Genomic DNA, 106,470 nt, shown 5'->3' on the forward strand with positions numbered 1-106,470 from the left:
TTCCGTTTAGTATGGGGCATTATTTTTAAGTAATAGATATTATAAGAATAAGACGACGAGAGCCTCTTTCCTCCGCGTCCTACCAGGCGGCCATCTTGCCCCCGGTGTACCATTTTTAACCAGGCAATCTAGCAGTGTAACTATTTAGTTACCTGGCTAAATCCCTTTGGAAACTGTCTTGCAAATGGGGTGTCAGGATGAGATGGAACTTGGCTGAACTGATCACAAAGCCGATTAGGATGATAGAGGTCTGTAAAAAGGCTTCTTATTCACTGTTAGTGTGCAGGATGGAAGGAGAAGACAGAAGTGAGAAATGACAAAATAGATGGAAGTCTCTTTTATGTTTCCACCTATTGCTGAACTGTGATTTTACTATAGTTTGTACCCAATCCTTATTACAAAGTGATAAAGGTTTATCATTTGCTGCTGCTTTCTATGATATAAAAATTCTAATTATGACAACATGTGAATGCACCTCAGAACTCACCATCCTAAGATTGCTGCTGTCTCCTCCGTACCGTATCGACATCCCAGGTGACTTCTGAACGTCTGCTTGTTCTCCCTGTCTCTCTTAGCACTGACTCAGTCTCGTGATGGATGATCTGATGAGCTGCATAAATGTGCTTCTTTTGGGACTGTCTTACTGTTAAGAGTGAAAAAACAACATCAGTTTTAATACTAATTTTGCTTTCCTTTAAACAGTATGCACCATTTACTCCTGCAACCCAATGTGTTTAAGAATGCTGATGTCTATCATTGTAAAGCATCTATAAATAGTACATTTTCTGTTATACGCTTTTTGTTTTTATGATTATGTACATTTTATTGTGCCCCAGACAGAATTTTCAGGATGGGCGGGTAATAAATAATTTTAAATAAAATAAACAATTTTTAGAAGCTTGGTCAAGGCAGAATGATGAGTACATATGTTTTTTTAATTTTTTTGCTCTGCCTGGGATAGCCTGTTTACTATCCATTGTAATGTCTGGCCAGCTGTGGAGGGTCCCGTGACTGGCCACACTCACCTCAAGAGCAGCTGACCTGCATGACGCTGAGATGTCCTCCTTCATGACGGAGTCGCTGCCATCCTGTATCCCCATTGGGCCTTTAGGTCGTGCGCACGGTGCGCACTGGAAGATAAAGGTTCCACGGTGGGAAAGCAACTGCAGCACTGGGAGATGATGTCAGCGTCAGCTGGGGTTTTAAACCCCAGCCATGTTTCCAGTCAGTGCCTCGGCAACAGGTCCCCTGCGTAGCCTGCAGTGCGCGTTGCTCTCCATATCTCCTGATTACCTTGCTTTCTGTCTTGCCCTGCCTGTCTCTCTGCCTTTGCCTTGCCCTAGCCTTGCCTTAGCCTAGTTGTGTTCTGCCTTGCCTTATCAGTGTCCTGGTCCTCATCATGTCAGTACTCTTGACTTGTTCATGCTCTCCTGATCTCCCCTGTCTGGTCTGATCCACCCTGCTTTGCCCAGTCCCTGGTGTCATATTCATCTTGGCCTGATATTCTGATATTGACTTCTGGACCACTCTCTTGCCTGCCACATGATACTGACCTCTGCTATAGACATCAACTACTCCTTGCTTGTTGCCTGCCCTGATCCTTGGCCCCTCAGGAACACTCGCCTAAGTCCTTCCAGCCCCTTGAACCCAAAGGCTCAACCTGCAAGGAATGGGGCTGGGTATAGGTGAAGATCTAGCTCAGTCTCAAGAAAGAGCGTATCCGCCAGCTGTCAGCGTAGGCCTAATAGATCTGCCTACTGTTACGATTGCTGGCTCATGGGAAGACCCCGAGAGCTGGCGCACTTATCCCCGACACCCACAACAATGGTCCACGAGTGGGTGATCGCACACAGCTAGGCCTCTCCTGCACAGCACGGATGCCGCCATTCTGGCCCCTCCCTCTGACTCCTTAGGCACGCGCCTGTGCCAAGTCCTCAGCTTACAAGGGCCCACAGCAAGAAAAGGACTGCAGCACCCACTGATGACATCGGTGTCTCAGCCCTATAAAAGAGTCCCTCTGACTCTCCCACCTCAGCAACAGAGCTCCTACATCCCAGAATGTAGTGTGTGTTGCTGCTTTCTGTTTCCTGTGTTCCTGGTTCTGCTTCTTGACTTTTCTCTTCAGCCCCGCCTGCCTTGTCTCTCCAGCCGTCTCATCTTGTCTCTTCATCTCAGTCTCGCCTTGACTCTCAGTTTGTCCAGCCTTGTCTTATCCAACCCTTTCCCTCCTGCCTGCTCTGATGTGTCAGTCTTTCTCCTCATCTCCATAGCCTGTCCTCGGACTGACTTCTGGATCTAACCCTCGCCTGGACATTGATCATTCTTGCTTGCCGCCTGCCACTGACCCTTGCCTGAACTTCACCATTCTTGTTTGCTGCCTGCCTCCGAGCTTGGTAGGGGCCTCAGAATCTATGCATTTACTACTTCCATAGAGACTCTTGTCTAAGACCTGCCAGCCCCTGAAACCTGAGGGCTGAACCCAAGGGGAAAGGCGTTGGTATAGTGAAGCTCCTGTCCAGTCTCTTCCTTGCATAGTTCTGCCAGCTGTCAGTGAGAACCTACGGAGCCTACTCCAAAGGCTGTGTCAACCATGCCACAACCTAAGGGCTCACATCGGTGACATCCATGATGGAGATGCATTTAATTTTTAAGTAATTGCTTGGGCCAAGATTCATTTGGAGTTTTCTGTTCCCTGAGATGGTTTAACCTATCAAGGTTTGTATTTATTGTACAAATGACTTTGTTCTTTCTGTATTTATTTTTTTGTTTTTAACAATTATTGTTTAATTGTTTTGTCTTGTTTTGTTCTGCATGTTTTTTTGTAGTGTTACTTTTTAATGATTGCATAATGCCTAGTGCTGCTGGATAGGCATTTCACAACCTGAAATAAATAATATTTTAGCAGTAACTTTACACAGTTGGTTTCATGGTTTTTATGTTACCAAAATCCATCAACATCCTTATAGCCTTAGCATACACAGTTGGGAATAGTATGAGAACAACATTAAAATTTTACCAGAAAAATAGACTGAATGCAAAAAATGCATATGAAGGTTTGATTTTTTACATTCTTTGACCCAGTGGTTTTCTTCTGCACCTTTGGACTTCCAGCTTAATTAGAACTAGGGCTCTAGAATCTGGCACCATGAGCTTTCATTTGTAATTACCTGGTGTAGTTTCCCTATTTTATATCCCCCTCCCACTCAGTCCAGTCAGCACAGTGATGGTCTTCAGCCAAGAACCACAAATGTAGCTCCCTCTGGAATCTGGCTAACATGGACCCCAAGTCTAGCCACTGTTGAGCAATGGCTGAGACTCCCTCACAGTTCCATGAGGCATTCTAATCCCATGTGTACAAAATTAAGTTCCTGTGATGGTATCTCTGGAAAAACCATTTACCAGAGAGAAGTTGCAGAATTTTAGCTTCTGGGTAGATGGGCTGGAATCATATTAAACCCTGACAGCGTCTTCCTTAAAAGACAGTCATGTTCTTACTTTTCAGATCATCACAATGCAGTTACCCACAAGTGCAAGTGGACGTACATCGATCTTCTCCTTAGCAGCATTGTTCTACAGCAGATGATCCAAGAGGGAAAGAGCTGAAGGTTTTAATCCCAAAGGAGGATGCTATTTTTCCACAAGGAGGAAGATCAGCAAGGGATTGTAAATATATAAGTGGAAGAGTAGCCCAATGGTTAGAACAATGGGCTGGGAACCAGGGAAGCCAGGGTTTAAATCCCACTGCCACTCCTTGTGACTCTGAGTAAGTCACCTCACCTTCCAAACTCAGGTACAAACCGGTGGTCATTTATTAAGCATTTTTCCCATATACATACAATTAAGAGAAAGCAAATGTTGCTTACCTGTAACAGGTGTTCTCACAGGACAACAGGATGTTAGTCCTCACATATGAGTGACATCACAGGATGGAGCCCAATCACGGAAAACTTCTGTCAAAGTTTCCAGAACTTTGACTGTCCCCTACTGGGCATGCCCAGCATGGCACCAACCCTGCAGCCAGCAGGGGTCCCCCTTCAGTCTTATTTAAAAACTACAAACAGTGCCGAAAAATAAAAATAAAACGTTATGAACCCTACACTGCGGGGCGGCGGGCGGGTTTCGTGAGGACTAACATCCTGCTGCCCTGTGAGAACACCTGTTACAGGTAAGCAACATTTGCTTTCTCACAGGACAAGCAGGATGGTAGTCCTCACATATGGGTGAATACCGAGCTGAGGATGTCCGAACATGCACCAAATGTACCCAAAGGCATGCAACAGGCACAACAACTAGGGTGGAATTTGGTAGAGGGCATCCTGAACCCCAGTGGGCAGGTGGAAGGGTGTTGGTACGTCATGTTGTAAATAGGTTACGAAGGACAGACTGGCCAAAGATGGAATCTTGTCTTCCGGCTTTGTCCAAGCAATAGTGGGCTGCAAAGGTGTGGAGAGAACTCCAGGTGGCAGCCCTGCAAATATCAGCAAGCGGCACCGATCGTAGGTGTGCTACTGAAGTCACCATGGCCCTCACAGAGTGCGCTTTAACACGGTCTTGAAATGGAATGCCTGCTTGCTGATAGCAAAAGGATATGCAGTCCGCCAACCAGGAGGAGAGAGTCTGCTTACCCACAGGCTTCCCTAACTTGTTAGGGTGGAAAGAGACAAACAATTGAGTGCTTTCCCTGTGGGCAGCTGTACGGTCTAGGTAGAATGCTAGAGCCCGTTTACAGTCAAGGGTATGCAGAGCCTGTTCTCCTGGACTGGCATGGGGCCTGGGAAAAAAGGTAGGTAGTATGATGGATTGACTGAAATGAAAATCCGAAACTACCTTAGGTAAGAATTTAGGGTGAGTGCGGAGTACCGCCCGGTCCTGCAGAAGTTTAGTGTAAGGCGGATAGGTAACTAGAGCCTGTAATTCACTAACTCTGCAAGCTGAAGTGATAGTCAAAAGAAAAATCACTTTCCATGTGAGATATCGAAGTTCACAAGAGTGAAGAGGCTTGAAAGGAGGTTTCATGAGCCGACCCAAAACCAGATTAAGGTCCCAAGAGGGGGCCGGAGGACGTAGTGGAGGCTTGATGTGGAGCAAGCCCTTCAAAAAACGTGTTACAAGGGGTTGTACTGATATAGGGACATCCCCGACACCTTTATGGAAGGCGGCTACCGCACTGACATGCATTCTGATGGAAGAAGTCTTAAGACCTGACTCTGATAAATGCCAGAGATAGTCCAGAAACTTTGGGATTGGCCAGGAAAAGAGGTCAAGGGACTGAGAAGAGCACCATGACGTGAGCCTTTTCCATTTGTAAGAGTAAGATTTTCTCGTGGAAGGCTTCCGTGAAGCAATCAAGACACGGGAAACTGGTTCAGAAAGGTTAAGTGGCTGAAGGATTAACCTTTCAACATCCATGCTGTCAGGGACAAGGCGTGAAGATTGAGATGGCGGAGGCACCCATTGTTTTGAGTGATCAGAAGCGGGTCCGTCCCTAAGGGAATGCGCCTGCGAATGGAGAGATCCTGAAGTATTGGAAACCACACTTGGCGTGGCCAGTGAGGTGCTATCAGGATCATGGTTCCCTTGTCCTGACGTAACTTCACGAGAGTCTTCGAGAGAAGAGGAAGTGGAGGGAATGCATAGAGCAGACCGGTTGCCCATGAGAGGGAGAATTAGTCTCTGGGCTCAGAGTGATTGCTGCGAATGAGAGAGCAGTAGTTCTTTACTTTGCGGTTTTGAGGAGACGCAAAGAGGTCTATCCGAGGAGATCCCCATTGTTGAAAGATGGAGTTCGCTACAGAGGGGTTGAGAGACCACTCGTGCGGTTGAAAGATGCGACTCAGCTTGTCTGCTAACACATTGTCTACTCCTGGCAAGTAGGTGACACTGAGGTACATTGAATGGGAGAGAGCTTCCGCCCAAATCTGTGCAGTTTCCTGACACAGAAGGAAGGAGCCTGTGCCTCCCTGTTTGTTGATGTACTACATGGCCACCTGGCTGTCCGTTTGAATCAGGATGACTTGATTTGAGAGGCGATCCTGAAAAGCCCTGAGAGCATATCTGATTGCTCGAAGCTCCAGGAAATTTATTTGGTGTTTGGCTTCTTCTGGAGACCAAGAGCCTTGTGCTTGCAGATTGGCAACATGGGCTCCCCAGCCGAGGTTGGAAGCGTCGGTGGTGAGCGTGACTCGAGGGGCTGGAGCCTGGAAGGGCAAACCCTGGAGGAGATTGATCTGATTTTTCCACCAGGCGAGAGACAGATGGAGTGAGTCGATGATATGGACAACGGTCGACAGGAACTGAATGGATTGAGTCCATTGTGACCTTAGAGTCCAGTGCATGAGTCTCATGTCCAAGCGGGCCATTTGTGTGACGTGGACTGAGGACGCCATGTGTCCCAGAAGGATGAAAAATTGGCATGCAATCACAGAGTGCTGAGACTGCAGCTGGTGAGCAAGAGACACGAGAGTTAGTGCTCGTTGTCGAGGCAGGAAAGTCTTTGCCTGCAAGGTGTCCAAGTCTGCCCCAATGAACGACAAGGTTTGAGATTGGACTAAATAGGATTTGTTGAAGTTGACGAGAAAGCCTAATGAAATTAAGGTGTGTAAGGTTAGATTGAGGGACGACAGAGCAGCTTGCTGAGTGGGAGCCCTGACTAACCAGTCGTCCAGATAGGGGTAGACATGAATACCTTGAGTCCTGAGGAAGGCTGCAAAGACTACGAGGCATTTTGTGAAGACTCGTGGCGCAGATGCTAGGCTGAATGGAAGCACTCGGTATTGATAGTGCTTGGGGCCTACTAGAAACCTCAGGTATTTGCAATGAGATGGAGTTATCGCAATATGAGTGAATGCGTCCTGGAGGTCCAGAGAGCAGAGCCAGTCTCCTCTTTGTAGAAGAGGAAGAAGCGAGCCCAAGGTGACCATCTTGAACTTTTCTCGCTGGAGGTACTCGTTGAGGGCCCGTAGGTCCAGAATAGGACGAATGCCTCCCGATTTTTTGGGGATTAGAAAGTACCGGGAATAGAACCCTAGGCCGTGCTGAGAGTATGGTACAGGTTCTATTGCGTTGGATTGAAGAAGGAGGGAGACCTCTTGATCCAGAAGAATGGAGTGATCGGATGTTCTCCACATCAGCAGAGGTGGGGAGTCCGGAGGAACGGAGAGAAAGTTAAGATGGTAACCCTGAGCAATTATTGCCAATACCCATTGCTCTGAGGTGATTGAGTGCCATATGTTGTGGAAGTGGCACAATCGACCTCCCACGGGTATGTGAGGCAGTGGAATCTGGCTGCTGCTCTCTAGGTGGAAGTAAAAAACCTGAAGCAGGCCCTGGTTGAGCAGCTGCTTGTGGCTTTTGTTTACGTGTTTGACAAGACTGTGCTTTTTGAAAAGGTCTCGTGGTATGGGATCTAGTTGGTGGCGGGTAGGACTTCTTCGGGTGGAAGAAGGACTTTTTAAGAGTCCTTCCTGAAGGGCTGTTTAGAAGAATAGTCGTAAGGCATCAGAGAGAGCTGTCTTAGGGTCTCATGATGGTCCTTTAGTTCCGCCACCGTCCGTTGAATCTGTTTACCAAACAGATGATCTCCGACACAAGGCAGGTCGGATAACCTGTTTTGTACTTCAGGGCGAAGGTCAGAAGACTTGAGCCAGGCCCACCTTCTCGCCGAAATAGCAGCTGCAGATACTCTAGTAGAAGTATCAAAGATGTCATAAGATGTTGTGATCTCATGCTTGCCTACCTCAAAACCCTTGTTTACTAGGGTTTGGAGCTGTTCTTGAAATTGCTGAGGCAGGGAGTCCGACAAGTCTTGTATCTGCTTGAAAATGACCCTGTTATATTGGGTCATATAGAGCTGATAGGCAGCAATCTGGGAGATGAGCATTGACCCTTGGAAGACTCGGCGACCAATGGCATCTAGGAACTTCTGTTCCTTGCCAAGGGGAACTGAAGAGTGAGGCTTTGACCTCTTTGCTCTCTTCTGTGCAGACTCCACCACGACAGAGTGGTGATCCAATTGTGATTTCTGAAAACCTGGAACTGACTGCACCAAATAGGTAGTGTCAGATTTCCTTTGGACTGGAGGAATGGAGCCAGGATGTTCCCAGTTCTTCTTCAGGAGATCCAGAAGAACCTGGTGGATAGGAATAGAGGTTATTACCTTGGGAGCATCCAGGAATTGGAGCAACTCCATCATCTGGTGCCTATCATCCTGTTCAGTCTGCAATTGGAAGGGAACCAATTCAGACATTTCCTTCACAAAGTTTATAAAGGAGAGTTCCTCTGGAGGAGAATGCTTCCTACTTTCAGTGGGTGAAGGTGGTGAAGGTAAATCATCGGTGTCTGGCGAGGAATCATCAGTCCAGGTATCATAAGAATCAGCAGCTGTCCTTCTAGGAACTAGAGAGGGACAGGGTGGTGGGATACCTGAAGGTCCCGGTCTAGGCTCCGAAGGAATCAGAGGAATTATCGGAGGCACCGATGAAGGCATCGAAGGCACCGGCGCAGGCATTGAGGGCATCGATGGATGACTCGGTGGCGCTGGACGTATTGGCACCAATGGTTGGATCGGTGTTGAGGGACGTATCGGCATCGATGGCTGAGGCAGAACTCCCGATGGAAGGATGTGGAACGGTGTTTCTCCTCCCGATGACAATGTAAGTGGGGAGGGCACCGGAGCCATCGGAGACCCGGGATCCATCGGTGGAAAAGCGGCCATGAGTGCTTCCATCCTGGAGAGCAGCGGTGCCAACGCTGCCGGAATCGGGTCAGTGGTCGGTTCCGCAATCAGTACCGGTGTCGGTGCCGGAGGAACCTGGAGTTGTTGCATCGCCTTGTCGATGGCCTCCTGGACCATCCGGTCTAGTTCTTCTCGGAGACCTGGAGCAAGCAGCCCCGGCTCTGGAACAGAAGAAGGAGGCAGAGGCATAGCCGGAGGGACCACCATTAAAGGCGGAGTTGCGGCTCCCGAGCCCCTGTCGGGTGAGGGTTGCCTCGGTGACCTGGTCGCAGAAACGGTCAGTGCCTTTTCTGGATGGGGTTTCTTCGACAGTGGCTCGGACGATGGCGAGGTCGATGATTTCGCTCCTTTGATGGTCCGAGACTTACGGTGCCGATGGCGATGTTTGTCTCTACGATCCCCTCGGTCCTGAGGGGGAGTAGAGGGTGTCGAAGGCCGAGAAGTCATCGATGCTGGGCGGTTGCCGCCCAGTGGTCGATGCTGGCGCGAAGTTGACGGTGCCGGCTCTGACAACGTCAATGCAATGGACGGAGTCGGGGTTTGAGCATGGAAGAGAAGCTCCATCGCCTCCATTCTGGCCTTGTGACCTTTTGGTGTCATTAGGGCACACTTGGTGCAGGTCAAGACATCGTGCTCACATCCTAGACACATTACACAGACTTTATGAGGGTCTGTGATAGACATGGTGCGAGTGCAGTCTGGGCACCGACGGAATCCTGATGCCATGGCCATAGAAAAAATCGAGCCGCGGTACGGTCGACGGCCAGTAGGCCGCAAGGGCCAAACTCGACGGTAATCGACGAAAAACGGGTAAAAACTTACCGGAGTACTGAGGTCTGAAAAAAGTTAAAGGAGGGACCCCTGTGGGACAAATTCACTTTTAGTAATTCCGTGAGGAAAATTCCTGTCAGGAATCTATGCAGAGCTCCTTTACCATGAGGCTACTGCTGCACGGAAAAAAGAAGACTGAAGGGGGAGCCTGCTGGCTGCAGGGTTGGTGCCATGCTGGGCATGCCCAGTAGGGGACAAAGTTCTGGAAACTTTGACAGAAGTGTTCCCTGATTGGGCTCCATCCTGTGATGTCACCCATATGTGAGGACTACCATCCTGCTTGTCCTGTGAGAAAAGCCTTAATAAATCAGACCCTTGGATTGTTAAACCCTCTGGGGATAGGGAAATACCTGTAATCTGCTTTGAAGAGTCTGAAAGGATGAATATAAATAAAATGTAAAAAAATAAACAAACAAAAAATAAGTGCCAATAAATTATTACCATTAAGACATTTCAATACATGACATTTTATGCAGACTGTAATGATTTGGTATGACTCAGCTAGAGCTGTTTGTTACATGAGAGATTTGGCAATAGGAATCTAGTAACACATTCCCTCTCTGATTCTGCAGAGACTTGTCCCTTCCCAGGGAAAGAGGATAATGTAATTTTATCTATCTCCCAGAAAATCATATCTGCCATTTTGATTCAATTGAGAAAGTACAAAATTGAGATAATTTTCAAAAGGTTACAGCACATAAAATGTGATGTTATATGTGTAAACTGCATGTACGCACACAAGTACTATTTCATAAAACTCTGAAGTATACACATACCAGCAGTGTCGCACATAAATGTCAAAAAGAAAAAAAATGGGTGTTTTAGGGGTCGTGGTTCAGAAGTTAGCATTTTGTAAGTGGTATATGCGCATATATTGCTGAACTTGAACATATGCTTTTACACCTGCAAACTGGGTCATGGAAATGACACTGCACTTGTCTTTCATTTGCAGTTTTTGGTTGGGAGGTCTGGATTAATTGGTGGGGGGTCAGGATGCCGGCGATCTGGTGATTACACATATGAGCCCAAGTATTTTCATAAGCGGAACGGGAAAATGTAATCTTACTTGATAATTTCCTTTCCTTTAATCCAGTCAGACCAATCCAGATGAATGAGTTATGTCCACTGATCAGCGCATGGAGACAGATTAAAGATTCACTAACATCACCCCTGATAAGCATGCGTATTAACATTAGGCTGCCAGTATTACCTATGACAAGCCAGCCATGGAAAAACACTAATATCCTCTGTTCTTTTTATTTTTAAAATCAGAGGGCTGTCAAGACTAAAAACAATAAACAGAAATAGCATGTACTGTACAGCTCTGAAAAATTAATATACCTGCTTTATTCTACCAATCACCTGTGCAGACACAAACTAAAGTTTTGCCCAGTAGAATGTAGCCAGATTTGCTTGGACAAAAGCTTGCCTTTATCAATGTAAACTTTTGCAATGATAACCTTAATCCAAACATATTTTCAATTAATGGATACTTTATTGCCTCTGTTTTTCTTTTCCTACAGAAAAACAGATTATCTACAAATACTGGTAACCATTGGGAGAAATGAGGGTACCAGATGAATTTACCCAAATGATTCATAAAAATATAAAAGGCCTCTCATCAAGAAAATGCCTAGAATTCCAAATTCCTCCTGCCCGAACAACTGCTACCAGAATTGCTACCTTCAAGATAAGTTTTAGCAAAATCATCCCAATAGCCTCAAACTGAGAATCTGCTAAAAGGTGTAACACCAAGCTCAGGACCCCCTCATTAGGGGAGCCAATATGTAGGACTCCAATCATGAAACAAGGAACATCTGGATAATAGACAAGGCCCCCTTAACTAAAAGAGAGGGAGGCCCTTGTTCCTTACCTCTCTCCTGCTCTCCTAACATGGCCACCTTTCCCACCCCTACATGCAACTCCCAGTGGGAACTGAAATCTTGGCTGGCCCTGACGATGCGGCTCTCCCCAAAGCAGCAAGAATTTGATTTGATGCAAGCCTGGCTCCAGCAGTAATGACTGCATGAGGAGTAGCAGTGGTGCTTGGCTGAGCTCTGGATCGGTCCCCACTTCTCCGTCATTTCTGGTTGCGGCAGTAAGTTTTTCTTTACTTAACGCTGATGTCTAAGATCAGGGTCACGTCAGAGGAGTGCAGGGAAAAAAAAACTGTGAATTGCTGCTAATGTGGGGCGGGCCAGCTGCAGGTGAACAAATATATTTTGCCATACTAGCTGAGGTGAGGGAGGGACTGCTAAAAGCACCTTTTTTTGTTTAGCTTTATAATGAATTCGATAATCAGGAGAGAAGGCAAAGCAAACAACCAAAGGAATTTATGTTGCTCCCAAATATATATATATTTTAATGCAGCATGAAATGAGGTTTCCTATAAGAAACCTGAGGGGGGGGGGGGGGGGGGGGGAGGAAAAGGAAGAAAGGTTAAGCACTAACCTATTCCGCAACCCATTCCAGAAGAAACTGAAGCCCCCTCTAACCTAGGGACGGAGGACTAGCCTTTCACCACAGGAGCTGCCCCTTCCATTGGATTCTTATTTATCCAGCCTAACTAGGCCTCAAATCCCAGCATGGGATGCTCACCTACTGTCAGATGGAGACAGAGAATACTGGCAGGCTGAAGTCAACATGAATGCACATAAAGGGTGATGCCAGCGAACCCGCTAATCTCTAGCTCCATCGGTTGGTGGACATAACCCATTCGTCTGGACTGCTCTGACTGGATGACTAGGAAACATGCATACTTTTTAAAATATTTGCCTCTGCGCATAAACTGCGGTAATTAGGCACACATTACAATTATTTTGTGCTTAAAATATATGCTTGTATATCTCCAACCAGCAAATTTGAGGGAAATTCCATTAAAGATTCTTCACAGAATTTATTTCTCTCAAACTTTGTGGGTAAAAATGAATTTATGGGAGTCTGAGCTTCGTCTGAAATGCCATAGCTCTAGAGGAGATTTCTGCATTTCTGACTTTCAAATGGTAAAGTGCAGTATATCCTCATTATGCCCATAAGACAAGATTTTTGCAATGGTCAGTGCTATGCTGATCACTCTAATACCGCCTGCTGGCAAATTGTGAGAATCTTCAAACAAATAGAAGTATGACATTTTACCAGTCCAGTTTAAAGAAGAGCCAAACAGTGTATGAAGTGTAACATGAATCTGAATCCAAAATGTATGTAGTTTATGGCATTCTGTAAACATATGACATAGACATGCCAGTATGGAAAAATTGCGACAAGAGTTTTCAGGGTGGGGCAGTTCTGAATTTGCAAGATGTGGGGATCCACAGGATCTGAAGGGCGTGATTTAAATGACTGCTAGACAGGGGCCACAGGAGAAGAGGCACTGAAAAACATGGTGTACCCTGTCACTTATTTATAGATAATAACACTATTGTTTCTTAAGCTTAAACATGTTAGCACACTTTTTTTCAGTACTCACTTTTTTCTTTGACAGACGTTTTGTATACTTCTGGGATCAAGAAACTATATACCAGCTCCGCTACAATCTCTTCAGACTGAAGATGAGTGCGGCTAAAGATGAAAGAAGGATTAGAAAGTTAATATTGTTGGTGCATTTTATTTCTTCCTTACGTAACTCCTAATTGCATACCTACTTCATTGACTGCCACTGGATTCAGAGGCTGTACAGAATTTTTTTGTGGAGCCATAGCCTTGAGGCTAAGGTCTATGTGGCAATTCAAGGGCTGATATAGATAAGGGGGCAAAAGGAAGGCTCTCTTTTGCTTGTCAAAGTGGAAAGGATAAAGCCTATGACTATAGTAGGAACTGGAAGTCAGAACTCCATGTATGCTAATATTGTTATCTGAGGTATCTTGAGTACATAATTATCTGTCTCCATTTATCCAATATATTTACAAATTACAATAAAATGGTCAATAGCCGTCATGTGGCATGCAAGCAAAACTCAGTTGCTGTCCATCGTCATGGATATAGTTTTTATTGCTCTATGTTTCTAAGTATTTGGTTTGCTATATATAAGTAAGTTATTATTGCCATTATTGCTAAAGAATAGGGCAGAAAAGAATCTTTACAAATACTGATAGAGAGATAAAGAACCTATAATACTGACTGATTGTACTAATCAGTTTTAATAATTTGGGGTCAATTTACAAATAGCTGCTAAGTGGCTAAGACAACTAGTTAACTTTAAGTGGTTATCATTATGCAAATTTTCAGCTAAATCTAGGTAGGGACTGGCTAGATTTACAAGCTTAGCAAGTTACCTCTGAAAATCAGCACTAACCTGTTATGGAAAAAAAAAATAAATCCTGCCCAGGACCGGACCGAGCCAGGTGGGTGTATCGGGCATGCCAGAGCAGCACCCTGAGAGGGGAATGCCCCACACCCCTCTACCTCAGAGACAGCTGCTGCTCGGTCCACCTGCTCCTGGACCAGCAGGTGGTAGCTGCTGATGCTGAGGGGTAGCGTCTGCCACCTTAGCTCTGCCCCCTCTGTCTTGACTCGCCTGAGCCACAGCCTCCATCAGGCAGACAGACCTGGAGTTCTGCCAGGTCTACAGCTGCGGCAGCTGAAAGCAGGGAGCATGCAGGTGAGTGCACAGAGCCTAGGCAGCAACAGCCGCTCCTGCAGCCCCAGCGCCCCCAACAGGCAGGAGTCCCAGGCAGCAACCCAGTTGGCCCACCCCTTAATCCAGCCCTGATCCTGCCTTCCTCCCTTCCACATGATATAAAGAAAAAAATAAGACCATCCAGCAGCTGATCCCCTTTCCTTCTTGCATCCCACATACTGGATATTAAAAAAAAAAAAAAAAAAAATTGTCCAGTGACCAAGCCACTCTCCCAATGCCCTCTTTCCACTAAAAAGACCCCAAGTGACTCCCACCGCCAATTTTCACCCACTCAACCTACATCCCCACTCCAAACCTATCAAAAGATCCTCTGAGCCAAGCCAATTTGATCCCCTTGAAAACTGATCCATTAGAGGGTAACTTTGAAAGCGACTTCTGCAAATGAAGTAGTGCTTTACTCGCTTTTGAAAACCGACTGAAATGCATCCATATTTACACACGTGTGCCAGGAGGTGGAGTCTGGGCAGGATTGGGACTTTTGCACATACTTTTTTATTTTCAAACGGCCATGCCTAAATTCTCTTGGCAAACCTACATGAACTAAATAGCAGGGGGTAACTGTGTGCGTGTCGTTTTGCTGGGATAATTTTCAAAGCTTATGTGCACAGGTCTGCATTGAAAATTGGTGTAACTCATGCACATAGTTGCTAGCTAACTTATGCACAATGCTACAAAATTACCCCCTTCAGGTTGAATTTTAAAAGCTAGACGTGCACCAAAAATCGAGAGATGGCTGCGCATCTAGCACATGCGCGTGTCCACCTGATTTTATAAGTTACCTACATACACGTACAAGTACCAATCTGCGACAATATCTTGCATAGGGGAAAAAAAGAGGCAGATATGGGCGGGACATGGGCGTTCTAGGACGGGGCCTTCAGTTATGCATGCATGTTCCTATGCACCAAGGTGCTTGCCCAGCACAAAGTTTCTTCTGCTATGGAGGAGGTGTAAGTCTGAATAAAACTATTTCCGGTCAGTTATTAAGTGTTTGAGGGGGTCTGGGTTAACTGAGAGGAGGACAAGCTAAAGAACCAGGGTGGTCTGGGGGACCTAGCTGTAGACTGGGCAAACTGGTGGATGAACTAGTGAAACTGGACGCACGCCTGTTATAAAATGTCCTCACTTGCGCAGCTCAAAGCCAGCATTATGCTGCTGTGTGAGTGCAGACATGCACCCGCCGGGGCTATTTTATAACGTGTGCACACATGTGAGCACATGATATAAAATTGCAGCGCATCTCTGCGTGTCCATACTCACTGGCAACATTTTGCGTGTCCATACTCACTGGCAACATTTTGCGCCATCTGCTGGTAGAGCTGCAAAATCCACTGGTTGTGGATTAACCTGTCGTTTGGTAAGAAATGAGGCAAAACTGTATGCAAATTTGGGCACATGATAAAGAGCACTGAATGTACTTCTTCACTCCACTATTTACTGTGGGTCTGCTGAAGCTTAAAACATAACACCTGTCTTGCACCAGACGTTAGCTTTTTCAATCATGCTGCCTCTCAAAATACCCATGCCAAAGTGAAAGGACATTTCATTTCCCCGAACTCCACACCTCCATTAAGACTGTACTGACTCTCCTCCTATCCCTTTCCCTGATGCAGACCCCAACCCCTAATCCCACTCACCCAAAGCAGGCTGCAAAGACCCTAACTAATGCCAGCCGCAACCACCCCAGATTCAGATGCCTGGGGTTAGGGTGGGGAGGAGACAGGATGAACTTGATGAGGGGATGAGGGAATGACAGCCCTTCTGCTAACTGACCGTTTTCACTTCATGATCCAGTGTGTAAACGCTAAACCTTTTGAGTTATGGTGCAAGCTAATAGCGTTGTGTGCTATGGGTACAATTCAGTGCACTGCTGATAAATGACATTTTACCATGAAAGGTTAATTTTTTTTTTATGTACCTACACAAATGCATTTTTTGAAAATTGGAGGCATAGGCCCCCAAACTATCGTATTTCTTTATGAGTATAAATGTTTGTACTTTACGGAGTCTACCAATAAAAAGTTCTGTGCGTAAATATACATAACATACGATTATACCTGCTCCTGAGCAGGTATAATTTTGCCAGCACTACTTCCGCACAGCTGCAAATTTTCAAAGGATTTATGTGCATAGATTCAGCTTAAAGCCTGCAGGTATAAAAGTACCCAATGACCTTAACCTAAGCGGGCTGTGTGCAAATTACTCTCAATACCATATCCATTAATCTCAGAGGAAATCGGGGCAGTGTGCAAGGTTGACACCTTTCAGAATCATCTCCAGTCCTTTGAACAACGGATTAAATCATGCTAATTGCCACTGAAAACAATGAAACTAGTCATAAAAAGCTGCAGCAATACAAATTCCATAACTAAGGTATGTAAATTGTATAGCAAATGGAACCAGGTCCCCACCCCAGGGGCAGTACATTGGGCTGCCTACTGATTATTTACCGGGTTTCCAGCTCATATGCAATGTCATTGATCTGTACAGCCTTCTTCTGGATTTCTTCTCTGGCCTGTTCTTCTGCTGTGCTCTCTGTAGCATTCAAGATGACATCCTCCAGGTAAGTATCTACTGTACTCTGGTGCACTTTAATGACCTATGACAACCATTGCATACATAAAGTTTTACTAAAAGAAAATAAAAAGTATGGCGTTTTAATTCAAACACATTTTCTTCACAATGAAACTCTGGTGTCCAATTCATAAGCAATGTTTTGAAACTCAAAAAGATGTTCCTAAAGCAAACAACTTATCCTAGTTGGCAATGGATTTCTGGCTGGGGAATTTAAAACTTTAAATATATTTAAAAAGGAAAACAAAAACAGTGAAGAAAAAGACAACTTTAAAGGGATATGATTATTAACTAAAAAGAGGCATGAAAAGACTTCTCCCAGAAATTGCTCCTGGGAGATTCAGTAGCCTGGCCTACAGTACAATTTAAACTCAATTCCAATCCTAAATCATAGAAATAATTTGCCATAGGTGATTTCTGCCATTCCAGTAGATTTAAGCGTCCTGTTAAGGTGGCAATGTTGAAACTGTCCATTTAGGGAGGAAGTCTACAGGCAATTTTTACTCACAGACTTTGCATCGCTTTGAGCCTTGCTTTGGATACAGAGTCCCCACACAAACTGCATGGGCAGAATTTTGCTGAGAAAATATGAATGTAAGGTACCTGCATACATTTCTTCCCCCAACTGTGCCTCCTCTAAATGTGAGCCTCATTTTATGCAGGACAATCGCTTTGGCTATAAAGAGTTTTATTCTGACTTAGCCCTGATAATAGCAGAGGTAAATATGCGCAGGCGACAGTCATACGTGTACTGCGTTCGCAGGTTATAAAATGGCCTCTCTGAAAGATCTGCAAGGATCTGTGATTGGAGCCCTAATGAGCAGCGAGCCTCCCGACCCTGGAGGCTTGCATCTGTAGTACCAGCCAGTCTGGAGTTTGTAAGGAAGTTTCCTTCCTTAAATGATCCACTTTCAGCCAGTACTGCGTTTGGATGCTAGTCTTCACCGATAACTGAAGCTGTATTGAAAAGTCCTGACTGCTGTCCATCATGCCAGCAGTGTGCGCTGAAGAGGATGCATAAGCGCCCTTGCCCCCAAAATCATTTCTATGATGGCTGTCATCAACTGAACAACTGCAGGTAAGACCATACCGCCGGGCGAATTGCTTGTCAATAGCCACACCTCTGCTATTCATTTCTGAATGCGGGCCTCCGGCAGATACACCCTGCCTAGCTTCGTGTTGAAATGGACACCAAGACACTCTAGCATCTGAGACACCTGTAACTTGCTCTTGGTCAAGTTCACCACCCTACCTAAAACTTGCAGCTAGGAAACCATCTTGTGTGAGGCCTGAATACTCTCTCCATAACCTTGGCCAAAATTATCCAAATGTCTAGGGTATGGGTGGACCAGAAAACCATCTTGCCCCGACACTATTGCTACCACCACCAGGACCTTGGAGAAGGTCCTGGGCACAGTGGCCAAACGGAAAGGTGGCACTTGAAAATTGGTAATGTCGCCCCACAACATCAAACCACCAAAGCAACGATGCTGCAGCTGAATGGAAATATGTAAATACACCTCTGAAATCCAGAGATGTAAGAAACTCCCACGATTGTACTGCTATTATCACTGAGCGGAAGGTTTCCTTCCATGCGTAAACGAATCACTTGAAATAACTATTGACTTCCTTTAGGACCAGGATGGGCAAAAGGAAACCTCCTTTTTAGGTACAATGAAATAAATGGAATAATGGCCCGTACTTTCTTGTGACTTAAGCACTAGAACCATGGCCCCCCTGTTCAGGGGTCTCAACAATGTAACCTCCACTGCCAGCCTCATTTCTGGAGAGTCACAGGAAGACGCCAAGAAATCATCTAGAGGAACGCAGAACTCCAAAGCAGGGCTGTTCCTTATCACCTCCAGAACCCACTGGTCTGACACGATCTTGACCCACCCCCGATAAGAGGAGACTGGTGAACCCCTATCTTCAGTTCTAGGAGGTGGGTTGGCACACCTTCATTGAGGGTGTTGGGAAGCCTATGCCCCGTCTGGGCTACCTGGGCCGAAAGGACTGAGACCTACTCAGAGATCGAGCCCTTTGAGAAGGCACTTCTCTGTGGGGTTGAGAATGTAAGAAACCCCTAGCACAGCCCCTTGCATTGAAAGAACGTGGCACCTGCTTTTAATCCTCTGGTAACCGAGGAGCTTGGGACTCACCCTGCCTATTGGCCTTTACTCTAAATTACTTCCAGAATCAAGAGTGATCCTTTAAGGACAATTTCATAAGATTATACTTTGAAATTGTAGCAGCCGACCAATCTCAGCCACAGCTGAAGCATAGACACTAACACCGAAGCCACTCCTTTGGCAGAGAGACGGACCAAGGCACAGCCCACATCCACCAAAAAGGCGGCAGCTGGTTCCATCACTGCTCTGGAATTCCAAACAATCTCGTAGACTTCCTGAAATATAAGCAAATAAGCACGAGCCACCAGGAAGCAGCAAGAGGCTAACTGCAATTCATTGCCACCGCCTCAAGGCCTGCGTAAGGATAGTCTCAATTCTCCTATCCTGCGCACTCTCCGATGCTGCCCCCCCTTTTGCAAGAAGGTCATCTGCTTGAAGACTGCACTCACAGTCACTAGTGCATCCACTTTTGGAAAACGCAACTGCTCTCTTGCTTTCGGATTCAGGGGATACAGCCCTACCAAGGCTTGACCCCCTTTAACATTAATTTCTGGAGCGCCCCATTCAAGGCCAAACAAGGCACTAAAACAGGATTCTTCTTTGGCTCAGACATGAAGGAGAGGGAGAAGTCCATTAACTACTATTAATCAAGTTTACTTAGGGAATGGTCACTGCTATTAATTGCATCAGTAGCATGGGACCTTCTTAGTGTTTGGGTAATTGCCAGGTTCTTGTGGCCTGGTTTGGCCTCTATTGGAAACAGGATGCTGGGCTTGATGGACCCTTGGTCTGACCCAACATGGCAATTTCTTATGTTCTTATGAAACCGATACCTGGCACTCCCAGCATCATCAGTGGCAGGAGATCAGAGCCGGCAACCCATCCATATGATTCCAAACCCAGAGGAATTTCTCTACCCTCCAGGGAGCAAGGATTGCCTTGGCATCAGAGTGAGCGAGGTCCCAATCAGCAGAACCTGCAGCAGGCCAAGGCATACTCAGATGCTTATCTGCGGCACCAAACTTGCAGGGATTTTGCAGCCTGCACTCCTGAATTTCCAGGTTTAGCCAATTCTACCAAACATTAGAAGGGACTGCAGCCCTTGAAAAAATTCCAAAACCAGAGGGCGTCGAAAAGTTGTCCACTGAGAAGTCTTCCCCTGCTGAAATTCCAGATGGGGAGCCTGAAAACCAGGTAAAACTTCTGACAGATCCCCCTCCGGTCCCAATCCTGCTGGGAATTTTACATTTTAATGTAAGAATGTCGGTATATAAAAATTATAAATAAATAAATAAATAAATAAATAAATAAATAAATAAATAAGGGCCAGGTTCAGCCAAATCTGCGGGAAACAACTCTCCCTGAGCCTCTAGGCAGTGCTTGCCATATTCTGTGAAGCCCAAATATGGCAAGCAGTGCAAATCGCAAGACGCTTAGGATTCTTGCTACCGGCGCCATGGGTAAGATGTCCACTAGCAGCACGCTTACAAACAAGCTTCTGATAATTATGCATCCAACTGTGCATCATGTACAAGGCAAGCCCAGACAGGATGTCCAAAATAAGGACGCCCAAACATGGGACACCTATATTTAAGATAGGACGTCCCATAAGCACATACTTCTCTTATGATGAAGAGCTTAAACGCTAGGATTTGAGGAAGGCATGAACTACGGATGCCCAAAATTTGGATGCCCAATCCGCATGGTCTAGACGGATACCCAACCTGGACGCACAGGTGCGAATCAACTTTAGTCACTGTTTCGTGGAAGATTTGCGCAGAAGGAGGCACGCGAATGTCTCAGAAAAGTCTGCGAGCATGTGTGTCAGGTTTGTCAGCTATCCAAGGCAGGTGAGTAGAGAGGTCTGTCCATTATTTTTATTTTTCTCTCTCATATCAATGCATTTTGTCCCACATGTAGCAGAATAACAATAGGAAGGGAATTCAAAAGTAACAACCACCCCGACTAGTGAAAACTATACAGGTGTACAGGGAGCACAGGCAGTACCAAAAACACAACTTGCTGAATAAAGGAATATGTAAGACAGATAGCAGACAGCTTTTCTTCACCCATGCAAACTATTTCTTAATTATTAGCACGCGATCATAGTTGAGGAAACTGGGTACAGAAGAAATCAGATGACCAGAGCTACAGCTACACAAAGAGTTAATAACAGGGCTGAGATAAAGGAAAATTCGTTCTTACCTATTAATTTTCGTTCCTATAGTACCACGGATCAGTCTAGACTGCTGGGTTTTGCCTCCCTTCCAGCAAATGGAGACAGAGAAAAACTTGAAGAGCACCCCCTCTTAGAGTGGTGTTGTACCTGCGACCCTTCAGTATTAATCTTACCAAAGCAGAATAACCAATATAAAACCAAAAGTTAGATCAAGCAAGAATCAGAATAATGAACAATAGTAAACCATTTAAAGGCAAGGAGCAATATTGGAGCAATCCATTTTCTTCCGACATGTCCTTAAGTTTAACCTAGACAGAAATTGCTGTGAATAGAAAAAATTCAAGCAGACTCTCAATCATGAAACCCACCCACCCCCCCCCCCCCCCACACACACACAATGGGCAGGCTTCTGGACTGATCCGTGGTACTACAGGAACGAAAATTAGCAGGTAAAAACCAAATTTTCCTTTCCCTGTACATACCCGGATCAGTCCAGACTGCTGGGATGCACCTATAAGCTTCCCTAAATGGGGTGGGACCTGGAGAGTCCCGCTCGAATGACACTGCTCCCAAAACCTTCAACATCCGGTGCCTGGACATCCAAATGATAATGACTGGCAAAAGTATGCAGAGACTTCCAAGTCGCCACGCTGCAGATTTCTTGCGGCGAAACTAACTGACTCTCTGCCCAGGAAGCAGCTTGTGACTGGAGCGAATGAGCTTTCAGACCATCCGGAACCAGTCGTCCACGGTAAATGTACATGGAAACGATAGCTTCTTTCAACCAATGGGCAATGGTAGCTTTAGACGCCTTGAGTCCTTTCTTAGGACCACTCCAGAGAACAAAAAGATGATCCGAAACCCGGAAAGCATTAGTGACCTTAAGGTAATACATGAGAATCCGCTTGACATCCAGGCGCCACAACTCTCTAGCATGAGGGGAATCTCTACTCTAGATTCTGAAAAGCCGGAAGTGCCACTGACTGATTCATGTGAAAAGCGGATACCATCTTCGGTAGAAAGGATGGAACCGTTCTTAGCGATACCCCAGAATCCAACCCAACAAGACTGAGCTATTAATCCAACCCAATTGACTGAGCTATTAATCCAACCAATCCAACCCAACAAGACTGAGCTATTAATCATATCTAATAGTCATAATCATATCATAGTCATATCTATGACTATGACATATCTATGACATATCTATGACATAGTCATAATCATATCTAATAGTCATAATCATATCATATCTAATATCCAATCCAACCAATCCAGCTATTAATCCAACCAATCCAACCCAACAAGACTGAGCTATTAATCATATCTAATAAGCAACCGCTCCCAGACATCCCACTTGCTTACTCGTCTACCAACTTCCCATCACACACTCGTAATTTAGGAGTCATTATTGATAATCACCTTTCTTTTAAACCATTCATTAAATCCATCATAAAGGATTGCTATTTTAAGCTACAAACGATAAAGAAACTCAGACCCCTACTACACTTCACTGATTTCCGCACAGTACTCCAGTCTATTATTTTATCGAAAATTGACTATTGCAATGCACTCTTCCTTGGCATTCCCGCAACACACACTAAGCCATTACAACTCCTACAAAATGCCGCCGCTCGGATACTGTCAAACACAAAGAAAAGAGATCACATCACTCCCACACTTATCGAACTACACTGGCTCCCTATACAGTCACGAATTCTATATAAAACTCTATCTATCATACACAAGAGTCTATTAAATTCCAACCTCAACTGGCTTAATCCCCCCCTCCTACCTCGCACCTCCAAGAGACCTACCCGCCCAGCCCTCCAAGGAACACTTTGTGCCCAATCTATCAAATCTTTTAAACTCTCCTCTACTATAAACAGAGCCTTTTCTCTTGCCGGCCCCACCATATGGAACTCCCTGCCCCATGATATTTGCATGGAGACATATACCCCCACTTTCAAAAAGAAACTTAAAACCTGGCTCTTTCAACAAGCCTACCACATGTCACCCCCTATTACATAAAACCCCCCTGTGAATTTTACAATGTCATTTTGTTATGAACGCCTTATGTCCGCTGATTTTGTACTGTGCACTCTCATGTATATAGTTATAGTTACAGTTCTATTGCTTTGCATCTACCCATTGATGTTTGTTATATGTAAGGGCTCCTCCCAAAAGTTAATTGTATTTTTCCTAGTTCACTAAATTATCTGTTACATGTAAGGGCACCGCCCAAAGGTTTTTGTTTATTGTGAACCGATGCGATGTGCGAACGGATATCGGTATAAAAGAGATGTTAAATAAATAAATAAATAAATAAATAAATCTGAAATTCGTAGAAAAGGTTCCCAACAGGAGAGAGCTTGAAGCTCAGAGACTCTCCTAGCTGAACATATAGCCACCAAAAACACCATCTTGAGGGTTAAATCCTTCTTGAGAGGCTCAAAAGGAGGTTCCCACAACACCCTGAGCACCAAGTTTAGACTCCAAGAAGGACAAATAGAATGTACGAACGGGTTCAAATGCTTTGCTCCTCTCAGGAAACGGACCACATCAAGGTGTGCTGCCAGAGATGCCCCCTCGACCTTGCCTCGGAGACACCCCAAAGCTGCAACCTGCACCCGGAGAGAACTAAAGGATAACCCCCTTACTGAGGCTCCTCTGTAAAAAGGTAAGGATCTGAGGAACAGACATGGGAGTACCCCCTGTTCGCTACACCAAGAACCAAAAACCTTCCATACCCTGACGTAACTAAGAGACGTAGAGCTCTTCCGCACCCGCAACAAAGTGGATATAACATTCTCATGGTACCTCATCTTTCTCAATTGCCTCCTCTCACAAGTCAGGCCGCTAGACAAAAGCGATCCGCCTGATCGAAAAATACCGGACCCTGATTCAGCAGGTGTGGAAGATGACTTAGGCGCAGAGGACCGTCCACCGCCAGGTTGAATAGGTCCGAAACCACGGTCTCCGGGGCCACTCCAGAGCTACGAGGATAACCATCTCTAAATGAGCCTCTATTCTTCTCAGAATCTTGCCCACGAGGGGCCACGGAGGAAACACGTAGAGCAGTACATCGCGAGGCCAAGGAAGCACCAGGGCATCTACTCTTTCTGCTCTGTGCTCCCTTCTTTGACTGTAGAAGCATGGCGCCTTTGCATTCCTCTGAGTTGCCATCAAGTCCACGTGAGGAGTGCCCCACTGACGAGAGATGAGCATCATTGCTTCCAAGGACAACTCTCACTCTCCGGGGTCTAGACACTGACAACTTAGTTCGCTTGTATGTTGCCGACCTCGGCTATGTGTGAGGCCGCCAGCTGGGCTAGCTGTCGTTCCGCCCAGGCCATCAGCTTTTCCACTTCCAAGGCTACTGGACAACTCTTCGTGCCTTCTTGATGGTTGATATAGGCCACCATCGTCGCATTGTCTGACAAGATTCATACCGCCCGATGATGGATGAGAGGAAGAAATCTCTGCAACGCCAAGCGCATCGCCCTTGTTTCCAGGCGATTGATGGACTATTGCGCCTCCCTCTGTGACCACTGGCCCTGGGCTGACTGAGATTGGCAAACAGACCCCAAACAGAGAGGCTAGTGTCTATAGTCACAATTACCCACGGAGGTGCTTCCATGTCCATACCCTTCTTCAAGTGGTCGAGGACCAGCCACCATGCAAGACTGGATCTGGCGGACTCCGTGAGTGGCAAAGTCATCTGGAAGTCTTCCGACATCGGATCCCAGCGGGAAAGCAAAGCTCTCTGTAAAGGCCTCTCATGAGCGAAAGCCCAGGGGACCAGTTTGAGAGTGGATGCCATAGAGCCAAGAACCTGCAAGTAATCCCAGGTCCTGGGTACTGGCAGTGACAAGAGAAGCTGTACCTGAGCCATCAGCTTGACAATCCATTCCTGCATGAGGAAAACCTTGCCGACCCGAGTATCGAATCTTGCCCCCAAGAAGTCCCACGAAGACCTACCTACCCCTTGGGGAGGCACCTCAGTCCAAGACTCCTGCCTTCTTTTTACTTTTTTGGAAAACTTGCTTGATCAAATCTGAGGTAGAGAAACAAAAAAGTCCCTCACTGAAAGACTTCCCTTTTTCTTTTTTTTTTTTTTAGATCAGGACCACAGGTTGTTTAGATCAGAACCACAGGTTCTAAAAGGGGGTGCTCTTCCAGTTTTTCTCTGTCTTCATCTGCTGGAAGAGAGGCAAAACCCAGCAGTCTGGACTGATCCGGGTATGTACAGGGAAGCAGATTTTGCCAGACATAAAGGCAACCTGAGTGGCTATGGTTGGGGAGTGGGGAACTGTTCCCATCCAATGATGCCTTTGCCCTTAGGGGCTTTCTCCATTCTCAATTCTGGAGATCTGCGGGAGGCTCTGGTGACCTTCTCAAGATGGCAGCTTGTACCCACCATGGAAAAACAATAGCGGGCAGGACAGTGTGAGCAGCCAATGAAAGCAGAGGTCTGCGTCAGCAGTCTGTGACAGGTGGGCAGGGAAGTCACTTTCTGCTGCTGGTAGCAGCAGTAGCATGGCAACCTTCTCTCCACTCCTGGCCAGATGCCAGGGCAGACACTCATTTTGTCAGTCCCTTACAGTGGCCCTTTTAGATAAGAACTCCAGTTTTTGACTTGAAATACTATATCCCTCCTTATGACTTCAGTCAATCATGCTGTCCTTGGATGGATTCCAGCTCTTGCTTCACTTGCCTGTCTGAAGATCTCATCCTCTTCTCGGCGCCGTCTTTCTTCTACCTGGCGGCGCCCACTCTCCTCTGCTTCTCGGATGCGCCGATGCCGCTCTGCAAGCATGACAAAGGCATGAATTTTCCTCTCCTCCTGTAGTCGCACCAGCTCTTTGGAAAGGAAATCAAACATGTCCGATAAGACTCCACCTTCCAGCTCAGATAAGTGATCATCCACCATTGATATCTTGATTAAAAACAGAATAAAAGTTTTAGTAAATATGCATAGATGGAAAAGCTATACTGCTTAATAACTTGTTTATATTTTCTGTGGCAAAAATGTGCCCTTTAATACAAACCAAAAATCTAGAATTAAGCAGTTTTATTGGTTTCCACTTCAAATTATGCTGGTATTTATGGGAGGGACATGAGCAATCAGTACACGGTGATCTTCTATTAGTTATGAGAAAGAAATGGGGCAGTGAGAAGGGCAACAGTCCAGGGCGCAAAGCCCTTTGGGGCAGAAAAATAAATGAAACTCAAATGCTACTCTTCTTTTTCAATTCAGGCTGGGAGTTGGGGAGAAGGGAAGACAAGAGAGGGAGGGAAAAAGGATTGGGGATCAGAGTGGAAGGAGATAGGAGGGAGGATCAGGGTGGGGTTGGAGGGTGCAGATATGCTTACCCGCCCCAGGTACTAAAATGCTCAGTTATGGCTCTGGGAGTTGCTCATTTAGGTCATTGATAATCTGTAATTTGGAAATGGGAGTGCTGCTACACAAGAATAGAACTCACAGCTTGCCTTGAATTTATCAAAAACCCTGAGGCTTTGGCTCGATTTACAGTTTAGTCCTGCATGCTGACCTGTGTGCTCTCCAGAACAGCAGAACATACCATAGATATCCCATTCTCTACAGTTTATTACCAGTTAAGACAACTAGGCACAAAAATGCCTTTTTTTAGGTTGATCTAATTAAAATCTCATTTCTTTGAGTTTTTCTAATTCCTAAAATTGAAGCTATAGAGAGGCATTAATGTGAGATGTTAGCAGCAATCACATTGTTGGTACTGGCCCTGAGCCAGAACTGATTATTTTACTAGGCAGTGGCTCTCAAACTTTCAAAAAAGAAAAAAACCTGGGTATTTAAAGAGCAACCATTGCCTTAGGGAAAGTCTGAACAGCAATATGTTCAGACAATTCCACACTACAGGATTTATTTTATGTATTTCTTATTCCCTCATTAGTTATCACATCAAAACTCACTGGCATTTATATAATGCTTCCTCAATCACAAAGATTGCCCAAACAGCAGCAATTAAAATAGCAACCAAACAACAAATGTCACTTGCAGCTGCAGATTAAATTGCCAGGCAGGGGCCTACAGATATCCTCCACCCACATCAATTTTTGCATTAGGTCATGTTAAATCCATGTTAATGTGGCCTGATTCACTATTCTGCATTAACTAATGCAAGTGTTTAGCATTTGACAGTTGCCTGTTTTGGCTCCATAACTATATTTTAAGATTTCTCTTGCCACAGTAGATTATCAATGGCTAGAAAAACGGACTAAAATTACTTCAGGAGGCTTCTACCTTGTGCTCACGTAAATCCCGCTGGCGCTGTAAGGCCAGGGTCGCTTGTTTCTCTGCTTTCTTCAAGAGCTGTCCTTCCTCTTGAAGAGCGTGTGTGGTTCGCAATTCTTGAATAAGTTCCAGTCGTTTCTCTTTTCCTTCAAACATCTTACAGTACAAATATATATATACAAATATATACATTTACACAAGGTAACATGAAATATTGCAACAGTCCGACTAGAGAGAAAATAAGGTCTGCTCTATAGGTAGAAAGAATGATTTATTGCTGCAAAGGACTGAAGCTTAGTAGAAAGCATATAGGAAAAGCATGAGCAAAGAGTGACTGGGGCCAGAAAAACAAAAGGAGGGCCACTTTCAAAAGCCATTTACCTGTGTAAATGGTTATTTGCCCAGGTAAAAGGGCATTTGAATAATTGCTCTCTCTGTATGCAGGTAAAAGTACATGTGCTCCACCACATATCTGTACTTTTACCTGCATTTTCATGGAAGTGTTCCTGAGGCGGAGTCAGGCTGGGAGACGCAACAATGTGCATAGATTTGCATTTTCAAACCTATACGTGCTTTTCAGGGAAAAAAATATCTGCCGAAAAAGCTGATGCAGATCTCTGTAAGTACTTTTTCCCTAGGCGATTTTCCAAGGAAAGTACCTGCAGACTTCCCTTTTGAGAACTGATGAAAAGTTTTGAAATTGCTCCATAATGGTTAGAAGAAAGATGTTGTAGGAGAAAACAAAGAAATAAAATAGGAAGAAAGGAGGAAGAATGTCAGGAAGAAAGAAACAGGAGGGGCGTGTAAGAAGGCAAAATGGGAGGAGGAAGAATGCAGAAGAGAAGATGAGAGAAAAAGAGATGAAGAGAAATGGGGAAGAAAGTGATGAAGTGAGGCAGACGGAGAGAGACTGCAGGACGGATGAAGATATAGAGAGGAAAAAGGGGAGGAAGGAAGTAAGAGAGGGGAAGAAATAGATAAAGGAGAAGGGAGGAACCAAATGACAGCCAAAAGTCAGGATGCACAACAGGGTCATTGAGTAACTCTCCAAATATCTGTTTGCCCTTAAGCATATATAGAGATCTGGTAAAATGTGTGGCTCCCTGTGTTGGGTTGTCTTGGCATGGATCACATGAGAACTATCTATGTCAGTTTTTGCAGTAAATGGATTTTGCAAATATTATTAAGGTTCAATGAACTGATGGACCTACCATATTCTGAATAGCTCTGCCTCGGATTAATTTCTGCAAACAAATGATTGCCAATTCTCTCTTTTCTTCCTTCTGCCAAGACAAAGCAATTTAAAAGTATTTATAGGGAAAAGAAGACTGAATCCCAATACTCAGCAGGCTTATATTTTATTCTGACTGATAATCACGGACAGTATTTTTGTTTTTTAAATTTAATATTAACCAGTTTGCTGAAGGTATATATATTTGGAAGGTACCATGTAAATACAAAAGATGCATTCCAAATTATTCTGGCTGCCTGCAAAATTGTTCTTATGCATTTGACATTCTCTTCCTGTTGCCATAGCATACTTGATCTTTAAAAGCATTTTGTCATGGACACAGAACAAAATTCTAGGAGGTCCATATTCAAAAGACATTTAAATGGATAACATAATAGTTATCCGTCTAAATGGCTTACCCGGCTATATTCAGCTTTTATCCAGCTAAATTATAGCCGGTTAATAAGTTAGAAGGCTAGAATTTAATTGGATAAGTTAGGGATGGTCCAGGGATGTAACTGGGAGGAGTTGAGTTAGCCGGCTAACTAATTAACCCCATCATTCAACAAAATGCATTATGGTGTTAACGCACACGATAACACGTGCAAAAAGTATGGTAATGCATAGCACGAATACAAATTTTTGAGGCGGGGTGGAGTGGAGGGGAGAGAGAGAGAGAGAGAGAGCATGCCTCTGGGGAGGGCCTCACTGTGTGCACCTATGTATATCTCTATAGGAGGGCCACCTAATAGGTCGACGTGAGGTGTTGGTGGTAGTTTAGGGTTTAGGGGCCAGTTTTGCATGTAGAGTGAGACGTACAAACAGCACAGTACACCTTGGTGAAGATTTGACATTATTTGGAGTGAAGAAAGTCTATCTCACCCTACTTGATGGTACCCTGTTATAGAGTCCAGTGGTAGAGAAACCGGTCAGACCAATAGCGATGGAAAGAGCCACTGGCAGGGAGGCCAGGTTCTGCTAGCAGTAGATCAAGACACAATAAGGTGGGGGATGAGTGAAGTGGAGGGAGAACACAGATGAATGGGAGGGGAGGGGATCTGAGTGAGGGAGAGAGAGGTGAGAGTGAAGGAAAGGGAGGAAGTGAATGAGAATGGGAGAGTGAGAGTAAGGAGAGATGGATAGGATAGTGTTGAATGAAAAGAGGCAATGAGGGGAGAGGTGAAACATATACAAATACCTACCACAAAGAGCTGGGTTCCCAGGCATGTAGCATGGTTGCCAACTTCCAAAAAATCTAGAAATATTTTTACTGAAACTTGGGAACTTTGCCCCTTTTTTCAGCATTTATAAACAACAAAAGAGCCAAACACGTTGCTACTCCCACATCCCCGCTCAACAATGTCCGGCTCTTCCCTTGAAAAGTCTGGGGGCTCCTGCTTTAGTACATCAATTCATTAATATGATCATTGTAGGTCACAAACTAAGTTAACACATCTTTGGGAGGTGAAAACAGCATCAACCTGTTTATTCACATTACATTTCTTTACCAAATCAACCACACCTGGAATGACTAGAAGACATTGCAGTAGCTTTACCAATAGCCAAGTTTGTTTCTGACAACACCATCTTTATCTCTTATACATGAGATTTATAATTTTATATTGAATACTATTTTACTATTGTTTTATCTATTTATTATCATCTTAGATGGTTGATTATTCGATTGTTGCAGTTCACTATGAGCACCATGTTTGATAAGGCAAGAAACAAATATGCTGAAATAATCAACATGGTTATGGATCTGCTCTCTCCTAAGATATATGTTTGCCTGAGATACTGAAACCAGTGGACAAGACTCAGTAATGGAAATCTATGTGCACTTGCATAGAAGTACATCACTACTGCAGCGTTCACAGCACTAATGAATGGGGACATCCGTCTCACCTCTGATGGTTTCTCTATGGTAGGAGTTGGAGGTCGAATAACAGGTTTTTCAATCTTCTGAAGGAAACGAAGGGGTTTCTTTGATGGCTGAATTTTTGTCCTTTGGTCCAGCAGGGCCTGAAATGCAATTGAGAATGTTGTGCTTTTTTCATCCTTGTCACTGCATTTTCATTGGTTTGCAGATTTGTCATGAGCTGTTTTTTAAGCTGATTAGACAGGAAATTGGTTATAAAACTGGTGATATGGAGGGCAATAATGAAAGCCATTTCTGTAGGTAAAGGAAAATTGGTTCTTACCTACTAATTTTCGTTCCTGAAGTACCACAGATCAGTCCAGACAAGTGACTTTTCCATCCCTACCAGCAGATGGAGGCAGAGAAGAAAAGATTTGAGGCACTGCTAAATAACCAAGAATGCCACCTGCAGTTCCTCAGTATTGACCTGTACCCAAGCCAAACCAGAGTGAAAACATCAACTACCCCTGTCTTCCCAGAGCGAAAGTTAACAAAGGATTGGAGCCACCTTGAACTGGAGTCCCACATCAACCCAAAGGAACCAATCAACACTGGCCTCCTATAGGCTCTTCAAGTATATTCACTGAAAACCTTATCAGGTCTAATTAGCTGCAATCCACATGGTCTTTCGCCAAGGTGTACTGTGCTGTTTGTATGTCTCACTCTACATGCGAAACTGGCCCCTAAACCACCACCACACGTCGACCTATTAGGTGGCCCTCCTATAGAGATATAAATAGGTGCATACAGTGAGGCCCTCCCCAGAGGCTTGCTTTCTCTCTCTCTCTCTCTCCTCTGGGTGGGTCTCTGGACTGATCTGTGGCACTTCAGGCATGAAAATTAGCAGATAAGAACTAATTTTCCTTTCCTATTCCAGATCAGTCCAGACAAATGGGATGTACCAAAGCACCCCTACACTGGGCAGAAACCTGAAAGATTTGCTCTCAGCACACTATCTCCAAAACTTGGTTCTCGCAGCACGCAAACATCCAAACGATAATGCCAGGAAAAAATGTGCTGCGAAGACCATGTTGCCGCCCTACAGACGTCCTGAAGCAATAAGAGTTGACACTCAGCCCAAGAGGCTGCCTGCACCTTCATAGAATGCACCTGCAAGCCCTCTGGAATCTTCCGGCCCTTACAAACATAAGCCAAAATAATCACCTCCTTTATCCACTGCGCAATAATGCCTTTGGAAGCTCTACTTCCCTTCTTTGTACCTCCAAACAGCATAAATAGATAATCAGACTGCCAAAAACTGTTGGTGACTTTCAAGTATCGCAACAGCACTCTCCGAATATCTAACAAGTACAAATCTCTCTCCTTTGGAGATGCCCTCAACCCACATGGAAAGGCAGGAAGCTCCATCATCCGATTAAGGTGAAATGAAGACACTACCTTGGGCAAAAACGAGGGTACCGTACGCAATGAAACCCCATCATCTGATTGTGTAAAAAAGCTTCCCTACAGGACAAGGCCTGTAGTTCCAAAATCCATCTAGCCGAACAAATGGCCACCAGGAAAACCACTTTCAAGGAGATGTCCTTCAGCAAAGCCTGTCGCAAAAGTTCAAATGGAGGTCCACAAAGCACTCGCAGTACCAAATTCAAACTCCACACCGGATACAACTGGCAGTCACAAGTGCTTGACCCCCTTCAGAAACCAAATCACATTGTTAATTCTAAACAAACCACTGAAGCAATATGTAATATGAAATTTTAATTAGAGAAAGACAGAGACAAAGGGGATAGAGACAGAGTACAGAGACAAAGGGACCGGAACAAAGTACGAGGAAAATAGTTTGTTTCAGGGAGCAACAGGTCTATACAATTGTATAATCACCCAGTCACCCAATGTTCCAGTAATATGCATAACCTTATATACCCTTCATACTGACCAATCAGAGCATATCCAGAGTGTTGTTTCTAGATAAGTGCAGGGCATCTGATTTGGGAATGTATTAGACCAATCAGCTAATGGGTCTGGGGTGTTGGCTGGCTGCATTCCAGCATGTAGTCAAAGTCCTCTGCATTCTTTGTATAACACAGGAATACAGCACAAAGGGGTGTCAGAAAGACAGTGCTTACCTACAACATCCAGATGCAATGCCAACGACCTTCCTCGCCACTTCCTTGTCAGACATCCCAAAGCCGCCACTTGCATGTGAAGGGAATTATACACCAGACCGATAGACAAGCCTCGCTGTAAAAAGGCCAATACTTTAGGAATATCCATGGTCAGTGGGTCTAAGCCCTCTTCCCTATACCAAGCCTCAAACATTCCCCACACTCCTACAGATGCCATAGATGGGGGAAGGCTTCCTGGCCTGAAGCAAAGTAGCAATTACCGGCTCCAAGTATCCTTTCCATCTCAAACGTCACCCTTCAAAAGCCAAGTCACAAGACAAAATTGATCCACCCAATCCAAGAAAATGGGTCCTTGCCTGAGTAATCCATGCAGATGACCCAATCTGATGGGCTTGTCCATGGCGAGATGAACCAGATCCGCAAACCATGAGTGCCATGGCTACTCTGGTGCCACCAATATCACCCTGCCGGGATGTCACTCTATGCACCATAACACCCGGCCTACAAGAGGCCAGGGTAGAAAGACATACAACAGAATCTTTGCAGACCAAGAAAGAACCAGAGCATCTATTCTTTCGGCCCCCTACCTCTCATCTGCACTTCCCAGTTCTCTGTTAACCTGTTTTTTTGTAACTGCTCTCTTCCTGCTTTGTTTTTTTTTACCACTGTTACATGTAAACCGGCATGATATCTCTGATGATGGTCGGTCAAGAAAAACCACAAATAAATAAATAAATAAATAAATCTGCGACTAAAGAATCGCAACACCATCAGATCCAGCTGGAGATTGCCCCACCTGGCCCTAACGAGGTCCCAGGCCTCCTCTGACAACACCCATTCTCTTGGGTCCAATTGTTGCCTGCTGAGGTAATCCGACTGTCCTCTCCTGCCAAATGGGAGGCCACCAGCTCCTCCAGATATTGCTCTGCCCAAACAAAAAGATCCTAAGTCTCGAGAGCCACACCCTGACTCTTCGTTCCACCTTGTTGATTAATATATGCCACAGTTGTCTCATTGCCCGAGAAAACTCTCACCATTCTCCCCTCCACCAAAGGAAACTCACTAATGCTCGACAAACTGCCCTCATTCCTAAACAACTGATAGACCAGGACGCTTCTGCTGATGACCATAGTCCTTGGGCAGTCTGCCCCTGGCAGACCATCCCCCAACCCTTGAGGCTGGCATCCATGCTCACCACAACCCAGTTCGGCACCTCCAGAGTCAGCCCCTTCTCCAAACTGGGACGAGACAGCCACCAAATGAGACTGGACTTGGAGGGCTCCTGAAACGGCAAAGGTCAATGAAATTCCTCTGACAACAGACTCCACTGGGACAAGAGTACCCTCTGGAGAGGACGCATGTGAGCAATGCCCATGGGTCAAGTCCAGCATAGACACCATAGACCCCAGCACCTGTAGATAATCCCAAGCCCTGGGTATCTGCATTTCCACAAATCGAACTACCTGCGACTGCAATCTCAAGATTCTCTCTGTGGTCAGAAATACCTTGCCCAGCCTGGTGTTGAATCTCACTCCTAAGTATTCTAAGGTCTGGGTTGAGACCAAGTGACTTTTTGCTAGGTTCACTACCCAGCCTAGGGACCACAATATCTCCATCACCCTCTGAACCAATAGATGACATTCTCCCTCCAACTTTGTTTGAATCAATCAGTCGTCCAGATAAGGATGAACCTTCCCTTTGAAGGAACACCGCCACGATGACCATCAACTTGGTGAAGGTTCGCGGCACTGTTGCTAACCTGAAAGGAAGGTCCCGAAACTGGAAATGCTGTCCCAGCACCATGAACTGCAGAAATCTTTGATGATCTGCACATATAGGGATGAGTAGGTAAGCCTCCATCAGGTCCAATGAGGCTAGAAACTCTCCTTGATGGACCGGTGCTATCATCATTTGCAAAGTCTCCATGTGGAGCCATGGTACCTGCAATGCTGCATTGATTTTCTGTAACTTGAGGCTAGGACAAAACGGCCTTTCCTTTTTGGGAACCACAAAGTAAATTGAGTACTGCACTCGACCCTGCTCCCCTGACGGCACCGGAATGATCGCACCCAATGTTTGCAGATGAAACAATGTATCCAGAACCACCTCTCACTTACCATGTGACACGCAATGGCACACCACGAAAGCTTCCCTGATGGGATGAGAAAATTCAAAGACATAGACATCTTTTATCACCTCTAATACCTATCGATCTGAGGTGATTCTGGTTCACTCCTCGTAAAATCACGTGAGCCGTCCCTCGGCCTCTTCCTCTAGAGAGTGGACCAACCTGGCTTCATTGTGTGGACTTACTGCTTCTGGCACTCTGGTTGGAACTATCTCTAGATGGCCTGCGGGAATCCCGAAAGGACTGCTGTTGCCTAGATTCTGGCTTTTGCAAAGTCATCGAGGAAACCTTATTGGGATGAAAACGTCTCATATCCCGGAAACGAGAGCGGACTGCAAAAGTCCTTTTACCGCTCTTATCTTCTGGCAACTTGTTTCCCTTCGACTCCCCCAAAAGCTTCAGCAGCTGCTCTAAATCCTCCCCAAAAAGATGTTTCTCCCCTTAAAGAGAAGATTACAGAGCAGTGACTTGGACCAAATACCTGCCGACCAATTCTGCAACCAAAGAAGCCGTCGTGTGGACACTGCTGAGACCTTAGTCCTGAGAAGTCTGGATCAAATCATACAAAGTGTCCACCACATATGTGACTCCAGCCTCCAACTGGGCCGCCTGCTGCGCATCGACGGACAAGTCTGAATTCTTCACCTGAGTATTCTGAAACCAGCGTAAACATGCTCTCTTCATCAGACTACTACAGATTGCCACTTGGAGACTTAAGGCTGAATACTCAAACATCCTCTTGAAGTGAATTTCTAACTTATGGTCTTGAGCATGCTTCAGCGCTGCCGACCCCAATACAGGGATGGTCATCTTCCTGATGACCGCTGAAACTGCCACATCCCTTTAGGCAAAACCAAAAGCTCTAAAGTGTTCTCCGTTAAAAGATATAACTTCACCATAGCCCTGGCAACTTTAACTCCAGCTTTCGGAGCATGCCACTCCCAGCTCACCAATTTCTTGATCTTGTTGGACAATGGAAAAGCCTTCAGCAGATCTCTTTCACCATTCAGCATTGGATGCACCCCTTCATTATCTGAACCCTCCTGAATCATCTTAATACCCAGCTCCTTCAGGACAAGGGGAATAAGAGGTCTCAACTCTTCTTTGCGAAAAAGGTGGACTACCCTTGGGTCATCCCCTTCTGCAATCGGGACCTCCTCTGGAACCAAAATATCCTTGGAACCATCCAGGTCCCCCTACATCATGCCGTCCATTGGAAGATCCCCAAGGTCATTCGCAGGATCCCTTTCTATGGGATCATTCCCTAGATCATCCAGCTCCTCCTCGGACTCCTATCCTTCCTCAAAGAACTGGTTAAGCCCTAGACGACAGATTCGATCCCCCAACCCTCTTGCCAGGGACCCTTTCACTCTTTTAGACCCCCACTGTGCTCCAAGACTTCGGGTTTGCTTGCCATTTGGCACCTTTCCTGTCCAAAAAAACCTATGCATTAGCAAAACAAATTCTGTGGAAAATTCTTCCATCTCACTGACCCTGTCATCTGGAACATCCTCATCTGGCAGCAAGTCATCCCTTTGCCCGTTCACCCTCGTTACCACCACCAGAGACAGCGGGGGAGGGGACTCTCTGGGTTTCTGCGCTGTTGCGGGCTCTTTGCCACATGCAGCCTATCTAATAGAATTGGCAAAATCCACCCCCCCCGGAGAATCCCTGACAGATTCCCTGTGAGCAGGGATCGCTCCCCTCCTACGGCGCACCAACTGCAAAACACGGCTGAGTTAAGTTGCACACAGTCCAAGCCGCAGGCCCTGCACAATTTCCCAAGCCCTGAAGCAGGCACATACTCAGCACCTGGTGCCATTAACGCCAACCACGTGGTGAGTAGAAAAAAATCGTCGCATGTCAACAGACAGCTGACCATGCGAGTGAACCTCCTTGTCTGCTCCCCGGGCAGATTAACACTCGCAGCTTCTCTCTCCCAGTGCCCTGCAAGCAGCGACTGACAATGCTGAAAACATTGCCTTTGTAATATACAAATATATATATATATATATATATATATAGTTCTTTATTTTATTTTTTTAAAGGCACAGTCACACCAGCACAAGCTCCAAAGAGAAGAAATCTGTCCTTCCATGTTGCAGGCTGCTGTTGGTTGTCTGCTGACCAAAGACCTGGAGAAGAAAACCTCAGGAGGCCAGAGGGATCCAGGACCCCTGGTTATCAGGTCCCTGGATAATGCAGACTAAAGCAGCATAGGGATCTCCAACCCCCCGCTCGCCTGACTCGACTTGAGGGATGGCTCACAAAGCTGCCTAACACCTCAGGGAGCATCTCCTCTGATCTTCTTCTGAATCTGTCTAAACTTTTTTTTTCCCTCCCTAGACTGCAGGTATGCACCTCTACCACCCTGCTGGAGACAGAGAAATACTAAGGGACTGCAAGTGGCACTCTCGGTTATGTAGCAGTGCCTGAAAGTTTTTGTTCTCTACCTCCATCTGCTGGTAGGGATGCAAAACCCACTTGTCTGGACTGATCTGGAGTACAAATAAGAAATTGCATTTTAACCATGGAAATCAGGGCTATGATTATTTGCCCAGTGTTAATGTAGGGAAAATTACCCATGGTGTTTTCAATGTTGATAATTTTGCCTGTTTTGTAAAGAGGCATGCAGGTTTGTATGGCTTTAAACATATATTACATATACAATTAAATTCTGGTATCAGATTTAAATATTTATCTCAGGCCAAAAAATATCATAGATTTATAGATCCATTTGTCACTTTTTTTTTTTACTGTTTTAATCTCTCATAAATGCATATTGGACTCAGCTCAAGGGGCTTTTAAATGGTGACAAAGCATCCAAGCAAGTAAAAGCACCTGCCTGACTAGATGCTGCTTTAACACACTGATCTGTTGAAAAAGACAAATCTGTAACTGTTGGGAGTAAGGACATTAGTTCCTCCCCAGCATCAATTCTACATTGTACTTTGATGTCAATTCTGGAATTTTTTAAAGCTTTAATGTAAATCTGTACCACCTTTCCATGGCACTCTAGGCATAAATGCAATAACAGAAAATAATCATTATTAGAAATAAAAACAACTCTAAAAAGTTACCAATATCAGCATAACATTGAAATAACCAATATTTATTTATTTAAAAGTTCTTATATTCCGGTTATATTGAACAACCCATGCTAAATGGAGTACATCATTTATATAAATAATATTTAAAACAATAAAAAGATTAAAATATAAATAAATACAGATTATCAGAGGATCAAAAAAGCCCAGGCAAAATTATGAGAATGTGAGTTGGAGCAAGTGAACTTTTAGTTTTTATTTTGCAAAAACATTTATCATCTATAATTGGAGGAAGCTCCTAGGGAAGGTCATTCCATAACATCGGACCTCATTATTGAAAAAGGCTCCATTCCTACTTGTCTGCAAGTGGCAGTCCCTAAGGCTGGAATGCATAACGATTCCTGAACAGTAATTTTCAGTGGCTTGCACAGGGCTGAAGTTTGCATCTATAAAGCGCAAACAGACTTTAACCCACATTTTCAAAGCAGGTTTATGTGCACAAGTCCACTTTGAAAACTAGCGGATATACAACTTCAAACTCAATAACATAAAAAGCCTCAAAAATGGAGACATCTTTATCCATTGAAAAATTACAAAACCAAAGAAACTGCAGATACCTAATGAAAAAAAACATCAGAAGAAATCATTGTAATCTAATTTATCCAAAGTGTAAAAACAATCTAACTGAAAACCTCCCATTCCTTATACTAACATTTCTACTAATAAATGTACAATCCCTAGCAAAAAACAATTCCACTTATAAACGACATAATAGAAGATCTAAACCCCTCCATATTCTGCATAACTGAAGCATGGCTAAAAGACTCTGACAATGTTCTTCTAAACCAAATTGAATGCCCGAACCATGAAATGTTCCATTTTCCCAGACCTAAAAGAAAAGGAGGAGGCCTCCTAATAATTTGCAAAAAAAGAACTTAAACAATACAAAATTGAGATAAAGCCGCCACATGAAGTGGCAATACTTAATCACAAAAAATAAATATTGGTCTAATATACAGCCCACCAGGAACATTTCTAAAAGATTGTTCACCTTTAATTGAAATCTTCACAAAATCATTCCCAAACCCAGAAACAACCATAATTGCAGGAGACTTCAACCTACGTATAGATAACACCTAAATCCAACTCATGTAAAATATTCCTAGACACAATGAAAGCCATGGGATGGAACCAATTTGTAACTAAACCAACACGCAAAGCAGGCCATATTCTTGACCTTATTTTTGCTAACCAAAATAACAGCCAAATCAATCTATCCCAAAAAATTGCACTATGGTCAGAGCATCAACTAATCAAAGCGAATATTACAATCCAAACCTCACAAAAAATAAAAACTAAATATAATCAAACTATCAAATACAGAAAAAAAGTAGAACCTGAAATTCTAGAAGAATATCTCAAACATACATTTTTTGATTCAGATATAAACATTATTTCATCACCTTTTGATCTCTGGTAAAAAAAACCATCAACGAAATAGCAGATAATCTATGTCCTGAACAAAAAAAAAAAACGTCCACAGAAAAGAAAATTATTCAAAACAAAAGAAACAATGGTATAACGAAGACTTACGACGCACCAATCAAACCCTAAGAAAATATGAGAAGCAATGGAGAAAAAAAATGATCAACAGAAAACCTTGCAAAATACAAATTACAGCTATCTAAATACCAAGAACTAATAAATTAAACAAAAAAACAATACTATGCTAATCAAATTCATGGCCTAATCTACAACTCTAAACTTCTCTATGAAACAGTAAGAAACCTTATCAAAGATCCAACATCCTCCACTTCAAACAACTATGACTTCACAAAAATCTCATGCAATGATTATGTAAACTATCTTCTGCATAAAATAAATACTCTCAAGTCACAATTCTCCAATGACCATCAAGTAGATAACTCAGAAACATCCTACCAAACCAAAATGGACCTCTTTCAACACAGAATCAAAATTAGAAGTGAATCAGATAATCAATAAAATGAAACCTGCGTCCCACCCACCAGATCCTATCCCAGCTAATACCCTTAAAAAACGTAACACCGTAATCACACCAATAATCACAGCAATAATAAACCACTCTCTATCACAAGGAACAGTCCTCAAGATGACAAAACAAGTTATTGTGAAACCAATTTTGAAAAATAAAACTGTAAAATTAGATGATATTTAATTTTACATTCCATTCGATAAAACCTTTGAAAGAACTACAGCAACCTTAACAACATACATGATATCAATCCAAAAGAACTTTCTCTTCTAAAACTTACACTTAACACCAATAAAACTGAAATAATATGGCTAAGAAGTGACAACAAAAATCTCAAACAACCCACTCTCAACCTTGGAATAGCCAACATTATACCCTCAGATGAAGTCCGTGACCTTGGAATACAGATAGATGAAAACATCAACATGCTCCCTTTATGCAAAATTCTGTCAGGCCTCAGTCTAACACATTTTATCTATGCCGATGATGTTCAAATTTTAATACCGATCCAAAAGTCCATTGACCAAACTCTAAAGCTCTGGGACATATACCAATCCACCATTGAAAAGGTATTAACCCAAATGAATCTTTCCCTAAATACTAAAAAAAACTGAAATCCTATACATCTCCCCTAAATTAAGCAAGACAAAAGAGCTTGAAATTCAAGAAGCGGCCAAAAACTACCCCATCTCCCTAGAAGTACGAGATCTAGGAATTCTTATAGATTGCAAATTCTCCATGAAATCCTGCGTTAAAAAAAATCATAAGCGATGGTCACTTCAAATTAAACATACTCAAAAGATTAAAACCCCTCCTATTCCCTAAAAACTTTAGAACTGTCTTACAGGCACTTGTCTTATCAAGATTAGACTACTGTAACTCACTATTCTTAGGCCTTCCCGCAAATATAACAAGACCATTGCAATTTCTGCAGAACTCTGCAGCTAGACTCTTGACAGGTACTAGAAGATCTGAACATATCACTCCAATATTAAAATAACTTCATTGGCTGCTGGTCAAATACAGGGCCCAGCATAAAATCTTATCACTAATACACAAAACCCTCTACAATGAAAAAATTAAATGGCTAACCTCTTCACTTCACTTCCACACCCCCTCAAGAACCACCAGATCAACCGGAACAGGGATGCTACCAATTCCTTCCTCCAAAATTGCCCACCTAAATAATGTAAGAGAAAGATCTATCTCTATTGCTGAACCCCTTCTATGGAACTCCATCCCGCAGGAATTACGACTAGAAGCTGACATCAAATTATGTAAAAAGGGGATTAAAACTTGGCTTTTTAAACAAGCCTACCAAGAGCTGTTAACTAATTATCTTACACTTCTGATTTAATACCAAGGTAATGTATATTTTTATTTTTATTATACTATTTCTACCCTAACTATACTACCTCTCTAACGGGCCGAAACAGTAAAAACGAGGCCCAGCGGCAAAAAGAGGCGCTAGGGACACTTGCGCGTCCCTAGCACCTCTTTTTTGATGGAAGCGACGGCTGTCAGCGGGTTTGACAGCCGACACTCAATTTTGCCGGCATCGGTTTTCGAGCCAGCTGACAGCCACGGGCTCGGAAACCGGACGCCGGCAAAATTGAGCGTCCGGTTTTCGACCCGACAGCCGCGGGCCCATTTTAAATTTTTTATTTTTTTTATTTTTTACTTTTTTAAACTTTCGGGATCTCTGACTTAATATCGCCATGATATTAAGTCAGAGGGTGCACAGAAAAGCAGTTTTTACTGCTTTTCAGTGCACTTTCCCGGTGCCCGGAGAAATTAGCGCCTACCTTTGGGCAGGCGCTAATTTCTGAAAGCAAAATGTGCGGCTTGGCTGCACATTTTGCTTTCTGAATCGCGTAGGAATACCGAATAGGGCCATCAACATGCATCTGCATGTTGCAGGCACTATTAGGTTTGGGGGGGGGGGGGGAGGGGTTGGACGCGCGTTTTGGATGCGCTATTACCCCTTACTGAATAAGGGGTAAAGCTAGCGCGCCCAAAATGCACATCCAAATGCCGGAGCGCACTGTACTGTATCGGCCCGTAAGTGTTTAAATTTTGATTATTTAACATACTATTTAGTTTGCTATGTTAATTATATTATGAAATAATATATTTACTTCTTTCTTCTCTGGAAATGCAAATAATTTTAAATGATTAATTGCCAACTACTGTAAACCGATTTGATATGCTTGCATGAAAAGTTGGTATATAAAAATTATTAAATAAATAAAAAAACATAAGTAAAATAATGAAATCTGGGTATTCCAAACTCAGAATCTTACACCGTCTAAAACCGTTACCTTCCAAGACTTCTGCACAATCCTACAAACTTTAATATTTTCGAACCTGGACTATTGCAGCACACTTCTGTTGGGCCTTCCCACAAGCACAATAAAACCACTACAACTTCTCCAAAATGCTTCAGCAAGACTCATTATAGGAACTAGAAAATGTGATCATATTATCTCTTCTCTAATCAACTTTCACTGGCTTCCAATAAAGTTCAGAATCCATTACAAAGTATTATCCCTCATCTTTAATATTATAAACAACTATGATCCACCTCCTCCAGGAATAACAATAAAAAGAGACAACCTGCAAAGAGATCTCAGATCTCAAAACAAAAATCTTATAGTTCCTTCAAATCTGAACACTCATCTAACCCAAATAAGAGAACGAATGTTCACAATAGCAGGCCCCAAACTATGGAATGAACTATCTGAATCAATAAGACTGTTAACGGAAAAAAAGAAATTCAAACGAGAACTTAAAACCTGGCTCTTCAGGAAAGCCTATGAACTTAAGTAAAGAAACATCAAATAAACCACTTAATGAACATTATTATTCCAGAAATATTACTTCTTCTCAGCACAGCAAATAATAATTGACTTCAATAGTATTAAAATATATCAATTACTTTAAATAAGAACCTGTTAATACAATATTATACAATGTAATCAAATGCAATTTATGTGAACCATTGTGATCTTCTGTTGGAACGATGGAATATAAAAAGTATAACTAAATAAATATACGCAGAACCCAGTGCGACACCTATTCATTAGCAACTTTTAGATTCCTAATCATGTACATACAACTGTGCCTTATACACATAAATCCTTCTGAAAACTGGACTAAAGAAGGCAATTTTCAAATGCCATTTACCCAGGAAAAACAGGCTGTCAAACTGCTTATCCTGTACATGCTGACCTCCACCATGGGTTAGGTCAAGAGTGCCAACAACATGTGTAGTTTTGCTTTTTCAAAACTACTCATGTTGTTCTGCAAGGAAAAATCCACAGAAAAAGCAGGTGCAAATCTCCACAGGTACCTTTCCATTATGCAATTTTCAAAGGGAAATTGTGCACGTGTTTGCCCTTTCAGAACTGGTACAAAGTCTGCGGGTAAAAGGACCCACGTAGTTTTGAAATTGCTCCCAAAATCTGTCAATCTCCCAGGCAAGGGGGATCAGCCACATTTCTGAAGAGTTGAAAGTACTCACACTCTTGGTAGTGCACGTGACATGGCCACTGCCAAGAGTGCAGGGAGGAACGTAATCATTTTACACACGTATTACTGCTGGGCTTCTATAGATCTGAGCTTTTCACCAGGTACTTAGCAAAATCCCTTACCGGATTAAAACTTTAATTTAAAGCAAGCACATTCCATATTGCTGATGGATTGATTAAGGGCCCTTTCTGCAGCTCAAAACTTCTTTGCTCTGATAAAAAACTCCTTGGCCTTTATTTTTATGAACAGGAATTATCCGCCTGTGCTTGGCTATCACTCCTTACCTGGTGAACATGTTCCAGTTCGATTTCTAGCCTGGCTGCTCTCTTAACATACCCATCTTTAGTTTTGATTTTGTATTTTGGAGTTCTGATCCGGGGATGGGTAACAAAGTCTGGAAGACAAGATTCCAATTCCGATATTCCTGAGGAAGACAGAGTTATGTTGAACATTTGATTTCTTAAATTTATCTCTGTGATGAATTTCTTAGGTTCTTGCCTTACCCTGAAAAGTGTCCAGGAAGGGACTCCTCACCACATACTGCTCAGAATTCCAGTCTGGAAAGCGACCTAGCCGAGTCAGAGGTGCGAAAGGCTGGGACCCATAGTTGCTATAATCGCTAACGATGTTTCGTCTCTCAAATTTGCCTTCCACATTCCTCATGCTCTTGGTCAGCTTTCTGAGGCCTAGAAAGAAAATGCAACTTTCTACATTGCAGTAATTCAATGGAACTATCACATTTACAGTTTCTGCTGCTAACATAGCAGTGCTATTTGAAGACCCCTCTGTGGTGACTTGATTCAGATGGACTGAATCAAATCACGGTGAACCTAGAAGATGTGGTAGACTTGATTGACAAACTGAAGAGTAGTAAATCACCTGGACTGGATGGTATACACCCCAGAGTTCTGAAGGAATTAAAAAATGAAATTTCAGACCTATTAGTAAAAATTTGTAACCTATCATTAAAATCATCCATTGTCGGAGTCACGTGATGCTGTGCAAGGGAGTGGATGTAGTCTGCCCTTGCTGGCGCCCCACTTAACCATCCAACCCCATCTGTGACTTTTAAAATACTTTTTTTGGGCGATATATGTGACAGAAAGCTGCGGTATTGGTCAGGGAGTAATTGCAAGCGGCGATGTCAACCAGAACATCCAGAAAGGAAAAGGAGAGAGACAAAGAGAGAACGAGGCCTACAGACCCGCTGTCCGAGGATGAAGGCGGGATAGCGGATTTGTCGGTGCCCGTGAACTGGGCAGATCTGCGAACTGCGGTCGTGGAGGCTTTGGAGCCGGAATTTAAAAAGCTTTCGCACCAAATCGCCGATTTAACATCCTCCATTGCCGGCTATGAGGCCCGTTTCACTGAAATGCAGCAGCGAGTATCTGGGGTCGAAGATGGCCTCCAGACCACGAGGGCCGAGTTGGTTAAATTACAGAAGGCAGTAGAGCAGCATACTGATTGATTGGAGGACTTGGAGAATCGATCTCGCCGGTCGAATCTCCGTTTTATAGGGCTGCCGGAATCCCTAGAAGAGCGGGAGCTGCCGAAACTCCTGGAGGCCTGGCTGACGCAAGAACTTGGCCTGACAGGGGCGCGAGGTCCCCTGCGAATTGAACGTGCACACCGGCTGGGACAACGTAGAGCGCAGCAAGATCGTCCACGAGTCATCATAGCGAAAATACTCAATTTTGCCCACAAGGAAGCGATTCTGCAGGCGGTACGGGGCGGAAAATCTCTCGCCTTTGAGGGTAAGAAGATCCTCGTATTTCAGGATTTCTCGGCGGCCCTATCTGCTCAGCGGCGCACACTCTCCCCACTCTGTGCTCAGCTACACAACCTGGGACAGCACGCGGTTCTCGTCTACCCAGCCAAGGTACGGGTTTCGTCTCCGAATGGTCCCCGTTGGTTCTCGGAGGTAAGAGAGCTCCATGAATATATTGCGACGCTGGGCAAGCCTGCAAATGGTAGCTGAGAGACTTCCTGCCTCATGACTGCCGGCGTCGAGATACTAGCTTCTTTGGGTTTTTTTCACTGGATTTTCTAAGAACGCCGCGACCTGGCGACTTTGCCTGTTTTTGCCTTGTGCAGGGCAGTGTCTTTTTTAGCGAGCCGCTGTGCCCTGGGCAGCATTGCAGAAACGGTAGACAGCTTGCGTTTCTATGGTTTAGATTCAAGATGTTTGTAACCCTACCCCTATAGGCCATGTGGCCTCCCGGGTTGAATGTTGTACACTGTTAACGTTGTTGGGAATAACATTTACAGTTTCTGTTCCTCAGGGTATGTGTTTTGTGAATCAAGTAGGCTAACAACACTCAGTGATGTCAAACAGCATGGTTGGGACAAGATGGTTGATCTCCTGCTCCACTCCTATCAGGGAGTGACTAGGGTTAGTAAGCGTGAGCATAATGTCGTCAGCAAAGAGTGACAACTTAAAGTGGCGATCCCCCAGAGGAACCCCTTGTATGGAGTGTGACATCCGTATTCTAGCTGTAAATGGTTCTAAAAAGAGGGCAAATAAAAGGGGTGAAAGGGGGCACCCCTGCCGCGTTCCCCTCCCTATCCCAAAGCTCTCCCCATATCCCCCATTGACCTTAACCATGGCTCGAGGCGAGTTGTACAACTGAGAAAGCCATTGCAAAAAGTACGGACCAAAGTTCATTTTGGACAATGTAGAAAACAAAAAGGGCCAGTGGACCATGTCGAATGCTTTTTCAGCATCGATGGATAGAAGCACGGTCGGAACACCTTCCTTTTTCACCCACCATATCAAATCGAGAATTTTCCGAACATTGTCGGCAGCCATTCTCTGTGGCACAAACCCCACCTGATCTGAGTGCACCAGACCAGGCAGGACCTTGTTGAGTCTCAAAGCCAGTATGCGGGCTAAAAGCTTTAGGTCCTGATTAATAAGTGAAATCGGCCGGTAGGAACTACACAAAGACGGGTCCCTCCCCGGTTTGGGCAGAACAGTTATTCCGGCCGTGTTAGCTTGAGCTAATAAGCATTCCCCCGCCCTAAGAGCATTGAAAAACTCTGTTAGAAGAGGTGTCAAGCATTCCGACATCGTTTTGTAATATTCACCTGACAGCCCATCAAGGCCTGGTGATTTGTTGTTTTTTAGAGCCTGAATGGCTTTGAGTACTTCATCTTCAGTAATTGGATCGTCCAGCATTTCTTGCTGTTCAGTGTTGAGTGTGGGAATGTTCATAGTTTTCAGATATTCTAGGATGTCCTGGTTTTCAATTCGATTATTCGAACTGTAAAGCGAGGAATAAAAGTCAGTGAAGCAGCTCCTGATTTCTATTGGGTCAAGAGTTAGTTGACCAGTAGAATTTTTAATTTTGGGTATTACACTCTGAGCAGCCTGTTTCCTAAGCTGCCTGGCTAGAAATTTACCCGCTTTATCAGTACCTTCATAAAATTGTTGCTTAGTTCTTTCCATAATATGAGCAATTTGAGCGTCATCCAGAACTTGGATCGAGCTTCTGAAAGCTGACGGTATACCTTACGAGATTGGGTCTGATAATGGGTGCTGGCTAGTTGGTGAATAGTGGAAAGTAGTAGAAGCCTTTCCCTTTCCCTCTCCTTTTTGACTGCAGTGGCTCTCGCTATACAGTGTCCACGGATGACAGCTTTAGAACAGTCCCACAGACAACAGAAGTGAACGGCTGACGATTTAATTGATAGTACTCCGACAAGGAATGCTTGAGACTTTGCACAAAGGTAGAATTCCGCAGTAGAGAGACATTGAGTCTCCAAAATGTTTGTCCTCCCTGTCCGGCTCTGAGCGTAATCTCCATCCAAACCAAGCCATGATCTGACCATGTGCTGGGTTCAATCTCACTCTTAATGGTTCGCAGCAGTAAGCATGAATCAACTAAAAAAAAATCAATGCGGGAGTGGGAATTATGTGGGTGGGAAAAAAAAAGAATAGGAGCGCGATGTGGGATTATGAAGGCGCCAGACATCCTTCAAAAGCCATTTCGTCATTATGGAGTGGAGCGTCCGTCTGGCTTTCTGACCAGGTAAATTACCAATACGTGACTGCACCGGCGAATGATCTTTAGCCGGATCTAGAGTGATGTTAAAGTCCCCACCCCATATCAAAAAGCCCTCGCTATGTTCTTCAAGGAGAGCATTTATACGAGTGAAAAATTATGCCTGGTCACTATTAGGCGCATAAATGGATAACAGCGTGTATATATCTCCCCCTAATTTTATTTTAATTAGGACATAGCGCCCGTGATCATCATAGATCTGCTCTATCAGATCAAATAGAACCGATGACGCAATCAAGATGCCAGTTCCCGCGAATCTACAGTCCTTCCCTGCCGCTGCATGAAAGACATGTGGAAAACCCCTGAGATGTAACAAGTGAGCATGTCGTTTCCTCACGTGGGTTTCCTGTAAAAAAACAGTGGTTATACGCAAACGAGACAATTCTTTTTGGAGCAAATACCGCTTTCTATAAGTATTCAAGCCCTTAACATTTAAGGATGCTATTTTCAGAGACATGGCAATACTTTGAATGAGAGACTGTTATACAAAAATAAACTCCCCTGATCACAGACTGTAGTATGTGGAGCTGATTCCCTTGCATATAGTGTGTGTTCTTCAGATGAAGCCTGGAGGCAACTTCCCTGTTGCGTGTAGCCCACTTCAAATCCGCCCGTTACCCTAGGACTTCCCCCCCCCCCTCTCCCCCTCCTCCCCTTCCCGCCCACCCTCTCCCCTAGTGGATCCATAGGCATCCTACGTCGGATCCCCATCTAAGGGGCCTGCCTAAGAGTACAAGAAAACCCCCCACCCGCCCCCCCTCCCCCCCGAACATCTGATATAACATAATACAGTTATGATTTCAACGCTCGAGCAAGCCTTTGTGAGTACGATAACGCCAAATAAACTTCAAGAAGTAAAACCCTTCAACACAGTTTGAAATTTAAACCTTGTAGCCCGAATCTCCATCGGGAATCGCTGACGTGCGGCAAAACCGAGGTGCAAACTGAGTCCATAAGCGCAGCGCATGGTCAACCCTGGTCGGATAAATTGTCGGAGTCTTTTCCCCCGCGGAAATTCGGTCTCTTCTTCTTGCTGCGATCTACTTTTTGCCAGGTTGCCGGCCCTCTGCTTCGCATGCGGTCAGACTTAGACGGTGTCTCCGGCAATTGTATCGGAAGGCCTGCGTCCTGGAAAACAGACGCGGCGTCCGCCAAGCTCTTCACTTTATACGTCTTGCCACCATGTTGGAAGGTTAAGGCAAACGGAAAATTCCACCTGTAGCGAATGTTAGCCTGTCGCAAAGATTCTGTCATCGGCCGTAGTTCAAATCGTTTCTTAAGCGTACTTGCCGCTAAGTCCTGATAAACCGCTACCTCCGTTTCGTTCCACATCCATTGTCTCTTTCGTCTTGCAATAGCCAGAATTTGCTCTTTTTGAATAAAGCTATTGAAATTGATAACTATATCTCTAGCTTTGTTGTCCCTTCGGGCCCCCAGGGCGCGGTGTGCCCTCTCTATTGTGAGAGGCATTGGGTCTATATTTGGAGCTAAGGGGTCCTCCGAAGTCGACTCCTTTTGCGCTAACAGAAAGAGGCAGAAGGCCTGAGCCACTGCCCTCGGATCAGCGTTAGCCGCGGTCTCGGGTATGCCTCGTAGGCGAATATTGTACCGCCTAGATCTATTCTCCAGGTCTTCCAATTTTTCTGATATAGATTGGATTTCTGCTTGGGTCGCATTATTGGCAATGGATAAGTCCTTTATGGTGATGTCCTGTCCTTTTATGCGGATATCTAGCTCATCCACCCTGTGGCCCAGCGCCTGGAAGTCTTCTCGCATATCTGTGAAGGACGCCAAAAGCTCGTCCCTATTTGCCTTAATTTCGGAGCGAAGCTCCATGAACCACTCCCTCATGGTAGCCTTGGAAGGTAAGTCAGTGAGAGATGCTGGTGCAGCGGAGCTCATTTGCGGGGATAGGATCGGTGCCTCGCTTTCCAGGTCACGCTCCTCACCCTCTGTGCCCGCCATGCCTTCCTCCGGATCGAGACCTGCCTTTTTTAGGTCCGAAGCAGCATGCGTGAAAGAGAATTTTTGCAGGTCTTGTCTCCTTCTCGTTGTCATGGAGGCAGCTTTCGGAAGGGTTAGCATATGTTTTTATCCCGAATATGATGCAAAAAATCGGCGAAATCGAGCGTTTTATTCAGGGGGAACTGGGAGCTGAGAATTCAAGCGGCCATCTTGCCTCGTGGCGAACAGCGCCCCATATGTACTTCATTTTTGCTCAATAAAAATTGTTTGCACTAAAATCATCCATTGTACCTGAAGACTGGAGGATAGCTAATGAAATCCCAATATTTAAAAAGGGTTCCAGGGGCGATCCGGGAAACTACAGACCGGTTAGCCTGACTTCAGTGCCAGGAAAAATAGTGGGAAGTGTTCTAAACATCAAAATCACAGAACATATAGAAAGACATGGTTTAATGGAACAAAGTCAGCTTTACCCAAGGCAAGTCTTGCCTCACAAATCTGCTTCACTTTTTTGAAGGAGTTAATAAACATGTGGATAAAGGTGAACCAGTAGATGTAGTATACTTGGATTTTCAGAAGGCATTTGACAAAGTTCCTCATGAGAGACTTCTAGGAAAAGTAAAAAGTCATGGGATAGGTGGTGATGTCCTTTCGTGGATTGCAAACTGGCTAAAAGGCAGGAAACAGAGAGTAGGATTAAATGGACAATTTTCTCAGTGGAAGGGAGTGGGCAGTGGAGTGCCTCAGGGATCTGTATTGGGACCCTTACTTTTCAATATATTTATAAATGATCTGGAAAGAAATACGACGAGTGAGATAATCAGATTTGCAGATGACACAAAATTGTTCAGAGTAGTTAAATCACAAGCAGATTGTGATAAACTGCAGGAAGACCTTGTAAGACTGGAAAATTGGGCAACAAAATGGCAGATGAAATTTAATGTGGATAAGTGCAAGGTGATGCATATAGGGAAAAATAACCCATGCTATAGTTACACAATGTTAGGCTCCATATTAGGTGCTACAACCCAAGAAAGAGATCTAGACGTCATAGTGGATAACACATTGAAATCGTCAGTTCAGTGTGCTGCGGCAGTCAAAAATGCAAACAGAATGTTGGGAATTATTAGAAAGGGAATGGTGAATAAAACGGAAAATGTCATAATGCCTCTGTATCACTCCATGGTGAGACCGCACCTTGAATACTGTGTACAATTCTGGTCGCTGCATCTCAAAAAAGATATAATTGCGATGGAGAAGGTACAGAGAAGGGCTACCAAAATAATAAGGGGAATGGAACAGCTCCCCTATGAGGAAAGACTAAAGAGGTTAGGACTTTTCAGCTTGGAGAAGAGACGGCTGAGGGGGGATATGATAGAGGTATTTAAAATCATGAGAGGTCTTTAAAACCATGAGAGGTCTAGAACGTGTAGATGTGAATCAGTTATTTACTCTTTCAGATAATAGAAAGACTAGGGGGCACTCCATGAAGTTAACATGTGGCACATTTAAAACTAATCGGAGAAAGTTCTTTTTTACTCAATGCACAATTAAACTCTGGAATTTGTTGCCAGAGGATGTGGTTAGTGCAGTTAGTATAGCTGTGTTTAAAAAAGGATTGGATAAGTTCTTGGAGGAGAAGTCCATTACCTGCTATTAATTAAGTTGACTTAGATAATAATCACCGCTATTACTAGCAACGGTAACATGGAATAGACTTAGTTTATGGGTACTTGCCAGGTTCTTATGGCCTGGATTGGCCACTGTTGGAAACAGGATGCTGGGCTTGATGGACCCTTGGTCTGACCCAGTATGGCATGTTCTTATGTTCTAACAGGAGGTTTAATCTTTCCAGTAAGAGTAGAATCTAAACAGTTTTGTGTTTCTGTAGGCTTGAGTGACACAGCAGCATTAATTCCCTCCCATATTATACCGGCTCTCAAACTCAGTCAAAAGGACAAGAAGGGACTGTTTTCAACTCATCATTCATATCTTGTGTTTGATCTTATCTAAAAATGCCAAGAAACGATGTGGGGGAGACCAGACTGCCTCAAAGGCGACCATTTTCAAGATGGATTAAAAAAGCCATAGGGTCTGCATATTTACTATAGGGCTACAATGTAAACCGGCATGATGTTCCGATGAATGTCAGTATATAAAAATCAATCAATCAATCAATCAATCAATCAATAAATGTAATTGCCGGAAGGCATCAGGACCCATACGACAAGAGCATAGTCTGCATCGTAAGCGGAAACACCCACAGTAAATCTGTTTGATATTGATAATACAGCAACTTGGACAATTATACGTCCATTTGCCAAACATTATAGGTTGGATGTTCTTGTGAAATAGCGCAGTTGCTTACCTGTAGCAGGTGTTCTCCTAGGATGGCAGGATATTAGTCCACACATAGGTGACATCATCCAATAGAGCCCGGCATGGAAAACTTTTGTCAAAGTTTCTAGAAGCTTTGACCAGCACACTGAACATGCCCAGCATGCCACTATCCACGCGTGGTCCCCCCTCAGTCTCGTAATATAAATAAAAAGACTAGCGAAAAAATAAAACAACAAACCGGAAGGAGAGGGGTGGCGAGTGGGATTCCTGAGGACTAACATCCTGCTGTCCTAGGAGAACACCTGTTACAGGTAAGCAACTGTGCTTTCTCCTAGGACAAGCAGGATGGTATTCCTCACATGTGGGTTAATACCAAGCTCCAGGCTGTCCCTCAGCAGCAGGAGAGACCAACAGTCACCAAACAACATGCCAACAGGCACAACAACAATAACTAAGGTGCTGATGGTCAGCTGGGGACTGCCTGGCTCTAAGCAGGGGTGCTAGGCTAGAAGAGTTGGGTTCAGGCTTGGAAGAGATTGCACAGGACAAAAGCACTGTCCTGTCGACCATCTTTGTCTAAGCAGTAATGGGCCATGAACGTGTGAAGGGAACTCCATGTTGCTGCGCAGCAAATTTCAACAACGGGACCACTCGCAGATGAACCACCGACATCGCCATGGCCCACACAGAGAGAGCTTTGACTCAGCCTGTGAGCTGAAGGCCCGCTTGTGCATAGCAGAAAGCAATGCAATCCGCTAGCCAGTTGGACAAAGTCTGTTTACCCACCGCCACTCCCAGCCTATTGGTATCGAAGGACACAAATAGCTGAGTGGACTGTCTGTAACCGGCTGTGCATTCTAAATAGAAAGCCAAGGCCCTCTTGCAGTCCAAAGTATGAAGGGCCCGCTCCCCTGGGTGGGAGTGAGTAAAAAAGAAAATTATTCCTTACCTGCTAATTTTCATTCCTGTAGTACCATGGATCAGTCCAGACGGTGGGTTATGTCCCCCGTCCAGCAGATGGAGTCAGATCAGAGCTCGAGAGTGCCACCTCATATAGCAGCGCACCCTCTGCTGGAGCTCAGTATCATGTATAACAAAGCCCAAAAGAGCAAGAAACAAAAAACAATTTGGATCAAACAACTGACGTAAGTAAACATCAAGAACAAGAACATGTACGACCCAGAACGAGGTCGAAACAGTGAAACCTATGAGGAGCTGTACCAATCCCCTTAGGAAGAAAAAAGAAAGAGACAGCTACAGATACAAGGCCGAGCAGAGGTTCACAGTCCCAAAGTGGTGGGCGTCTGGACTGATCCATGGTACTACAGGAATGAAAATTAGCAGGTAAGGAATAATTTTCTTTTCCCTGTACGTACCAGGATCAGTCCAGACGGTGGGATGTACCAAAGCTTCCCTAAACCGGGTGGGCCCCTGAGAGCCCTGCTCGGATAACCTGATCGCCAAAGTGCTCAGAAGGCGAAGGCGGTAGGTGTAGCCGATAATGCCTAGCGAAGGTATGCAGTGACTTCCACGTCGCTGCCCGGCAGATCTCCTGAGGAGAGACCGCACGAGACTCTGCCCAAGACGCAGCTTGAGAGCGTGTAGAATGAGCTCTGACGCCCCTAGGCGGATCCCGACCGGACCCAATATAAGACGCTGAAATGGCATCCTTAATCCAGCGGGCGATGGTCGTTTTTGACGCGGCGGAGCCCTTTTTAGGCCCCGACCAGAGCACAAACAGGTGATCGGAAACGCAAAAGGCATTGGTAACCTCTAGGTAGTGGAGGAGCACCCGCCTGACGTCCAAATGACGAAGAGACTTCGAATCCACAGGAGAGAACGCCGGGAGCTCCACCGTTTGATTCATGTGGAAGGAAGAAACCACCTTTGGAAGAAAAGACGGGACCGTACGAAGCGAGATCCCCGCTTCCGAAATGCGTAGGTAAGGTTCCCTGCAGGAGAGAGCCTGCAGTTCCGAAATGCGGCGGGCAGAGCAGATCGCCACCAGAAAAACGGTCTTCATAGTGAGGTCCTTCAGCGACGCGCCCTGTAGAGGCTCGAAAGGCGCGCCCGCCAGGACTCAAAGAACCAGGTTGAGGCTCCACGACGGACAGGGATCCCTGACCGGTGGCCGCAAATGACGGACCCCCTTCAGGAAACGTGCGATATCCGGTTGGAGAGGCAGGGAGACTGTTGTCTGTACCAGGACATTCAGAGCCGCGACTTGTACTCGGAGAGAATTATATGCCAGTCCCTTATCCAGACCATCTTGCAAGAATTGAAGGATCAATGGGACCGTCGCCTCCGTGGGCCGGGCTCCATGGTCGACACACCAAGACTCGAAAACCTTCCACACGCGAACGTAGGCCACGGAAGTGGAAGGCTTGCGTGCCCTGAGCATCGTGGAGATTACCGCCTCTGGATAGCCTCTGCGGCGGAGGCGGCGCCGTTCAAAAGCCAGGCCGCAAGACAAAAGAGTGCCGCCTGCTCGAAAAATACCGGTCCCTGTCGGAGGAGCCGGGGAAGGTGACTCAGCCGGATCGGACCGTCCACCGACATGTGCAGCAGGTCTGCAAACCAAGGCCGACGCGGCCACTCCGGCGCTACGAGAATCACGGGGCCGCTGTGATTCTCTATTCTGCGAAGTATTTTGCCCACTAAGGGCCAAGGAGGAAAAACATAGAGCAGCTGACCTTCCGGCCACGGCAGAGCGAGAGCGTCCACCCCCTCTGCCCCCCGTTCCCTTCTGCGACTGAAGAAGCGCGGAGCCTTGGCATTGCCCGCGGTCGCCATCAAGTCCAGTCGAGGGGTTCCCCAGCGACGAACCAGGAGAGCCATCGCCTCGTCGGAGAGAGACCATTCGCCGGGGTCCAGTCTTTGTCGACTCAGATAGTCTGCCTGAATATTGTCCACGCCGGCAATGTGAGAGGCCGCGAGCCGAAGCAGGTGAAGTTCCGCCCATGCCATCAGGGGCGCGATTTCGGCTGAAACCTGAGCGCTTCTCGTTCCTCCTTGACGATTGATGTAAGCCACAGTGGTCGCGTTGTCCGAGAGAACCCGTACCTCCTTGTTCTGAAGCAGAGGGAGGAAACGTTGCAGCGCGAGGCGCACTGCCCTGGTCTCCAGACGATTGATCGGCCACCTCGCCTCCACCGGAGACCATGTCCCCTGTATGGCGCTGCGCTCGCAGACGGCGCCCCACCCCACGAGGCTGGCGTCGGTGGTCACCACCACCCAAGATGGGACTGCTAGAGAAACGCCGCGAGCCAGGTGATCCGGGACCAGCCACCACTCTAGGCTGTCGCGAGCCAACTGAGGAAGAGGCAGAATCACGTGATACTCCTGGGACACCGGTTTCCAACGTGAGAGCAGGGACGCCTGCAGAGGGCGAAGGTGTGCAAATGCCCAGGGAACCATGTCTATGGTGGATGCCATCACTCCCAGAAGCTGTAGATAATTCCAAGCGGTAGGTTCCGTCAAAGACGCGAAGAGCCTGATGTGCTCCCTCAAGGAGAGGGCCTTGTCCGCTCGGAGGAAGACCATTCCCTGCTGAGTGTCGAAGGTTGCTCCCAGAAAATCCAATCGCTGAGAGGGAACTAGGGAGCTCTTGGACAGATTCACCACCCAGCCTAGGGAGCGAAGCACCTCCAAAACTCTGGTCACCGAAGCCTGTCCATGTGAGAAGGACTTTGCCCGCACCAGCCAGTCGTCCAGGTAGGGATGTACTAAGATCCCCTCCCGTCGAAGGGCCGCTGCCACCACTACCATGATCTTGGTGAAAGTTCGTGGGGCCGTCGCGAGTCCGAAAGGAAGAGCCCGGAATTGAAAATGCTGATCCAGAACTTTGAAGCGTAGATAACGTCTGTGGTCCGGACGTATAGGGATGTGTAGATACGCCTCTGTCAGATCCAGAGAAGCCAGGAACTCCCCCTGGTGGACTGCTGCAATTACCGACCGTAACGTCTCCATGCGGAACCGACTGACCCGCAGCGAGCGGTTTACCTCCTTTAAGTCCAGTATGGGTCTGAACGAATCGTCCTTTTTGGGAACTACGAAGTAGATGGAATAATGGCCCGAGCCCACCTCGGCGAAGGGAACGGGAACAATAGCCTCGATGTCTTGGAGTCGGTCCAACGTCTGTTGAACCGCCATCCGCTTGAGATCGGAGCCGCAAGGAGAGAAGACGAACCTGTCTCTTGGCGGACGGACAAAGTCCAAGGCGTAACCGTGTTGTATGGTGTCCAGCACCCACTGGTCTGAGGTTATCCTTACCCACTCCTCGAAGAATGCCGAGAGTCTGCCCCCGATGGGCGGACTGGAGGAGTGGGTCGCTCTGGCATCATTGGGAAGGCTTGGTGGAGGAATGTCCCTGTCCCGAGGCCTCTCTCGCGGGACGCCGCCCGTGAAAGGAACGGGACCAAGGCTGCGATCTACTGGGAGCTGTACGAGAACCAGGCTGTCTGTACGACCTGTAACGTCGTTGCGCCCTAGCCCTGGTCCTAGAGGAGGCAAATGCCCGGTAAGGACGCTGCCTGTCTTCAGGCAGACGATGTACCGAGTTCTCACCCAGCGACTTGATGATTTCATCGAGATCATTGCCGAAGAGAAACTTCCCCCGAAAGGGCATAGAACCTAGGCTCGACTTGGACGAGGCATCCGCAGACCAATTCCGCAGCCACAGGAGCCTTCGTGCTGCCACCACAGAAACCATGGACCGAGCAAGAACCCGGAAAAGATCATATAGGGCATCAGCTCCGTAAGCAATGGCAGATTCCAGGCTGTCGGCCTGGGCGGCTTCCTCCGGAGGCAACTGCTGGGACGTTAAAAGCTGTTGAACCCACAGGAGACTGGCCCTCTGAGTCAAAGAGCTGCACATGACGGCCCTCATTCCCAAGGCCGAAACTTCAAATACCTTCTTAAGGAACGTCTCCAGCTTGCGGTCCTGCGTGTCCCGTAGGGCTGTCCCGCCCGTGACGGGGATCGTGGTCCGTTTCGTCACCGCTGAGACCGCCGAATCCACTTTGGGAAACGAATGAAATCCAAAAAATCCTCCGGTAAGGGATAAAGTTTTTCCATGGCACGGGTGACCTTCAAGGACGCCTCAGGGACGTCCCATTCCCCAGTGAGAAGCTGTAGAAAAGACTCATGCACTGGGAAAGCCTTCGCTCTAGGCCGGAGTGCAGCCAGAACTGGATCCCCTTTTTTTGATGAGGTCGCAATCGCCGGGGTCACTGGTGCCGGAGGATCCGGAGGTGGATCCAGATCCAACTCCTGCAGGGTCTGCTGGAGGAGATCCTCCAGCTCCTCTTTGTGGAAAATGCGCAGAGCGCGAGGATCGTCGCCCTCCGCCTGTCCCTCCGGGTGTGCAGGGTCCGGAGGATCCAAGGGGTCAACCCCCAACGTGGAAGCCGCTCCTACCAACCGTGGCTGAGATGGCAAAGCAGAGGTCCCCGGAACTGCCCCAGCCGGGGTCAGGGACCCGGAGGGAGGAACTGTGAGCTTAGGAATCTTTGGAGCAGGAGGACCTGCTGGAACACCTCCCGGGGCTGCCAGGCCCTGTAAATAAGCTGTGTGCATCTTGAGAATAAAGTCCGGGGCGAAAAAGGGCAGCCCGGGAGGCGCAGCAGCAGCAGCATCCCCTGGGGGTGGATGAGCGGGTCGACCTTCCTCGGGACAACGATGTAGGCGGGGGGGCCCCCTAACAGCCCCTATCTCCTCCGGCGAATTTCCTGCGCTCAGATCCTGTTCCAAAATGGCCGCCTTTCCCGCCATCGGCGATGAAGTGGCCGGCCCTCGCTGCCCGGGCTGCGGGGAGGATGGCGTCGGGAGCGAGCCCGAGGCGTGCGCTTCACCTTCCCCCTCGGGGAGGCAACGTGGACACACACCCTCCCGCGAAAAACGAGACCCCGGGTCGCCGCAGGTCTCGCAACGGGAGAAACGCGGCATGACAGCGCCGCTAGAAACAAACGCCGCGGGGGGGGGGCCAAAAACGAAGCGCACCGCGGGGGGGCCTAAAGGCCTTCACAACCCGCCCGACGAGTCCGCAAGCGCCAGCGGGAAGGTCCCTTCTGCCGGCGCGCCCAGGCCCGCGAAAAGGCTGCCGGGCCGCGGGACCGTCCAGGAAAATTAGCTGCAAATAAAAACTTGAACAAAGTAGAAAACTTACCCCCCAAACGAACCCTGAAAGGGACTGAGAGGTAGCACAGGAAGGAGACAGAGCAGAGAAAAGCACGCCTCCTCAGAAATTAAAGTTAAATTTTTTTTTTTTTTTTTTTTTTTTTATACAACTAGATCCAAATTGTTAAAAGAAATAAGACATGACAGGAAGAACTGAGAAAAGAGCTAAAATAACCAAAAAACCTGTCACACTGGGGAAGCACTGATTTCCCCAACTCGCATCTGCTGGAGTCAGAATGATACTGAGCTCCAGCAGAGGGTGCGCTGCTATATGAGGTGGCACTCTCGAGCTCTGATCTGACTCCATCTGCTGGACGGGGGACATAACCCACCGTCTGGACTGATCCTGGTACGTACAGGGAACAATGGATTGACTGATGTGGAAATCAGTCACAACCTTAGGCAGAAACTTAGGGTGTGTACGCAAGACCACATGATCATAAAAAAACCACACATAGGGTGGGTATGTAACCAAGGCCTAAAGCTCACTGACTCTGCGAGCCGAAGTAATCACCACCAGGAATATAACTTTCCAGCAGGTCTATCCTGTAAAGTGCGGCCGCGTTTACCCTGCTCCTAAGCCGCGTTCTACTCACTTTCCGGCCGCGTTATCCCTTCCTGCGATCCCAAATCCCCTTTAACCTTCTCCTACCGCGTCCTAAAATCCCCGGGCAACCCCTTCCGCACGCGGCATGTATATTGCATGCAAACGAGCGAATTAGCTATTCCCTAGCATCCCGTAACCCGCGCCCCGACTATCGCTATCTTTCCCTGCCGTTTTGTCGCGCGTTTAACCTGCTTACTTACCGCCTACCCTTACCCCTGCGGTAGAGGCAGGGGTAAGGGTAAGTGGCAAGCTTTCCCCCGGCCCCCGCTCACCTGCCCCGGCCGCGATCATGGGTGCCGGTCTCTGGGGCAGCCCAGTCCTCTCCCCTCCTCCCGAAGCAAAAAAAAAAAGCGAAAAAAACGTAAAAGCAAAAAGTAAGTCGCTTCGCCGCTTCACACCGTCAGTGTCTCTTCTTCCCTCCTCCCGGAGCAAGGCTGCTTTTCATGCCCTGCTTCGGGAGGAGGGAAGAAGAGACACTGACGGTGTGAAGCGGCGAAGCAACTTACTTTTTGCAGCCCCGATCGGGCCTCTCCTGCCTCCCGCTGCGCGACTTACTTTTTTTTTCCAGCCGTCCGGCCATCAGGAAGAACGGATCTGTTAGGTCACAAAGCCGCCGCCGAGTCCCGAGACGGAGCAGCGGTGCGCGTGCATGCAGGGAATGTCCACGAGCGCATCCCGCCAACTCCAATTCTCTCTCTCCCCCCCCCCCCCCCCCCCCCCCCCCCCCGCAAGAGTTGTCTTAAGAAAAGTTAGCAGAGCCTCGGCGAAGCACCGGACGCCCTCAGACCGCCGAGCTGGACGCTTACCCTGCCGGGCCTCTCCTGCCTCCCGCTGCGCGATTTACTTTTTTTCCCAGCCGTCCGGCCATCAGGAAGAACGGATCGTGCTCCCCTGCCTCCCGGGGAAGATGGATGCCAGCACGGGGGAAAGCAGCCCCTGTGCATGCAATTGGCCGCTCAAGACGTGACGCCAAACGTCGTGACGTCACGTCTTGAGCGGCCAATTGCATGCACAGGGGCCGCTTTCCCCCGTGCTGGCATCCATCTTCCCCGAGAGGCACGATCCGTTCTTCCTGATGGCCGGACGGCTGGAAAAAAAAGTAAGTCGCGCAGCGGGAGGCAGGAGAGGTCGTCCGATGTCCGGAGGGGGGTGCAAAAAGTAAGTCGCTTCGCCGCTTCGTACTGCCAGTCCCTTCTCCCCTCCTCCCGGAGCAAGGCTGCTTTTCGTGCCCTGCTTCGGGAGGAGGGGAGGGGGACTGGCAGTTGAGAATTCCTGAGGTGATATCTTTGGTTCCTGTTTGTACCCTGGATCAGTCCAGATGAGTGGGTTTATGCATCCCTACCAGCAGAAGGAGGCAGAGAACAAAACTTTGAGGCACTGCTACATAACCGAGAATGCCACCTGCAGTCTCTCAGTATTTCTCTGTCTCCTGCAGATGGTAAGAGTTGCATACCTGCAGTCTGGAAGTGTTTTAAAAGAAAGAAAAGGATAAGAAGAGGATTCAGCTCCCCGAGGTGTTAAGTTCCTTTGTGGGCCATCCATCAGGTAGAGCAGGGTGAGCGGGGGGGTTGGCAATCCCTGTCAGGACTTGGCCCTTTCTTGGCAGAGGGGGGGGGGTAGGTAGCCAGGGGCCCTGGTTCCTTCCCCCCCTTTGGGCCTTTCGCTTCCTCTGTGTGCCTGGTTCCTCAGCAGTTAGCCTTCAGAAGCAGGGGAGTCGTTTTTTTCCTCCCTTTTTTTGTCTTTTTGGGGACAGCGATCACTGAGGCTATGTTTATTTTTAGGCCTGACCGCCCTGACATGCCGGCTCCCACGCAATGTGGCAGACTTTGCCACGGCTGTGGTCTGAGGCAAACTTCTCAACCGAGGGAGGGCCCATAAGGGCAAATAAATCTTCTTTTCTCCTTTACAAATTTTTTTTAAGCAATCCCCAATAGGGAGATGCATGTCCACCATCTGCTGGAGACGGAGAACTGAGGAGCTGATGTCAGTGCAAGGGTATATATACAGTGATGTCAGCTTTGCTTCGTCTCCATTTGCTGGTAAAGGTGCATAACCCACTGGTTTTGGATCCACCAGTTTGTATGCTAAGAAAGGGACTTATACGGCTAAGCAGTGGCCACTGAACATGGGCACATATTCAGCAGCTGCTACTTAGCCGCATAAGTCCTCAAAGTAATTACTTCTGTCTAGAGTGCAATAGATTAGTCCTTTGTCAATCAAAAGCACATGTATACACAAAATAAGAGGTAATGAGCATTTATCTAATCGAGATGTGCAAACTTAAAAAAAAAAAAAAAAAGTTTGCAAATAATTTCAACAAGCCTGCAACAATTTTGCTGATTTGTCCAATTAGTTTATAAACTTATTTTTGTAAAAATCTGATGCAAATTTCTGCAAATTGGTGAATTTTTTTTGGCCTGTTTATAAATATCTGCAGTGGCCAGATTTGATGGGAGATTTCTTTGTATCAGTGAATCTGCATGAACTCTCTACTGTCTTGCTTGGATTTTCCCAGAGATTTCCCCTCTATCAAACTCGAAGCGGGTGAAATTCAACCCTCTGATGATTTGCATCCATCTTTAATAGCTACATAAGCAAGCCATTAGCTGAAACATCGCCTTGCGCTGCAGAATAAAACCAAGACGGATTCAAATTTTGTGGTAAATTGTTGCCAAGTCCTGGGGTGGCTTGCCTGAACCAAACACTCCATACTCAACTGATTTCTCCCTGGAGTTTTGAAACCATGATAAGGAGACTGCCATTTTTCAAGTTCTTTACACTGCAGTGCGGGAACACTTGTTACCTTTAATATATTCTTTTCGGATTCTTCTTATGGTCTCCTCTTTCTCCTGCTGGAGTCTAGACCAACGAGCATCCAAGCGCTTTATGTCTGTGATGTTCTGCTTCTCCTCACGCTTCATCAGTAGTTTCTTTAAGACTTCTAGGCGAATCTCTTGCAGACTTTACCCAAACGAAGACCAGAAATAGAAGGAATCTGCTTTATTTTTCTTTTACATTTTCTCAGTATCTTTCTACATTTCCTTAAATTGTCATCATCTGTTTGCTTATAATCCTCCTGACTGTGCTATTACAGCTTGTTACAAGTAACCCTGGATAAGGACATTGTACAAATACCAAAAATAGGATAAATAAAAAAAACTGAGGTGGTGGTGGAGGTTATTTAACACTTAATTGCAGCTTTGGTCTAATGCAGTGGGACTCTCCCAGTTTAGAGCATAGAGCCATTGGAAATCTGCTGCAGCTTAGGAAGCCTTGTAAGGCATAGCTTATTCAAACAAACTCTTGAATAGCACCATTTGTTTATTTTATTTTAGATGGAATATAATTTTCTATTAACCTTTGTTCTTAGTTTTAAGTTGATTGTTGTGTTATATGATGCCCAATTAGATTTATTTAAAAAATGTAAAAACTAAGTTATAAATAAATAAGAACATAAGAAAAGCCATAATGGGTCAGACCAAGGTGAATCAAATCCTGTCTCCAACAGTGGCCAATCCAGGTCACAAGTACCAGTCAGATCCCCAATAGTTGATCTATTTTTTGTATCACAGTCACAGGGATAAGCGCTGGCTTTCCCAAGTCTACCTGGCTAACTTTTGTTTTGAATTTTTCCTTCAGGAACTTGTCCTCTTCCGAACCCCACTATGTTAATTGTCTTGACCACGGATTCCATAGCTTAATTGTGCACAGAGTGAAAAAAATACTTCTTATGATTTGTTTCACATCTGCCGGTTACTAGTTTCATGGAGCATCCCCTAATTCTAGTGTTGCTTGAAAGGGTAAGGAGAAATGTCCTTACTTATTAATTACATTTCCATTAGTCCTGCTACACCAGTCCAGCCCCCTACCAGCAGATGGAGGCAGACAGCACTGTTTTCCTCTGTGACATCACAGCCACTACTTAGGAAATGGTGCTAGTAGTAAGAACCCAGAATCTGTTACATTTGGCAGCTCACGGGACAGCCCTACAAGCCGCCGCACTCACTCCTAGTGATGTATGATGCTGCCAAAGGCCTCTCATTGCGGCAGCGTTTACCTCTGCCAAACGCCACTGACCACTGCTGACCTTGGCCTGTCTATGACTCCGTCAGTCTGCTGCCTGCCATTGGACTCTTGCTCTAGCCACCACCGTAGGGACCTGCCGACTGCCAGAACCCAAGGGCTCAACCTGTGGTTGAGGCAGCTGGTATAGGTGACGCTCCAATCTGTCCTGCTACAGGGCGTTCGTCAGCTGCCGGTATAGGCCTCGTAGATTAGCTTACAAGGCTGTGTCAGCTATGCCACAGCACAAAGGGCTCATATCCATGCCACTTTCACAGTATCCTTCTGACAATCAATTTAAAAGTAATCCAATTTCAACCAGAAACCTGAGAAGAGGTTTCCCTTAACCTACCATGAAAGAAAGGAAAGAAAGAAAACTAAGGAACAGAGAGGACCAATGCCCTCAACCACATACCAAACAAGAACAGAAATAATACAGTCTCACTTCCTAGGTGGGTCCTGGACTGGGGTAGCAGGACTAATGGAAAAGAAATTAACAGGAAATTAAAAATCTCCTTCCATCTCTTCCTGCTACAGCATTCCAGCCTGACAAGTGGGAAATACCAAAGTTTCATCTATCTGAGAGGAGGAAGCAATAGCTTTCTGAAGAACCCCAGCACTGTAAGATGTATTCTCTCGCGCCAGCACGTCCAGTCAATAATGCTTCATAAAGGTATGCAGGGAAGATCAAGTGGCCACCCTGAAAATATCAGCCAATGCAAGCACAGGCACCTCTGTCCAAGATGCCCACTGGGCCTTTGTGGATTGATCAAGCACCAATTTTGGAGGCTTCTTGCCCTTCAGCAATTAAGTCAAATCAATTGTCTCTTTTATCCAGTGAGCTAGAGTAGCCTTAGATGTGGACTAAAAGGATTGTTTGTCTTTTATTCGGACCCCCAAAAAGGACAAACAATTGTCCAAATTGCGGAAGGTATTAGTGGCCTCCAAATACTGCAGATTATGCCTCTGCACATCCAAACATCTGAGGACCCGATACTCAGGTACACACTCCTCACGAGAGAAGGACAGAAGCGAAATCGGCTGATTGATATGAATGGTAGAATTCACCTTAAAGAGAAAGGATGGCACAGGTTGAAAAACCACCCACCTTCGTTGAAATCACTAGGAAGGGGTCCTGGCAAGATAAGACTTGAAGCTATGAGACCTGCCATGTGGAGTACACCGTAACCAGGAAAGCCGTCTTCAGTGACAAATCCTTCAAGGAATTCTGTTTTCAAGGGCTCAAAGGGGGCCTCTGTAAGGGCTCGCAGCACCATATTGAGATCCCATGGGGGAACAATAGGCCATAAAGGTGGCCACAACTTTTTTATGCCACTTAAGAAGTGGGACTCTTTCAGGTGAGCTGCTCTCGGTAGCAAGAAATAGCTGCCACCTGCACCTTTAAGGAATTCAGGGCCAGCCCTTTGTACAGGCCACCCTGAAGAAAGGAAATATCAGTCAGCCAGGGAGGCACCAACCTGGACTTGCGTACTATATGAATAGTTTTCAGATCAAAATGAAGCAGACGATGACCATTTTTCAAGAAACCGTAAGAAACAGAGCCATATCAATAGGAGGACCTCGCCTCTGGAACTCCCTACAGAACACCTAAGATTACAGAACAACACTAAACTATTTAAAAAATTGCTCAAAACCTGGCTCTTCAGACAATCCTACAAAGATGGGATCGGCTAGTCGTCTACAGACACCATGACTTCACCCCCCACTAAGAACTTTACTAACCCCAACCACCACCCAGCTTTTATTCCAGTAACATACTCAGTTGAGCCTTCTAAACCCAACAATTTCACACTTGTATTCTATAAAATCACGAGAAATCACCACGCAGAGAATCCAATATCACTGGATGACATAAATACCATGACAAACCTGACAGCTAGACGACGACGTTCATTTTGTCTCTAGTTTTAGCAGATCCCACAGTCCCCTACCATTCCTCATATCTACCCCTATAAACATATGTTCTCTGTAATGTTTCTCTGGAAGGAAAACCCAAGTCACCTCCCACAGTTATGAATGTAGTACTTAATCTTTTTGTAACAGATGCTATACCTAATCTGTTGCTATATAAGCTGTTATATATAACCTTTTTGTATCTGATGTAATACCAGTTGTGTTTCGCCTGTAATATGTTGTTATACCTGTAAACCTTTCGCTAACCTTCGGTATATAAAAGCTTACAAATAAAAATAAATAAATAAGACTTCAGCAGTGTAGCAATTACCACTGAAGAATACCTTTCTTCCGGGGGGGGGGGGGGGGGGGGGGGGGGGGGGGGGGGGGGGAGTGTGGCACATTTAAAACTAATTGGAGAAAGTTCTTTTTCAATCAATGCACAATTAAACTCTGGAATTTGTTGCCAGAGGATGTGGTTAGTGCAGTTAGTGTAGCTGTGTTTAAAAAAGGATTGGATAAGTTCTTGGAGGAGAAGTCCATTACCTGCTATTAAGTTCACTTAGAGAATAGCCACTGCCATTAGCAATGGTTACATGGAATAGACTTAGTTTTTGGGTACTTGCCAGGTTCTTATGGCCTGGATTGGCCACTGTTGGAAACAGGATGCTGGGCTTGATGGACCCTTGGTCTGACCCAGTATGGCATGTTCTTATGTTCTTATCTGGAACTCTTACACCCTTCGGGGTTGCTAACGGGATACCCGCTCCTCGGGGGCCTCTTCTGCTTCTTTCAGGTGCTATCAGGAAACCGGTACTCGCTCCTCAAGGGCCCATGTTCCCTGAATCGCTGCCTGCATCTTCAAACCTTTCTACTTGGAAGACTTCACTAACAGTTTCCATCTGTGAGTACAACTGCCATCTATTCCACAGTACTGCTTCTCTGGAACCAGGTACTCGCTCCTCGAGGGCCTGCCCTCTGTTCCGGTGCCAGACCTCTCGTCTAGTGGAATCTCTGTTACTGCTACATGAGTACAATACAACTGAGTCTCTCTGCTCTAAGGGATCAGGTACTCGCTCCTCGAGGGCTTGCTCTCCCTGTCTCGGAGCTTCTCCTGATTCTACTTGGGACTCTGAATGCTTCTCACTGTGTACTCATAACTCTCAGTCTCTTTCCACTACAGCACTGCCTAGCAGAGGACTCACAGTTCCAGCGTTCTGTGGGAGACTTGCCCAGCCGGGCTCAACATCCACTACTCACTACTGCCACCTCTGGTGGTTTCCAAAACTGTTTAATAAAAGATTCAAATCTGTGTTTGTGTGTCCAGAGTCTAGCCTGACATTGTGGTCCCTCACGGGACTGCCCCCCATGGGCGTGGTCAGCTGCAATGTCCAAGGATCCACCCAAACATCAATAACCATAACAGACCCCCAGCATTGATGGAGGGTGGTACCTCCTTGCCACGGGGTCACTTCGGGGGCATCACAGCAGAAGATGGGGCCAACCCCAGCCCGATACCATGCGAGGACAGAGACTGGTGGCGATGTTTTTGGAGTTTCCCATGGTGCTCGGCCCGGTCTTTCCCTGGAGCCGAGGTGGAAGGAGACGATCCAGAAGTCCTCAAGTGAGAGGAGATAGATGAAGGTCGGTCTCCAGCTCCCCCTCTCCAATGGAGGCCCCAGTAGAGGGGTGGACACCGAGGGACCGGTGTCCATCAGTTCCCCACGGCCCTTCGGAGTCGACGCCCCTGACACCTGGGTTGAGGGTTCAGACTTCTTTGATCCGAACAGTTTCTCCATCTTGTCCAGGTAGGCCAGACAGCCTTTGGGGGTCTTCTGATAACAGAAACAACACCCCTGAACATCATGTGATGCACCCTGGGCATATAAGACACACCTCGTGCGGATCCGTAAGGGACATAGTCCAAGGGCACTGGGGGCACCGAAAAAAAATCAACGATGCCATGGTGAAAAAACAGCTAGTGAGCGGTTTATAACCGGCGGACCCCAAAGGACTCTGCAACCAGGACCTGACCACACCGAACGAAAAACTTGCCACACCGCAAGACTAACTAAAGCCAGGAGAAGGAAGAGGGACCCGGCACAGGAAAAGTCGAAGCAACGACCGTGGAAATTAGTTTAAAAAAAAAACAAACAAAAAAAACCCAAACCCACAGCTCCACAACTGCAAGACAACAACTCCGTGGAAGAGATTGAAGAGGGACCCCCACATTGATAGAGGCATGCCGTGCCAGCCTCCATCCGATGATGTCACCCATCTGCGAGGACTACCATCCTGCTTGTCCTAGGAAAATAAATGGAATAACAGCCACTGCCCCGCTCTAACAGAGGCTCTGATACTCCTGTCCACAAGAGCTTCAGTTTCAGTAAAGTCTCACAAGCAGCCTGTTGCTTGGCCAGAGTGGGACAAGAAGATATCATAAAGGCGTCTTGTATTGGACAATGCAGGTTCAGAGCATAAACTGACTGAACAATCTCCAACACTCACTGGTCAGACGTTAAGTGGGCCCACTCCCTGAAGAACTCCCGCAGACATCCCCAGATGGGAGTCAGTAGAGAATGAACCTGTGGGACCTCAGGAGGTGGCTCCTACTGGACCCTATAGAGGAACCCTGGCTCCATGAAAGGACTGACCCCGACTTCTTGAATAGGAAAAGGCAGAAGAGGCACCAAACAATTGCCTACCTGGCCAGTACTGCTTCAAGGCTTGAAATTGCCCCGACCTCTGCCAGCCTTATAAAAAGGGCGGCCCTTGCCCTCCAGCAAGTGCTGAGCCTTAGGATCTCTGGTGCAGATCCTTCCCAAACAGCTGCCTGCTCTTAAATGGCAACTACCTCAAGAAAGTTTTAGACCAAAAGTCAGCTAACATAATAACATAGTAATGATGACAGAAAAGGACCAAATGGTCCTTCTTGCCCAGCAAGCTTCTTATGGTAGTAACTGCTGCTCCATGCAGGTTACCCCCATGTTTCTGTTACAGGAAGTAACTGTTCTTCTTGCAGGTTACTCCCATGTTTCTCTTAAGGGTAGTATCTGCGGCTCTGTGTAGTTATCTTCAAACCTTATGATAATTCATACAAATTTACTACTAGCAACATTTTTTTCACTGGTGATGAGCCTTCTTGAAAATTCAGACGATGCTGCTTGATGTGCTTTGCTTATAGATTTGGCTGTAGAAGCAGTCATGTGCTTGTTCCCTTATGTCTGCATATCTGTACCCCAGACCGTAAAAGTCAGGGGCTGTGATAGTTGTCATGTGAATACAATTCCCCTCTCCCTCCCCCACTGCCGAAGCGGAAATCGATGTTGCAGTTGTGTCAAAGCACCAAGCTTATTGGGTAAGAATGATAATCCTTATGCCTTCTGATAAGAGTAGCAATTGCTGCTCCGTGCAGGTTACCCCCATGCTTATCAGTACCCTAGACCGTAAAAGTCGAGGCCCTTGTTGGTTGTTAACTGAATCCAGTTCTCCTTTTCCCCCTGCTGTCGAAGTGGAGAGTAATGTTGCAGTTGCATTAAAAGCATCAAGGCTTATTGCTTAAGGGTAATAATCTCCATGCCTTCTGCTAAGCGTAGTAACTGCCGCACCAGCAAGTTACCCCCTTCCATGCTTTTCTTCATTTCTATTCACAGTGTTAATTCCATGCTCCTCTGAATTCTTTGACTGTTTTTATATTCATCACCTCCTCCAGAAGAGCATTCCAGGCATCCACCACCCTCTCTGTGAAGAAATATTTCCTGACATTGGTTCTAAGATGCCCACCTCTGGAGTTTCATTTCGTGACCCCTAGTTCTAATGATTCTTTTCCAATGGAAAAGGTTTGAAGTTCATACATCATTATAACCTTTCAGGTATCTGAAAGTCTGTATCATATCTCTTCTGAACCTTCTCTCTTCCAGGGTATAGTTATTTAGATCCTTCAGCTGCCCAATTACGCAACCACAGGAGCCTGCTACTGAAGGGACGGAGGGCGAGCGCTGTCCTGATGTGGGATACCTTTTCAGTTTTTCTCTGTCTCCCTCTGCTTGTCAAGAGGCTCAACCCACTGTCTGGACTGATCCAGGTACGTACAGGGAAAGAGCGTTTGTCAAAAAAGCTGTGGCAGACTCCATCCTGGCCACCTATTTGCTCTCTGGAAGCCGATGGATCCATCTCAGGAAAGCCTGGACCACCAGGGCCAAACAGATGGATATCTGCCGTCACTGATGAAATAAACAGATTTCTCAGAGGCAGCTCCATCTTCCTATCATAGCCTTCCTCCACAGGAATAGTAGTAAGATTGGTCACAGCTGTGACCAGGGCATTCATGATTGGGACCTTGAAAAACTTCTGCATTAAAGCTGGAGGGAGCAGATACAGTCATTACAGGAAGTTAACACCCCTCAAGCCTGACTCTGGGGACTCCCACTCAGCCAAATTTTCCACTTCCCCCTTAATAATGGAGTCCCACACTGGAGTGTCCTGAGGCTTGGACTCCACCAGTCAGAGACAAGAAATCACCTGCTCAATTAAGCAGCCTCTCTCATGTCGGTGAAAAAGACAGATCACAGAATCATCCTCAGGACCTCAGCCCCTTCCTGCATGGACGGAGAACTATCAGCATCTCCAGGCTCCTCCCACAAGGGCTCCAGCACTTCGATAGCTGGCGCGCCCTCCTGGCTGGAACCTGGGGAAAGGGACCCAGTGAAGAGGCTCCTGACACCTTCATGGGAGCCACACATGGCCCTGCCCCCGTCCTGGAGAAGACACGGAAAAGTTCTGGGGAAAAATCATAAATACTCACTTTTCTATTTCATGTTCTCTAAAGGCCCATTCTTTCCTCTCTTGGTCATCCATCATCTTCTTCCTTTTCCCGCGCTGTGCTTGGTCACGAAAAGATGGAAGAGACGCTTCCCAAACTCGTTTCTCCCGGGCACGTTCAATCATCTCCACCTCGGCCAACCCTGCGGGTAGGCCTCGACCTTCAGGGAATGCAGAGAAACAGCTCTGAGAAATGCCCCTGAAAAGCTGCATGCACATGCAAATCATTTTTTTGTTTCCTAGTCAATTCTATTGTGAGAAAGAAATAATAGACGTGGAGCCTTAATGGGGTCATTTTCAAACCGTTTGGACTGGGAGGAAGTCCAGGCGTACTTTTTACTCACAGACATTTCCATCAGTTTCAAAGAGAAGGTGTGTGCGTACTTTCACTTTCAGACTTACCATTGATACTATAGTAAGACAGGGGTTTCAGCTGTTAATGTAATTCTTTTTCCACCTTGGGAAACTCCTTTTAGAACTCCTTTTTCCCTAATGATTTTAAGTTAACCAGCACATTCAGCATAACAGTGCATCATTCCACAATCACTGCAGCCAGGGCTGGCAAGGTGAATCTCCTGCTAATCCAAGCCAGTGAGCTTGGGCTGAGATGCACATTGATAGTTGGTGCTGTGGCAGTGGAAGAGTTCCGTTTCAACTGAGAGTTACATTTGTGTGCTGACAAGACTCAACTTCTAAGTGCCCTGAGGGCTGAACTGAACAGAAACAGTGAGAAAACAAGCAGCTAGCCTCTCAGCTGTTTTTGATATAACAGTTTAAAAAGTCTAGTAGTAAATCCAGAAGGATTAACTCCTGTCCTGCTAGGAGAATCTGCAGTCTTTAAGGGGGCGATGCAATATTTTGGCAGAGAAAGCAGGCGCTGAACAGCCAGCGCCCAGTTTCTTAACGCACCATGCAATATTTAAATTAGGGGGTCGCGTTAGCAAGGAGGCGCTAGGGTAACTTGCGCGCCCCTAGTGCCTCCTTGCTAAGGAGAGCCCAAGTGCGTCGGCCCTCCACAGGTTAGGAAAACCGACGCCGAGTTTATTGGCATCGGTTTTCCTAAACACCACACAAACAGGGGATTCAGGAAACGGATGCTTCTCAATTGAGCATCCGTTTCCTGCATCCGACTGCCGGCGTTTTTTTAAACTTTTTTTTTTTTGGTTAAATTAGTTTACTTTTTCCTTGTACTTAATATCACAACGATATTAAGTAGGAGGCGGTACAGAAAAGCAGGTTTTTCTGCTCAGTTACTCAGTTTTGAATGTGCATTGTAGAGGTGCTAATCCCCTTATTGCATAAGGGGATTAATTAGCGCCTATACAATGCACTGTATTGCATCGGCCCCTCAGTTTGCAGCCAAGTCAATGGTAAAAATATTAGCTATTGTTAATTATGAAAAAAATCCCTTTTCTTTTTCTGTGCCTGTTGTATTATAGCATTTTTTAAAGAGCTTTCTCTTCACATAAGAACATAAGATATGCCATACTGGGTCAGACCAAGGGACCATCAAGCCCAACATCCTGTTTCCAACAGAGGCCAAGAACCTGGCAAGTACCCAAACATTAAACAGATCCCAAGCTATGCTGCCTTATTGATTAATAGCAGTTTATGAAATTCTCATCTAGGAACTTATCCAAACCTTTTTTAAACCCAGTTATACTAACTGCCATAACCACATCCTCTGGCAATTAATTCCAGAACTTAATTATGTGTTGAGTGAAAAAGAATTTTCTCCAATTTGTTTTAAATTAGCTACTTGCTAACTTCATGGAGTGCCCCCTAGTCCTTTTATTGTCCGAGAGAGTAAATAACCGATTTACATTTACCTGTTCAAGTCCTTTCATGATTTTGTAGACCTCTATCATTACCCCCCTCAGCGTTCTCTTCTCCAAGCTGAATAGCCCTAACCTCTTTAGCCTTTTCTCATAGGCGAGCCATTCCATGCCCTTTATCATTTTGGTCAACCTTCTCTGTACTTTCTCCAGTGCAACTATATCCTTTCTGAGATGCGGCAACCAGAATTGCACACAGTATTCAAGGTGCGGTCTCACCATGGAGCGATACAGAGGCATTATGACATCCACCGTTTTATTCACCATTCCCTTTCTAATAATTCCTAACATTCTGTTTGCTTTTTTGACCGTCACAGTACACTGAGCCGACGATTTCAATGTGTTATTCACTACGATGCCTAGATCTCTTTCCTGAGTGATAACTCCTAATATGGAACCTAACATCGTGTAACTATAGCAAGGGTTATCTTTCCCTATAATCATCACCTTAAACTTGTCCACATTAAAATTCATCTACCATTTGAACACCCAATCTTCCAGCCTTAAGAGGTCCTCCTGCAATTTATCACAATCTGCTTGAGATTTAACTACTCTAAATAATTTAGTGTAATCCACAAATTTGATCACTGCACTTTCCAGATCATTTATAAATATATTAAAAAGCACCAGTCCAAGTACAGATCCCTGAGGCACTCCACTGTTTACATTTTTCCACTGTGAAAACAGACCGTTAAACCTATTCTCTGTTTCCTGTCTTTTAATCGGTTTGCAATCCACAAAAGGACATTGCCTCCTATCCCGTGATTTTTTAGCTTTCTTAGAAGCCTCTCATGAGAGACTTTGTTGAATGCCTCCTGAAAATCCAAACACACAACATCTACAGGTTCACCTTTGTCCACATGTTTATTCACCCCTTCAAAAAAATGTAGGAGATTTGTGAAGCAAGACTTCCCTTGGGTAAATCCATGCTGGCTGGGTCCCATTAAACCATGTCTATGTAAATGTTCTGTGATTTTATTCTTTATAAAACAGTTTCCATGATTTTTCCCGGCACTGAAGTCAGGCTCACTGGTCTATAGTACAGCCTTGTTATAATAAACATTTTAGTTTATTTGCCTTGTGTTCTGAATGATTAGTGACCCAGGTAAGAGTTTTAGTAAGTGGCCTGTGGATGTCTCTCTGTAACTCTGTGACTTCAGGTTGTTATGAGGTTCCATTGTCTCCAGAGACCATCAGATAGTAGCTTGTGGGCAGGGTACTTGTCCAGATGCAAATGGAAACCCAGTTGGTGTGTGGAAGGGGGGTTTACATGATGGGGTAACATGCGCAAGTGCAGGCGAGGCCTGTACAGTGCTTCTTGAGATCCTCACATGGCTAAAAGGTTTAACCCCTGGTGGGTGTTAGAGATAGTGTAGTTAACATTACGTGACAGGTATAAAGCACTCACAGATATTTGAACCTGCTTTTTGTAAAAGTACTTTTTTCATGGAAAATAGCATGTCGATTTGAAAATAACGTCTGCGTATGTTATTCCCCCCCAACTAAAAATATATTCCAGGAATACCTCTTCTTAATGTGGCTACAAGTGTGTGCATTGTGTAAGAACAGGAAGATTTTTAGCCACATTGAAGACAGACAATTTACACCTGTAAACTGCTGTTTACCTAAGTAGATGGTAATTTTATAATTGTGCATATGGGTAAAGTTTACACATACCTTTTACATGCAGACTTTGTCCTCAAATTTTCAAAGTGAAGATATGCGCATAAATTCACTTTGAAAATTCATGGGTAAATTGGCCTGGTACCCATAACAATTAATTTGCACAAAGTTACACCTCCTCTTCAGAAAGGCTAACTTGAGCAGGTCAACATACGTGTATACTTTTAAAACCAAGGGTAGTGCATAACTTCCAACTCTGACCCCAGTTTACCGCTCTCTGGTTCATGAAAAAGTATGTGTGTAACTTATGTGCCGCATGAACTTTTACGCATCCAGAACCCCGGGCTATTTTCTAACAACCATTTAAGCACACAGAATAATTTTGTGCACATAAATGATCTGAAAATTCAGCCCATAATGGCTTTAAAAATTGTCCTCCACATCTTTAAATATCATCAGCATGTCATAGACACACAGATTATACCATACAGTTGTGTGAATTACTGCAACAACACACAAGAATAGGAAAATTGGTTCTTATCTGCTGATTTTTGTTCCTGTAGTACCACAGATCAGTCCTGGGTTTTGCCTCCCTGCCAGCAGATGGAGACAGAGAAAGTTTTACTGACGCTGCCTCTTAACCTCTTGTGCCATCTACAGCTCCTCAGTATTGAACTGTATCAAAGCTTAAGAACGAAACTTCCCAAAAAATTTCCAAAACCCAACAAAAAACATTCTTAACTTTAATTCTTCCTCTGCATTATATACAACCAGAAAGTAGACTAAGCGGACGACTCTCCTCTACAGAATGGGCGGGTTCTGGACTGATCTGTGATATTACAGGAACAACAATTAGCAGGTAAGAACCAATTTTCCTTTCCCTGTACATACCCAGATCAGTCCAGACTCCTGGGATGTACCAAAGCTCCCTAGACTGAGTGGGACCTGGAGAGTCCCGTTCGCAAAACACTCTCGCCGAAGGAATGACGACCCGTATCCCCGACATCTAGAGGAGAATGCGTTGCAAAAGTACGCACCGCCCTGCAAATCTCCTGTGGAGAAACTAGTTGGGCCTCTGCCCATGAAGCAGCCTGAGAACACATCGGATGAGCATGCAGCCCCTCAGGAACTGGCCATCCCTTGCAAAAATAAGCTGACCCTATAGTCTCCTTAAGCCAACACACAACGGGAGCTTTAGACACTTGAAGAGATCTCCTCGGACTTCTCCAGAGGACAAACAGATGATCCGACCTGCGAAAATCATTTGTAACTTCCAGATACCTTAATAATGTCCTGCGTACATCCAACAACTTAAGCTCCCCTTGCGTAAGGGGCCGAAGCATCCACCTCTGGAAAGGCTGGAAGCTCTACTGCTTAACCCATTATCTCCCTGTGATTGATTGATGTGACCATCCCGAATGGCCTGTTATTTCTTTCCCAATTTGCTTCTGCCTACTATAATTTGCCTACCATATTCCCCTCCCATATAGTTTCAATAACTCGTTGTGTACCTGTTATAATTCCCATGTCTTAGTTTTAAATACCTCTCCCCTCCCTACCTAGTTCAAACTTGTTCATTGTAAAGCTCTGTTACGCTGCATTACTAGTTCTATGGAAACTGATGTGATGCTCCTAATGAATGTTGGTATATAAAAATGTTAAATAAATAAATACTGTATTATTCACATGAAAAGCCGAAACAATCTTCAGTAAAAAAGATTGTACTGTATGCAGGGACACACCTGAATCAGAAATCCTGAGAAAGGATCACAGCACGACAAGGCTTGTAGCTCAGAAACTCTCCTAGCCAAACAGATTGCCTCCAGAAAAACGGTTTTAAGCATGAAATCCTTAAGAGTCGCCCTGCTGAGTGGTTCAAAAGGAGTTGCACCCAAACCCTTAAGGACAAGATTAAGGCTCCAAGGTGGACAAACCGCCCGCACTGGAGGGCACAAATTCTTCACCCCCCCCCCAAAAGAACCGAATGATATCAGGATGAACCAACAGAGCAGCATCTTAAAACTTGCCTCTAAGAGAACCTAAAGCCGCTACCCGAACCTTAAGAATTTAGTGCCAAGCCTTTGACCAAACCTTCCTGCAGAAAGGACAAGATATCCACCAACGCCGCTTCCAGCGGCTGCACCTCATGTGCAGTATACCAGGCCTCAAAAACCTACCAGACCCTAACAGAGACAGTGAAATACTGAGGAGGTGCAGATGGCACAAGAGGCTAAGTGGCAGCATCAGTAAAACTTTCTCTGTCTCCATCTGCTGGCAGGGAGGCAAAACCCAGGAGTCTGGACTGATCTGGGTATGTACAGGGAACAAATTGCTGCCAATAGATGAGTCAGGATCTAACCAGAAAGAAATAATCCCTGTAAATCACACCCCATATAGTATGCCTTATCCCTACAAACACCCCTGTGTCTGTATAGTAAAAAGGTTTGACCTGGAAACATAATCTATATAAATAAAAATGGTAAATAGTTTGGACAAAATTGCTAGTCTCAGAAACCACTGAACCGATTGCTTTCAAATTTGGACACAACCTTCATTTCGCATACAGGAAGGTTCTTCTGCACTTACATTACAGATATGTCACACCTGTGACAGGTAAAATAGGTTTAAAAATTGTTTCCAGAAAACAGCAACATCTGCTGGACGTAAGCGCCATCTGTTACACCTTACACTAACACACGCTACACTAATCATTTCGCCAGTCCAGGTCCACGTTTCACTTCCCTTTTAACACATTCGCACACTTTTTTCGCCGGAAGATAACTATTTCCTTTAGAGATAAAATACACCCACCACCCTCCTCACACCCCCCCACACAGATGCCAAATTTATTTACTTCCCAGGCCCTCACAACACACACAAAACCTGACAGAAGTCCAGGAGGATCCAGCGGGGGGCCAGGACCGGTCCGGGACACATTTCCTGCACTACGGCCGTCGGCTGCCAGCAATCAACATGGCGCCGACGGCCCTTTCCCTTACTATGCCACTCGGGGACACCAATGGCGGCAGTAGCCCATGTGACATAGTAAGGGCGAGGGCCCCTCGGCGCCATTTTCAGGTCTGGCAGCCGGCGGACCTTTGCCCTTACTATGTCAGAGGACCTACCGCTGCCATTGCTCTACCCCACTGACATAGTAAGGGCAAAGGGCCGTCGGAACCCGTTTCAGTGCTCGCAGCCGACGGACCAATGCCAATACATCGCTCCCGGACCGCTCCTGAACGCCCGCTCCACCGACTGACATTTTTATCAGGTCTCGGGGGGTCTGGATGGTGGGGGGTGGTAATGAATTTATTGTGAACATCTTGGGGAGGGGTCACAAGGGGGGGTAGATTTCATTCATTCAGCAACTTTGGGGGGGGGCAGGGGGTGGGCTACTGTTTTTCGCAGGGCTGGGGGAGGGGGGGGGGGCAGGAGAGTGTGGGGTGGTTAGTTTAAGAGAACTTTTCTCATAGGGTTGTTTTTTGGGGGAAGGGGGAGGTTCACACACAAATACATACACTAAACTTGCACGATCTTGGGAACACACCAAAATGGCCCTCCCCAGACCACAAAACAAATTTGGAAGTGCACATTTGGTTAGGTACTCCCCTATTTGGCTACATAACACGCACAGACGCCCAGGGACAGACCACATGTAGCACCAACAATTTTAATTTCCCAGGTCTTGGGAGGGGGCAGGAGGGTGGGGGGTTATTATTTGATTTAAAGGGTTGGAATTGGGGGGGGGGTTTGGGGGGTGGGGGAGGTTCCCACAGAAATAGAAAGACAAAGGTTTTCTGATCTGAAGGGTAGGAAGTAGGCGGGGGGAGGTGACAGTGAGGGGAGGGAGAATGAGAGGAGAGGTGAGTGTGAGGGGAGAGAGTTGGAGTGGGGACAGGGGAGGGAAGGGGGGGTGAGTGACCAAGGGGGAGGAGGATGAGTGACTGAGGTAAGTTTATTTATTTATTTATTTATAACTTTTATATACCGACATTCACTTGAATATCACATCAGTTCACATACAACTGGGGTACAAAAAAACTAAATAGAAAGAAAGGAAGGATAAAAGTTACAATTAACAGGGAATTGTAAAGGAACGGGACAAGAGTGATGGAACGGTCAGGGAGACCAAGTGAGTAGAATGGCAAGGAAGAAGACAGAACATTAAACAAATTCGTTAAAGGAGCAACTTTGTTAAGAGAGGATTATATTACATACTAAATAACAGTTAAGAGGCAATAGTTAATGCAGTATATTGTAGTTACAATGTATAATAGTTGAAGTTTACCAGATTGGCTGTATGAGAGTTATGTAGCAATAGAAATTACATTGTTACAGTAATAATACCAGGTGTGAGGACGGAGATGAGGCTGGGTTACGTGAATACTTGTTTGAACAACCAGGTTTTTAACTTTTTTTTTTTAAAGTGTTTGTACAGTGCTCCAACCGTAGGTCTGGAGGCATCGAGTTCCATAACGTAGGGCCAGCGATGAAGAGAGCACGTTCTCGGGTGGAAGTGAGCTGGGTGGATTTGTATGAGGGGGTAGTCAGGGTCCCTAGGTAGGTGGATCTAGTAGGTCTGTTGGGGATATGAAACTGGAGAGAATCATTAAGCCAATGAATCTCATTATTGTGAAGGGTTTTGTGGATAATAGTTAGGCTTTTATGAAGGATTCTAGCTGGGATGGAAGCCAGTGGAGATCGCTGAGGATTGGAGTGATGTGGTCTGACCTGCGAGAGTTGGTAAGAAGGGGAAGGGGGAGGGAGGGTAAAGAACCTGACTCTGCCACTGCAACGCGTGGCCGGGTACCACTAGTATACCAATAATAGTTATGATATTTGAGATCAAGGATCACCAAATCCTTCTATGCTTTTAGCACTTAAAAAATGAACATTTTATGGCTGTTTTTCTTGAAAACATACATATGTAATGTCACTAACATATATTCCAGTTTATGAGGGTGCCATCTTTGCACATGCAACATAGAGGATGAGAAAAGAAAAAAGCTGTCAAGCTGGAAAACCTATAATCCTCATGAATAAAATGTTAGGATTTACAGCCTTTTGAGGATTTCCTTGTTTATGTACTCACCCCACGTGAGGCTGGCAAGAGTAAGCAGTTCAGGGATGGACCCAGGCTGGAGCACGTAATAAGGAGAATAGGGGTCCGTCTGAACCTCACCATCACGGTAATCTGTCTGAGTGCCCACATTGCGCACAAGAGAAGTAACTGCTCTTTTAACATCATCTAGTACCTCTGATCTGAAAGGAGGCAATAAAGGTAAATTAAAACATGCTTTGAATAGATATTGTTATTAAAAATTATCAACTTTCTCCATGAGTTACAAATGCACCTAAGAAAACGACAGATCTTTATTTTGAGTACCTTGGGCACATCTTATTATTTATGTACAAACCGTTAAGCCCGTTAAAACGGGCTACATTACATTTTTTTTTTCAGTCCATTTTCTAACACAGCACCCTTCTACACTTTTTCTCCCTCTCTCCCCCTTCCCCTCGTTCACTCCTCCCCTTCCCTCCACTCAGTCTTATTCACCCTCTGTCTCCCACTGCCTCCTTTCCCTCACTCTCACCTCCCTCCCCTTCCCTCAGTCACTCCCACCTCTCTCCCCTTCCCTCAGTCACTCCCCACCCTCTCTCAATCCCATCCCCTCCCCCTCAGCCCTCCTCCACTCCCTTTTTCTCTGCTCCACAACTTCTTACCCTTCCACTTACTCACATCCCTCTCACCTCTCCCTCATTCTCCTTCTCCCCCTTCCACTTACTCACATCCCTGTCTCTCAACTCTCCCTCATTCTCCCTCTCCCCTCACTCTTCCCCACCCCCTACCTCCCTCCCACACACTCACCCACTCCTCCCTCCCTCTCACTCAGTCCCTCCCCCTCCCTCCCTCAGTCCCTTCCCTCCCACTCAGTCCCTCCCCCTCACTCAATCCCTCCCTCCCTCTCACTCAGTCCCTCCCTCTCACTCAGTCACTCCCTCCCTCCCTCTCACTCAGTCCGTCCCTCCCTCTCTCTCTCTCCTCCCTCCCTCGCTACTGGCCGCCGCTGCCGCCGCTCGCTGCCACTGCCGACACCCCCCGACGCCGCCGCTGCCACCCGACGCCGCCATGTTGTTTTTTTTTTTCTGACGCTGGCTGAGACCGACGTGCTCGCCCGCACATGCGCGGTAGAGCTGCTCTCTACTGAGCATTTGCGGCACGTCGGTCAACCTTCATTTATTAGGTTGATTTAAACCTTTTATATACCGACATTCATTTGATTATCACATCGGTTTACATATAACGGGATAAATAAAAACCATAATTTAGAAAGTGAAAAATAAAGTTACATGTAACAGGGAGGTGAAGGAACAAGATGGGAACGTAGAGGAAGTACAGAGGGTCCAGAGGGCTTGAAAAGGGCAGTTAGATAGATTAAAAATAAAATAACTATTTACAAGATTCTGTATCTTGCTCTAGTCCTATAAAATGTCAACACGAGTTTGCTTTTAAATTCTCGTGCTTACTCAGGAGGACATTTTCAAACAGCCCGGATAAATCCAAACCACATGGGCACTTTTAATTCATGTACTTTAAACAAATTTTCAAGAAATTTGTGTTGCTGCTCTTTGAAAATTAGCAAGTGCCGAGTGCATGTGTTCAAAGCATCCAGGTACTTTGTGCCTGCTGTTTGAGCATGTGGCAGAGGAAGGGGGTTGGCACCATCTTGAAATAGGATCACTCCTTCTCCATTTGGGCCACAGCTGAACATTCCTGGTTTGGAAGGCACGGAATATAAATTTTTGGATAAAATATACAGAACAGAGGGATTTGTGGTAAGAACCAGGAAGGTTGATGGGGGATGGGTTTAAAGTGTGGTGGCAGTAGCAGGTAAGGTTCAGCCCTGCAGCTGAACTATGTATTGCTAGAGAAGGACAGAAGTAAGTGGACTGGCAGTCGTGTGCTGGAAGAACCGCTGGACTGGGGCAGGATGAAGTTGTTGCTTCAGTTGGAGACTTGTATTAGTCGGAAATATGAGATGAACCTGAACTCGCAATGTTGCTGGGGACGAGGAGGGCGGAAGTTAAGAGAAGAGGAACAAATAGCCACTAGGTCCCCGTTAACAGGCTGAGGCTCCTGTCACTTAGTAAGCCTGGGAAACTGTCGGTATGGATCACAAGCTGTAGGAATGACTGTGGGAACAAATACTGCTGGGGAAAAAAAAGAATTATGAGAAAGATCTGGCAACAACTTAGTTCTGCATTATTGGTATAGGGATGGAGGCTCCAAATTTTAACTTTGTCATTGGTCTCGTATAGTGACCAAGCAACTATTCAGGGCCTGATTCATCAAAGTCTTTTCCCATGGACACAGAATAGGAGAAAAGCCTTAGTGTAGGGGTGGTCAACTCTGATCCTCGAGAGCCTTTTCAGGATATCCACAATGAATATGCATGAGAGAGAGTTGCATGCACTCCCTCCACTGTATGAAAATCTCTCTCATATATATATTCATAGTGGATATCCTGAAATCCTGGCCTGTTTATGGTTCTCAAGGACCGGAATTGGCCACCCCTGCCTGAATCAATCAGGCCCTTAGAGATCCATATTCAGTCCATAAATGTATCTAGCTAACTAGTACTGTACATTCAGTGGTGCAGCTGCACCGCTGAATAGTGAATTTACTCAGCTATCTTAAGGCTATTTATTTATTTATTTATTTTATTTAAAAATATTTATATACCGCAAACAATAAGACATTTGCATGTCCGTCTAGGCGGTTTACAAATATACATACATAAGTTAAAAAGTCAGGCACAACAAATTTATCTACGAAGGTTAAAATAGTCGGATAAGTTAAAATGGCTAACTTTAGGACAGCCCTATGGCCCAAACAGAGTTGGCTGGATAATTCAGACGGCTAACTCTGAATATCGAGTTAGCTGGTCTCCCCGATCCACCCATTTCCTGCCCCTGAGTTAGTTATCCAGCTAAAAACTTTGCTGGATAAGTCACTTATCTGACTAAGTGGCTCCCGCTGACTGTAGCCAGATAAGTAGTGTTTATCCAGCTAATTTCTGTTTTGAATACTGACTTCTTAATCTTTATCCAGCTATAGTAATAAGTGACCAAAGAGAGCTTACATAGAAAATATTTTAAACTTCCATAAACCTCATGGGCACTTTTAACTCATGCACTTTAAACAAATTTTCAAGAAGAAACCTCCCTTGTTGCTGCTCAATAAGGTACATTTGCTGTATTGTCATACTTAGATTTGTACTTTATCATATAACAATTAAAAGAATTTATATTAAAAACAATATCCCAAAAGTCCTAGGTTATATTGAATCTTAGTTAAATGTCATAAAATTGTCTATATCTGCGATCACTTGCTAAAGCTTGGATGATGAATGAAGTTTTACATTGTGATCGTGGATCACAATCCTTCCCATCTCTAGGCAATAACTAAACAGCAAAAAGAAATATTTCCTATACATCACTGCTATTTACCTGGTTAAATCAAGAACAACAAACGGAGGAATTTGCTGTACAAAAGGAATTAAGGGCCTGGTGGAAGAAAAGAAAAATAGTCAACCAATGCTTATAACTGGGGGTGCAGATACAGATAAAACCATTTTTGGTGTATAAAAATCTCATTTAAATAAGATAATCTTGTGTTTAGGGCCAACTGGAAAGATTTTTTTTTTTTTTAACAGCCTCTGTCTCAGCCTCTCTTTCCTAGATTTTTTTAAAAGAAACAAACATTTTCAACTCTTGTGTTGCCATCTTTTTGGCACTCCAGGAACCAGGCTTGATTGGGTGGGTTATCTATGGACCTCCATCTGCAACAGCTTAATTTGTGTTTGCAGCTGTCTTCTTGTCAAGATGGCCAGTTTATTCCTGATCCTCTGCATGTTCCTATATTTTTCCTTCCAGCATTTACCCCGATTTCTTTGGACTAACTGCTTTTCTGGCTCTGACCAGACCTGTTTGACTCTGACTTGATAATAGTCTTACTGAGCTTGTGCTAAGTCATCCTCATCTCTGGGCTTATAGAAACATAGAAAGGAGGACCAAATGGTCCATCCAGTCTGCCCAGCAAGCTTATGGTAGTATCTGCTGTGCCATGTAGGTTACCCTCCCTTACCCCCCCCCCCCCCCCCCCCCCCATAATCACATACAGCTCTTTTGGATTACTGCATCCCAGATGCATGACTCTGCACTTCCTGGCATTGAATCCCAACTGCCAAATATTCTACCACTCTTCAAGCATTCGTAAATCACTTTTCATTCTCTCTACTTCTTCAGGTGTGTCCAATCTTGGTATCATCTGCAAATAGACAAACTTTATCTTCTATCCCTTCCGCAATGTTACTCACAAAGATACTGAACAAAACCGGTCCCAATACCGATCCCTGTGGCACTCCACTTAACATGGCTCTCTCTTCAGAGTATATTCCATTTACCATTACATGGTGTCTCCTATCAGTCAACCAGTTTACAATCCATGCCACATACTTGATGCTCGCTCCCAAGCTTCTCATTTTGTTCACAAGCCTCTTATGCAGCATGGTATCAAAAGCTTTGCTGAAATCCAAGTAGATGACATCAAGTGCTCTTCCTTGATCTAATTCTCTAGACTCCCAATAAAAACAAATCAATCAGATCTGTCTGATAGGACCTTCCTCTGGTGAATCCATGCTGTCTCGGGTCCAGCAACTTACTGGATTGTAGATAGTACTGTATCCTTTCTTTCAGCAGCATCTCCATTAATATTCCCACCAGCGAAGTGAGGCTAACCGGTCTGTAGTTTCCAGCCTCCTCTCTGCTACCACTCTTATGAAGCAGGACCACAACCACTCTTCTCCAATCTCGCGGCACCACTACCATTTCCACGGATCTGTTGAACAGGTCATTTAGTGGATCCACCAGGACATCTAAGTTCTCATGTATCCTGGGATATACCTCATACAGTCCCATGAACTTGTCCACATTCAGTTTTCCTAGTTCTTCCCATACATACTCTTCTGTAAAAGGAATTGGGTCTAGCCCATTCCCTTCTACAGTCTTGTCAACCAGCAACAATCCTTCTCAATGGTTTTCTTTAGTGAACACTGAACTGAAGTATTTGTTTAATATTTCCGCCATTTCCTTATCTGTCTCGACACATTGTTCCTCATCACCTTTCAATTTCAATATACCACTTCGGGCTTTTCTTCTTTCTCTTATATATCTGAAAAAATGTTTTACCACATCTCTTTATCTCTTTGACAATCCTTTCTTCCGCTTGACCTTTTGCTTTTCTGATTTCTTCCTTCATCTCCCTCAGTTTCACCTGGTATTGTTTCCTTTTTTCCTCTTTTGGGATCCTTTATACCTCCTGAACACTGATCTTTTTCTTTACTTTTCTAACATATAACTCTGATGCCTTTGTAATAGCTTCTTTTAATTTAGCCCACTGTTGTTCCATCTTGCCCATTTTCTTCCAACCTTCTAGTTCTTCATCCAGGTACATCTCCATTTTGACAAAGTTCGTATTTTTGAAATTCAAAACTCATGTCTTTGTGTGACTTCTTTGCATCTTATTCGTGCTATCAAACCATACAGTCTAATGATCACTTGTACTCAGGTGGGCACCTGTCCGGACATTAGAGACATTATCCCCATTAGTGAGCACTAGATCGAGGATTACACCCTCCCTCGTGGATTCCATTACCATTTGTTTGAGCATAGCTCCTTGGAGGGCATCCACTATCTCTCTACTTCTTATAGATTTCACAGAAGGGTTACTTCAGTCTACATCCAGCAGATTAAAAGCTCCAATGAGATCTCTCTTCTTCCCCATCTTTTTGATATCTTCAATCAGATCTCTGTCCAGCTCTTCTATCTTGACACCTGTAGACCACACCAAGTAAATGGAAGCACCAGCATCATTTTTTAGGATAGTCTATAATGCTTCTTCCCTATCCCATGTCCCTTGCATTTCAATTGCTTGGATATTGTTTCTAACATAAAACCTACTCCTTCCCCTTTCCTGTCCTCTCTTAATAAGTTATAGCCTGTGATGGCCGTATCCCAATTATGTGACTCCATGAACCATATTTCTGTAACAGCAATGATGTCCAGGTCCGCTTCCACCATTAGAGCCTGCAGATCTGGGATTTTATTGCCCAGACTATGAGCATTTGTGCTCATAGCTTTCCAACTTCTCTCCTTCAGGTTACTGTTCTTCTTGGACTTCTTTTCTGTCTTATTCAGCTTTTGTTATTTTCTTCACCCATTTCTTGAAGATGTCAGGGGTGACATCCCAATTTCCTTCTGCCACCCCAGTCCTCTAGTTTAAATGCTTTATGGCATAGGATTTCAATTTTCCTGCCACAGACAGATGTAAGCCATTTTTGACATAGAGCCTTTTACTGCAAATCTCTCTCATGCATATTCATTATGGCTATCCTGAAAACCTGGCCTATTTGTGGCTCTTGAGGACCTGAATTGTCACCCCTGTTATAGACTACCTGATTTATTGAAGCATCTGATGGAGTGGACCCTTGTCCTTGTAAGCTTATCTCTCAATAAATCTTTTAGTCTATAAGGTACCACCAGTTTGTGTCTTATTTTTTTAACATATACATTTCTTTTCAACTTCTTACATATACATCACAAAAGAATAATTTCTTAGTTTTCAAACACTCTTTTAACTCATAGCATCCAAAATTCTGTGTCTTTTTAAATACTGTACATTTAAGGCTGAATTTTCTAAGCCATTTACATGCATAAAACACAGGGAGCAACTGTAAAATTATCCGCATTGAGACACATTCTGCAGATACTTTCTACCTGCAGACTTCACACCAGATAGAACCTGTGTGTGCACTTTTGCTTTGAAACTATCACAGATACAAAGTACCTGCAAACATCTGCACAGGATTTTTATACAGGTATTCTCTCTCATTGAAAATAATATGCATAGAGTTGAAAATACAAACTACTTATGCCCTTTTCCTTCCTCCAACAGAACACTCTCCTGGAACAATGCTGTTCAACAACACATGGACTTTTAGCCACATTGAGGGAGGGGAAATTGCATATCTACCAATTAATTCAGATGTAACATATTGGAATAGCCAATGTTTCTAAATGAGGTTCAAATAGAATATTTACTTTGTAAAGCAAATTGTCAACCAGCAATCTCCATATTATTGAATGCCTCATGCATGAATTACATTTTGTTTTCCAAATGTATACGAAAAATCTCTCTTCCTCTGCAACTAAAATCATAACACCTCTTCCCCTGCTTTCTGTACTTTTTGAATTTGTTTCTGGAAGTGACATATGATGATATCTGAGTAAATGACCTTCTTACTTTTGTTCACCAAGTCTATTCTGAAAAGAATATTGATGAGATGCAGAGGTCAAAATATGCAAAAAGGCTTCTGCAAGTGTTCATGAGGCTAAATTCTAATGCTCAAGCTTCTGAGGAAACAAAGCATTGCTTTTATTAAAGCTTATGTAACTCTTCCTTTTGCATTGGCCAGATCTGGAAGCAGCCCTGGATTTATCAATAGGCACCCCTTATGCCTGTGCCTAGGGCGGCAAACATTTAAAGGAGGCAGGCTGACTAAGATGCGCTGCTTTCCAGCTCTTCTGAATCTTATTTAGCAGAGAACAGCCCTCTGCTACTCTATAACAGACCTTTACAGGAGGTGAGGGGTGAAAGCACCAAAAGTGCCTAGGGGGCAAAATCCTAACTCTGTCCCTCTCTGGGAGGTGTGAACAGTACTTACTGACTTGTTAAAGAGTAGTAACCTACATTATCAGCAACAGTATCTGAACATAATTCGCTTTTCGAAGTGCAGAAATAAATCAAATAAAGAGCGGATTCATGCTGCACTTGCTCTACATGTGGTGGGAAGGAAAACTGAAAAACATTAGACATGCATGAGGATTCTCTGATGAGTCTGGTATACAGAAAGATAATGAAGAAGGGGAGAATCTTTGTAAAGGAATAGGTAAAAAGTCAAGATAAAGACATGGCAGTGGTGACACATGCATTGTCAGGTATGTTAAGTATTTATCCTACCAATCAAAAAATTTAAAGCGATCCCGTCCTGCGACATCAACTTTTTCAAACTCCTTTGTCTGGATTCCAACAGAAGATGGAGGTCTAAGAAAGAGTCCAGAAAAAATAGCTACAATTAATCCTGAGCATTAAATATAGTTAGCCCTAGGCTTTTAACTATTTTCTCTAAGGCTGTGTTTCTAAATTTTCACAGATTGTCATTCTTCCATCAAAAACTTTCAATTACCTCAGTGCTATAGTAAAAAGGAAAATTAGTTCTTACCTGATAATTTTCGTTCCTGTAGTACCACGGATCAGTCCAGACACCTGGGTTGTGACTCCGCACCAGCAGATGGAGACAGAGCAAAACTTGACGGGCTCCCTACATATAGTAAGGTGCCACCCACAGCCCCTCAGTCGAACATAATGTCAAAGCAATAAATGCCAGAAAAAAACTAACTAACTAGGAAAAACCACAGCGGAGGTCGATTCCCTCGAGCACCTCCGGCTGGAACCGAAAACCTCAGAACCAGACCAACAACGGCCCAGTTCCTAATACACAACAGTGTAACCAAAAACCCCCGAAGGGAGTAAATGAAGACTCAAGTTTACCGAGCGGACTCTCCCTCTAACTATCAGCAACAAACACAGACGGGCGGGAGCCTGGACTGATCCGTGGTACTACAGGAACGAAAATTATCAGGTAAGAACTAATTTTCCTTTCCCTGTACGTACCCGGATCAGTCCAGACACCTGGGATGTACCAGAGCGAATTATCGAGGGTGGGAAGCAGAGAGTCCCGCTCGGAGAACACTCGCCCCAAACCCTTGAGACTCAGCTGACTGTACATCAAGTCTGTAATGCTTAGAAAAAGTGTGCAACGACTTCCACGTCGCTGCTCTGCAAATCTCCTGCGGGGAGACCTGAAAGACCTCGGCCCAGGAAGTGGCCTGCGCACGAGTCGAGTGCGCTCGGAGGCCCTTAGGCGCTACCTTACCCTGCAAAAGATACGCCGAACCAATCGCCTCCTTGAGCCAATGCGCAATCGTAGCCCGCGAGGCCGCAGCCCCTCGACGAGAACCTGAGCAAAGGACAAACAGGTGGTCGGAAACCCGGAAAGGATTCGTAACCTCCAGGTAACGAAGCAGGATCCTGCGAACATCCAGTCTCCGTAACTCACGCGACCCCGTATCCGTCGGCGCCACGCCCAAAAACCCTGGAAGGTCCACCGACTGATTCAAGTGAAAAGCGGACACCACCTTGGGCAGAAAGGACGGCACCGTACGGAGAGAGACACCAGCCTCCGAAAATCGCAGAAAAGGTTCCCTACAGGACAGGACCTGTAGCTCTGAAACTCGCCGAGCGGACGTAATGGCTACCAGGAACACCGTCTTCAACGTCAGATCCTTTAGGGTCGCCCGCTTGATTGGTTCAAAGGGCGCTCCGCATAAAGCGGACAACACGCAGTTTAAGTTCCAGGATGGACAAGGATTACGTACCGGGACACGCAAATGCTTAGCCCCACGAAGGAAACGCCGCACATCCGGATGACAAGCCAAGGAGACCCCTTGAACCTTACCCCTCAGGCAACCCAGGGCAGCTATTTGAACCTTCAGGGTACTCCAGGACAGCCCCTTCGAGAGGCCCTCTTGGAGGAAAGCGAGGACCGCAGGCACAGATGGGCGTATAGGATCCAAGTCATGAATACCACACCAGTCCTCGAAAACTGTCCAAACCCGCATGTAGGTTAAGGACGTAGACTGCTTTCTAGCCCTCAACAAAGTATCAATCACCGCCTCGGAGTACCCCTTCTTCCTCAAGCGCGCCCTTTCAAAAGCCAAGCCGCGAGACAAAAGTGATCCGCATCCTCCAAACAGACGGGTCCTTGAAGGATGGTCGCGGCCCCGCAATACCGAAGCGGAGGCTCCGCCGCCAGCTGAAGGAGGTCCGCGAACCACGGGTGCCTGGGCCATTCCGGCGCTACCAAGATCACCGCCGCCGGATGTAACTTGATTCGCCGAAGAACCTTGCCTATGAGAGGCCACGGAGGAAAAACATAGAGCAACACATCCGTGGGCCAGGGGAGCACTAGGGCATCGACTCCTTCTGCGCCCCGCTCCCTCCGATGGCTGAAGAACCGCGGCGACTTGGAGTTGTGAGCGGTGGCCATCAGATCCAGGTGTGGCTGTCCCCACCTGGCACAGATGAGACGATACGCCACCTCCGGTAACTCCCATTCGCCTGGATCCAGCCGATTTCGGCTGAGGAAGTCCGCTTGGACGTTGTCTACCCCGGCGATGTGCGACGCCGCTAGACTGCTGAGGTGTTGCTCCGCCCAGGCCATCAACTGACTCGCCTCCTCCGCCACTTGCTGGCTCCTGGTTCCTCCCTGGCGATTGATGTAGGCCACTGTGGTCGCGTTGTCCGACAGAACCCGGACCGCCTGGCCCCGTATCCATGGGCAAAAAGCTCGTAACGCCAACACTACCGCCCTGGTCTCCAACCGGTTGATGGACCACAGAGACTGCTGGCTCGACCACTGACCCTGCACTGAGTGGCCCCCGCAAACTGCACAATTTTTTTATTTTTTTTTTAATACTCAGCCGCTGTCCAGGTCCTGAAGTTTCCCGCTCCACCGGGGGTGAGTGAACCGGGCTCCCCGGTGTCACCCCCAACGCTGCTGCCAGAGAGGGCCGGGTCCTCGACCCCAGCAGCGACCTCCACCAGCGGGAAAGATCCCCTCAGGACCTGACTGTCCCCCTGGGAGGTTCCTCCGACGGGAGCTGTCTTCCGCAAGCTGAAGCTAACACTAGCTGTCCTTGTTTTTTTATTCTTCTTTTTTTTTTTTTTGTAAGAAGAGGGATGCTAGACTATCAAAATCTTTCCTTCCTTTTCCCTTTTTTTTTTTTTTTTCAATTCTTTATTTATAGTGTTTTTTACAAACAAATTACAAGGAATATACCTTGACGGAAATAACAGAAAAGTTTAACAAAAGGAAAAATTCAATCCCATCATATATATATATTCATATACAATGGGTTATTTCACAGCATCATTTGTTTTTACAAAGGAAATGTGGAGGGGGAGGAGAAACAGAAATACTGAGAAGTACCAAAGAAACAAAAACTTTTTACTAAGCAGGCTTAGAACTCTCTTTCATTTTGACCTCGAGCAAATCAACTTATAGCCCCCCATCAAGAAACCTTCCCAGTTGATCTGGCATGAAAAAGACATATACATTTCCAGAATATTTTATAATACATCTGCAAGGAAAACGGAGGGTGAAGCTAGCCCCTTTAGCCAAAACCTCGGGGCGCATAGCTAAAAACGCCCTCCTTCGCTGTTGGGTGGGACGCGAAAGGTCTGGATAGACCCTCACCGTCCCCCCCATAAACATATTGTTTATATTTTGGAAAAATGCCTTCATCAGGAAACTTTTTTCTGGTTCTGTGTAAAATTGAACTGACTAACTAAAAACCCCAGGGATCCCAGAGACTGTGGGTGGACCTGCCCCATCTGCTGGAGACAGAGAAAGACTGAGGGGCTGTGGGTGGCACCTTACTATATGTAGGGAGCCCGTCAAGTTTTGCTCTGTCTCCATCTGCTGGTGCGGAGTCACAACCCAGGTGTCTGGACTGATCCGGGTACGTACAGGGAACAATAAAATCTTTTTTTTTTTTTAATAGCACTCTAAAAGCTAATGTGTAAGAGTGACTATCCAATGGCTTATGTTACCTATTACACATCTTTATTTCACTGATACAGTGAAAACAGTTTTGAAACTACACATATATCCAAACTGCAGCAGAGTCTGGATTGTATCTAAATTGTGCTGGTACCTTTGCTTTGAAACATGAAAAGCCCATGACACTTACATTGCCAAATGCTTGAGGGCCTCCATGCGTTGTTCCTCCCGCCCTCTCCACCGCTGATCAATAAATGGGGGGACGGGATCTTTTAAATCCAGGGTCATTGTGTAACGTGGATAATGGGGCAGGTTACTAAACATAGCTGGAAAATTTGAGACCTTTTTCTAGAGGTATTTGGAGAGAAAAGAAAAAAATGCTTTAACTCTAAACAATTATATATATATATATATATATATTTATTTTTTTTTATTGTAACTGATATATTCAGGTCATTAACAAGACTTTTGAGGCCGATATTCAAAGCCATTTTATGCAGGTAAATAAATAGTGATTTCCAAGTGTAAGTTGGCCTCCAATTGCCCCTCTCTTAATGCAGCTAAAAGTAGGAGCGTGTGGCACACCACACCTATCTTTATCCACATTTGTTGGAGGCATTCCTGGGGTCTATGTTTAGAATAGGAGTGGAAAATACCATGTATAGAAAACATTTTCAACTCTACACAGGTTATTTCCAAATAAAAAAGGACTCCAACATAAAGGAGGTGCAAAGTCCACATGTACTTTCTATCTGTGGCAAAATGAAAATACGCACACTTCTCTCTTTGAAACTTCATACAATGTCCGCAGGTAGACATTTCGAAAACTGCCCTCTCTGTAAGACAAACATTGTTTCTTTTGTCAACATTTCAAGACGAGGCTCATCTTTCTCCAAATCTTTATTTCAGTAACAGTAAGGATTGAGAGCAGGGGACTGTTTTAATGCAGGAACATAAAATGGAACACTCTTCCATTTTCCCCTGTGCTGAGAATGGTTGATCTCACAACCACACAATGACCATACAGAATGAGCAAAGCATACTAGTCCTCTGTCTATTTCATTTATTTCTTTTATAGGATTGTTTAAGTTAAAATCCAAGGCAAATTACACAAAGCACAAACTGCCCAACCATCCATTTCAAATGATGTTTTTGTACCCCCTCCAGATTATATATACTTTTTGGAGGCAATTTTCGCAGGCATTTAGCTGGATAACTAATAATTCCACATCTAGATAGCCCTGGTTGAAAACTGTTCTTCTCACAGTGGCTGAAAGGACATGCAAGCTTTCACAATGCACATACTTTTAACCATATTTGTTTTAAAAAAAGAGGCATTTCCTGGGGCATGTTTAGGTTGGAAGAGTAAACAACTCATTTATATTTACATTTTCAAATCACATGGGGTTTTGCATCTACTGCTCACAGAAGCAGCAGGTGCAAAGCATGCAGGCACTTTCTATGCATGTACCTTGTAAGCAATTTTAAAAAAGGAAACTACTTGCACTACTTCCCTTTGAAAATCAACTACAAAGGCTATACCTATAAAAATACCTATGTCCGTGGCAACAACAGGGGCTACCGAAAATGTACAACAAAACCTAATTGACAGGAACTATAAGGAAACAAGCAGGGTGCATCTTGCTTTCATGAAAGGCACAGACTACTAGAGACAGTGGTCAATCCAGGTGTGCAAAGTGAGTCAGCAAAAACTGCTTAGGGAAAGCTTAACGGATTAACTCTTCATCTACCTGTATGTGATGAAAGGCCATCACAAGAAATTGTTCACTACCTTATGATATGCTTGTTCTGACACTGCATGAGACAAAGATGACTTACCATCAAATCAGAGGACAAGCGGGCTTGTAGATTTGCATGAGCATGATCTCTCTCGCTTGACACCGTATATAGAGGATCTGTAATTTGAACAGACCAGAAAGGCTATTGAGCAAATAAGACACAGTTCAGATCTAGAAAAATAGTAATAAAATATATTACAATTATTTACATAAATGTAGGCACCAAAACAAAGGGGGAATATCTTTTCATGTATCATAAAATTATTCTGCGGCACAAGAGACTTAGGTTTAAGTTTTCATTCGGATGGAGCATACTCTTAAGTTAACAAGCTTAAATCTGGTGATGTAGAGAAGAAAGCTATGACTGTAGCAAACCCCACCAGGCCAAGAGTGATGCTAAAGGCTATTCTCCAAGAAGACTTTTCTCCAGCCTTTAGCCAGCAAGGGTACTGGTATTGATTGGGCATGTCATCTGTATGTGTGTGCATGGGGGGAGTAAGGGAGGGGGGTAAGATATCATTTATTTATTTTATTTTATTTACAGTGCATTCACAAAGTATTCAGACCCCCTTCACTTTTTCCACATTTTGTATGTTACAGCCTTATTCTAAAATGGATAATATGCATCTTTCCCCTCTTTAATCCACACACAATACCCCCCATGACAAAGCGAAATCAGGTTTGTAGAAATGTGTGCAAATTAATAAAAAAAAACAAAAACAACCTGAAATATCACATTTACATAAGTATTCAGATCTTTCCTGAGTACTTTGTTGAGGGGGCACCTTTTGCAGAGATTGCAGCCTCAAGCATTCTTGGGTATGACGCTACAATCTTGGCACACCTAGATTTGGGGATTTTCTCCCATTCTTCTCTGCAGATCCTCTCAAGCTCTGTCGAGTTAGAAGGGGAGCATCGATGCACAGCTATTCTCAGGTCTCTACAGAGATGTTCAAATCGGGTTCAAGTCTCGACTCTGGCTGGGTAACTCAAGGGCATTCACAAACTTGTCCCACAGCCACTCCTGTGTTGTCTTGGCTGTATGCTTAGAGTCATTGTCCTGTTGGAAGGTGAATCCTCACCCCAGTCTGAGGTCCAGAGCACTCTGAGGAAGGTTTTCATCTCTGTACTTTGCTATGTTCATCTTTGCCTCAATCCTACCTAGTCTCCCAGTTCCTGTAGCTGAAAAACATCCCCACAGCATGATGCTGCTACCACCATGCTTCACCAGAGGGATGGTATTTGCTAGGTAATGAGAGGTGCCTGGTGTCCTCCAGACATGACACTTGGCATTCAGGCCAAAGAGTTCAATCTTGGTTTCAATGGACCAGAGAATCTTGTTTCTCATGCTCTGAAAGTCCTTTAAGTGCCTTTTGGCAAACTCCAAGCGGGCTGTCATGTGCCTTTTACTGAGGAGTGGTTTCCATCTGGCCACTCTACTGTAAAGGCCTGATTGGTGGAATGCTGCAGTTTTGGTTATTCTTCTGGAAGGTACTCTCATCTCCACAGCAGAACTATGGAGCTCTGTCAGCGTGACCATCAAGTTCTTAGTTACTTCCCTGACCAAGGCTCTTCTCCTCCAATTGCTGAGTTTGGGCGGGCGGCCACCTATAGGAATTGAGTCCTGGTGGCTCTGAACTTCTTCTTTGGGACCTTCAATTCTGCAGTAATTTTCTTGTACCCTTCCCCAGATCTGTGCCTCAACAAAATCTCGTCCCCAAGATCTACAGACAGTTCCTTCAACTTCATAGCTTTGATTTTGCTCTGACATGCACTGTCTGTCAACTGTGGGACCTTATATAGACAGTTGTGTACCTTTCCAAATCATGCCCAATCAATTGAATTTACCATAGCTGGACTCCAAGTTGGAGAAACATCTCAAGGATAATCAATGGAAACAGGATACGCCTGAGCTCAACTTTGAGTGTCATAACTAAAGATCTGAATATTTATGTAAATGTATTAACTTCAGGGGTTTGTTTGGTTTTTTTTAATTAATTTGCACACATTTCTACAAACCTGATTTAGCTTTGTCATTCTGGAGCATTGTGTATAGATTGAGGAGGGAAAAAATGTATATTATCCATTTTAGAATAAGGTTGTAACATAACAAAATGTGGAAAAAGTGAAGGGGTCCGAATAATTTCTGAATGCACTGTGTATATTCCAATTTTTGGCACTTCAAAACAGATTACATACAGGTACTGTAGGTATTTCCCTAACCCCAAAGGACTTACAATAAGAGGTAGATTATAAAAGCCCTGCATGTGCTAAAATCGGGAGATACACGCACAAATCGGGCTCACGCTCACCCACCAAATTTTAAAAGTCACCCAGATGAGTGCAACTCTCCCGCTGAACGCACATCTCAAAGGTTTTCAAAAAGGGGCAGAGTGGGGCATGGGCGTTTCAGAGTGTGGCCAAGAGATGTGCACGTAAATACTTGCACGCCTGGGCGCACCCCCAGATCTCTTGCCGCATATGTTTACTTCTGTTAGGGTCAAGCTGTAAATTAAAAAAAAATAAATACAAAACTAGCCATTTCTGTGGAGTTTTAAGGGTCTGGGGTAATTGAAGGGAGTGTAGGCTATTCAACCAGGGAGGTTGGAGGACCTAGCTGTTAACTGAGGGAACTCTGGTTGAACTGGTGAAACTGGCAATGGAGTGGATGAGCACCCCTTTTAAAATTCCCCGACTTAAGCACATAAGTGTGCACCTACTTAAAATTGGGTGCACATGCGTGCACGGTCAGGCTATTTTATAAAATGAGTGCATATACACACAAAAGTTATAAAATGGCTGTGTATCTGGGTGCGTGCTGGCGCACATGCACCAAGCACCTATGTGCCAGTATGAAAGTTACCATCCCTATTTATACCTGAGGCAGTGGATGGTAAATTGATTTTTACAGACTTGATTAATCACATATTTTACATATTGTAACCCAAGTAATGTACAATAAAACTAAATACAAGAAAAAAACAGATGCAAAATCTACATCTTAAAATTAAACTAAACTTGTTTTTAAAAGGGATTGAAAATATATAGCAATTGTTTTATTGTGCTAGTGATTTGAGTATGTGCTCATTATAAAGCAAGAAATCAACTGACAGTAGTCCTAATAATTTTGTTAGACCATTGATTGTTATCCTCATCTTGAAGTGCACAAGATGGTCAACAAATACCATTCAGTCTGATAGAGCCACATCGGCATATTACTTATTTACAAAGCTGCTCAGTTCACAGAATTTGAGGCCAAACAGGAGGTCATAGTGAAAGCAGCTTTTAACAATCTAAAAAACAGTATTGACAAACCCACAAAGCAGCTGTAGCAGTTTCTCTGTTGTGCTGTTTTATTTGTCTTTGGGTTTTACACATTGCATGCCTATTTGTCTTTCTGTTATTTAACTCTACACTTCTCTACACAGGAGGTACCCCAATCCTCTCAATCTCTCACCCTTAATTTTTCGAAAGTAATTTTTCAATGCATGCAAAAACGTATACCTCTGAAATCGGGAGATCCGGGTTGGGGCGACTGACTACAAAGATAAGCGCCCCCCCCCCCCCCCCCCCCCCAAAGCAGGCTCTTCGAAACGTCAATTGATGGGCAATTTTGTTAATGTATTTGTCGATGCGTTATTACTTAAGAGTCTATGACTGCATTTAGATTTGATACAATATATTTTTACATGCATTGAAAAATTACTTTTTAAAATTAATAAGGGAGAGTGATCGAGAGGATCGGGGTACCTCCGTCTTACACTTCCCCGGCTTGCTGACACCCGAACTTATGTTTGCACTACTGACATTTGGTTATTTGCGCCTATTAACTCGTTCATTTTCTGTCCTTGGTGTGGAATTGTTTACACATCGCCACATCAGAGAGGAGAATCTTAATAATTCAAACTCGACAGGGTTATGCTGAGTTGGAATATTGGAACATTCGTCGGCTAGGGCTGCTACCAGTTTTCCGAGCCCTGGTAATGACAGCGCGGAAAGCTCCTCGGGAGCAGGCACATTGCAAGGGTGCAGCGCTGCCCCCTTACTAGAACAGCACGGAGAGCTGGACAGTGGAGTCAGAAAGGCCATTCCTTAAAGGCGAACTTTCACTGCATAGAATAACATACAATTTGATCCGTGCAATTTGCTTTTTAGTTTCAGCCATTCAAGTTTTGTTTGTCGCACGCCGTGAATGGCTCTTCCTCCCCCCCCCCCTAATAGGCAGCGACACGGTTTCTGGAGAGAGGCTTCAAAGCCACCCCCCCCCCTTTTTTTTTTTTTTTTTAAAGGGCGGCCCCTCTCCTGCCAGCCTCCCGAGGCAGAGCAAGTAGTAATGCAAACTACCACCACGCTTAAATAAGCCCTGCCCGCTCCCGGCTCACCGTAGAGGAAGTCGTAGGTTCGAGTGGGCCTGAAGAAGTCTCTGGGCCCCAGCAGCTGCCGGTGGACCGTTTGCGCCAGGCTCATCGTGGCTCAGGGAATCGGGGGGGGGGCGATGCCGCTGCACCCCGAACGACAGCAGCAACACTAAGACACAATGGGGGGGAAAAGTCTCCGGGCTCTTTGGCAGAAGTCGCCGGCCGCTCTTGCCTCCTGCTCCCAGTGTATGCCGTCCCCTTGGCGACGGAGTGCTCGTGCCCCCGTCGGGTCACCCGGGCAACGCACCCACGTGCTCCAGGAAGGGCTCGGGGGATTGGGATGCTGAAGTAGAACGGCACCCGAGCACCCTCTAGGGGACAGAAGAGGGGGATACAGCAATTTCATTGCTTGGACAGTCAAAAAATCACGTAGCCGAAGCAGAAAACGCACCTTGTTTTTGTTTTGGAAAGGAGCCTGTGAAGATTAGAATAGAATGGGAACCAATCGGATTGGGTCATGATTAAAATTATCTTTGGAAAAGTTTGGTAAGCGTTGTAGATAGGGATAGTTTACGAACATGATTGCCTTCACTCTTGATACCTAACCAGAGGCTAAGCGAGGTACCTGCTAATTCAAGTTTAAATAAATAGAGATTTTTAAATCAAAAGTAGTACAAAGGCAATTTCTGATCCTTGGAGGCTAAGAGTACCACTATTTATATATGCAATCAGTTAAAGCACATATGGTTGCTTACTGTAGAAGAAAATGCACCAACAACTTTATTCCCAATTTACAAGGAATTTAGAATATAAATACAGCAGTAAATCTTACACCCCAACACACATCCACACTGAAGGAAGAATAACTCCTGAAAACTCAGTACTAATATTATTTATTTAATCCAATTTGTTTCCCACATTTTCCTAAGGCTCAAGGCTAGTTACAAATTAAAATATCTGTAAAAATTTAATATTAATCATAGACGGTCTAAAGGCAAAATAAAAGAAAACCAGAAAGCCACTTACCTTACAAGTAAAAATGAATAGACTGGATTTTTTTTGTTTTGTTTGTTTTTAAGATATGTTAGTGATAGAAGTAAATGCAAAAGTGGCATTGTAATATTCAAAGGTGACGGGGAGGAATGTAGGGGCTCATGATGAAAAAAAAATTGCTTAAATATTTCTATTCGGTGTTCCGGGTAGAAAGTCCTGGAGCAGGATCATGTTAAAAAAAACCAAAAACCCACCGATTGGAAGTGAGATAAACTTCAATCGTTAGAACAGAGTCTTTTGAGGAGCTAACTAAAGTTAGATAGTGTAAGGCTCTTTGGGCCAGATGGGATACATCCAAAGGAATTAAATATCCTAGCAGCACCAGTGGCTGACCTTTTAAATGCTTCTTTAGAGTCTAGAATGGTTCCAAAAGACTGGAAAAGGGCAGATGTGCTCCTATTCATAAAAGGGGAAGTAAGACGACTGGAACTACACGCTGGTAAGTCTGAACTCGGTGGTGAGCAAACGTATGGAGGATAGTGCAATTTTGGGAATCCAATGGATTGCAAGATCCAAGGCAGTATGGTTTTACTAGAGGTAAATTTTGTCAGACAAATCTGATTGATGTATTTGATTGGGTGAACAGAGCATTAGATCACGGGAGAGCGCTAGACAAGGGCGGATTTTAAGCTGCTTGCGTGTAAAATACGGCCTTTATGTGCATGGCATTGCATGCAAATCTCTCTCATGCATATTCATTGTGGATATCCTGAAACCTTGGCCTGTTTGTGGCACTCGAGGACTGGAGTTCACCATCATTGCCCTAAACCCTACTTTTTTTTTTTTTTTTTACAACTAACTTCACCTCCCGAGCTGAAGGAAGTTGCGTGTGCCAGCACATCCAGCAATAGCACTGGCCCAACTCGCACTTGTGCACATACCGGCCTTTATGCACGTGGCTGGGCCTCTTGGAAAATTTGCCCGGCCCGCACAACACCCACGCGCATAAAGGCTGTATTTTACGCGCGAGCAGCTTAAAATCCGCCCTTGTCTAGCGCTCGCCCTTGATCGATGGAGGCATTGCATGCAAATCTCTCTCATGCATATTCATTGTGGTGATCCTGAAACCTGGCCTGTTTGTGGCACTCGAGGACTGGAGTTCACCATCACTGGTTGAGGGGGTGGGGAGGGCTTATGGGTAGGGAAGTTCCTTCCCAGTCCACTCCTTAATTGGATCGGACTGGGAGTGAACTGGGGAATGCTTGAATGTGTCGCCACATGGAAATTGCAAAAATTCCCCCCTTGCACATGGTCCATGGATTTTCCATCATCTGTGCAATAGCATGCACATGGTAGAAAATAGATGCCTTCATGTGGAAAATCTACCCCATAGTGTATTTGGATTTCAGCAAGGCTTTTGATACGGTTCAACACCAACTTATAAATTGTGCACCCTTGGTATGGATCCTAGAGTGACTGACTGGATGAGAAAGTAGCCGAGTGGGAGGTGACAAAGGGTAGTAGCAAATGAGAGATTACTACGTACCTGATAATTTCCTTTTCTTTATGACAGTAAAATAAATCCGGAACAAGCGAGTTATGGACCTCTACCAGCAGATGGAGACAGAACAAACTAATATCACAGTATATATAACCCCTGCAGTGGGCAGACTAACAAAACTTGATTAAACAGATAACCATTTCAGGCAACACTGAGTTCAGACAAGAACATATTAACACTAGTCTAGGGAGGACGGATGAACACTTACCAGTAATCCCTGTAACTATAAAACTATGTGTGATAAAACTACCCATGTAAGTACCTTGCTACAACTGGTCATGTACTACTTCGCTAAATAACTATGTCTAATGATATATTGTAACCAAACCCTTGACAGCACCTGTTAGAATGTACTATAGTACACTTACCTACATTAAATATGTGCCTACATGTAAACCGTTGCGATGGTATTTAAACTTAGCAACGGTATAGAAAAGTTTTTAAATAAATAAAATAAAAATAATACGTAGCCATGGAAGAGGACCATAAGACAACCATTCGGCAGCCAAGGGGGCGAAGCTAGATTCATCTGACTGTCCCAAACAAAAGGAAATTATCAGGTAAATAGTCATTTCTCATTTCTTAGCATCCAGTCAGTTGAATCCATAACAAGTCACATTTACCCAAGCTACTCCTGAATAGAGCGTGAGGCTGCCCGCGGTCCAATCAAAACCACATATGCAAAGGCTGTGTCCTGCGCTTGCACATTCAGACGATAATACCTGGAAAAAGTGTGTAACGAGGACCTCAGCACAGCTCGGCAAATGTCGACAGAAGACAATTTCACTTCCAACCATGACACTGCTTGAGCTGTAGTAGATTGAGCCCTGACATGAGTAGGTAATGGCTTCCCAGCATCAACATATGCAGCTGTGACTACCCCTTTAATCCAGCGAGCTATGGTAGCCTGTGAGGCCAGCTCTCCCTTACTAGTACCACCGTGAAGGACAAACCGGCGATCCATCTTCTATAAAAGGCCTAGTAACCTCTAGATACTGGACAATGTGTCTCTTGACATCCAAGGGTCGCAACAGACGATACTCCTTTACATCTTTCTCTTTGTCCAGAGAGGTGGACTGATTCAAGTGAAAGTCAGTGACCACCTTCGGTAGAAAAGAAGGAACAGCAGATAGCTGTACCGCCCCTGGAGTCACCCGGAGGAACGGCTAGCGGCAAATCAAGGCCTGCAGTTCAGAAACCCTACATGCAGAACAAATTGCCACAAGAAACACCAGTTTCAAGGTCAGTAATTGCAAAGAGAGGTTAAGTATCAGCCTGCTCAATAATCCAAAATCAGATTGAGACTCCACAAGGGCACTGGAAACTGCAAAGGAGGTCAAAGATGTTTCACTCCTTTCAGAAAACGGGCCACATCAGGATGATCTGATAAGAATCCACCATTAACCTGACTTCTGAAACAGGTGAGAGCCACTACTTGTACCTTTAAGGAATTAAATGCCAAGCCTTTATTCAAGCCATCTTGCAAAAATTCTAAAATGAAGGGGAGCTTGACCAAACAAGGAAGAGTACCTTGATCCTCACACCAGGCCTCGCCAAACCCACACACAGGCCAAGGAAGTGGAGAACTTTCTAGCTCTTAGCAAGGTGGAAATCACTGCCACATAGTATCCACGTTTCAGCAAGCGAGCCTTTTCAAGGGCCATACCATAAGACAAAATCAAGTTGGATCTTTGTGAAGAATAGGACCCTGCTGCAACAGATCCCTGTGCACCAGAAGTCGAAGAGGTGATTACGCCAGGAGCTGCCGCAGATTCACATACCATGGTCTCAATGGCCAATCTGGAGTGACCAAGTGCACCATCCCTCTGTGGTGCTCCTTCGGACTAATCTGCCCAACATGGGCCATGGAGACAAGGCGTACAGCAACTTGTCTTCCGGCTACTCCTGCACCAAGGCTTCTACCCCCAGTGACGTTGGATCTCTCCTGCAACTGAAGAATCGAAGAACTTTCAGACTGCAGGAAGTAGCCAGCAGTTCTAGAAACAGGAGACCCTAGCGATCCAGAATCAGCTGAAACACCTTGTTTGATAGCATCCATTCTCATGGATCCAGACTTTCCCTGCAGAGAAAGTCTGCTCTTACATTGTCTTTTCCTGCTATATGCAAAGCTGAGATCATCTGGAGATGTAGTTTGGCCCATTCCATAAGTTGATCTATCTCCTGTGACACTTGTTGGCTCTTGGTTCCTTCCTGCCAATTTATGTAAGCCACAGTTGTTACATTGTCAGCCATTATATGGATCGCTCGACCCTGCAGCCTGTCACCGAACTGCAAACATGCCAGCCGGACTGCCCTGACTTCCAAACAATTAATATTCTAGAGAGACTCTTCTGTATCCCAGCACCCTTGTGCTGTCAGCTCCTGATAATGAACTCTTCAACCATGGAGGCTCACATCTGTCATCAGTACCAGCCAGTTCGGTGGTGCTAGGGAAATTGCCTCTCTTAGATGATCCAGCTGTAGCCACCAATGCCATCGGTAGGAGATCTCCATCGGCATACGAAGCTGAATCGAATACTCCAGAGACTGCAGGTTCCACCAAGACAACAGGGAGCATTGAAGAGCACGCATATGCGCTCTCGCCCATGGTATCACTTCCAGGGTTGCCGCTATTAAACCAAGTACCTGTAGGTAGGACCATAAGGTCGGGCGCAGAGTGTTCATGAATAGACGAAGCTGTGCCATCGACTTCTGAATTCGAGCTTCCGGCAGGAAAACCTTGCCCTGCTTCATGTCGCACTGAACCCCAAGTTATTCCAACAACTAAGCAGGCTGAAGACTGCTCTTGACCAGGTTCCCTACCTAGCCAAGCTCCTGCAACACGGAGATCACCTTGCAGGTCACCAGGCAGCTCTTGGCTTGAATCAGCCAGTCGTCCAAATACAGGGGTACTAGGATCCCATCCTCTCTCAACTCTGCCGCAACTACCACCATTATCTTGGAAAAGGTCCTAGGAGCAGTGGCCAGACCAAAAGGCAGTGCCCAAAACTGAAATTAGCCTCTGGGGCACCCCACTCAAGATCCATCAATTCTTAAATGGCCTCCATCACGCAGAAAAAAACAAGAGACTTTACACAAAGAAACCAAAATGGGATTTTTTTTTTGGCTCAGACATGGAATCTGCCCCACTCCCAGCATTTTCAAGGTTTGGGAAATCAGGGCCTGGAGGAATTTTACCATCCTCAAGAGTCAGGATCAGCATCATCTGTGCCATCTGGATGTCTATTGGGTAGTCCTGCTGCTGCTCTAGGAGTACTCTGGCAGTTACCAGTAGGTCCAGGCAAGGTTTGCACCTGTGACTCTGGCCTGAGAGCATCAGATGGGGCTGAGGACAGTACCTGAAGAAAGGATTGCAATCCCTGGAATCCAGGCCAGGAGGTACCTGAGGCATACTCACTGAGCTGCCTTCCCCTGCTGAAGAACCAGTTAGGGGAGGTGCAAAACCAGGTGCCCCAGCTGAAAAGTCTTTACTCAGACCTACATCTGGCTGGGAAGAACCAGGCTTACTGAAATCAGAGGAAGATAATTCTCCCTAAGCCTCCAAACAGTGCTGGCACAAGTCAGTGGGCACTCCTGGTTGAGATGCCAGAATATGACAGGCAGTGTAAAGAGAAAGGTGCTTAGGTTTCTTAGATATAGGCGCCATTAGACTGGCAGTGTGCTGACTGGCAGCTAGAGGCATGCATCTAGCTTTTTTTTTTTTTCAGGTGTCCAAAAATTAGGCATCCAACACCTACACGTCCACAACTTAGGCATCCCTAGGATAGGCGCGTAAAAAATTAAGCGCACAGCTACGCCTGTGCACACAAACTACCTCTCAACTTATCAAGCACCAGAAGCAGGACTACAGCAGAATGGTTAGTGGTTTGGGCCAAAGCTGCTTTTAGCACCTCCCTTCCCTTTCAGGCTCAAGTGATCACAGAGACACTCCAAAGGGCAGCAAGGCATCCCATCCCCCCCGCCTTGCTTGGCACCCAAGGAATTTGCCCTTACCACCACTTCTTGCATCAGCCCAACTACAGTATCTGAAGCTTCTGACCTTAGGGTTTTCATATCATGCCTGCAATTCCCAACATGCTTCTCGCTCCCAAGGAAGGTCCAGAAATTTTCCTTTATATTGCTAGTTACTTGCTTGTGGACATGTGTGTATCTGAGTCATGATTGAAGTAGTAAGTTTAGAAAGTTTGTTTTAAAATTTTTAATTTTTTTTTTTTAATAGAACATAGTAAGGATGGCAGAAAAGGAGCAAATGGTCCATCCAGTCTGCCCAGCAAGCTTCTTGTGATAGCATCTGCCCCATGTTTCACTTAAGGGTTTTTGTTATACTTGCCTCATCAAAAAAGTAGAATATTTACATCTTTACATGTTTGGACAAAAAAAAAATATTTAAAAAAACGACTAGAAAAGTGGGGTTGCTAGCCAGCAAAGTCAAAGGAGGGAAAAAGAAAAGCTAGAAGTACATTCAGTGGTCACACAAGCAACATGATTGGGTCCTTAATGGAGCATTCGTGAAAGCCTGCAGAGTATTTCTTCTCCTTTTGATTTTTTAGGTGGGTTTGGAAACGGGGATAACACACCTTTTTTGGCAGGAGGAGTGAGCTCTGGCAGTTTCAACCTGCTCCTTTTGGTCTCCCGTTTAATTAGCATCAGATCCGATCTCTTAGTGGCATACGCTTTCATTCTTAACGGCTCAGGAGTTTTTTTTCCTTATTTTTATATTCTCCTCCTCCACCTCTCCCACATGCATAATCTAGGGCCTGCAATGATCACCCTTAACCAGGCTGCCAGGCACCAACCACTAGGTGCCACCCTCTGAGCATCCCCAGCCAACTCAGAGAGTAAAATAGCCTACTCCAGGATTAAAGAGGACATCAGCTTTTAACAAAATTGGAGAAATAAACACCACATACACATTAAGAAACGTTTTAAAGATAAACACACAGACTACTTAATACAGCTGCCCCTGTTCCTCATCACATTACTCCCCTGCCCACACCGTGAGTGGAGGTTTGTCCTTCCACTTCTACGCCAAACTTTGATAAATGATAAACATTCTTATGCAGACGTTGCTGATCTGAAAGTTGTAAGGGTGGAAAGCCAAGTATCAATAGGTTATTCTCACATTTCTGTCTTTCATTTGATCTAAAAAGGAAAGAATGTCAATCTGTGATTAAGCAGCATTTGTTCTGAAGTAGATACTAATGTCCATTTAACAGCTAAACATTCCTTTTCCAGTCTGGAGTATTTTTGTTTCCTGGTAAATTGCTTTTCTACTTAACTACAATAGAGGGGTGATTTTAGCCATCTTTTTTGTTGGCTCAGTATAGGCCCATGCCCTAATTCTGAGGCATCAGTTTTCACTGTAATTTCTGTGTAAAATAAGAATTCCAATACTGGAGCAGCATTCAGCTTTTTGTTCAAACTTTTAAAGGGTTTTGTCAATTCTGTCATTTTATTTTGGTTTCTTTGCTAAACTCAGACCTGCAATTTCTGAAAAAACTGGGAATACATCTCTAATAATACTGTGCTAAATCTAGCAAAGATCTAACTGCTTTTGATCTGAGTGTACTCAACCAAAAATATTAATAGTCTGGCTGGAAAATGGATTGTATATGTTTGAACTGGGGAAACCTCATAAAGTGCCTAAAAGGGCTATATGGATATGCCCAATGGCTACTAACGAGACTCTAGCTCCAACTTAGTGGTTGTTAGAGAAAAGTTATTTATAATCATTGGAAAACCCCAGAATGTACAAGTTGCTCAATCTATTATTCTGATGGCTAACTTGATAGTCCAGTTGCGAGTCAGCTGTGGTGGTATACAAAAATTAAATGTTATACCATAAAAGACTCACAGTTATGACGCCAAGATATTGTATACATAACTTCATGCAATAAGTATTGTAATCCCGACAGTGCAGTGTTTCGAGTAAATCCTCTTCATCAGGGAGTGACTCTTAAGCATGGAATATACCTCTATGACTCAGCTGTGAAAATGTGCTCTTTAGGTGATGGCAAAATTTGCTCCTTCACATTGAGTGCTGTGCTGACGCTGAAAATGTCGCAGTGATTATATCTTCTTGGTCAGAGTGCTTTTTCTCTCTTAGAATGCGCGATGTATTCATACCGCTACTTTGGCACTGACATCATTATTTTGAGTTTTGATCTAAGTGTAGCAGTTTCTTGTACAGCTCTAGAATATATACATCAAGGGATTGTAAATCCAAATACCTGATTTCCTTATATGCGATGGCACAATTTTTAGGGTTAATAGCCAGACCCGTGGTAGAAATAGCAGCTATCTCTTGACCTAAGTAAAACAAAATGAGACTTCCATTCTTTACAGTAGATGATGTCATCCACGTAAGCAGCGCTCTATGAGCTAGACTGTTCCAGAATCCTTACATGCGCTGAAACACTGCAGCTGGTTCATGTAAGTCAATGACATGTGGTTGATGAACCTCGGAGTGGCAATATCAGTTTTTCTTTAAGGCTTTTTCTCTACTGAAATTTGCCAATAGCTTTTGGATAAATCAAAGGTTGATATATTTAACACCAACTGATATGCAACTGTTTTGAACAATCAAATATGGCACATTGCTAATTCGACTTTCCCACAAATTAGTGGGAAATGCTTTGAGTTTTAAGCACATATGATTTGCCATGTTTAAAACTAAAGTAGAGAATTGCTAGTCATAAAGCAAATTAATTGTAGTTTTTGGGTTGGTTTGTTTTTTTGAGGTGTACAAAATTGCTTTTCCTTTCCTTAAAATGTTATTACCTTTAACCTGAGATGCAAACAGTGGCCTGCAATGGACATTTTGAAAACACAATTCCTTAGCTACCCTTTGAAGATAAGAGTTTGCACCATATGGGAATTTAGTCACAAGCCACATCAGGCAGTTGGAAGGAGATGCACAGACCGACAGCACAGCTCGAATTTTGTACTGGAGTCCCAGCAGTATGAAGCAGGTCTTGGGGGACAGGAGAAAAACCAGCAGTCACTGTAGCTTCAGGCTGCATAAGGAGAGGAGCCAGCAAAAAGTTGCTGTAGAAACAAGAGCACCAACAGGCTTCAGGTCAGACATGAACTGAGCGCACACACTCAGATTTCCAGTATGGCTCAGAGAACTGGTTATTTTTATAAATTCCCAGGTTCTCCAGCCAGTTGCAGTTTCTATCCTTTTTTTTTTTTTTTTACTGTCTTAGGGTTTCTTATTGTTTTGGCCAAATTTCTAATGCCAAGTTGGGGGCTTTTGTGCACCTTTCAATGAGAAATCCAACAGATGAGGAAAAGAAAGAGAAAGACTTGCAGTCTGCTGGCCACTTTTAGAATTTACACATTTCTTAGCATCTAGACAGATGAATCTAGATCGAGTGGATATGCACACCTCTATCAGCAGATGGAGGAGCAGCAAAGCTGACCACAGTACATATACTCCTTCTACAGTGACATCAGCCTGCCAGGATTCTCAGTCTCCAGCAGATGATAGGTGTGCATCTCCCTACTGGGGACTGCTTTAAAGTTTAGGAGAAAAGGAGGAAATTATTCTCCCCGCTCTCCTGTAGTGATACCTTAAGGTCCCTCCCTCAGTTGAGAACTCCTGAAGTGATTTTCTTGGTCTGCCAGACGAGTGTCTTGGTCCGGTAGCCAGCTTTTTAGCAGGCGTAGACTTAGCTGTTTTTTTTTGTTTGTTTTTAAACAGGCAAGCGGGTGCAGGAAACCGAACATGGCGGTGAAGGTATATACCCTCTCCCCCTGAGACTGTGCTTGTACTCAGCTGGAATGGACTGAGCTCAGATAAAGTTTAAAAAAAACCACACAAAACATTTGAAGAGAAGGGGAGTTGAGTAGGGATTCCCCCCGCCTCCCCTGATCTCCATGCTCGGCGAGCGATCTGACGGCCGTTGCCACCTCCGGTGGCGTTCAGGGGTCGGCAGCCTGGCGGATTGAGCATCCCTTACGGCTAGACCCCGCTCAGAGGCTGAGCTGGTTCGCCACATGGTAGGCTGCAGCGGCGCCTTCATGTGCTTTTTGTGCGCCATATACTGCCATTGGATTGTGTCTTGTGTGTCCGTCCGTGCAGCCTGTTGTGCATTTAGTTTTGCATCTAGTTGAGCATCTAGCTGGCACCTAGTTCGGCGTCTAGTTAGGAGCATAGGATCATCCACCAGGGCACCCATTTGTGCAGATGTGCACATGCTCTGAGCGTCTTGTCGGAGCTCAAGTTAGGCACTTATTTCGGCACAGTATTGTGCTTATCTGATGG

At 45.1% G+C, this 106,470-nt stretch overlaps 1 protein-coding gene across 2 annotated transcripts; it reads right to left on the reverse strand.

Moving 5' to 3' along the window:
• Nucleotides 1-487: 487 nt before the first annotated feature.
• On the reverse strand, nt 488-95,921 carry MAATS1 (MYCBP associated and testis expressed 1). Of its 2 annotated transcripts, XM_029578902.1 has the most exons (18): nt 95,651-95,667; nt 91,309-91,385; nt 90,246-90,305; nt 89,660-89,817; nt 85,806-85,889; nt 81,236-81,292; nt 77,817-77,986; nt 69,250-69,427; nt 61,273-61,430; nt 43,820-44,002; nt 43,601-43,740; nt 30,497-30,613; nt 28,572-28,643; nt 27,370-27,516; nt 25,801-26,022; nt 16,652-16,800; nt 13,032-13,123; nt 488-643 (listed from the first exon to the last, which is right to left on the reverse strand). In XM_029578902.1, exons 4-18 carry the CDS (start codon nt 89,791-89,793, stop codon nt 492-494), a joined length of 2,055 nt encoding a protein of 684 aa, XP_029434762.1. In that variant the 5' UTR covers nt 89,794-89,817; nt 90,246-90,305; nt 91,309-91,385; nt 95,651-95,667; the 3' UTR covers nt 488-491. The 2 variants fall into 2 exon arrangements, with proteins under 2 accessions (XP_029434762.1, XP_029434761.1); XM_029578901.1 differs by lacking the exon at nt 90,246-90,305 and having other exon boundaries at nt 95,651-95,921.
• Nucleotides 95,922-106,470: the final 10,549 nt, after the last annotated feature.

Source organism: Rhinatrema bivittatum, chromosome 15 (genome assembly GCF_901001135.1).
Source record: "Rhinatrema bivittatum chromosome 15, aRhiBiv1.1, whole genome shotgun sequence".
Taxonomy (NCBI): domain Eukaryota; kingdom Metazoa; phylum Chordata; class Amphibia; order Gymnophiona; family Rhinatrematidae; genus Rhinatrema; species Rhinatrema bivittatum.

Bases quoted from the DNA above. Each gene is read 5' to 3' on its own strand.
- MAATS1 (XM_029578901.1), bottom strand. From the start codon at position 95,735: ATGAGCCTGGCGCAAACGGTCCACCGGCAGCTGCTGGGGCCCAGAGAC. The intron at 13,124-16,651 runs GTAAATAATCAG...TTTCATCTTTAG, and splicing joins GCATATGAGCTGGAAACCCG to CCGCACTCATCTTCAGTCTG. The intron at 644-13,031 runs GTGAGTACTGAA...CACTCTTAACAG, and splicing joins AACGTCTGTCAAAGAAAAAA to TAAGACAGTCCCAAAAGAAG.